At 37.4% G+C, this 144,179-nt stretch overlaps 1 long non-coding RNA gene across 1 annotated transcript; it reads right to left on the reverse strand.

The window, feature by feature from the left end:
- Window positions 1-2,676: 2,676 nt before the first annotated feature.
- Window positions 2,677-76,420, reverse strand: LOC122812812. Its single transcript, XR_006366578.1, has 4 exons — window positions 76,013-76,420; window positions 69,747-69,822; window positions 3,634-3,702; window positions 2,677-3,474 (listed from the first exon to the last, which is right to left on the reverse strand). It is a non-coding gene; the product is annotated as an uncharacterized LOC122812812 (long non-coding RNA).
- Between the last annotated feature and the right edge of the window lie 67,759 nt (window positions 76,421-144,179).

Here is a 144,179-nt window from a genome sequence, read left to right on the forward strand (position 1 = left end):
TTGTGGGCCATTTTAAGCCTAGCCAATTTCCCTTTCAAAGGTGAAAATTAAACCCTGTACCTTGGGTCTGTGAAGTAAATACCTTAACCATTATGCCAACCCCCAAAATAACACCCATTTATTAACCAGGAGGCCCAGTGGACACAGAGTCCCTTTTCAGGGGTGATCCAGGAACAATATCTAGTTAAGTGACTTGAATAAGGTCACATAGTAGGAAAATGAGGGTTGGGAGAATCAAAATCTGTTCCACAAAAACTACAACTCATAGCCTTAACTCTCTGCACTAACTGCCAAAATATAAATGTTTCTCCTGAGTGCAAGTGTACACACCAGGTCTATTTGATAAACTAGTCCTACTTATCACTATAGTCAGACATACTCTCATTAGTAACTGCTGGATTTGAACACCTGCCTACTTAAGTCCACAAGCTAGAGAAATGTGTATTAGTCACTCACTACACAGGAAAAGTCACACTGGAAAATGGATATGAACTTTAGGAATGGCTTTGCACAGTTTGGGGAATGTAATGTATAGTATTTTTAATCCTACAGTCATGTAAGTATGCTATGACAACATAATTGCACCTGACGTGTTGAAAACTCTTCTGTATTTCTACTTCTGTATCTGTAAAAGCATGGGGTGCTGAAAGTATTGGTTGGAGTCCTTGCTTTAACTGTTTGCCTCAGGGTTCTTTCTCATATTTACTGCAAAGAAGCACTCTGCCTTTTTTCTGTGTGGCAGCATTTGGGGACACATAAACTGATTCTGCTGGGGTCTACTTGTTAATACCTTTCCAAGCTCTGTAAAGACCCTTAGTTTGAACAGTGGTCTTTACTGGCATTTTAACCTTTGTAATTGTGAAAGCAGCATGTGTTAGAAATATTGATGGGATCCTGAGCTATAACTGTCTGACTCAGGAAACTTGTTTTTACAGCAAAAAGGATTCTGGCTTTTTTTCTGGTTAGCAGCATTGTGGGGGTTACAGAACCTGACTGTACAGGGCTCTACTTGTATCAGTTTGCCCTAACACTTTAAATGTGTACTCATTCAAGTGATTTATCAGTATTACTGTGAAGTCACAAGATTTGTAGGAAAATAATTTTAAGTAAAAAAATAACTAATATTTTATCACAAGGTAGATTAGTTTGCTCAAAATGTGGGGCAGTTAACAATATTATAAGCTATAATATAGGCAATAATCCAACAAGCACTGTACCAGGGTTTGTTTTTGTAACTCTGACTACTTTTAAAATCTGCACATGAACTACTTAGTAATCAGCACGTGAATGGGTAGTTGTTTTATGCCAATTTGTTTTCAGTTGTACATCTATTTAACAAATGTTAACATAAGAACTTCGTTTTTTATTTTATCTGTATTTTCCTTTAACATTATGCACTCATGTGTAGAGCCAAATATACCTTAGGGTATAGCGGCACATTTTAAAATTATAGTCACTGTTTGTCTTACCTTGTGAGGAAGAATGCAACTGCTAATTTTTCAGACTCGAGCAACCTTTAAAGAACATTTTAACTGTCTATACCGTATTGGGTTATTATTAAACTAACCAAGTTTAAATGATTTAATGGAAAAAATAGCATTGCTATACATCATTTATTGGAATTACATATGTTTTACCATCTACATAAAGACCATACACAGTAGTAGTGTCACAATTTTGTTACCAAATGGATGAAATGGACTGGGGGTATTCAGAAATATGCATAATGAGACTTGGTTTGTCTTTCGGCTTTTTCCCAGTAAGGGGTCGCCACAGCGGAACTCCAGTCCACTAATGGTTGGCAGCAGATTTTTACGAAATGCTGAGGTGCCAGCTCGACGCCCAACTTTCAACGAAGGCATGCCCATTTACGGACGCATGTCTTTCAGACGCTACCCAACCGCAGGAAGGACATGTAGACTCCACACAGAAGGCACTCCTAAGCCAAGCTGAGAATCGAACGGGAGAACCTCTTGCTGTGAGGTAACAACGCTACCGCTGTAATATGCATAATGAGACTGCAGAGTGCTAAATAGTAAAATGAATTTAGCACAAGTCAGCCTGATGGTGATTAGGTATGCATGAATGCCAGGTTCTTACCATCATATCAGGGATAGTGTCACATAATGAAACTTTGCAGCTATGATAATGATAGTAACTGCATTGCTGGAATGACAGCCCTATGAGCAGTCACATGAGTCAAGGAGAAACATCAGTTAGGTGGTGTGCCTAACACTATCCACATTCATATGTGCATTGTCGTGCCCCATAGCGATATGATACTCACTGCAGACAATCCATGCAAAAGCACCACAGCAAAGTGCCAAGTCATTTATTTATATAGAGAGGTGGAAAGGGGGAGATAGTACAGGCAGAAATAGAAAACAGCAAGCACAGAAACACACATTAAGGACAATAGCACTGGAAGATAAGTGTGGGTGGAGGAAGTTTTTTTTTTTTTTTTTTTTTTGCAGCTTCAGATGCTAAAATGACTGCGCAGTGGTGCAGTAGTAGCATTGTTGCCTCACAGCAAGAGGTTCACTGGTTCAGTTCTCAGCTAGGGTGCCTTCTGTGCAGAGTCTGAATGCCCTCCCTGCCTTCGTGTGGGTTTCTTCCAGGTGCTGCAGTTTCCTCCCACATTACAAAGGCATGCATCTGGAGCATTTCTACCTGGGCTCCACTGAAAATTTGCTTCGTTCCAAGTTGGACTTTCCCAGTTAACAAATGTTAAATAAATAAATAATTTTTGAGAAAATTAGAGGAAGAATGCAGTAATAGGAAAGTGCAAATAGTTTGGAGGTTAAGAAGAAGGCAGCAGAGGCATTTACACAAACAGATAACACAGAGACTGATAGGGAAGGTTGTAACACATAAGGAATGCGACAATCGATAGAAAAAGACTGACAGAGGTCAGGCAACTAGTGATATGGAGGACTGTATTACAAAAATGGGATGCAGAGTGGCACAAAAGGATGGTGAACACAATGATAGCAGATAGAGAGGTGCAGGGGTGAGAAAGGCCTTTCAGACCATCCCAAAGGTGAACCCAACAAAAGGAAAGTTAACTCTCTGTACATCTCCATTAGCTACATGACTCACAGCTGAAAAGGGTCTCTGGACAAGACTGCCTACATGGTTACCAAATGGTAAATAAATAAATATTACACAAGGAGATGCTCCAAGCAACCAATGTGGAGTCCCCACTTCTGGTCCTTGGTCCTCATCAGCCACTTCCTATCAGGAGACCCAGGAGGGGTCCTCCACATCAGTCTCAAATGTAGAGCCTTTACTACCTTTCTGGCAATGAAGACCACCATTGAGCCCTCCAAGTCACCTTCCATAAAGTGAACATCATCACATCATCACCCTGCAGAGGAATATGCCCGAGGACTGCAGGGGACTCAACAGTGGGCAGAGTGGCCAGTGAAGAGGGTGGTGACTCCCACCTTACCAGTGCCTGCATCATGGCTGCACCTGTAGAAAAAGAAAAGAAAAAGAAACAAAAAAAATAACAAAGAAAAAAACAGGAAAAATACAAAATATAGAAAAAAGCAACACAAATACAACATATTAGTAATGTGTGTTACAGTTTATTAAAATAGTCCAGTACTTCCAGCAATACAATACACTTACCACATTGTCTGCAGAGCCTGTCTCACCTCCTCTGACAAGCTATTCTATTTTTCTGTATCTCCTGGAATACTGGAAAACATAAAACAAAACAGTTATTTTCACAATATATCCCTGACAACAGAATGCAATTTCAGGTACAGGTGCTAGGTCTAATGTTCGCTGCCAAACCAGTAATATAATGCTTACAATAATAAGGTGCTTCCTCTCCCTAGCAAGGTTTTCCAACAGGCACAGAATGTCTGATTATTGCATCCACAGTTCACTATAGTGCAAGAATCCTGGCAAGCTGGTGCCAGGTATCAGGTTTGTAAAGGGCCCTCATAATCCCCCAACAGATACTTTCTATGATCCTTTTGCAGCAGGTTAAGGAAGATCTTATGCTTATTGCTACACAGTGTGGGAGCCCTGCCAGAGTCAGTGCTTACTGAGGCCATATCCACTCCCTAGGTCTAATTCAGGAACAAAATGGTGCACATGGACATGTACTCAACAGCACATGACACACACTAAAGAACAGTAGCGTAGCAAGAAAGATATGGTCAGTACTGTGATGAAACGTGACAGACGTATGGCTAGGTTTCCTCAATGGCCATGCATGTGGATACCACACATTACCTCCAAGCTTAAGAATGAGTAAACACGGGCATCATGACACTTAATATGGCTGATAAAACATTGTAGTCTAGGCACAATTCAGAAGCAATCATGCAAAATAACTATATTAGTATAACAACTGTGCAATCAGGTCCATTTTAGCATGATAAAAAATGAGGTCACCATATTTCAGAAGACCACATCATGTTAAGCAACTTAGAGAATTAGAGCATAGTGAATATCAGAGTATATTGTCATATAGGCAAGCTCACAGCAAACAAGACACTGTTAATGGACCTCAGGACTGCACTGACCACACAAGCACTCTTGGAAGCAACAAGCATGGTAAATGTGCAGAGGAGTGTATGGAGTAATACTGCAAAGGACATGACAGGGTACTAGCATGCTGGGACTCAACTTGGCAGGGCACAGGGGACAAAGCATGGCAGGATAAATTGCTGTCCTGCTCGGGGGGGGGGGGCACAAGGGATCACTATCAGGCCTAGTCACAATTTTCCAGAGGCACACAGACGACATATCTTGCTACAAGAAATATGAGTCCTTAAATACACCTGCATTGGCTATGCTATCAGCACAGGTCTGATGGACATCAAGAATGGCTAACAGCCTCACTGCAAGAACACTATTGCAAGGTGCTGGAATGGTTATATTACAGTAACCTAAAGGGCCACAGCTACAAAAAGAGGGGCTGTGCACAGTATTAGTTGATTGTTGGCAGGCATGGACAGTCATGCAAACATACAATGATCAAAATGTGTAACCCACAGCTGTATATGTTTTGTCATGGGACTAAAGAAATGGCAGTGGGTAAAAAAGTTCACCACACAGGAGACAGAGGTGCTACTACAGACCCCGCAAATATGACATCCATATCTTTCAGAGTGTGGCAGTGACTGGTGAAGGACATAAATGTAGTGGGTGGTCATAACAGGACAACAGAAGATATGCATTGTGGGATCATTCATATGTTACTGCATGCAAAAACAGGGCACAGAAAATTATAAAGACAAGTTGCCCACTGGGGTAGACCATTAACAAAGAATAATTTCAATGAGGTGGAGAAATTTCCAGCATTCCTCACTGAAGAAAGTCATACAACTCTCATACCTGTTAGGGTATAGATGTAGGAGCTGAGCTAGTGATGATTGCCCAAGTGACTGCAGGGGATGTCTCAGGTGAGCAGTAGCACACGCCTTTCCTGTAGAATAGTGACTTGAAACTGTGAATGTTTTACTCAGCCAAACACATATCTTCTTTGTTACTCAGATAAATTGGGGCTGCAACAACTTGCACCACAATGTACATGTGTGCCCATTGGATATGTATATAATAGGCACAGAGTAGGCTGCTTGCCACATGGAGAGAGTCACAAATATGATCCAAACGTCTCACAAGTGTTATCTGTATACATTTGCAAGTTCCACTAGAAGAGAATCCAACACAAAGGGTCAGAAAATGCCTGATGTTGTTGGGTCACCAGTAGCTGATGATGACGGCACTATGCACATGGTACAATCTGATGACACAGTGGCAATGTCAGCAATGGTAAGTGAAAGACAAACTCATATCACCCACATCAGAGGTGATGGTGGAGGAGTAAGATGAATTGCCAGTATCCCCTATATTTAATGTGGGACATCCCATCCATGTTAGCTTCACCCAACCTACAAAGCAGTTACCATCACATGCAGCATCTGGAACCACACTGCCTCTAAGGTGTGAATACCCAGGACCAGGGACAAGTATGTATGTGGCTATCACTGTCATGACTGCAGGACATTCCCAGACCTGCATGCCATCCCTGCATCAATCAGCCAATGTGCAGGTCAATGATCCAAGCACAGACAGGCACAATTTGCAACGTGTCAGAGATGGCGAGTGTGCTGCATGACTTGTGTGAGGAAAACCAACCAGTACTAAGACTGTGAGACATCCTGCAGTGCATGCAGAGTGTCATGGATTACATAGATCTGGAGTAGAGAGAGCAGCAGTGAACCACATGGTAAGCACTGGTATATTCATAAGAATAATAGAACAATGCATACAGTGGCTATGTTAGGGGATGAATGCCCAGTGCATGGTCACCTGCCAGGTTTACACAAGTGACACACACTGTTGCAGAGACAGTTTAACTCTCCACACTGTACACACAGTCTATGATTGCTTCTGACCCTGGGCTTTTACACTCTCATGGTTGTAGCCAATGCTGTTGCAGCTTCACTGTGGGCAAATCTCACTGAGCAGCCCAATCAGGGTCACACAGTTAAATGGCAAAACACTTCCTTGTAAGTCTACCTGTACCCATTCTTGAGAATATGGATGCCAAGACTCCACTAGAACACCACATGGAAGCCCACAGTTGGGTTCCCATATATGCTCCTAAGTGGTATGATCCCTTTGGAAGGCTGTCTCTAGTCCTGATACTGAGGGCCCACATGGCACACCCAGTGAGCATTACACCCACAGAAGCTGCACCCCACTGCTGGAGGATATGATTAGATTCCTGACTCCCCAAACTTCTGGCCGTGTATGTGGCTACCACATACATTAACACTGACTCCCTCCACCTATGCTAACATTGCTGTCTCCTGTCACTTTACCCCACCACACCAGTGCAAATGATGATGACTGCCATGCCTACCCCTCTGGTCTGTAGAGTATGATAATGTTTGATGCACAGCATGGCCAGACAATACCCTGTAGTGCATAGACTGATTTTTGTCAGTGCATGCATCAGTTTTATTTTGATTATCTTGTCATGGAAAATAGTTGTAGACTAGCCACCACCTCTTTGTCACCGACATGACACATTGCACCTGTTGCTACCTTACATGGGGTACCACCTCTGCTGCTGCCACAGGTATGTCATCAATTCTATAGTGTCCCCATACTGCATCTAGTTTCACAGCACCATGTTATGTGCTCTGTGCCATGCTACATATCATGGTGTTTTCATAGCACAGTGTTATATAGCATGACACAGACCACAAATAACTTACTGCATGTCTCTAAAGCATACTGCAGTGCACCACAAAATGTATCCAAGCAGCAGAGGCAAGCCTTCACTAGTCTAAATACATGTTCAGTGATGTTACATGTCTGCAACAGTGCCAGTGTAGTGTTAAATATCATCTCCAGCATGGTTTACGAACTGCTGATTGGGGTCATAAGGCATGGATCGAAGGCATATCCAGCATTCACTTGCAACACAGACGTGGACACCATTATGAGGAGTCCACTAACTATTTTCATTGGATCAGACTATCAGGTACTCCATGGGTGGCAATCTCTGCATCTACCAACTAGATAACCCTAAAGAATATCACCCACATGAAATGGAGGTAAAGGCCACACATCAACGAAATGTGGGAATCATGGGAACTGCCTAAATAGTGCACACACACACACACACACACACACACCTGTATATAATATGCTGTGCACTGCACATTACCTGGCAGCTAATGAAGTAGAAGCCCTACTGGTTGATATACCGGACACCGTGGGAAGCAAGTGGTACCTTGATAGCAATATGGGTGCAGTCAGTGCCCACCCAGGGCTTCAAGGAAATGGGCTACATATTACAGGCAAGGTTTAAATCTTTAGAACGAGTAACAAACAGCAACAGAATTACCCATTCTAAAGACTTAAACCTTGCCTGTGATATAAATAGGACCTGGTGGAGAAAAAGATATGTACCCCAGAAACTACCCCATCTATGGAACAAGCTCCCCAGCCATGTGAAGCAGAGTTCCTCCCTAAACCAATTCAAGTATAACTTGGACAATTGGATGGGGAACAGGAAATTCATCCCTTGTTTGGCACCTATGTCTCTAATGGACACAGGCAACCTGTAAATGGTCCATCTCCTAGGCCCCTGCTTATAAATGTTTCATCTCCCAAGCCCCTTACACTTATCAAGGATACCAGAACTTGTCAGAGATTTTGGATGCATGGCTAGGCTTAAAAAGTCTATTGTGGTCATTTAGCATAGTAAACACCTATGACCCTATGAACTTATACAGCTATGGTTCTGTCCTCTACTTTCTGTGGAAACCAAATATACTCCTCCACATGCTTCAGCATCAGGTCAAGGAACTGGCTGATGCCTGTGAAATTCTTAATATGTCCCCTCTCAGATAATGAAAGGTCCTGTAGCAATGATGGTCAATGCTACAGAAACCTTTGTGTCCTGCTGGACAGGCATTCCACACATGATTCTATGTCAAAACAGAACATGTTCAGTAACTTCAGTATAGTGTTGTAGTCCACACCTAGGGTTAACAATGTCCCACTTGTGAAGGTAATGATATGTTGGGGGCAGTAACATCCTACATCATGGACACTGGTTCCCAAGGTGGCCACTAGCACAACCTTTCCAGTTACTGTAATGACTGCACATCCTGTCCAGTTACTGCAGATGCTACTCCTAGCATATTTGTACAAGCAATACTCATGTACTCTACAAATTGCAGTTATAGTAAATAATATGCTTGGATCTATTCCACAAATTATAGAAAGGGATTATTCAGTCTAGAGTAAACCTAATAGTGGAAGTATGCTACTGTATGTTTGTGTGTTCAGTGCCTCTACACCATCTTGGACTGTTTCACTAAACACTTTTTCTTGCAAATATGGTATATATTGTTGAGTAAATATCTTTCTCTGAAGTGCATTGACTGTCTTTTAGACAAAACTGATTTTGAGCTCCTCTTTCATATTAAACTAATTTTGTTACCACTGCATTCTGACATCAAAGATGTGCATAACAACCTTTGTTAAAAATATCTGAATGTATTAAAATTGGTTCTTACATTGCAGCAGACAATAGAGGTATGACTGCTGAATCCTACACAAATGCACTTTATAAGCACTTGCATGAGTGCATGGATCGTGCTATCCCTAACAGAACCAAGATGCTATCCTCCAAAAAAGGAAGCCAATCTGGTGGTTCCCTGCCATAAACAAATTCTACAACAGAAGAAAGAAACTGTTGCAAAAAAGAGTAAAATCCCATGACTGCAAGAACTCCCTGGTCAGCCTCAGTAAGAAGCTGAGATCCCTCATAAAATCCTCCAAAGCTAGTTATGAAATCAAAATTGCCACTGATTCTAAAGACAACCACAAAGCATTCTATAGCTACGTCAAGAATCTCAATGGCAATACTCAGATCTGCTCTGAGTTACAGCACAATGGCACTAAATATACAGAACCAACTGATATTGCCAACATCCTGGCAGATAGGTTCAGTGCTAACTTTACCCCCCCCCACCCCCTAAAGGGCCCATCTCTATACCGAAAGAATGCAAAGTTCCTGTAATCATGGCTGCAGAGGTAAAAAACACACTCTCCAAAGCCAAGAACACAGCATCCATGGGACCTGACAACATCCCAGGCTACATTCTACATGAACTACAGAATGAACTGGCACCCCACCTAAGCACCATGTTCAATTATAGCCTCACCTCAGGCTTTGTGCCCACTGAATGGTGCACAGTGATGGTTATCCCACTCCACAAAGGGGGAGCCACCATAGCCTAATGAGCCTGGTCTGCAAGGCCATGGAATGTATCATCATGGAACTTATAAACAAAGACATTGGTAATGTCCAAACTCTGGACCCCACCCAGTTCTGGTTTGTAAAAGGAAGATCATGTCTCCTAAACCTGACTGACTTCTTTGAAGCAGTCACCAAAGCCATAGATGATGGTAAGGTGGTTCACACAGTCTATCTAGATCTCGCCAAGGCTTTTGACACCATCCCCCACTCAGGAATTATAGATAAACTCACTAAACTAGGTATAAATCCCTATGTCACAAGATGGGTTGCCAACTGGCTCACTAACAGAACCCACACTGTGAAAGTAGCATACTCCAAATCCGACTTCAGACCAGGACAAGTCGAGTACCACAGGGTTCAGTCCTGTGTCCTCTCCTGTTTGGTATCTGCTTTTCTGAAGTACAGGGAAACACAGAAGGTCTTTGGCTAATGAAGTTTGCAGATGACTGCAAACTAGGAGCCATAACTGAAACTCCTAATGATGTGGACATCCTACAATAACGCCTCAATAAGACATATACCTGGTGTCAAAGCCATGGCCTCAAGCTCAATGCCAAAAAGTGCATTGTCATCCCCTTTGGTAAAAACTCTGTGCCCATGAGCTACCACATAGGTGGTAGTCTACTTAATACTGAAAGTGTGTTAAGAGACCTTGGGACCCAGGTGGACAGTAGTCTCTCCTTTGATAATCACATCACCACAGTAGTCAGGAAATCCTTCTATGTGGCACACCTCACCACAAAAGGTTTCTCATCCAGAAAAAAAGAGGTCATTGTTCCACTCTATTTATCACTCATTAGACCCATTATAGAGTACAACGCCCCTTTTGGTATGTACCTCACAAGACATCTACGGGTCTATATTAGAACCACGAAAGTCCTATTCACTGAATACGTAAACACAGACGTATATTACGTGAACCGTAAATACACCGAGCACCCTAAACCGCGAAATTCAAAAACTCAAACCTTCATAGTTGTCCAACCCCACCACCCACTACATACTACCTATCCAAACAAAATAAATAAACCACATACATACACTAACCGAAACCCTACTTCTAACCCTAAACTAAACCCTACTTCTAACCCTAAACTAAATCTTGCATATACTACCATCTATGCACTTACCTTAACCTGCACACTTACCCTAAGGTCCGTAACTATCGCACACTTACCCTAAGAAGCTATACCCAAACAAAATAAATAATCTACACACATACACTTAACAAGACCCTACTTCCAACCCTACACTAAACCTCACATACATTACCATCTATGCACTTACCTTACCTTAACCCGCACCATAACCCTAAGGTCCGTAACTATCGCACACTTACCTTATGGAGCTATACCGCAGAAGGGCCAACCATGACGATTCGACATTTTGGATTTCGAGCTTCAGGACGATTGGTGTTTTAGCGGTTCAATGAATAAGTGTCAATGTTTCCGTATTCAGGTAAGTGGACCTTCGCGGTTTTAATAGTGAACCAAAATATGCCACAAAGAGGATTACCGGCCTCAAACAGATGCCCTATGCAGACCGTCTCAAAAAACTCCAGCTTTACTCCATCACATATTGCCTACTCAGAGGCGATCTCTACCTAACATACAAACCTATGTCAAACCAAGAGCTGTTGGGCATGCTCCACTTAAAGAAATCACAATCCCTCCGAGCTACACGCTTTAGGGACCTAAACCTTGTCACCCAATAAACAGAACATGCTGGAGGGATAGATTCCTGTCCAGAGACTTCCCATACTCTGGAACAAACTACCTATCTATATCAAACAAAGCTCCTCATTAGCACTCTTCAAGAAAAATCTTGATGATTGGATGGGAAATAGGAAATTCATCCCGGGGATCACCTCTGTGGCTCTGTTCGACAGGGGCACAGGAAAATAATTTTCTTGGGTGGCGAAAGCCTGAGTACCTTTTTGGCTAGGCTTGTATAGGCCCTAGGGCCAATAGCCTAGTACCTACTTATGAACCTATGAACCTATACACTGAAGATCCAGTTAGCATTTCACTTTTAGGTAACCTTTCTGTGATTTTACATTAAGAGGACTTAGGATTGCTCATCTAGTGGCAGTAGGGGTTAGCTTGGTCTGTCCAAGTTTGGAAACACACAGGAAGGCTCAAAGTGAGGTTGTTTTACTGGCCAGAAAGCTATTTGGTCAGTTTACTCAGTTTTCATTACCTCTATAAATTTGGTGTGGTGCTCATCACAAGATGACATTTAGCAGTGCCATATCAAGACAAAGGCACAACTTTTTCCCTATAAAACTACCTCTGAACTATACCCAGTAACTCAGTTGCACAAAGAGGAACTAGTTTGTGCACTGAAGAGCAATGCCCCACAAATCTACTCCTACATAGCCTAGTTTTTGCTTCCAGAGTCAAAAACAACCAAGCTAGGCTGCTATTATGCCCTCTTGTACCACACCCTTGTAGTACACCTAAAAGAACCTGACATCATGGATACACACTTTCCCAATTTCCCCATCACCAGCCTAATGAATATGAGCATCCTGAGACAATGTAGAAATTGTCTCATGTTCACTGACACCCAAATAATCTTTAGAGAAACTGATACAATATGCAAGAGATGTAAGTACAATATGTCACCCGAGGCAAGACTCTTGCATACTTGCACTCAAAATAACCATCAGGTTACCAGTAACATATACACTATACCCACAACACACAGTATGCACCCAACACATAGACCAACATATGCTGAGGCACTTAAGCACTAAACACCACTCAGACACTTGACCTGCAACAATTATCCTCAAATCCAAAAACATTCTACTGTAACAACACCCAACATGACACATGTAGCCACCACCCCATGGAGATCAACTACAAAGTCCATAAGGCAATCCAACACACAACCCAATACACTTGGCATAGGAGACTCCTTTGTGAGACATGAATGCACTACTCACCAGACTGAGCAAGTAAAAAATCACAGTCAGTTGCCTATCAGGGGCCAGGATCCCCCAAGTCATGCATGCACTGATGTCACTGAGCCACAAGCACCTGTATGACTCAGTCATAGTTGATGTGAGTGTAAATGAACTGAGACATACCTCCCTGGGCTATATGAAGAAAGGCACTATGCAACTCTTGGACTGTTTGTCCCAGACTAGTATGAGCCTAGCATTGAGCAGCAATCTACGTTCACCAAGGATGATGCCACTACAAAAACAGAAGCAAACTTACTTTAATAACTGTCTTATCTTCTGGTGTCATACTATGGGGATACAATATTTGTCAGCATAGGAGGATATGGCCAACAGGTCACATTGCCTTGCAAAGGATGGTCTACACCCATCTTTGCTACACTTTTGAATACTGGCTAAAACATTGTCTGCCCCCATAGTGCCTTTTTTAAGCAATGCCAAACTGACAAACATTCTAGCATAGTAAAATCAACACAAAGGAATCTAAATGTTTTACTGCTCAATGCCAGGAGCCTAAACAAGAAATTCCACTCCTTCCAAACTCTCCTCACCTTGGAGAATGTAGACATCTGTGCAGTTTCTGAGACATGGTTTTAAGCTGTGGAGAGTATCCCAGCAGTGCAGGGATACAATGCCTTCCACACATTTAGACCAGCTACTGCACAAATAGTGACTAAAGGTGGTAGTGTCTTAATCTACATCAACATACCTCAAAGTTGGCCAAACAGGTTGACATGCTTGATCTTCTCCATATGCAATATTCCTGTACTCCAAAAAATGTGGCTATAGTAAAATATGCTTTATCCATTACACAAATTATAGAAATGGGTTATTCAATCTGGAGTTAAACCTAATAGTGCAAGAATATTAGTGTATTTGTGTGTGTGTTCAGTGCATCTATGCCATCTTTGACTGTTTAATTAAATACTTGTTCTTGCAAATATGGCATATATTGTTAACAGTCAATATCTTTTCTCTGAAGTGCAGTGATCATTTTCCAGACCAAACTGATTTTGAGCTCCTCCCTCATATTAAACTAGTACTGTTACCACTGCATTCTGACATCAGAGAGGTGCATAACAACCTTTGTTAAAAATATCTGAATGCATTATATTTGGTTCTTACATTGCAGCATACACTGAAATCCACATAATTTCACTTTTAGCTAACCCCAGTGTGTTTTTACATTAAGAAGACTTAGGATTGCTCATCTAGTGGCAGTAGAGGGTAACTTGTTCTTTCGAAGCAGGGGAAGCACACAGGAAGGCTTTAAGTGAGGTTGTTTTATTGGCCAGGGGGCTATTTGGTAAGTTTACTCAGTTTTCATTATCTCTGTAAATGTGTTGCATTTACACAACACTGTTCCTCACACAGTGACATTTAGCAGTGCCTTATATAGACAAAGGCACTACTTTTTCCCTATAAAACTACCTCCGAACTGTACCTGGTAACTCAGTTGCACAAAGAGGAACTAGTTTGTGCATTGAAGAGCAATGTCCCCTGAATCTACTCCTACATAGCCTAGTTTTTGCTTCCAGACTCAAAAGCAACCAAGCTAGCCTACTATTAAGTCCTCTTGTACCACACCCTTGTAGTACACTTAAAAGGACCTTGACATCATGGATACATACTTCCGCAATTTCTCCATCACCAGTCTAGTGGATATGGGCATCCTGAGACAATGTAGCAATTGTCTCATGTTCACTGACACCAAAATAATCTTTAGAGAAACTGATACAATATGCAAGAGATGTAAGTACAAAAATGTCACTGGTGGCAAGACTCTTGCATACTTGCACTCAAAATAACAATCAGGTTGCCAGTAACATGCACACTATACCCACAACACATAGTATGCACCCAACACACAGACCAACATATGCTGAGGAACTTAACTCATTACAGCTGAATGACGTCTCCAGGCATTTCTGCAGTTACACCCTACTGCTCCTCTAGTCGTCAAATATTGCCTGTTCATATTTGCATTAATAATTCCTAAACCATGTTACATACAAGGTATTGGAAAATTTTATCTTGAAGCGTACATGATAGCAAACACAATTGTATTGATATATGACCTCTGTCAATGGGTATTTGTTAAAAATGTAAGGTGGTAACTTCAATTTTTAAATGCTGAAGCCACGCCCACTAGGAGTTAAAGGTACACACTCAAAAGAGCTCTACTGGAGGGAATGAGTTAAAAGCAATCTTCCTAAACACCAAAGACTACCCAAACACTTGACCTGCAACAATTATCCTCATCAAATCCAAAAACATTCTACCATAACAACACCCAACACCACACATAAAGCCACCACCCCATGGAGATCAACTACAAAGCCCAAAAGGCAAAACAACACACAACCCAATACTCTTGTCATAGGAGAACCCTTTGTGAGATGCAAGAATGTACCACTCACCAGGCTGAACAAGTAACAAATAACAATCAGTTGCCTATCAGGGGCCAGGATCCCTCAAGTCATGCATGCACTCAGGTCACTTACCCACCAACACCTGTATGACTCAGTCATAGTCCATGTGAGTGTAAGTGAACTGAAACATACCTCCCCTGACTATATGAAGAAAGACACTATGCAGTTATAGGACTATTTGTCCCAGACTGGTATGATGCAGTAATCTACCTTCACCAAGGATGATACCACTAGACAAACAGAGGAAAACTGACTTTAATAATAGGCTTATCTTCTGGTGTCATACTAAGTATTTGTCAGCATAGGAGGATATGGCCAACAGGTCACATTGCTTTGCAAAGGGATGGTCTACATCTGTCTCTGTTATACATTTGAATATTGGCTAAAACTTTGTTTGCCTCCACATTGTCTTTTTTAGGCAATGCCATATTGACAAACCTTCCAACACAGCAAAATCAACCCAAGGGAATTTAAATGTGCTACTACTCAATGCCAGTAGCCTAAACAAGAAACTTCACTCCCTCCAAATTCTCCTCACATTGGAGAATGCAGACACCTGTGCAGTTTCCAAGATATGGTTTAAAGCTGTGGAGAGCATCCCAGCAGTGCAGGGATACAATGCCTTCCACACTTTTAGACCAGCTACTGAACAATCAGTGACTACAGGTGGAGGTGTCTTAATCTACATCAACATACCTCAATGATGGTCAAACAGGATGATGTGTTTGAATTTCTCCATGTGCAAATTAACATAGGTAGCACCCATATCATCTCTTTTCAAGCTACAGATCACCCTCTATAACACACAAGACCTGTAATTCATACTTAAAACTTACTGAAGACACTTTCCACTCAACCTAATTCCATATTCATGGGAGACTTTAACTATTCTTATATAAACTGGGAATCCTACATTACCCCAAACTTTCCAGCCTAGATATTCTTGGATTTTGTAAAAATAAACACCCTGGACCAGGTAGTCCATATACCCAATAGGGGTACAAACATACTGGGCCTGGTACCTGTCCCCTTTCAGACGCTGAAAGTCCCTGTAGCAAAGATGGTCAATTATACAGAAACCTCTGTGTCCTGTTGCACAAGCATTCCACACATAATTCCATGTCAAGACAGCACATGTCCACTAACTCCAGTATGGTGTTGCTGTCCACACCTAAGGTCAATAATGTCCCAGTTACGTATATAATGGTATGTCAGCCATACAATGCTCACAGTCCCCCAGGGTAGTGTCCTCTCTTGTAAGGTCAGACCATAAAGCTGTCTACTTCAAACTAAAAATCAGTGCTGTAATCCCAGCTAACCCTGTAACAGTTAGAAACTATTTTAAGGTAAACTACCTATTATTAAGCAATTACCAAACAAGCCCTTCCAAATCTGAAGAATACAGCTGCATGTGCAGAAGTGTACACAGAAACACTGTACAATTGTGTTAATAAATAGATAAATAGAGACAGCTGTGCCTACCAGGAACATGCCTAGAACAATCTAAAAAAAAAAAAGGCAACTGATGGAGCAGCAGGGAGGGATGGGTAAGCCCGTCCTAACTGTAGGATACTAATCGATGATTCTCCCTTAGGGGAGGCATGGTTCAATGAGGGGAGTTGCCCTCAGATTAACTAATGAGTGTGTGAGGTGAATCAGGGAGTGGGCATGGCATTTAAAAGAAAAAAAAGGACTGAAGTGGAGACATCTGAGCCCCCAGGATGCTATTAGGCTCCCCAACCATCCCCAGTGACAATGGAAGCAAGTCTGGGGGGGTAGGAGATGAGCTGGTAGACCTGGTGTAGACATAGGGCATGGGGGCTGGGCTGGGAAATAATGATGTCCCAAAGATGACCAAAAAAACTCCCTGGTGGAATGCAAACAGGATGCACATCAAAGAGAAAACATCATAGCTAACATTAAAAAGTGCAATATCTAGCAGGATAAAAAGTCTCTCATCAGTCTAAGCAAACAACTAAGAGGAAACTTAAGTCTACCAAAGCCAATTTTGAGGTAAAGATGGGCTACCTGGCCAAGAACAACCATAAGGATTTCTTTTGTTATTACTATAACCTCAAAAAACAGTACACAGCAGTGCACAAAACTGATTGTAAAATGGAGCCATATGCACAGAGTTGAAGGATATTGCAAATCTGTTGGCCAACAAATTCAGCTCCAATTTTATCCTTTCCAGGCCATCCCCAGTAATACAATTAAGCATAACCCCCAACTATCACTAGGGAGAAGGTACCAGATGAACTCTCTAAGGCACAGAACAACAATGGGCCTCAATAATATCCCAGGATGCCTTCTAAACTACCTGAAGCATGAACTATCAGGACCACTGCAGTCACTATTTAACCACAGCATCAAGACAGGCTTTGTGCCAGGTGACTGGAGAACTCCAACAGTCATTCCTCTGCATAAGGGCAGTCCATCAACAGACTCTGGGAACTACAGACCCCTAAGTCTAACTAGTCTCATATGCCAAGTCATGGAAAGAATTATCATGGATATGATTAATAATGACATAGGAAACATACAGACACTGGATCTAACCCAGTTTGGTTTTGTCAAGGGCAGATCATGCCTACTCAACTTGGTGGACTTCTTTGAAACGGTCAGCAAGGGAATGGATAGGAACAAAATGGTACATACTGCCAACCCTGGCCTGGCTAAGACAAGTGATACAATACCCCACTCAGGCATTGTAAAAAAATGCACGGGATGAGGTATAAACGTTTATGTTACACTCTAGAAAGCAAGTTGACTCTCAGATAGGATCCAGGAATTTAGGATGTGGAAGACTATCTCCACAAACAGGTCAGTCACTAGCAGAGTCTCTATGGACTCTGTGCTGGGCATGCTTCTTTTTGGCATTTACTTCCCAAAAGTCAAAATCAATGTCAAAGGCTTCTGGCTAACCATGTTTGTACATGACTGCAAACTAGGAGCAGTCACAGAGTCTCCCCAAGACACTAACATCCTACGGGAAGGACTAACATAGACAAATGGAGCCAAAGCCACATTTTAGAACTCAATAATAAGAAATGCATAATAGTACCATCTGGCCCTAGGAAACTACCACAATGACAAACAACCCTAAGAGTGGACCCAGTAGTCAGGGATTTGGGGACATATGCAGACAGTAACTTGGATTTCGACCAACATGTATCAAAGATAGTAAGGAAATCATTCTATGTTAATCAACTTATAAGCAAGGGCATGGCATCTAGGGCAAAGGATGTCATTGTTCTTCAGTATTTGGCCCTCATCAGACATCACTGAGTATGACATCCCCTTTGGTATGTACCTGACTAGACACATCTAACAACTGGAATGTTCACAGATATTCCTCAAAAAAGAATACAGGGCATAAGCAACATATCCTATACAGATCACCTTAAAGCCCTATCTCTATACTTGGTTTCCTACAGACTGCTGAGAGGTGATCTATGCCTGGAATAAAATTCTTCTTTGGATTCCACTCAGATGGATTTTATGCACATCTGCAAAACCAATAGAATCATAACTACTCGATCTTGGGACATGAAAACTTGCTTGCAGCATAAATAGGACTTGGAGGGACAGGTATTTGTGACAGATAATTCCCATCCTCTAGAACAGACTTCCCATCCATGTGAAGCACAGTTCTTCCCTAACCCTATTCAAGTGTAACTAAGACAAGTGGATGGGAAATCAGAAATTCACTCAAGGACTTCTAATGGAAATAAATTTCCTCTAAATCATACTGTAGCTTACATACAGCACTTATAATATCCTCTAAGACACAAAAACTTGTGGGATAAAATTGGGATGCATGGCTAGGCTTATAAAGGCTCCAGTGGTCGCTAGCCAATATACACCTATGAATCTATGAACACAATCTGAAGCATTTTTACAGCTTTAAAAGCTGCAAAACACTCCTCCCTACCAGGCAAAAAAGCACGGCAGAGTTTAGTGTCTAACAGCTATTAAAGCTGTTCCTTGGCCAGGAGGACACTTCATGTATGCTCATTATCTGTATAGTAGCAGTGAGTGTTACGACTTTCAAAACTGTAAACACTATATGTTCCTACCCTTTCTTTTCTTTAAGCTGCAGTACATTGAGGCTGCAAAAGCTGCATGTACTATAAAAAAATCACAGTCAGTTTGCCAATCATAGTTATTTGTCATAATTATTTGTTAAAGTTGCGACGCCAGTGCCCTGGCCCAGCAATCAAGGAGCCTCAATCCTCACCACTAATACCAGTAAGGGGCATCTCATAAAGTAGGAAAGGATAACAAATACACACAGTAAAGTGCAATTTCCCTCAAGAGCACACAGAGATCACAGTCAGTCCGGGGCTGGTCGCTCCCTTGCTCTCCAGGTCCCCAATAAGACTCCCCACTGGCACAGCTAGGGTCCAGATCTCAGCCTAGTGGGCAAGCTAAAACCTCCAGCACCCTCTCTGTCCAGCAAGTGCTTCATGTCCCTGCCCAAGTAGCTCACACACACACACACACACACACACACACACACACACACACACACACACACACACACACACACACACACACACACACACATTGAGAAGAGTTTACACAACCACACAGAAACTCCTGGGAAAGGCTGGCACAGGTTCTCCAGCTGTGCCCCTTTTTCCCAGACTATATGGTAGTATCAGCTGCCACCACCCACTAATATTTATCAGCTACTCAAAGGCCCTTAAAAGGATGTCCAATTATTACTGTGCAATATTATTATCCATTTGGTAGTATAGTCCAGGGCTAAAGCTATTAAAGTGGCTTTGTACAATTTTACCAAATGCATGCAAGTACTCTAAAGAGCTTAAATTATCTCTACAAAAACAGCCACAGTTGAAAGGGTTTAAAAATATTTGATAACAAATAGTCAAAACACAAGACAATACTTTTTACTACACAGTGCTAGTCAAGAGTTCAGAGATCACAGAGAAATACTTAAAATAATTCAGTAGTACAGTTCTGACATCACAGAAAAACACTTAGTCTAATCTTTCTATTCTCTAGCTATTTCTAAGAGAAAACACAAGTCTAAGACAAACTTACATATAGAGCAAGACAGTGCTGATGAGTTGGATGGTCAAGACAAAAATGCTTAATGCTCTCTGATTCTCTCTGTTTTTAAAATCCCATTCCTGGTTCACATTACATCATTCTTCACACTTTCCTGAAGTTCCCAGGCTAACAGGCTACTTTCTTTAGTAAGCTCACACCAGGTCATGTAGCAAAGCCATTAAGGACGTTTATGCATGCAAATTCTGGCCATTAACTCTGGCCTTAAAACAATAGCAAGAATTCCTTCATCTAGACCGGCCGTTGCCGTGTTTACATCAAAGGGTCACAACATGCTTTAATTGGTCAGCAGAGTGCACTGTTGTTACATTTTTTTCAGTTCCACATGTAACACTATTTTTACCATTTAAGACAACAAGCCTGTGGTTTACATTAATATTTACAGATGACAGAATTATCTCCAAAATTCTATCTGGCTGGGCTAGCAGCCTTCATCTATCTTCACCCAATCTTCACAAAAGTGTTTTAGAAAAGAATTAAAAAAATTCATCTCTGGAGTTTTGTGCTTGAATGAAATTCCTTAAATCCATTTCTCAAACACAGTTAACACATTGTTTACAGCTGGTGATCTGATCATAAGACTATGTGTTAAGAACTGTACTTCTACTCCTTGTTATTTGTTACTAGGGTAATGTGATTTCCACCTTAGTTTTTATTTTCCACACTGGTTTTAGGAACACAGGAAAATAAGAACAATTCCAGGCAAGCAATAATGAGGACTATGAGATGCCTAGCCATATGCCTCTTTACGAAAACAAACTTAGAAGTTCTTGTCATACTTGTCAAGCACTTAACACTACCTACCTCCCAAACTGAGCAAGGCCTTACATAATAACCCTTGTGTAAATCTGTGTCTACCCATCCAGTCATCAAGACTTGCCTTAAAGATAGCCAAAGTAGTACTTGCTTTGACCTGTAGTGGTAACTTATTCCACAGGCTGGGAATACAGTGTTAGGAACCTAAGCCTCCAGCAAGTATTGTTCATGTTTTGGTACATAATTATGTCCTTAGTGCAGCTATTTATAGAGACAAAGAGTGGTTTTGCAAAGAAACAGAATGTTAAGTAGGACTGGGTTTTTCATGGCTTGAAAAGCTAAACACAGGTCACCTCAGAGCAACTGGTAATCTACTGAGTCTAAGTAGAGTCATGCTAATCTTTTGGGATAGTTGTAGGATTTAATACCTTTAATTTTCCTGACTAGAAATCTTTGGGGCTTTTCCAGATGATTGATATGCTTGGATTTGTACATACCAAAGACAGCACTCTATTTAATGATGGGTCTGAGAAGGAAAGAGTAGCAGCAGAATGAAGACATATTCCCTTGGTAATTAAGTGGGACAGATAGAAGTATTTCCTGGTTATAATATAAGTATGATGACTGAATGATACAGAGTTGTCCACATCAAAAGCTGATTTGTGGCATAAAACTTTGATATTGTTGCTTTTGTTTTTTGTTTTTTTTTTTCTTGTATTAAACGCTTGTAAAGTGTAGAAACATTCTGACATGACTGTGGTAGTCTATTTAACTTACATTCCACTCCTGGTGTTTTAAAGTACATATTTTCAGCTTTTGAAATCTGTTTAAAGTATTTAACACTGAATATAGACAATACTGACTGAATAATCTATTTGAGACATTAAATGGGCTGTAATACGCAGAATTATCTAGTAAAAATAGCTAGCATAAATATATTAGTATTTTCTGAGAACAAGCCATGCTTTTGAAGTTGTCTGTTGTATTTGTCATACATTCTTTTAGGCAATTATTCTTTTTTTCTGGTTTCTAATGCAATGCTGGTGAACCATATATATTTTACTGGTGCTGTGGTTCATTTAAAGTACATTGAATATATCACTTTTCTTACTTAACCTGCTTTTTGCCAAATGAACAGATAGGTATATCTTCTTTCAGATATGATACTGGTGATCCATGTTTTAATTGTGTTGTGTGGATTTTTTCTTTTCAGTGCATTGTATATATGGCAGGCATTATTTTCTTCCTGCTTAATCTGAGAGACTTCATTAATTTGTCCATAGGGAAATTACACCCCTGAATAGCCACTGTGTTAAGCTGACAAGTATTTAGTGCTCTGTTTATATACCATTGCCTAAAATTACTACTGTTGTTAACCTATATTCTGGTATTTTTAGTATTATATCATTTTTATTGTAACTGTCCCTGGCAAGTGACTGTTACAGTACAATGCACAGGAGTCTATATGTCTTTGCTTATTGGTTTTACTTTCTGAGTATTTTAGAAAACAATAGCACTGCACCGTGTATGTCTAACTGTGCTGCCCAGAACTGTTAGCAGAGATGAAAGCATAAAGTGTTTTGTTGCATGAAAAATTCTGGGTTAAACTGTTCTACTTACAAAAGTCTGAGTTAAGCTGCTTTACTTTCTAAAAGGTATTTAACCTGCTTGCAAATTTGTTTACTGTCCTGTACTTTCCACACACACCCTGAAGTCCTTACAAAGGTGTTTCTTAAATCATTTGTCAAAGGATCTCAGGGTACAGTGGTGAAAGAAGAGGTATATTGTGTATATTTTCCTAACCTCTACACCTCTCTCCAATATTAAGCACATTATAAGTTTAATTTTTCTCTCTTCCTTTGCTATGTCTTAGTCTGCCCATTTTCTTCTCTTTCAGCTGTAGGCAGTAAAACTAAAAATTTATATAGTGCAGCACCATCCACTTCACTGAAACATTTGCCAATATACTTGGTAGAACTACCCTCCCCCCCACAACAGAAAAGAACATTTAAAGTATGATTAATGTTCATCTCATAATCATAAGCTACTGATACTCTATTTAATGTATCTAGCTATCTTACTGTATGGACACTACTATACAGGGATCCATCCCCTTCCAGTAAAACTAAATCAATATTTCTTCCACCCAATACTTACTTATCTAACAACAGAATATCCTCCAAATACACATTAGGAAAACATATTGCTTAAGCACCCTGTTTCTAAGAGTTAACATCTTATACTAGGTGAAAAGTCTAAATAAAATTTAATAAAAATTGTGTACAGGTAAGTCTCCTAACTTAAATCAAGCTTAGTAAGACAGTTTACCTCAATATACTGGCTAACATAGTACTGTTTGTTGCTATTTTCTTTACTATAAGAAAAATTGGCACAAAATACACTTTCCTTATGATAGATTGATCTCTGTAATATTGCCTTAATAAGCTCACCTTACTTCCAAACACAGCTTCACTGATTGTTTCTCTTGAGACTACAATATTCTGTGTATGGGTCCCTCTTCATTCTACCCTCATTCTGCTTCACTACACTCCCCTACCCTACCCCCAATTTACACCCACCTCCACTACACCTCCATTTAAACTTCCCAACCCATGCTCAACTCTCACAATTAGCACCTCCCCCATTCTCCATCATTATTAAGGCTTGTACCCTGTCTAATACTCTTGCAACTTTCAATAATACCCCCATAACCATCCTTAACATATGTCACAAAAGGAAATACTGCCAGCTCAGCTAGCTGGAATTTTGTAAATAATTATATGTCATTTGTTAATATTAATATAATTTATACAGAAGTGTGACAGATGGAGATACTGCCAGTAAAGCTATCTCGTATTTTGTAAATAGTTATATGTCATTTGTGAATATCAGCAGGATGCAATTGCTTATGTTGTCACTATATTAGAACTATATGGTATGTGTATATTAAACTGTTGGTACAGAAGTGTATGTTGAACAGGGTTTGTATGGTACTGAGTTTAAAACATGCATCCACAGTGTATCCTACTGGAAAAGAACAGAAATGTATATAAACTATTATACCTGTGTAAATGTATATGTTTTAACAGTGGGAACTAGAACATAGAGGGTTAACTTGCAAAACTTCAAGAAAATAGTTTCACAGGGAGTTGCTAGATGCTGCATCAGTAGGGGTTGTTTGTGAGCCTAGGAACTGAAGTCAGGTGACAAAAAGTGATGTTGTGCTGCAAGTATCCCAGCAGCAATAAATGAGATATTAATTTAAGAACTCCTTGAGAGAGAGAGAGAGAGAGAGAGAGAGAGAGAGATGGCATTTTGTATTTGTGTTTGACCTGACAGCATCAGCTGGGAAACATCCACTCACCACTTCTGCCTGCTTGTTGTTCTGTAAAGTAAGTTAACTAGGGTACAGCAACTTCACTTAGATTCAGTTAGGAACATAGACAAGATTAGTTTAGATGTTTTCTGTATTTTTGAGACTGTTCTGCAATGTTGTTTTAAATATTTCCTGTGATTTTGAACTCTGAGTTACTGTGATGATTTATTGAGTATTGTCTTGTTCTTTTATTATTTATTATTAAATATATTTAAACCTTTCAATTGTGTCTGGTCTGTTTATAGATATTTCAGCTCTTAGATTACTTGCATATCTATTTGGTGACACTGCGCAGGCCACTCCTAATAGTCTGGCCCCTGGTCAAACTACCATTTGGATTAATAGTAACATTATCCAGTAAGATTGGACATCCTTTGCTAAGGGCCTTAAAGTAGCTAATAAAGAGTTGGCTGGTGGCAGTGATAACTACCTTATGGTCTGTGCAAAAGGGGGCATAGCAAGTAAACCTGTGCCAGCCTTTCCAAGGTGTGTGTGTGTGTGTGTGTGTGTGTGTGTGTGTGTGTGTGTGTGTGTGTGTGTGTGTGTGTGTGTGTGTGTGTGTAAATCAAATCTCAAAGTGTGTGTGTGTCAGCTACTTGTGCAGGGACACAAAGCACTGGTTGGACAGAGAGGGTACTGGAGGTCTTGGTTTGGCTACTCAACTGAGATCTCAATCCCATATCTGTGCTGGTGGGAGTCTTGTTGGGGATCTGGAGAAAGACGAAGAAACCATCCACAGACTGACTGTGGTCTCTGTGTGCCCTTAAGGGAAATTGCACTTTACTGTGTGTACTTGTCATCCTCCCAGTGTGTACATTCCCCATTGTTGCCAGTAGTGAGGATTGAGGCTCTTTGATTACTGGGCCAGTGCAGGGGCATCACAACGTACACTACACAATACCCTAGCAATCCTACACTACAAGAAACACTACTCCCACTTTCATGAAGTAGTTGACATATCTTACATTCCTTTCAAGAGCAAAACTTTCTTTTGCAATCACCATAACACCAATCATCATTCTCACACAGCACAATCTTACAATCACACTTACATCCACCCAGTTTGTCTCTCACAAATCTGCAACCACAACAGTCCTCTTAACACACCACATTTTTCAACCATATCTCCCAAGCTATATCCACACTCACTACTAAATGCGTGTACTTTTAAACACTTAAAGCTTAATAAGTCATCCTTCTCCAACTACCTACACATACATAAAAAGGCTAGATTTGTCTACACATATCTGCATACAATAACTAAGTTGGTCCAAACTGGGGCAATCCACCCCAACCCTGGCCCAAGCACCAATATACAGTCATAACCAACCAAGCCCCATTAGAACAACAAAACTCCTCTCCCAATCTACAACTTAGTTCACAACCTTTTTCTCCTAAACATAAATTTTCAGACCATATGCAACAAGACCCATGACCTTAACACAACCCTCTCTCACTATAATCCTGACATACTTATAACTACTGAAACTTGGCTAAAGCCAGAAATAACAAGTAATAAAGTACTCCTCTTTGGATATAACATAATCAGGTCAGACAGACAAACAAGAGGAGGTAGAGTAGCAATACTTTTTAAAAACACCCTACAAGCAATCAAACATCTGAAAACGACCCCAAAGTTTCAAAACTGTGAAATTCTTATTACCCAACTCAAACTCAATAACAGTAAAATCAATCTACCTACTGGGACTATACATTCCCCCTGGAAACAATCTAGCCACAATTGAAGAAGTTCTTCAGTGGTTGCATCACAAAATAAAAAGAGACCATAATCTTAGGTGAAGTAAATACTGACTAGCAACAAACAGCAAATGCCTCACCTGATCTAAACTTACTCAGATTTTTACAACTATTAAACATCACTACCATGATCCATAAAACATCTAGCAAAGAAACCACATTAGATTGGATTTTTTTTCAAATAAGCTCCACAACATCAATGCCACCAGAACATTATCATACAGTATTAGTGATTGTCTTCCCACCTACACTATCAGAGAGTGGCTATTTTTTTCAGAAGCAAGTAACATACAAGTCAGTAATCTGCAGAATTTCAGCCCTGAATGCTTTATACCGACTGTACAGCAATGTAACTGGAGCTACCTAAAAACATTAGCACTAGATGAAACAGTTACTTCTTCTAATCATATCTTCATAACTAGCCTAAATAAACAGCCCCCCCTCAAACAAAACAGAACCATTCCAGTACCCTGGCTAACAATGACTACTAAGCACCTTCTATTAAACAGAGACTAGACCAGGAAAACATATACAAAAAATAAAACTCAATTCACACTGCAGGATTACAGATATCTCAGAAATCTCACAAAAAACAAATACATAATGACAGAAAAGAATATTTTACAAACCTACAAAATACCCACCAAAATAACCCCAATCTGTTCTGGCAGTCCTTAAAGTCACTGCTTAACCCCGGGCAACCCTCCACCCTCCAACGCAACACAACCTTGCAATACCCAACTAATAGAGTGCATACTCCAGGGGCACCAGCTGCAAATCTTCTTCCTCTTAGCCCACCCCTCACCCCTTTCATCCATTTCACTGTTGATAATTTGTTGTATGTTAAGGTATTTAGCCCCTCTCAATAGTCATAGCCTTCAGTCCCTCCTCCTCAATACTTGTTCTTCACTAAACACCAAACAGAGATGCAAAGTCTCCAGCTGCTTTTATATGTAGCTACATTGTGTGCAGCAAACAATGAGCAAAGGGGAATACAAATATAAAAGAGAATAAAATCTGCCAATGTAGACTAGTAAGCAGCTTACAACTTCTACCTGTGGTCTACTCCTACACATAGTTTTTCTTGGAGAAACCTTCCAGCCCTTGAACAAGGGTGCCTGTATGTATACCTTATTTCCTTGGCTGTCCTTTGATAATTAGCTAGGTTAGCAGAGTGCCTTGGATTCTCCCCTGCTACTTTAAATTCCAATTGATGGTTTCCCTCCCTTCCCCCACCCCCCAAATGATTGCTCAGGTACAGCACACCAAAGGTTTTAAAAACCCTGGATGCCATATTTGCTCTAATTGCAGCTGAAAGCCCTCCAGGTGGTAGCATCTCTAGTAAGTGTCCCTGGACTAGCTGATAGTTTTATTTAGCTAAGTTCTATCTAGAAGGTGTACCAGACATACTCCCCACCTTACCAAACCTAACAAATTTATTACCACCCGCTCACTTTCTCATTTCCGTCCTAACTCCTTTATTCACCAACTCTCCAAAATTAACTGGTCTTACCTCACCACTCTTCTCTTAGATTAAGCTGTCCACTCCTTCAACACTACATTCCTAAACATTCTTAACTCCCTTGCTCCTCTTTGCACAATTAAAATCAAATCTAATACTGCTCCTTGGCTCACTAAATCTACCAGAACCGTCATGAAAGACTGGGATAGGATTTGGAAAATGTGGACTAAAACTAGGACCCATTCTCTTCTTCAGAAATATACAGAACTCAGAAATAAAATAAAAAAATCATCCATTATGACAAAATAAACTTCTATGTCAATCCTCCCTCTACTCTTAAATCAGATCCAAAGAAATTTTGGAGCTTTATTAAACAGACTCTTCATCCAGGAAACCCTTCATCTCCTAACTCATGTCCCAATGCAGCACCTGAAGACATAGCCAACAAATTTAACAATCATTTTATAAACTCAATAACCTCCATAATAAATTCTCCCCCCCCCCCAGAAACAACACTAGCACCCCCACAAACTATATATCTCTTCCAAACCCTCCTAACTCCTTCTCTCTAAAAGCAGTATCAACTAACTATGTAAAGTCATTACTCTCTAAACTTAAACCTTGCTCCCCATCTGTTGACAAGCTACCCTCTTACTTCCTGCAGATTGCCTCTGAACCTCTTACCTATCCTGTATCCATCTTAATCAACCGATCCATTTCTGGATCCTATGTCCCCACTGTATGGAAGAATTTCTTTACTCTACCCATTCACAAAGGGGGCAACTCCTCAGACATATCCAACTTCAGACCAATTCACATACTGTCTCCACTCTCAAAAATCCTAGAGAAATGCATTCACAAGCAGGTAATGCACTACCTTCACCAGAAAACCCTTCTCATACCCACACAGCATGGTTTCCGTCCCAAGCATAGTACAACTACTGCACTCGTATCATTCATCAACATAGTCTCCCTAGCTCGTGATAACAATAAAATTTTCTCATGCCTATTCCTTGACCTTTCTAAAGCCTTTAACACTGTCTCTTACCCACTCCTTCTACATAAACTCACTAACTTACATTTCTCTCCCCCTACTATCTCCTGGTTCTCTAGCTATTTCTCTACCCACCAGCAATCAGTTAAATGGCTCTCTGCACTATCCTCCCCTCTCACTGTACAAATGGGAGTCCCCCAAGGGTCCATACTTGGACCACTACTCTTTAATATTTTCACCAACTTGCTCTACTCCTCTTGTCCCCAGTCATCTCTTGTGCAATATGCTGGTGACTCAACTGTTATAACCATTGCTGACAACCCAACTGACCTCCACTCAACTACCCAGGCATCCTTCCACACCATTGAGACTTGGCTTAGTGATAACAAACTAATACTTAATCCAAAAAAAACTAAGCTCCTACTCTTCCTCCCTAAAAACATCACCACACTCAAAAGTACATTTACCATCTTATCCTGCAACAACACTGTCATCTCAGCTGAATCTAGTACTAAATTGCTAGGTGTTACAATAGATGATCAGCTTAAGTTTGATCTCCATATTACTAACTCGGTAAAAAGAACTGATCAGAAACATGGACACCTTTTCCGTAGCAAGAAATACTTAACTAATACTGCCTCAATAACTCTCCACAAGGCTTTATTACTCCCAACAGTCCTGTACAGCTGCCACATATTCACAAACCTAAATTCTACACTTATTTCCAAGCTTGAAACTACCTATAATAAGATTGCCAGATTTGCAGCTAACCAAACCTACAAGTCACACCACTACATAGCACTGCAGCAACTAGACTAGTTAGAATTCCCTCAGCTGCTCCAACTATACCAACTACAAATCATCCACTCTATCCTCTATCTACCCTCCTTCTGCCCCAGCCACTCCACTATCATATCCAAATATTCCCCTGCAAGGACGCAAAGCAGCTCAAATCAAGAATTATTAGACATCTACAAACCCAAAACCAAAATAGGCTGCGTTCTCTATAACTATAACCCAGCTACATACTGGAACCAACTCCCCTTGGAAATAAAATCCCTCCAGCATAGCAAAAGTTTCAAATTAGCCACAAGGAAATACCTAAAAACAAAGTAGTCTTGCCACTGTAGCCAACCACCCTGAAACCACCATCCTTTCACCTATTTCACCACCTCACTCTTAATGTATCTCTAACACTATTCCCCTGCCTCTTCTACCTCTTCCCTTCCTCTATCTCCAACCACTCTTAATTCTTACAGTCTCAAAACAACCTACCTGTCTAGTCTGTCTCCTATACTCTACCTCCCCTACATCTCCTACTAGCCATTCTTACTTTCCTTTCTTGTTTCCAAACTCCTATACAACTAGATCCTACCCACTTTAAATAAGCATCTGCCTAACTATTAACTGATTTTGCTCTAAGCAGCTTAAATAATATTGTAACTAGTCACATTTTATTCTGCTAATTGTTTAAAACCTTATTTGTAACAACCCACAGACTTGTCTGCCAGTTGTTAATACTCTGTATAACTGAATTGCCTGAGGAGCTTTTTTCTCTCCAGGTCTCTGCTTGTAAGATCCTATAGCTGATTGTTACTACTATGTTACTAAAATTGAATACATTGTTTTCTAGTCCTGAGGAGCTTTTCTCCCCGGGACTCTGCTGAAAATGAGCCAAAAGCTCAGCTAGACTAACCCAGTTAACAAATGTAAACTAAATAAAAAAATAAATACATAAACTCAATTCAATACCCAGTTTGTAAATTGTATCTTATCACTAACATCCAAAATGCTACTTCACCCCTTTTTATTCCATGTTCTCCAACCAACAACAAAGTACTCTATAAACTTGATAGTGTGCCCACCTCAACAATAAAAAAAAACTACTTTAAATGAAACCAACTACCTTGGCAGACAACAAATCACCAGAGTACCCTCAAAATAGCAGCAGAAGCTGTGGCATTCCCAGTCTCCATACTTAATCAGTAGGTGAAAACCAAATACCCAACATCTGGAAAATATCATACATCATACCCGTACATAAATGTGGAAATTCTACCAACCTAATCAACTACCATCCTAAAGCCATACTCCTACCCCTATCCAAAATATTGGAAAAAATGTATCCACATCCAGTTGCTCAAATACCCCACCAATCACAACCTGTTCTCTTTGACTCGACATGGCTTTCAGACTAATTATGGTGCCACTACTGCCCATTTAAACTTTACAAACCCAGTTAATCAACTCCAAAACAATGGTAACCTAGCCTCAGCAGTCTTCCTAGTCCTATCCGAAGCGCTCTGTACTGTCTGACATCAGAAACTCCTTGGGAAACTAGCATCTCTAGACATCAATACCACATTACTAGCCTGGTTCCACAGCTACTTATCCAATAGGAAACAAGCTGTGAAATGGCTACAAGACTATTCTGATTTACTCACATTCACAGTTGATGTCCCTCAGGGATCAAATCTAAGATCCCTATTTTTCAATATCTTTATCAATAATCTGCACTCTGCCACTAAACAAGTTACGCTGTTACAATATGCAGATGATGCTACTCTCATCTGTTCAGCCCAAACAGTAGCCTCCCTACAAGAAAACAGGCAAAAGCCTTTTCTAGCTATAGACTCCTGACTAGATAGCTCAAATTTGCTCTTAAATGCTAAAAAACACAACCAATGCTTTTCACTCCTAAAAACTACTCAAACGAAAAATAATCATTTTATATCTTATCAGCCAACAAAACAAAAAGAGAATATGTCACACAGGTAAAACTCCTTGCAGTAATGCTCAATGATAATCTGAGATATGACCAACACCTACTCCTAGCTATCAAAAAAAAAAAACCTAGAAAATAGGATTCCTCTACAGGGCTAGGATATCCCTCGCTAATAACACCAGAAAAAAACATAGTACAAACATATTTACTTCCATCCGTACTCTATGCCTCACCTATCTTTACAGCCTATAACAAAATTACAAGGTTTGCTATAAATAATCCTCCACAAACCCACTGTTGCACAGCATTAAAAAGCCTTAAACAGCTAGACCTTAAAAACCACCTCAACTACCATCAACTTATTACAGCCCATAGACTAATAAACCCCCCAGAAAAATGTCCATCTCTAAAAGGAGTACCACATCTCTCTACCACTAATTGAGCCCTATGATCCAACAACAAAACTTTTCTATCCATCACAAAAATCAAATAACAGCACAGGAGATTCACTATATTCTAACTGGATTGCAAAAATCTAGAACCAAATCCCCCCTGAAATAAGACGGGTAAGTACAGTGGATTTCTTCAAGATATCACTAAAGAAATAACTGGTTGTGCTCATGTACTACCCCAAGTTAACCCCCTCCCCTTACTCATACTAAACTATACCGTCAAAGTTATGCTCCCTTTACTTAAACTTTCTGTATCCTAATCTTACATGTGTAACTTTATATCTCTGTCACTAGAAATTTCACTGTATATTCTCTCAAAACTGTAATTTACATTGTTCTTCTACAGACTGCCACTCTGCCCTCTGCCTCATTTCTCTCCTGCAAAACTTCCATTACCCAAATAACTACCACTACCTCTATTTTCTTTAATGCAGTTCTATAAAAGCTCTCTACCTCAGTCTACTTAATGTTTCATATAGCTACTCCTGCTAAATGATTTTCTGCCTTTGCAACGCCTTCTCTGTACCACTAACTGATAAGCACATTACATAATACATCCACTGTCTATACGTCTAATTTCTCTGTGACAGGCCACCTCATGAAGAAAATGTATTTACTTAAATTCGTAGGCCACTGTAGGTTATATAATGTGCTCTATATATATTTGTATAATTGTGTTTTCATGTAAACTCAATGTATTTTACATAATGTCATTTATTTTATCTTTCAATGTACTTGTCTAATATGTGGAGCTTTTCTCCCTGAGCCTCCAATGAAAATGGAATAAATCAAAGTCAGAATTTACCAGTAAACAAAGAGAAATAAATAAATAATAACATAAGTACCTAGGTTTCTTATGACCATTCATGTCTAAAGAGGAGTGCCATTTATAACATATAAGATGGGAGCAACTTTCTTAGGCTCAAACAATACACTTAGAGATATTACTTTCATTTGCCTGACTAATAGTACAGTAACAACTCTTAACAGGTCAACAGTGTCTGTACTTAATTTTTCCACAGCCTGAGTTCTAATAATGACTACACACTTTCCTCTATATTTCATGGCTCACCTTAAAGTCTTCTCTGATGTTTTTTTTTTTTTTTCAAATGCCACATCCAAAGCAGCAGGACACAGAACTACTGCTATGTCTTCTTGTGTCACTTCTATCTGAGATCTACACTCACTGTCACTTTCAGTCCCTCATGGTTTTCAGCTGCAACAGTTTTGATTTACCACTATGTTATGTTCATTACTGCTGGTCTTCTTTGTACCAGTGATCATTCCATTAAAAACCTGTTTTTCTCAATGTATTTCTCAGCTCTCTCATTCATCTAAAATTTGTCTGCCTGTCTCAAATTTCTTCCTGTCTACATGTCTTACCACAGTCATATTTCCTTTTCAGTAACCATTTGAAATGTCAAGACCCACTAGAGCAAGTCCTGAAATACTGAGACTGAATGGCCTTAAGAACATACTTCAGAAAAAGATGGAACTCTAGAATAAAATCACAGTCCACTTGTAGAATCTCCAAGCATATAATGAAAGGAACCTGACAACGCTACTAAGACAAACTGTTTAATGCAGAAACAAAGCTTTCAGGTTCAAATAACCCTTCACTGGCATATAACAACAAGAAGTAACTGTCCACTTATATACTAATCACACACAGCCTACTAATTAATTAATTAACAAATTAAAACCTTAAAGTGAAGCAGTATCAATGTAGACATGTTTGCTTAAATCTCAATACAGGTTTCAAAGACACTGATTTAAACCAGGTAGTGTGTCAGCATTCATTCTTAAAATCCATTCATATTCCCTAATTTCCAATGTATTATTGATGTCACCTCTTCTCAAATTTTTAACAATTTTATCTATAACTCTAAATGTAAAGGTATGGCCATTTCCATATCTGTTAGTATGTTTAGCTAGTGAGTTTGTACTAAAATTCATTCTTATATCTGACCTGTATTCAATGTAGAAGGCTGTGTGTAGCTTATATTTTGCAAGATAAACACAGAAACTTATGGTTTTTTTTATACAAAGGGGTTACGACAAAGTTTGGTTAGATGGTATATTAAATGAGGTTACTGGTCTTAGGCTCAATAATGCTTGTCCGATTTTGAAACAAATTGACAATCCAGTTGCAAGTAAATTAGTAACAACTGTAACACCAAGTGATTATACTTTGGCCTTCCCTATTCCTATTACTAATGAGATGGTATACATTAGAAATACTATCTTGAATAATTGGAAAGTAGTGTTAGGTAACACTGAATTGAGTAAAAATATTGGTAATTTCCCTTTGTTCACTTATAAAAGGATAGCCGATATAAAGACTATTTTAGAGAGAGGTACCTTTGATCAAAATGGTGTTAAAACTAATTTTAATTTGGGTACCTTTCCTTGTGGGGCATGTAAACAATGCAGATATATTACAGAGACTACATCAGTATTATTCAAACACATTAATAGGACATTTCAGAGTAAGGGACACTATACATGTAAGACTACAAATGTGGTTTATGCAGCTACGTGTAGCTTGTGTGAACATTTTATATAGGAAAAACTACAAGAGCATTAAGTAAGCATATATATGAACACACGTTAGCTATACGTAAGAAAGATACGTCTAATGCTTTAGCCAAACATTCCATGACTTGTTCTAGTTTCAAAAAGTTTTCATTTTTCATCTTAAAGAGAGTTAATAATGACAAATTTAGTGGGAACTTCAAAGTTCTTTTAGAATGTAAAGAAACTCTATGGCAGATTTTACTAAATGCAGATCAGCTTCCTGAATTGAACAATATGATCAATATAAAGTGCTTTTTAACAAGCACAAAGATTATAATTTTATACATGTTTAAAGTATTCACTTTTTGTTTTTTTTTAAAGTTGAAGTGCTTTTAAATATTCAAAAACATATTAAGTGCTTAATGCATTTTATTGGTCTATTTGATCACACGTGACATGACAGTTATTTATTTAAATACTGTAAAATGTATGGATGTTGTTTTTCTGAAGAAGTTCATGTTTTATTAAATTGGACGAAAGAGCTAAAGAAGGTTGTGGCATTTCATTCTATTCCATCTACTGACAGTGAATTTACTTGGTTTCTTCGTGTTTTTGTGTTTTTAACAGGTTTCAAAGACACTGATTTAAACCGGGTAGTGTGTCAGCATTCATTATTAAAATCCATTCATATTCCCTAATTTCCAATGTATTATTGATGTCACCTCTTCTCAAATTTTTAACAATTTTATCTATAGCCCTAAATGTAAAGGTATGGCCATTTCCATATCTGTTAGTATGTTTAGCTAGTGAGTTTGTACTAAAATTCATTCTTATATCTGACCTGTATTCAGTGTAAAAGGCTGTGCATAGCTTATATTTTGCAAGATAAAATATATATGTATAGTGTTGCATGTTGCAAAACATCTAAATCTATATTTTTTTCTAGTAACTGGATGAATAAAAAGAGCATCTGTATTAACATCACATCAGCAGCAATTGTAGCATGGACTAGTGCAATTTCCACTATTACTTTCTTTATCCAACATCATCTACATATCTTTAAAACACAATTTCTGTTTTAGAGTGGGACAGTTTTGATATGAGAAACTGGGAGCTTTATCTATTATAGAATGCAGTTCAGGTAGGGATCTTAATATACACCAGTTGTTTATAATTTTCCTTATATCTATAGTATTTCTATTAAACGTTGTAACATAACGCAGTTTATCATCTTTTTTTATGGGTTCTTCCATCTCACTTAAGTCCTCAGTATTTCGTATTCCTAAATAAAGTTTAGCAGTAGATGTCCTTAGTTGTATCACTTCATCAGTCTCCCTATCCAAGTTCTCCTCATCATAGCCCCTCATAATAAAATCATTTTTTAATTCATTAATTAACTCTTCTCTTGTTATTACAAAATTGGGAAGTTTGCCACAAGCCAAAATTCTTCTACCCATCACTGTGTAGCCCTTCAATAAATTAAATTGGTTAGAGCTGCCAAGTTATCTCTCCTATATTCAACTCATTCATGCCCACAAACTCATTTTCACCCTTTCCCTCTATCCCTCCCTATCCTCAACCTTCAAAATGCACCTCCCTGAAAGACTATAAAGATCTAACAATCAAAACCTAATAGAACTGCATAAACCTACCCATCCCTCAGGCAAAAATCTCCTATCCTTTGTCCTCACACGTCAATGGAACTCCCTACCTCCATCCATCTGTACCACCGCAAACCTTGCTTCCCTTAAAAACTCACTCCACTGGCACCTTATATCTCAGTGGGAATGCTCTTGCTCCCACCCCTCTTAATCTCTTCTCCTCTCTTTATCTCAGTCTTCTCCAAGTCCATACATGGTTTTAGCAGGAACCAATCCATGTGTAAACAACAACTCTAGATTTACAATGCTGACACTTTTTATCTCAGAAACTGTCTCTGTTAAATGAAATATTTTATCTGTAATTAGTATAACCAAAACTTTGACTGTCATTTTTTGCTTTAGAAATTGTATGTTTAAATGCAATGTTTTTACTAGTACTTTTGTACTTACTATAACGAAAGCTTTGATTATATTTTTTGCTTGTAATTATTGTTTTGTTTTTGTAGCTTTTCTCCCCAGGACTCCATTGAAAGCGGGTTCTTCTAGGCCCAATGGACTATCCTGGTAAACCAACTGCAAATAAATAAATAAATTAATTAAATTGTTGGCATTTATCTAATGATCTATTTAACTTACTCATTCTCATAAATTGCCCTTTGGTTATGCCCTTAAGTATATGTTGAGCATGCATGCTGCTGCAATGCAAAAACTTATTTTTATGTACTTGGTTTTTGAACACTGTAGTCTCTAAACTAGTACCATTATAGATAATAGAGACATCGAGAAAATTAGTGCTACTTGTGGAGTTGGTCATAGTAAACTTCAGAAAATTAGTGCTTGCATTCAAATATTCAAAAAAATAATCCAATTCAACCTTCCATGGTACCATAGCATACAAAAAAGATGTCATCAACAAAACATTTGAAACAACTCACATTTTTTGAATAACCTACAGGTCCATTATAGATATATTCACTTTGCCACTTATCTAGTACTTGATTGGCGTATGTATTAGCAACAGGCGTACCCATTGCTACGCCTGATATCTGGTGGTAAATTGTATTGTCAAGCCAAAGTAATTATTCTCTAATTGGACACTCTAAATTGGCCGTAGATGTGAGTGTGTGTGTGTGTGTGTGTGTGTGTGTGTGTGTGTGTGTGTGTGTGTGTGTGTGTGTGTGTGTGTGTGTGTGTGTGTGTGTGTGTGTGTGTGTGTGTGTGTGCCTTCTGTGGAAGGTTGGGCGCTGGGCTGGCAACTTGACACTGTAAAACTCCACTGCCAATCATGAGCAGACAGATGATCCGCTGTGGCGACCCCTAACCGGGAAAAGCTGAAAGAAGAAGACTAGCTCTAGCAACTCATATAAAGTTTCAGCATGTCTGCCACTAATTTGGCCATACTTACTTAATGACTCCCTTATAGCGTAATACCATGTGTATTAGGTATTACAGTGAACAATGATTGTATATCCAGCACTACCATCAAGAAACCTGTGTTCTCATTCTTATAAAAACCAATCTGTCAAACACATCAAAAAATCAGCGGTGTCCTTTATATAATATTTAGCATATTTCAGATATTCTGACAATTTATTTTCCATCCCCTTCCTGAGATGATGGGTCTCATTGGGGGAATATCTAAACACTTATGGACCTTCGGCAGTCCATATAATATAGGGATCTTTGAGGCAGGAACAGTAAAAAAGTTAAATAAATCAACATTTATGTCATTCGTTGCCTGCAAATCAAACACTGCCATATTAATACTCATAATGCAATAATTCACATCCTTATTATTAACTAATTTAAAAACATTAATATCAGATACAAAGGTGTACATATTTTTAAAATATTAAATTTTGTCCATTATGATGACAGCACCACCTTTATCTGCTTATTTAATGATGATATCCTTATTCATACAAAGTTGTCTTAATGTGTCACACACTGGTACTGTTAAATTAAAAAAACTTTAGAAAACGACCTTTATCATATAGCTGTCTTATCTGCATTTGACATATGCATTAATAGTGCTTCACTTTAAGGTTTTAATTGGTTGTTAATTGATTAATTAGGCTGTGTGTGATTAGTATATTAGTAGACTGTTACTTCTTGTTGTTATACACTGATGAAGGGTTATTCTAACCTGAAAGCTTTGTTTCTGTATTAAACAGTTTGTCTTAGTAGTGTTGTCAGGTTCCTTTCATTATATGCTTGGAGATTCTACAAATGGACTGTGATTTTACTCTATATTTTCATCTTTTTCTGAAGTTTCCATTATTTTTGAGATATAGAGGCGCTCAAAGTATTTCTACAACACAGCCTTTTGAGAATGAGTCATAATTGAACAACATCTTAACAGTTCATTCAAATCCCTTGTTGGGATTTACTGATAAAGTAATACCATCACAAAATGCTGCTGCACAACATAATGAAGATGAGTACAATTTTTTACGTCTAATTAACCTTCTAGAAAAGAAGGTAAAGAAATATAAAACTATACAGTGGCAGCATTATAGTTTTATGGCATATCTTGAACTCAAGATTGTTCCCCATAGCTTAAGAGTACTGAAAATGCCATCATACTCTAACTTATATCCAGCTCTTTTACAGAAATGGCAAGAAATTAACTTACAGTTAGGTCTGAATTATATGACCTTAATGAATGACTTTTTCTTAAAGACTGAAACTGATTTACACAATGAGATTCAGTGAGCTGGAAACTAATATTTCATCTTCTGCCTTCTTTACTAAGTTTGTCTCAGATTATGATAAGTGACTAGACAAACTATCCAGACTGGATGAGAGTTTAGAGAAGGCTAAAAAGCATAAAATAAATAGGGGCATAAATGATTATAATAATGGTCAGATATGTTCTTGGCCAAAGTCAAAGTGGCCCACTGATAACAAGGAGAAACTAATCTTAAAAAGAACTGTAAGATCTATGGATAGATTGGATGACATTATGGCACCTTTAACCAGTATTAAGCAAAATCAGTTTCAAGTTAACTAAACTGATTTACATCAGGTTGATATGGGCAATGAATGGGCCAATGAAAATGAAGCATTGACATCATCAGCTTCATGTACGCAATCTACAAAAAGTGCCAAGCATCATAAAATGGGTTTTCAACATGGCCAACACCCCATACAGTTGAAATTACCAGAGGAGGTAATTGTGAGAAAGAGGGAACATTCCAGTGGTCATTCAGTCCAAAGGAAATGAGGAAGAAGCAGGAGCCTTTCCAATCTGCAGAATTAACTTTGCAAACAAGTACTATGAATGAGAATTGTGTGGTTAACTTATCAAAATTAAAGTTAACATTGGATATTTCCCTGTTTAGTAAAGGGCTCAAATTCATACCATCTGCATTATAGGCCTTGAGTAATGCACTTATTGATTTAAAATTATTTACATGGAGCCTGGACCTCAAAATTAATCTTTAAGCATAATATGACTGAAAGGAGTGATATTCTGAAATGAACAAGTGTATTTATATCTAAAAGTCACCCAGCTATTACCGCATTCCATGATTTATGTCAAATGCAGATAAGACAGCTGTATGATAAAGGTCGTTTTTGAAAGTTTTTTTAATTTAACAGCACCAGAGCATGAATCATTAGGAAAACTTTGTTTGAATAAGGATATCATCAATAAAGAAGCAGATAAAGGTGGTGCTATCGTCATAATGGACAAAATTAAATATTTTGAAAATATGTACACGTTTTATCTGATATTAATGTTTTTAAATTAGTTAATAACAAGGATGTGAATGATTGTATTATGAGTATTAATATCGCAGTGTCAGATTTGCAGGCAATGAATGACATAAATGTGTATTTATTTAACTTTTTTACTGCTCCTGCCCCAAAGATCCCTATATTATATGGACTGCCCAAAGTCCATAAGTGTTTAGATAATCCCCCAATGAGACCCATCATCTCAGGAAGGGGATGGATAACAGAATCATTGCCTTTATTTTGCAAAATAAATTGTCAGAATATCTGTGATATGTTAAAAGTTATATAAAAGACCCCGCTGATTTTTTGATGTGTTTGACAGATTGGTTTTATAAGAATGAGAAAAACAGTTTTCTTGATGGTAGTGTTGGATATACAATAATTGTTCACTGTAATACCCAGTATGTACAGTATAGATGTTATAAGGTAGTTATTAAGTAAGTAAGGCCAAATTAGTGGCAGACATGATTAAACTTTATGTGAGTTGCTAGACGTAGTATTAGAGAATAATTACTTTATGTTTGACAATAAAATTTACCACCAGATATCAAGCATAGTTATGGGTACGTCCGTTGCTAATACATACACCAACCTAGTACTAGATAGGTGGGAAAGTGAATATATCTATAATGGACCTGTATGTTATTCAAAAAATGTGAGTTGTTTCAAACATTTAGTTGATGACATCTTTTTTATATAGCATGGTACCATGGAAGGTTGAATGGATTCTTTTCTGGAATATTTGAATCCAAGCACTAATTTACTGAAGTTTACTATGACCAGTTCCACAAGTAGTATTAATTTTCTCGATGACTCTATTATCTATAATGGTACTAGTTTAGAGACTTCAGTGTTCAAAACGTCAGTACATAAAAATAAGTTTTTGCATCGCAACAGCATGCATGCTCAACATATATTTAAGGGCATACCCAAAGGGCAATTTATAAGAATGAGTAGGCTAAATACATCATTAGATAAATGCCAACAACAAATTAATGAATTAAAAAATGATTTTATTATGAGGGAATATGATGAGGAGAACGTGGATAGGGTGACTGATGAAGTGATACGGCTATGGACATCTCCTGCTAAACCTTATTTTGGAATAAGAAATACTGAGGACTTAAATGAGATGAAAGTACCCATACAAAAGGAAGATAAATTATGTTATGTTACAACCTTTAATAGAAATACTATAGATATAAGGAGAATTATAAACAACTGGTGCATATCAAAATCCCTACCCGAACTGCATTCTATAATAGATAAAGCTCCCAGTTTCTCATATCAAAATTGTCCCAGTCTAAAACAGAAATTATATTTTAAAGATATACATATTTTGTTGGATAAAGAAAGTATTAGTGGAAATTGCACTATTCCATGCTACAATTGCTGCTGCTGCTGTGATGCTATTAATAAAGATGTTCTTTTTATTCATCCAGTTACTAGAAAAGAATATAGATTTAGATGTTTTGCAACATGCAACACAATACATAGAGTTTATCTTGCAAAATGTAAGCTATGCACAACCTTCTATGTAGGTAAATCTACTAGAAGACTTAAAGACAGAATCACTGAACACAGTTCAGATATAAGAAGGAATTTTAGTACAAACTCACTAGCTAAACATACTAAAAAATATGGAAATGGCAGGTCTATGTTAAATGTTCGAACATCCAAAATGTCGAACATTACATGGTCGAGACCAAATGTTCAACATTTGGTTGTTCGAACATAAGAAAAAAAAAAAAAAACACAGAAAAAAACACTTTAACTGTGTAGGCAGGGGGGCAAGTCCCCCTGCAACCCCCACACCCCCCCTTCTTAAATATACCAACTCCGAGACTGCACTTCAGTGCAGAAAAGGGAAATTCTCCCTATCTGCCACTGTACAGTGCCATTGAAAGTCTATCTTCAAGCACTCAAAATTTCGAACGTTTGGTCTCAACCATGTAACATTCAAAATTTTGAGCATTCGAAGATTTGACAGGTACCCGGAAATGGCCATACCTTTACATTTAGGGTTATAGACAAAATTGCTAAAAATTTGAGAAGGGGTGACATCAATAATAAATTGGAAATTAGGGAATATGAATGGATTTTAAGAATGAATGCTGATGAACTACCTGCTTTAAATCAAACAGTGCCTTTGAAACCTGTATTGAGATTTAAGCAAACATGTCTGCATTAATACTTCTGCACTTTAAGATTTTAATTGGTTGTTAATTGATTAATTAGTAGGCTGTGTGTGATTAGTATATAAGTGGACTGTTACGTCTTTTATACACTGATGAAGGGTTATTCGAACCTGAAAGCTTTGTTTCTGTATTAAACAGTTTGTCTTAGTAGTGTTTCAAGTTCTTTTAAGAACATACTTACAAATGTTAAGTTTGAGATGTCCATTTCTCATAATACTCCCTTTTTTCCAAGGCATGATGATCTCAAAATTGGTATAGATACACACATATATATATATATATATATATATATATATATATATATATATGGGGAAGCTTGCCCCTCTGCAAAAAAAGATGATTAAAGGAGAATAACAATCTTGAAGATTAGTTCTTTTCCTGGTTTTCAGTGTTTGTTTTTTTTTTTTTTGGCTTGTTGGCAGACAGCATATCAAGTGCCAACATTTCAGTAGGGAGTCTTATTTTTCTTTTTCTATCATTTCTCTCTCTTTTTATTTCCCTCTCTTGTTTTAAGAAGTGAGTTGAATAATTATTTGTAGCCATTTGAAAATATAAACATTACTGTGCTGTATTATATGCCCCTTCTTCTTCTCATTTTGACAGTAAAATCATTTAGACTTATCTAATCTCACTTATCCTGACATACACTTTCATCTCAACACCATCTTTGTTGTGGCCTCCTTTTTCCCTATAAGGATATACCTTTTCCCCATTGTAGTCTGATCCTGGAGTTAGTATAGATAGTTAGGGGGTGTGGGGGATACAGTCCCCCACATTGGGAGATGTGAGGGTCTTAACCCCCCACCTATTCTGGTTTTATATCGTCCACTTTTCAATTCAGTATGTTGAAATTTAGCATTGTAAGATTTCAGTATTATGGGTTTCAGTCAAGTGATTTTTCAGTATTTTGAAATTTCAGTCTTATGGTCTCAGTCAAATGGGATTCAGTCAAATGAAGTTTCTATCATCTGATAGGGTTCCTCATCAACACCCTAAGAACTATTAGAACAAAGTGCAATTTTATACTTTACCTTAAAGTAAGGAAACCTGATTTATCACATTTTGGTAAATCAGTTGATGAAAATCTGAAAACTGTCTATAAATTGATATTTGATTTGAGAAGCCTCTGGAAATAGCAGAGTCTGTACATCACAAGAGATGTTCCTTTTTTGGATTAGAAGTTTTATATCTGCTGCATCACTGAGACATCTTAAATCATGCCTACCAATTTCACTCTCAAGCACATTGGCCATTCTAAAAAAAGGGACCTTTTTATGTCTAAGTAATTTAAATTATACTATCCTCATCCTGGGGGGTTTTACTTGTAAAACAAAAAGAGTAGTTAATGCAAGTACATGCTCTGGTTATAATGCCTATTATATAGGCACAACAACTAGAAGTCTAGAAGCTAAAGTAAAGGAGCATCTTTACACAATAAAATCAAAAATGAGAATAATGCACTTTATAAACATTCACAGATCTGCCTTACATTTAAGAAATTTCTTTTTACGTTATTGAGCATGTTTTCACAGATATGAGAGGGGGTAATTTTAAAAATAGATTGAAACAAAGAGATGCTCTATGGCAGCTTAAGGTAGAGACTGATAAGCCACCTGGTCTTAATGATGTTACTAATATAAAGTGTTTATTTAAGACAAAACATTAAACCTAGAAATATATTTAATATTTTTATTTGCTATTTACAGTTGTATTGTTTTATTTATTTTTTTTAATGTATCTAATTATGGATTTAATTGGGTGATCAAAAGGATTTTTGATTGGATAAGACAAGGTTTAAATGGTAAGGTTGGAATTAGTAAATTCATTCTGATGAAGTCCTTTGGGGAAGAAAGCAGAAAATAAAGTTTGTGAACACTATTTCTTGGAGTTTGTTTCTTCCTGTATTTCCTGACAAGTGCTCTTTAGTGGCTGTTCTTTTGGCCGATTTTTTACCACTATCAGTTGGGACTGTTTTTTTTTTACATTGGCCATACTAGGATCCAGTAACCTATGTATCCTTGGAATACTCCTATCTGAGATATATAATCTTATATCTGATGCATTAATGAGGCATCTGAAATCATGCTCACCAGTTTCACTCCTGGACACACTGGCTACAGTGGTATGCAGTAGTACCACATTAAAATTAATAAGATGCTAACTGCATGATCCATTACATCCAACAAACAGCACAGACTAGATTTAAAGGCTCTCTTCTTTTGTTTTGTCCCACCCTCCCCCAAGGGAAGACAGCTTTCTAAGGTAAATCTTGCAGAAGCCAGTAAGTAACTGCAACTAGCAAAAACACATTTTTTTCAGATTTAATCTTCGCTCAGATGCTTCAACACATGAATGAGTGACAGTTTAGATGGAACACTATCCACACCCCTTTGTAGAAGCCTATGTTCCCTTTACCCCCTTAATTAATATAATCCAGACCAAAATCAGTGTTCGACAGTGAACGTGGGGCTTTTGAAGAACTCCAGTTTAAGTGCATTTCTGTACTCAGTGCTGTCTGCATTCATTTCATATTGGGTATATACTTCCCAAGACACTGTCATTCATAATCACTTTGATTCTCTCTACCTATTATCTTCTTCTTACGTTGCACTATTATCATAACATCATCAAAACCTCTACACCAAAACATCAGTTTCATATTGTTGTTTTTCTCCTACTGACCCCCTACATTTTTCTACTTTTGAAAACTAAAAAGATATACATTGTGTACATTCTGTAAACAGTAGCATAGATACATGACAACAATACTTATATACATACATTTCAACTTATTTGCTATAAAATTCTGAACAAAGCAAAAATAGTGGGAGGACAAAAGCCAAAAATCAGGGACAATTTCTAAATATTACTCTGATTCACTTAAAAGGTTAATAGAACAATACATGCTGCATCAATGAGCATTTCTTTTCAACAATAAGAAGTATAAAACTCTAATGGATGGAGTTATTGAGTGACTGCAATCATTAGCAGTTTACAAGAAGATCAAAACTTTTATAAGGGCCAGAACAAAAATAAGAGAAAAAAATCAGGAACTTTCTTTGAAATCAGGGACATTTGAAGAGTATGCTTATATGATTCTGCATTGTATTCTGTAAAAAGTAACATAAATCCATAACAACAACATTCATATGATTCATAATTCTCTTTTTTCACTACAGCTTTATTCTTTCTGCATTCATTATTTTGTGTATATAGTTTTACTTGAGCATCTTTAATATTTTTGCTTGATTGTACATAGCTACTCAGTTTACGGATTCCACTGTGACTGGATTTTTTTTCATACATGCATAGATTCCGAGAAATTGCAAAACAGATTTAGTCAATGAATCATAAACACCTTGCCAATACCCAATCTCATAAGGTATCACCTGCCTCCAGGAGGCCAAAACAAGCCAGACCAGTATGAATTTATGGGCACCCATCCAATCTTTAAGGTTTGTCTTAAAGGAAATAATTACAACTCTCAGCTGTACTTGTAAAGGAAGGATGTTCCAGAGACAGAGGTGCTAAGTATTAAATTAAAGCTATCCCTTCAGTTAGAGTATCCTGATAAAAAATGCAGACAAAAATAAACAAGCACACCTACAAATACATCTTAGAATAAAGTGACATCTATTTGTGTCATAGTTTGAGTTTCAAGGCACTACAAAAAGTTAATATTCCATGGATTCTATTAGCACTCCCTGGCCAACTGCAATCCTGGCATTGAGTAGTAGGTAAATACTGTATGCTTCTTTTACTTAACTATTGAAGTTCAGTTAAAGGCTATTCAGATGGATATTTAAGGTCAAGAAGGGATACAGCCAAAGTTCTACATATTTTAATTATTCCAAAATTTCAGTTGGCTCTGCTGGGGGTAATGTATGATCAAGAAAGGTGCAGTCTGTAGCTTTAAAATGGGGTGCCAAATAAAATGCATTTCGTCTTCCCAAAATCAGCTGCAGAATATGTAGGAGTGAGCAGTGGCTAGATCAATAACAAAGGTATAGCTAAGGGTCTGGACAGACTGCCAAGTTCTGTCTTTACAGAGTTGTCATTTCTGACCAGTACAAAATCATCTGTCTAGAGCATTGCTTTGAGTTGACACCATTCTGTGGGATGGAGTAGATGAAGACTGGAAGCTGCTGCAGCACATGAATTAGCCTTAAGGCAATTATTTGTGGTGTTTGGCCAGGGGAAGAAGATTGAATGCTGGCTAGAACCTGAAATTGCTTTTGAAAACATGAGAATACTGAATATCTAGTTACATAAACACTAGAGTTTCAATCACATGAGATATAGAAAAAACAGTTGAATAGATTCACACAGGTGCAGAAAAACAATACTTAACTAATCTCACTATATTTCCTACTCCAGGCCAGTAATCAATGAGCTTCAATCCTCACCACTGGCACCAGTGAGAAACAGCCACTAGGAACATAAATGAATACACATGGTATTTTCATAGGCAGCTCTCTGCACCAAGCACAATTTCCCTTAACAGCACACAGGGAGCACACTCCAGATGTGGGGCTGGACTCTCTCTCTCTCTCTCTCTCTCTCTCTCTCTCTCTCTCTCTCTCTCTCTCCAGGACCCAAACAAGACTCCACACTGACCACTTTGTTTGAAGCTCTGTGTCCCTATTCCAAGTAGCTGATAGACACTTGTGAATATTTGATTTTCACACACACACACACACACACACACACACACACACACACACACACACACACACACACCTGGGAAAGGCTGGCAAAGATTTACCAGCTGTGCCCCCTCTGCCTAGACTATAGGGTAATTATGCTGCCACCAGTCAGCTACTCTAAAGTTATTACAAGGGTACCCAATTATACCGAGTAAAATTAATACTAATACAAATGGTAGTGTTTGACCAATACAGCAAGGCTTTCAGGAGTGGCCACAGTGTCACTAAAGTAAGCATAAGTACTCTTAAGATGTTAAAAGTATTCACGAAAAAACCAGCCAAAATGAAAGGTATAGAAATATTTAATAATAAAATAATAAAATAGAAAACATGAGAATACTGAATATCTAGTTACATAAACACTAGAGTTTCAATCACATGAGATATAGAAAAAACAGTTGAATAGATTCACACAGATGCAGAAAAACAATACTTAACTAATCTCACTATATTTCCTGACTGACTAAAGAATTACTGTTCCCTAGTTAATTTACTTACTACAGCAAGGTAAGATGATGAGTTTTGAGTTACTTACTATGGCAAGCCAAGATGAGTTGTGAGGTTGTGTGAGATATCTGTGAGAGATCTTTCCTGTCATGTTCCTAAAAAACAAAGAGCTACTGCAAGAGTTTCTGAATATCTCTCACTAATATCTAAAAAATCATTTCAGTGCTGGTTATAGAATGACATCACATCTGGTCACATGACTCTGGTACAATACACACCCAGAGCTTTGCAAAGATATGTTGCAGCATCTGAAAGCTATAAAACTATTTCAAAAATGTCACCCTTCCAGGGTTGCAATTAGTTCACCCCTAAGGATAATACAGCAAGATTCCTAGTCCTGGTTTTCCCAGACATTTTTGTCTTTGGCTAAAATCAGACCTGTAAGATAAACTCTTTATGGCCTAAATCAACCCATTTAATTTTCAACTTATTTCTCAAAATTAGCTGGACTGAGATTAACCTCTTCCCTTCCAAAATTCTATGTTAAAACATATACATTTATTCAGTTATAATAATACTGTCCAACATACATGTATATCTCTTTTCTGTCCAGCAGGACACACTGTTGTTGCATTTTTAACACAAGCAACTTTACAAATACATTTTTAACACAAGCATCTGTACAAATCAGTGAAATAGTCAAATGACATAAAATTATTTACAAAACTCCAGCTAGCTATGCCGGCATATGTTACACATGCATTGCCCTATTCTCCCTAGCACAGATGGCACTACCTCATATCATCACATTACTCATATTTAGATAGTTGGTTAAATAGTCAATATTGGCAAGCAGTTTTCCACATTTTCTAATTTCAGCTAGAAGTCATCTGTTGGAAACAGAGTCAAAGAGCTTTTTCAAAATTCATAAAGATTTGTCTGAAAAGGTTCTCAACAGATATACTTGCATGAACCACATCTGTCAATAGTGTAGTAAGCATGCTGTGGGCCTGACCAAAAACTTTGCTGCTCCTTGCAGACAGGTTCATGGCTATAAATATTTCTTAAGCAGATGTATTATGGCTTTTCCAATAGTTTTGTTGGTAAGAGGTGTAGAAAACTGGGTCTCTAATTCCAGAGTTTAATAAATCAATATTTCCAGGCTCTCCTTTCAAGTATGAAGTGAACTGGCTCAACCCTGATTTATTCTTACAGAGTTGAGCCCTCCAGAACTGAACAAAATAATCCAAAAGTGGTATCACCATTGACCTTCCAATGGCATCAGTACCGCCATTTTTTTCTCATAACACAGTCAATATATAACCTACCACTGATGTTCTAACCTCACAGCTTCAGCATATTGTATGACTGAATTAAGGGCATTCCTAATATTATCCCATGTCATTTTATTGCTGCATGAATTCCCACTTCAATGTTCAGTATTTCACATTACAATAACCAAAACAACAATGCACTGACAAAATGAACTGGCACCTCACATAGGTCTCATGTTTAATCATAGCCTCACCTCAGGCTTCAGGCCCACTGAGTGGTGCACAGCTACAGTTATCCCACTCCACAAGGGGGGATCCACCTTGGATCCCGGGACCTACATCCCATCAGTCTGATGAGCATGGAACGCATTATCATGGAACTTATAAACAAAGACACTGGCAACCTTCAAACACTGGACCCCACCCAGTTTGTGTTTGTGAAGGGCCAATCTTGTCTCCTGAACCTGACTGACTTCTTCAAATCAGTCTCCAGAGCTGTGGATGAGGGTAAGGCAGTCCACACAGCCTATCTGGACCTCACCAAGGCCTTCAACACCATCCCCCACACTGGAATCATAGATAAACTTACTAAGCTGGGCATAAATCCCTATGTCACTTGATGGGTTGCCAACTGGCTTACTGACAGAACCCAGACTGTAAAAGTAGCCGACTCCAAATCCAGCTCCAGACAAGTGACAAATGGAGTACCTCAGGGTTCAGTCCTGGGACCGCTCTTGTTTGGCATCTACTTCTCTGAAGTACAGGCCAACACTAAGGGACTCTGGCTATCAAAGTTCGCAGATGACTGGAAATGGGGAGCCATTATCAAATCCCCAAATGATATGGATATTCTACAAAAGGGCCTTACAGAAACAGATGCTTGGTGCCAGAGCCATGGGCTCAAGCTTAATGCCAAGAAATGTATAGTTATCCCCTTTGGGGAAAAACATGTACCCATGAATTACCACATAAGTGGCAGTACACTAAATACCAAAAGTGTGATGAGAGACTTAGGGATACAAGTGGACAGTGGTCTCACCTTCGATAACCACATTGCCACAACAGTCAGGAAATCCTTCTATGTGGCACACCTCATCACTAAGGGCTTTTCATCCAGAAAAAAGGAGGTCATTGTCCCACTGTACTCATCCCTCATTAGACCCATTATAGAGTATAACGCCCAGTTTGGTATGTACCACACAAGACATCTGCAACAGCTGGAAAGGCCACAGAAATACCTCACTAAAAGAATCACAGGCCTAAAGCAGATGCCCTATGCTGACCATCTAAAAAACTCCAGCTATACTCTGTGGCATATTGTCTACTCAGAGGCGATTTCTGCTTAACATACAAGGCCATGTCAAATCCTGAGCTGTTGGACATGCTCCATTTAAAGAAATCCCAATCCCTCAGAGCCACACGCTCCACGGATCTAAACCTTGTCATCACAGTGAACAAAACATGCTGGAGGGATAGGTTCCTGACCCAGAGACTCCCCATACTCTGGAATAGCAGAAAATATATACAACACTAAACTTCATACCAAGATTTACCAGCACCAATAAAACTGTGTAACAACATCAGTGCAATAAAAATCAAATGCAGTAAGCATAAAATATATATCTAACAATTTAAAAAGTTTTAAAAATATAACAATATAATAAAAAATAGATCAATTAAGACATGATGAACCCAATAAATTGACTTAAAACTTGACCGCCATAAGCTTTAGGATAGGGTAAATGGAGATATATTGATTAATGCCTGGGTCGTGTGTCTAGTCTAGTTTGCCAATAAAATTCCGGGTACTCCAAACAGGTTTCTCAGGACCACTCCTCAGGTTGGGCATGACTGTGTCCAGAATCCCAAAAGTGAACTTATTCAACTGTTTGAATGGCAGGGAGTGTTTGTATAAAGCATTTTGTTCAAATATTTTGTTCATATGTCATACAAATGCTCATAGATTCTACTTTGAGAGCCAGTTCAGTCTTTTCAATATAAAAGGCAAGACATGAGACCCTTGTCCAGATATACCACTTTGCTTGTGTTGTAATTACCTCAACGTAGCTGGACATTGTCCTTCAATATATTGTCTAAGAAAATACAGTCCCCTTCCAAAATATAAATAAAATAAGCACAACTCCCACATGTGGTAGTATCCTTTTTTTTCCCTTTTGGTCTCATCCTGAAGAAGTGGAGGTCTTTCCAATAAAGTCTTAATATTATTACCAGTCTTAGAAACAAAAAATGGCTGCTCTCCTAGCTTCCTGAAAATATCCATGTTGGTTTTAAAAGTTTTGCTTTGGTTATCAATTCTGCTCATGTGGTTGGTGCCTCTCATTTGTCATTTTGCATTCCAAATTAAAGATTTTTTTCACTATTCTCATGTAATCAGATCTATCACACTTTTGGATTACTCTTCCAGTTTACTCAGGTCTCTTATTTTCTAACTTTTCTGGAGTGTACACTTTGTTGCAGATAATGATGTCATCTACAAAAGAGGTACACATTCACTTTCAGTCCTCCTGCAATACCACTAATGAAGGCATTAAGCGGAACCACCTCTAGGACTGATTAATGTGACACATCGTATGTTATTTTATTTTCTGCAAGCTACAATCCACTCACCAAAATGAGCTATCGCCTAACATTTAAATGGTTTTGTACCTAAGCCACTGTATCTGTTGTTTATGCTGATTAAATTATTTACAAGACTTCTACAAAACTGGAGCGCATGATCTCTGCCTACTGTGAACACAATTGTTGTGTTTTTTTTTTTTTCCCCAAAATGTTTACTGCCCTTTATTGCATTACCCTCTCAGACATTCTCTGGAATGAAAAAAGCCAAGGGATTTTTCAGGGATTACAGACAGGCTTATTTATTTTCTGTGTATTTTCCCCAATACAGTCATCAATTATTACCTCCAGGCCAGTGCTGCTGTGTAGAGGGCTAGTGTTCAAACTACAGCCCAGGCAAACCAGGTTTGAATAGTTACTTTCACATCTGAAGTGCTCATAGGGAGGAATGAGCTTACCCATCTCAAGGGGAAGTCAGTTTGTCTAGATGTTACCTGCAGGGAGGCATAGTTCATAGAGGGAAGTAGTCCTTGGCTGTAACTGGTGAATGCAGGGAGAGATACCAAGGGGTAGGTCATAAATGAAAATGACCCTGGTAGAAGCAGTCAGTGGCACACACACCCCTCCTCAGGGAACTTTTAGGTTCCATGCTGCCCCCAGCATTAGAACAAAGATAGTCCTAGGGCAATAGCGGAGGCTGGTAGACCTGGTAATGGACAGGGTCACTGGGGTAGCTGGAAACAAGGAAGCAGAAGGGGAACAAAAAAAAATTACTACCACTAATTAAAATTTGCTTCAAGTGTGTTCCATCTAAACTTCTCATAGGTATGATCACTCGTCTGACGCTGCTTACTACTTCCATGATGCCTTGTAAATCAAACCATATCCAGATGTTTGTGTTATTTGTAAGGACTCATATTTTTTTGTGTACTTCCTCTGTGATATATATATCAACTCTGAAAAGGTCTACTCCCATAACTGAACTTTACACTACTACTTTTGTTACCATGGACTTCATTTATTAGTTGTAGTTCACTTCTCAGATACTAACCAGATCAAAAAAAATTCTTAATTGCAAGAGTGGAAAATTTATCTTATGGGTATGACACAAAGTGAAAAACTAGACTTGGTCATAAGCATAATTTTAAATAAGACATGTTGCCTGAGAAAATGAACAGATGTAATTTAGATAATGGTCTGAATTTATCCGAGTACTTCTAATCACATTTACTAATTGTTTGTTGTACAGGAACCATGCCAAAACACCTGTCTTCTTCTCCTGTATGATAACACTGAAATGCAGTTTCTATGAATAAATGACACTCATTTTATTATTTTTGTTGTTCGTTGTTTTTTTTTTAATTCAATTTGCCACAAGTCTCATGTTTTGGGGCCTAATATGGAACTTTTCATTGAACACTATATACAGCACATCTGTTGCTCAGGATATACCAACGGACTCTACAATTAAATTAGGAAAACACTGTGTGTGGTCTGTGGTTAATTCTTACGTTACAGAGTTTCCCCAAGCAGCATTAGTACAAGCATACTCAACTATCAGTGACAGCCACAGATGTTAGCACTTGTGTTTGGATGTGATTAAGTGTCAAACTCAAGATTCACTTTCCAACCAAATGGAGGTGCTTATGCCCCTGGGCCATTAGCCTAGTATACACCTATGAACTGTGATGACCTTTTCAATATCTGCACTTCACCTCCAGTGTTAGGGAGTAAAATCTAACACTGATTTCCTGGTGCTCCTGCTTAGGAGATGTGCAGCTTCATGGAGCTGCCATATTCTTAACAAGCACAGGAACACCTGCTGACATACTGGTACACAACAGTGCATGTGCTTCTATCTCAGTGCCTTTTTTTTCTGCCAGTCAATAACTCTCTGGAGAGTTAGGGATTCCCAGCACTAGTTTATAAATGGCAATGTATTCTCAGCTTTCCAGTGATACCTCTGCTGGTGATACAAGAGATTAATGGTAGGCAACAAACAGGCCCATTTGCATAAGATTCACAGAGATTTATAGATTTTACAAAGTAGAGTCAGTGCATGGATGATAATCACTTATCCACCATCACATGGTATCTCTTGCCTGCAGAAGGAAAAAAAAACAAATAAAGCATAGGATGAATTTATGGGGACCTATCCAGTTCCAAGATTTGTCTTAAAGGAAGTGAGGGTATCACTCCCTTCAGTATGGAAAGGAAGATTATTCCAGAAACAGAGGAAATAGTAATAAATATGTGCCCCAGCATGTCTTATTTATTTGTTGATGAAGATTTAAATCATTGGTTCAACCATTTATGGAACCATTTGTTTTGTGAAGGTGCAGGAGATGAAGGAGAATTCAGTCTTTAATACCACTGAATGCTAGACATAAATCTTCACACAGGAGTCTGTAAGAGACAGGGTACAGGGAGAGAGCTTCAAGTCTGTCTTAGTAGCTGAGGGTCTTTGGTGATCTTTTTAGTTAGGAATCTCTGGAATCCTTTTAGCTGCATGTGTTTTGATAGATACATACTAAAAGGGACATTACATTTTTATAACTGGTATGATCAGAGCGGAGAAAAGAGAAATAGTAACTTCTTTTGACCTGAATGAAATACTTTTAGTTATTAAGTGGGCTAGATAGAAAGAATGCCTGACTACTGTTGCTATGTGGTGGTCAAAGGATAAGGAGTTGTCTATGAACATAACAAGCTCTCTTGACAACTATCAGTCCGCAGTGGGTGGTGTCTTCACTGTAAGCTGCTGCTGATATCCATTTATCAAAGGTGACAATGCTGTATTTCTTTTCATTTAATTTAAGTCCATTTCTAATATAGCTCTGATTTGCATGGTTTAGCCCTTGCTGAAGAAACACAGATTCAAATGCTAAGTGAATGACAACACCCAAATTTAGTTAGCCATATATCTGGATTAGTGATATGGATACCAGAAAAGTAGATGACAGACATAAGGGGTCCTAATACTGAGCCCTGAAGAATGATACCAGCTACTGTTTTGCTTTCTGAGGTGGCACCGACTACTTTAACTGTAAGGGCTGTCAGTCATTTTGTTATCCATTTTATAGCATAATAGTCTACAACTAGGCCTTTAAACTTGTTAATAATTCCATCACTGGGAATAGTGTAAAAGGTCTTGCCAAGATCCAGGTACACTGTATAAACTGCATGGCTACTATCTAAAGCTTTAGTGACTTTCTCGAAGATGTTTACTACATTAAGTATACATAACATTCTTTTGACAAAACCATATTGTTGGGAATCTAAAGCAATACGGTTTTTATAGCAGAGCCTATGAAACAAGATATAATATGTTGCGTGGCTTAGCAAATTAGGCTTGTTAGGCTGATGAATTTGAAGTGAAATCTCTTTTATGGAATGGCATAATGACAGCAAATTTCCATACCTCAGAAACATACATTATGCCTGTGCTTAATCTGAAAGCTTTTGGGGGGGGGTCAGAGAGGACATATCTGGCACCATTGATTAAGCAACCATGTACACTGGGCCCAAAGAGGTGGTATTTTTAACTTTACAGAGTGCATCTGAGACATGTTCAGTAATAATCTTGGGGGTGGAATGGATGTTGGGAGGGTGGCCTAATGGTGAAGGTGTTTGCCTTACAAACACAAGGTGCAGCATTTGAGTCTCACAAGGGATAATTGGCTAGGCTTGCAAGGGCAGTTAGCTTAGTACTAACCTATAAACCTATTTGGGAAGTTGTGGAACTTCAGTAACTGTTTCTGGGGTGATTTTTGCAATAAATGTATCTGCAAGTATATTAGCAATATCTTTGGGTGGGTAACGTTATTATAAATTAAATCAGAGCATTGCTTTGTATTATTTCTGAATCATCTGATGAAGTTAAAGAATGATATATGGTTATCCTTAAATTTGGATACTAACTTCATTGGACAGCGCAGTGGTGCATTGTCGCCTCACAGCAAGAGGTTCTCCAGTTAGATTCTCTGATGAAGTGCATTTTCTGTGGAGTCTTCATGTCCTCCTTGCATTCGTGTGGGTTTTCTCCAGGTACTCTGGCTTCCTCCCATGTTACAAAGACATGATGGTGTGGCTATGGGAGCATCATGAGCACCAATCTTTGCCAATATAGTAATCTTATACTGGGAAAAAAAATTGTATTTGGGTCAGTATTTAAGGAACATATTAGAACATATTGCAGATTTTTGGATGATATATTTATAGTTTGGCAAGGTACTTACGAGCTTATTACCCCCTTTATTAACCATGTTAACAATACTACAGGATTTTTGAAATTCACACACGAAACTCAAGATAAAGAAGTTCATTATTTGGATGTAAGTATCAAAAAAGATACAATAAATAGGAAATATGTATCACAAGTTTATAGGAAAGAGTGTTTCCTCAAACTCTTACCTCCACTATGAAAGTAATCATCCATTGATACAAAAGAAAAACATAGTAAAAGGACAGATAGATGATAAGGGCAGCCCAGATGACATCCAATAAGGAAGATTTAATCAATGAGTTGGAATTTATTGACAAGTTATTTTGCGGTAGGGGATACCCTGACCCTTTGGTTAGAACCATCAAAATGGAGGTGCTAACGGGTTGGGGAACCAGATATCTACCCCTATTGAATATACAAGTGGAAGGAAAAATATAGAACAAGAGGGAGAACACAAACAAAAATATAGAAAGGAACACGGAAGGCAAAACAATGTATTTAATGTTAACATACAACAAAGATACTAGAACAATCCAGAAAATTATAAACAAGTACTGGGAATGTTTAAAAGCATGTCAAATAAGTTTAGGTTTTTAAAAAAACATTAAAGTTTAATTTTAGGAGAAATTTGGCTGGGTGGCGCAGTGGTGCAGCGGTTAACACTGTCGCCACACAGCAAGAGGTTTTCCAGTTAGATTCTCAGCTGGGGTGCCTTCTGTGTGGAGTTTGCATGTTCTCCCTGCATTTGCATGGGTTTCCTCCCACATTCTAAAGACATGCTTCTGGAGCATTTCTCCCTGGGCCTCTGCTGAAAACAGGATCTGTGGAACCTAGTTGGACTTTCCCGGTCAACAAATGTTAAATAAATAAAAAAATTTAACTTAAAAGAAATTTTTGAAAAAGGGCAAGCTAAAAGATTGAAGAAAGAGTTAGCAACCGGGGGGACATTTAAATGTGATAGATGCTCCAGTGTCCCTTTATAGCTAATACCAGTGAACTGTGGTTGCCAGCTATACATTATAGTCTATGGACATATGAACCTTACAATTGCTCAACAAAGGGTGTGGTATATATTGCATACTGCACCTTCTGCTGGGCATACTACATAGAGAAGACAAAACTGACTCTTAAACAAAGAATTTATGAATATATGTATGAGATAACATGGAAAAGGGATACCAATGCTTTATACAGACATGTATTAAGATGCTCCAGAGCTGATTTAAATTCTGGGTTGAGGAAAAGGTCAAAATGCAAGACGGGGTGAGGATTGAGAAACAAGGCTGGAATTTAGGGAGCTGGTATGGCAGCTACGCCTTGATGCATGTGTGTACCTTGGATTGAACAATCATGTTTCCCTCGTCCCTGCATTAAAATTAAAAACAAACATTTTATGATATTAGGTAGGACTTAGATACACAAGAGACAGGGGCATAAATTTACAAATTAATATACTAATAAATTAACATACAGGTGTGGTGGGACGATATATTTATTTAAACAGACAAATACAATTTTAGGCATGTTTTTATGAATGTTTTTTAACTAAACATTTTTCAGTTAAACATTTTATGTAAAAAAAAAACTTTTGTTAATTTGTATTAACCAATGTAAATTGGGTGGATGCTATAAAAGGTGGGATACAATGTGCTGTAATCAGATTCTGATGAAGTTTCCTGTGTTGGATACGAAAGCACTAAATCTTTTTGTGTTGTGAATAAAGCTGGTCATGATTTTATGCACCATCTGGCTTACTTGGACTTATTTTCATCTTGGTCAGTGAACTAGCTCCTTTGGGATTGCCTTCATTGGGACAGTGTGCTTTTGGATGGAGATATTTTTGTGTTTACCAGTCATTTATTTCAACAGCAATTCTTTTTTTTAGATTACTGGTTGTGAGTTTGGAATGGCAGCACCGGGTATCCGAGCTTCGTCCCAGTCAGGGAGAAGAGGTACTACGCTGATTGGAGAGCTTACTAGGCTGGTGCAAATGTTTTCCCAGCCTGAAAACAATGAGACAGACCCAGACACACCCATTCCATGTTTCCAATGGAAGCAAAAAGAGATTTCCGCAACCCAGGAAGAAAATGATGAGAGACAGGCAGTGCAATAGAGCGTTGAGTGTGGTTACAATTACAATGGCAGCGATCGACCATTAACTTCTAAACTGACAGTGTGGACTGATGTAAACCACCATTACAAGGGAATGGAAAATTATATCAATCTGGACTTACAGGAATGGTTGAAACAGACCATTCCGAGGACAGAGACTACTCAGGAAGGAAACACAGACTTACATGCCTCATTTGGAGGTACGTGCAATAAATGAAAAGAAAAAAGGTTAAAATTCTAAATTTTACTTACAGACAATTGGTTTTTGAATGAATGTATCTAAAGGAAACGTGTTCCTAAAGGTTTAAGGTTAAACAGGTTTCCTAACAATACGACAGTTGGGTCGGATTTTTTTCATGAGATTGTTAATATATTAAATGAATGTAGTATTGCTGTTATGAGAGCTATAATTAAGAATAATAGTTGAACTGCAAGAAGAAATTGATGCTTGAAATAGAAAAATTCATTCAGATTTACTATTTACGATTTACAAACATAAACGGAGATACTTGTTAATATTTAAAGACATTGACAATATTATTAACAAAAATTACAAATGGAAGATATGGAATTTGGAGAGAGATAGCAAAGATTATTCTGAAGGGAATGCATACACAGTGGTATTTAGAAAATGGGATGGAGGTGAAAGGGGCCATTACAATGTGAGGGACGGATACAAGAGTTATGACAACATCGGTGAAAGTAGAAACAATGGCTCAAACGTCAAAGAATATGATGGGAATGAAAGACAAGGGAGGGGCCCTTTGGGGAATTTTTTCCACAAGGAGATCCCAAAGGATCAGAAGCCTCAACACATGACCTACATATGCACAAGTAATAGGGAGACAGAGAACACAACTTCAGGGGAGACGGAGATAGTACAACAGACCCTGGGGAAACCAGAAGAGCTAACTTTACCCTATCAGAGAGAGAGAGACAGAGATGGGCAGTACAACACCAAGGGTAACAGAACTACTACAACAAACCCAGAGGGATTTGAAGGGTTAATGTTACCCCAACAGGCACCCACGGATGTGTATAATTTGGGTGCAAGTGACCAAATTCAGAGAAAACGTGTTGTATTCACCAAAGAAAATTTTCTTTTTTTAACTATGCAGAAATTGACAACACTGAGGGACATTTTAGCCTATTTAAAAAAGGCTTTACCTTTATTCCAAAAAGAAAAGGCGATATAGCCGATATTATAATAGAACATCAAATTGTTTACAAGAAAATTAAATTTAGAATTAATATGTCAGGAATTTAATTCAAAAACAACAGTGTAGAACTGACTAGAAGAAGTACTTGAAACCCACCTACACATTGTGAACTAAATAATTTTGAAACATTAGTGGTTAACGAAATCAAAAACATGTTCAAAACACAGAGGGAATACTCACACAATTTAACAAGAAAAGAAAAACAGGTCCTACAAGAATTAATGGAAAACAAGACCATCAGAATTATGAAACCGGACGGGGGGGGTCATTATTGAGATCTGGAATTATTCGGGCAAAATGTTGCAGATACTGAACTCAGGGGGAAGGTATGCACAAGTGTCACGTAATGAGGTGAACATGGTATACAGAAAGATAGATATGATTTTGGAGGACAACTTGATCCAGGGTTGTATTAGTAAACAACTATTTGAATTTTTTCAGGTTCAGAAACCATACATCCCAGGAATTTTCCATATCCCCAAGGTACCTCCTTTGAGACCAACAGTTACATCAGCAGGTTCTAAGACTCAACCATTGGCAATGTACGTGGATAACAAATTGAAGGCCTTTTATGGCATGCACCCACACATTTTGATAGACTCCTGGCATTTTTTATCCAAAATCTGGCAACTGGAGTTCAATGTTGAGTTTTACTCTGTAACAATAGATGCAAAAGATTTATTTTTTGTCATTCCACATGAATTGGGACTTAAATGGTTTGAAGAAATGGTGGTGGAATTTGGTTTTTTGAATGCCTACGACTTTAGATTAGTACTTGAGATTATGGAATTGGTATTAAAAAACAATTTCATCTATTTTCAGGGGGAATATTACCATCAACTTGATGGTGTGGCTATGGGTGCATTATGCACACCAATCTTTGCCGATATAGTAATGTTATACTGGGAAAAAAAATTGTATTTGGCTCAGTATTTAAGGAACATATTAGAACATATTACAGATTTTTGGATGATATATTTATAGTTTGGCAATGTCCTTACGAGCTTATTACCCCCTTTGTTAATCATGTTAACAATACCACAGGAGTTTTGAAATTCACACAGGAAATTCATTATTTGGATGTAAGTATCAAAAAAGATACAATAAATAGGAAATATGTATCCCAGGTTTATAGGAAAGAGTGTTTCTCAAACTCTTGCCTCCACTATGAAAGTAATCATCCATTGATACAAAAGAAAAATATAGTAAAAGGACAGATGATAAGGGCAGCCCAGATAACATCCAATAAGGAAGATTTAATCAACAAGTTGGAATTTATTGAGAAGTTATTTTGTGATAGGGGATACCCTGACCCTTTGGTTAGAACCATCAAAATGGAAGTGCTAACAGGTTGGGAAACCAGATATCTACCCCTACTGAATATACAAGTGGAAGGAAATATAGAGAACAAGAGGGAGAACACAAACAAAAATATAGAAAGGAACACGGAAGGCAAAACAACGTATTTAGTGTTAACATACTACAAGGGTACTAAAACAATCTAGAAAATTATAAACAAGTACTGGGAACTGTTTAAGAGCATGCCAAAAAAGCTGAAGGTTTTTGAAAAAACATTAAAGTTTAGTTTTAAGAGGAATTTGAACTTGAAAGAAATTTTTGAAAAAGGACAACCTAAAAGATTGAAGAAAGAGTTAGCAACTGGGGGGACATTCAAATGTGGTAGATGCCCCCCGTGTCCATTTATAGGTAATACCAGTGAACTGTGTTTGCCAGCTATACATTATAAACTATGGACATGTGAACATCACAATTGCTCAACAAAGGGTGTGGTATATATTGCATACTGCACCTTCTGCTGGGCATACTACATAGGGAAGACAGAAATGACTCAAACAAAGAATTTATGAACATATGTATGAGATAACATGGAAAAGGGATACCAATGTTTTATACAGACATGTATTAAGATGCACCAGAGCTGATTTTAAATTCTGGGTTGTGGAAAACGTCAAAATGCAAGACAGGGGTGGGGACTGGGAAACGAGGTTGGAATTTAGGGAGTTGGCATGGCAACTATGCCTCAATGCATATGTGTACCCAGGATTGAATGATCATGTTTCCCTCACCCCTGCATTAAAATTAAAAGCAAACATTTTATGATATTGGGTAGGACTTAGATACACAAGAGTCAGGGGTAAAAATTTACATATTAATGTATTAATAAATTAACATACAGGTGTGGTGGGAAGATATATTTATTTAAACAGACAAACATACAATTTTAGGCATGTTTTATGGGTGTTGTTTAACTAAACATTTTTTAGCTAAACATTTTATGTAAAAATAAAACTTTTGTTAATCTATGTTAATTGATGTAAATTGGGTGGTGGCTATAAAAGGTGGGATAGGATGTGCTGTGATCAGATTCTGATGAAGATTCCTGTGTTGGATATGAAAGTGTTAAATCTTTTTGTGTTGTGAATAAAGCTGTTTGTGATTTTATGCACCATCTGGCTTACTTGGATTTATTTTCATCTTGGTCAGTGAACTAGCTCCTTTGGGATTGCCTTCATTGGGACCGGGTGCATCTGGCTGGAGATATTTTTGTGTTTACCAGTCGTTTATTTCTCCAGCAGTTCCATTTTTTTGGATTACCGGAATGCTGGTATTCCACCAAGACGTCTGAGCTTTTAGATTCTCCTGTATATTTGGCTCTGATTGGGACAACTTGGTTTAGGCTAGTTGTAAGATGAGAGTAATAATTCCTTGGCCTGAGTGATAGCTGTGACTACTTGGGGGCTGCTAAGCTTCACACTGAATTTTGAGATCTCATTATATAGTTTTAATAAGTTTTTTTTTTTTTAAGTCCTTGAATTCAGATGCATTCTTTGTGGCGGGTTTAAATGCCCAATATAATATCAGTCACCCCCTCTTACCCCCAAAAGGGCTCACAACAATACCAGAAAAGTGTAGTGTCCCTGAAATCACAGATGCACAGGTAAAACTAGCCCTTTCAAAAGCCAAAAACACAGCGTCAGTGTGGCCAGATGGTGCCCCAAGCTGCGTCTTGCACGAACTACAGAACGAACTAACTCCCCACCGAAACACGCTGTTCAACCTCAGCCTCTCCACAGGCTACGTGCTCACAGAATGATGCACAGCAATGGTTATTCCACTCCACAAAGGAGGGGCCACAACTGACCCTGATAACTATCACCCCATAAGCCTGACTAGCCTGGTCTGCAAGGCTATGGAGCGCATCATCATGGAACTCATTAACAAAGACATTGGGAATCTCCAAACACTTGACCCGACCGAGTTCGGCTTTGTTAAGGGCAGATCATGCCTACTAAACCTGGTTGACTTCTTCGAGATAGTCACTGAGGCCATAGACGAGGGAAGGTTTGTTCACACAGCCTACCTTGACCTTGCCAAGACTTTCAACACCATTCCCCACTCTGGAATTACAGAAAAGCTCACCAGCCTGAGCATAAACCCCTACATCATGAGATGGGTTGCCAACTGGCTTACAGACAGAACTCACACGGTAAGAATAGCAGGCTCCAGGTCTGACTCTAAACAAGTCACAAGTGGTGTCCCACAAGGCTCGGTCCTTGGACTCCTACTGTTCGGCATACACTTCTCAGAGGTACAGGCAAACACAGGAGGACTATGGCTAACCAAGTTCACCGATGACTGCAAACTGGGAGCCATAATTGACTCTCCGGCTGACATGGACATCCTCCAAAAGGGCCTTACTGAGCTGGACACCTGGTGTCAAAGTCATGGCCTCAAGCTAAATGACAAAAAATGCATAGTCATCCCATTTGAGAAAAACAAAACACCCACGAATTACCACATAGGTGGCAGCCCCCTTAATACAGAAGAGGTAATAAGAGATCTGGGGACTCAGGTAGATAGTAGCCTCTCCTTTGACAATCATATTGCCAAAGTAGTTAGGAAATCCTTCTATGTGGCCCATCTAATTACTAAAGGGTTCACATCTAGAAATAAAGAGGTTATAGTGCCCCTCTACTCGTCACTCATAAGACCCATCATAGAGTACAATGCCCCATTTGGGATGTACCTCACAAGACACTTCCAACAGCTGGAGAGACCACAAAAGTACCTCACCAAGAGGATTACTGGCCTCAAACATATATCCTATGCAGCCCAACTGAAAAAACTCTGGCTGTACTCATTGGCATATCGCTTACTCAGAGGTGATCTCTGCCTGACTTACAAAGCCATGTCCAACTCAGAATTGATGGACATGTTCCACCTAAAGAAATCCAAGTCACTGCAAGTCATGTGCTCTAGTGAGCTAAACCTTGCCACAACAATAAATAGAACATACTGGAGGGATAGATTCCTGTCACAGAGACTCCCCATGCTTTGGAACAAAATTTTAAACTACATTAGGCAGAGCCCCTCACTAACACTCTTCAAGAGAAACCTTGACGAGTGTATGGGTAACAGAAAATACACCTCTGGGGTCACTTCATTGGCTCTGCTTGACAGAGGATCAGTTAATTAATCAATGGGACTGGGAAAGCCAACACACTCTGGCTAGGCTTATAAATGCCCTTGGGCAGATAGCCTAGTACCTACCTATGAACCTATGAACCTAGTGGAACTTACAAGTGCCCACAAGTACTCATAGCTGTGCAGTGAGCCACAGTGTGCACACAAATTACTGCCTAGGCCTATAAGCACCCTATAGTTGCCCTGTGCTGCACATACGTTCATAGTTGCCATTTTATCCAAAAAGAGACCATTGTCTGCACAGAGCAGTGCAAGCCATGACACTTCATAAATTGAATCTTCTGTAATTTTTACTTCTTTTAATAGCTCATAGTGCACTTTCCTTCTTAAGTCAAATCATTTTGCTACACAGTTATTCTGTGTAATCAGTGTATCCCTCTATAAACTATTGCATATACCTAAATACAGCCTATTCTGTGTATTCCTTACCTAAATTCCTTGAATCACCAGACAAAAATGAAAGGTCATTCCACTGGTTTGCCTTCTATTGCCAGCCTCTTACCACTTGCTATCCTCAGTCAGTCTAGTAACTGCCTTATTCTCATAGATAATGAACTCTTATACAGCACAATTAATTCTGTCTGTGAGCAGTGCAAATATTTAACTAACCCAGAGGCTTCCCTCTCACAAAAAGCATAGACTAGGAGCAGCGCACAATTCCACCACAACACAAACAAAATCACATTAAAATGTCTTATGTCAACACTGTAAAAAAAATCTTTATCAAAACCCTTTAGATCTAGGAAGAGTATGTCTCAGTGTAAAACCAATGCCTCATCTCCTCCATGTACAACTATAGCAAAGACTCATCAAGAGTCAAATCATTTCAATTCTATTACTCCAAATCACTGTGATAATAAAAATTATTTATTGATAGTTGACTCTATAATTAGGTACACAGATTCTCCACTCAGTAGGCTGGACAAAGATAGAGTAACAGTGAGAAGTCTTTCAGGTGGCAGGATTTCTGACATCACAATAGCCTTTTCACCTGACAAATATGATTACAACATGGTAGTGGTCCATGTGAGAGTGAATGACTTGGGAAGCAAACCCTGAGTGACAAGCAGAGAGATACTGGAACTGTCCATGCATGTGACAAATGCAGGTGAGACACTAGTTCTGAGTGGAATCCTTCCTTCTCCAAGAATGACGCCTAGTTACAAAGAAAATATCATTTTAACTATTAATTAAACAGGACATTACAGTGTATATCAGCAAAGGACAAGATGCTGGACAGTCCAACTTGCTTCGCAAAACATGGCCTGTACCTCTCATCCCAAGGCTTCTACACTCTGGCTAAAGCCTTTATTGCCTCTGTATAGCCTTTTTTAGGCTGAGTGTAACTATTGGGCATTCCAAAGTAACAAACATATGAAACCCAAAACTGGATCACATTAAGGTGGCTCTGCTCAATACCAGAAGTCTCAATAACAAAATTACCTAATCTAGAGGCTATCTTGCATTTGGAACACATTCATATTTATGCAATTACTAAAACATGGTTAAAATGTAAAGAAGGCACTCCCTCTGAACCTAGGTTTTGCACCTACCATGTCTTTACATCCAAAGGCAACTCTGGTTGCTTCTCCATATTTATTAAGGACATATTATCACTAGACAGATTCCCAGAGACCCACAGATGGAACGTTTAGAACTCCGGATCTTCTTAATCAGGACACCCTCCATATCCCCCAATAATCATGTAATATTCCTAAATGTATTCAATGAATTCCTTATAAACAAGAACTCCATTATACTGGGGGACTTCAACTACTCCTCAATAAAACGGAGTATCTATGCCTCCAAAGTAAGGTATATCTATAAGTTCAAAGCTTTAATAAACAAAAAAAAAATCCCTGGATTAGATAGTTAACAAACCCACTAGAGAATGTAATATTATTGATCTGATCCTTACTATATAGCCTCTTCATGAACTATTCCCATGATATCTCTTTCCTGGTAAATCTGGACAGTAAACTAGTATCACTTTCACAATCTCCAAAGCCCCTGCATCTAATATCTTGAAATTGAAGAATTTCAAACATACTAACCTTATCAAATTCCATAAGCAGGTTTTAAAATTCACACATGGCAGGATCATCTCCGACAATGACTCAGCAAGTAACTGCATGAAGGATTGCTGTACTCAGTTAGATAAATGGACAGAGCTGATAGTCCCAATCAGAAGACAATATAATAGGAAATTCAAAAACAATCCTATCTGGTGGGCCTCTAATGTAAATAAACTTTTGCACTAAAAGAAAAAACTTCTTAAATTATACATCAGGCTCAAAAAAACTCAGATAAAATATAGTATCAAAAATATTACTAAAAACATCAAAAATACTACCAGATCCACTAACTCAGCCAACATAGGTTCGTATCTGAAACTAAGGACAATTATAAATCCTTTTTCGGCTAGATAAGAAAACTAAGGAATAAAACCCAACATTATTCTGAATGTATTCAAAATGGCACCACCTATTCAGCCCAACAGACATTGACAATATACTAGCCAACAAATTCAGTGCTATTTTTATCCCACTGACTTCTTTCTAAGTCCACACATCCCTGAATCCCATAAACCCCCAATTATCACAAAGGAACATGTACTGAAGGTGCTTTATAAGACCAAAAATACTTCTTCTATGGGTCCTGAGAATGTACCTGCTTGTTTAACAAACAGTAAATAAAGAGTAAGCAGAGCTGTTCTTCACTTTTCTTGTTTAACCTAAGTTAAATCTCTTCACTTTTCTTATTTAACCTAAGTTTAGCTACAGATTTTACCCCTGTCATTTAGAACACCAAAGTGGTGATGTCACTCCACAAAGGAAGCTCAGCTACTCACCCCAAGAACTATAGACCCATCAGCTTGATGACTCTCATCTGCAAAGACATGGACCAACTGACCTTATAAACTTTAATATAAAGTATAATATCAAAAATCTTGTTAGACTTGACCCTCAGCACTTTGACTTTGTCAATAGACAATCCTGCCTAACAAATTTGGTTAACTTGTTTGAGAGGGTTACACAGGCTGTCAATAATGGTGAAGCTGTTCACATGCAGTACCTTGATCTGGCCAAAACACTAGATACCATATCTCATGCTACCATTGTAAACAAGCTTAGTGCTTTAAAAATAGTTCTGTATGCAGTAGGATGGATTGCAAATTGACCAAAAGACAGTACCGACATAGTGCAAGTGGCAACTGCCTCAACAGAAAGTATTAAGGCAACCAGTACAGTATAGGGACCACTTTTTTTTTTTTTACATTTAATCTCCAGACTGGAAACCAAGACTTCTGCCTAACTAAGTGTGCAGACAACTACAAACTAGAAGTTATTGTCAAATCCCTCCTCTAATACCCTAGCCCTTTGGCAAAAATATACACATGTAAATAGCTAGTGTACTAAAAATGGTCTCAAATTAAATTCAAAAAAGCATAATATTGTCACATTTGGTAGACAACATCTCCCCTCTTCATGCAGCATAGAGAATATCCTACTTCAAAATAAAATCATTGCAAGGTTCCTTCAATCATGGGTTGATGATTCCCTTTCTTTTGATCATCATGTGACAACAATAGTCAGAAAATCCTTCTACTCAGTGCACCTAATTTCCAAGGCAACCTCATCCAGCTTTAAAGAAGTCATTGTTCCCTTATACTCAGCACTGGTTAGGCCGCTTATTGATTACAACACCCCTTTCAAGATGTACCTCAATATATACACAAAACAACTAAAATGATTCCATGGGTTCCTGACTAACAAGATCATAAGCTTAAAGACCCTGAGCTATCAAGACAGACTGGAAGCACTGTTCCTTTATTAAGTATCTTATAGAGTCTTGATTGGAGATCTATGCCTTGCCTTCTGTTTCATTACAGGCCCAGTTGTCCTGGATCTCTTGTATCTCCATAGGTCTAATAGTTCCATAAATATCAAACCAGGGACTTAAATCTTCACCAGCAGATAAATAAAGCACAAAGGAGAGACAGAATCATCACAAAGCACCCCTTCTGGAAAAGTCTTCCTCTGCATATTAAGCAATGTGATACACTATCATCCTTCAAATGGTATCTAGATGAGTTGGATGGACACCCACAAATTCACCCTGGGTTAATTATCCCAGTCCTCCTTGAGAAAGGGATACAGCCTAAGGGAGGGTAATGGCAAGGTATAAATGGTCCTGAAATTCAACTGCCTTGAAACTCCTATGAATCCTACTTGAGCAGTAATGATAATACTGTAGGAGTAGTTCAAGTAGGTGCAATGTTAGTGAGGATAAGATCAAGAGGGTTTTGATCCCTGTTTGGCTGATTAACTAGTTATGCAAGGAATTACCTTTTACTGAGTCTAGAGATTTCTGGGTATGCCCAATCTTTGTAGTATAAGTGCTCGAGGTAATTGATGGATAGTTGAAGTTGCCCACCCAAAAGGTATTGTTATTTATGGACAGTACGGTAAGTATCTTTCACAGTCCACCATGGACATGGAGGGTAACATATAGCAGGCTAGAAATTTATAATGTTGCCTTGTTTACAGTAATTTGAAGTTCAGTATGTTCTGTTTCTGGGTTGCAGGGAATCTAGAGATAACCATGTCACTAAAAAATATTAATACTCACTTGCAGTTTCCAATAGGTCTAATAGATGATAGGCACTGCAACCTAGTAAAGATGGAGTGCTGTCTTTAAACTGAAACCAATTTTCTGTTATAACACAGAAAAAGGTGTCGTCAAGCTGCAGGAGAGCCTAAAGGTTTGACAATTTATAGTTAAGACGTCTATCACTGAGCAGAGTAAGCATGATATGCTTCAGACTGGAATTTACTGCAAGCCTTTTTATGTATAAATGTCTAGAAGGTGGATTCTGTTTAAAAAGGCACCATGGGGGCAGCAAGTGTTTTGGCCAGTATGCAAAATCTATTGAACAAAAGGAGGAAAAAAAGACTGAAATAGATACAGGAAAAAGGCTAAGATAGATAGATAGATAGATAGATAGATAGATAGATAGATAGATAGATAGACAGATAGATAGATATATAGACAGATAGATAGATAGATAGATAGATAGATAGATTAGATAGAGAGATAGATAAACAGACAGAAATATATGCCAGACAGACGATACAGATGGGCAGATTGATACTTACAGACACAGACAGACCACATAGTCAGACAGATAAATATATAGGCATACATCATCTAATCATAGCTCATAATCTCTCATTTGCTTAGCTGAGACCTTATTTAGTTCGGTAACCAATCCAAAAGAAAACAAAATTTGCTAAAACTAACACAGAAAAAAATAATGCAAAGCAAAAAGGTATAGCACTAGTGGTGTAATAATAAAATAAAGGGCTAAAAGCGAAGTGCATTTTTTTCTAAATATGGTTTAGCCAACTTTAAGTATACAAGGTGCATATACTGTCTATCAGTCAAAAGTGTTTCCACAACTTGCTTGTCCACTCTTGAAAGGTTGTTGGTGTGTGTGCGTGCATGTGTGTGTTGTTTTCTCTCAATAGCTGATAGATAATCAGGGTCTTGTCTACACGGCAAATTACAATTTTACTGATGCTGGCTGTCACCTTAATTTCTGCTCATACCATTGTTTGCCAAACATTGCTATGTGCAGTCTTCTACTATTGTGTGTAGGAAATGTCTGATACTTTTCACAATTTATCCAAGTAATCAATTAAATTGCTCTGTGGGCTGCTATAAAGAATAAATTCTCATTCAGACACTTTGAAATATGAGTTATTTACACCATTCCAGTTCAAGTGCAAGACTTTCCTTGAGTATTGCTATCATGTTGTGGAGTTCAACTGAAAAGTTATAGTCTTCCCTGATACTGCTATGTAGACTTTGTACTTCAGAGTGTAATTTGGTAAATGATGCCTTATTATCTTAATGCTCACTTTCACAATTATACCTTACCAATCAAAACTATTTATTTATTATTATTAAGACTACTGTTTTTTTTGTAAAGTCCTTCAGTGCACTCGTAAGTGAAATACATTTATTTTAATGTCTAGACTGCTTGGAGAAATAATGCTGCTCTTTATTATCTGTCTTACTGCCCCAAATTATGCTTAAATAGTGAAGGATTTCTAGAGCTTCCAAAGGCTGGACTGTGTGCTCAGAAGAAACAGCTTTTGCTGATGGCATGTATCTCACTGGGTGAGTGAGACAAACAAGAGACAGAACCATCTTTGGACAGATTCAGGTCAGAACTAATAAATAACCTTTATAAACTTTTTTACGATACCCAAATATTCTTCATACTGCACTGACAATGTTCTAGAGTTAAACACAGTATGTAGTCACTACATGAATTTAAGTTTATGTGTTTGATAGAGAACTCTACAAAATTGTTCCAAACAAAATGTTGCTTACCCACTCCCTCCAGTGGCGAAAGACCATCACTTAAAAAAATCACCAAGGAAGCTCGCATTAAGTAGGTGACAAGCCAGAAATTGATTACATGAAAACATACTATGTTCTCAGTCATACACAGATGGGTTGTTTTGCAGAATCAGAGAAAAGTTTTGTTTATATTTTTAGAACAGCTACTTTCCCAACAGAATTACTTCAAAGTTATACTGTATGTGTAATAAACTAAAAAGCCTCAACAAAAAGGTACAAAAGGTAATGGGAGAAAACAGAGATGTCAAATGGCACCAAAAGACTATTATATACAGTACCGGTTGTTACAAAGTGTCAATGTCTATGATAAACTGGTTCAGGAGAAAGGCATAAGTGCAAATGGTAACTATATGAGTACTTACATTTGGTGTTTGCAGAATCTTTGAACTTGGGATTTCAGCATCAGAGCGTGAGAAAAGAACAGCAGATTGTAGGCTTCTGAAATTCAAAGAAAACACAGGAGAAGAAAAAAACAATTATAGACTGAAAGAAATTACATATATATATATATATATATATATATATATATATATATATATATATATATATATATACACACATAGATGGTATATATGTTCTGAGACACATACGATATAGCGCATGATAAATACACCATATGCTTATCATAATATTTGCTGCATTTTATTAATGGCAGTGTAAGATTTCACGTTTCATTTTGAAAATGTAAGTGAATAATATACAGATTTATTGTTATAGTATATGACAGTGAAAGTGAGCTATAGAAAGTCTGTATATTAAAATGAGAAGGGAAATGGCCTTTCTAAAAAAATGTTCCATTTACTGGAAACTTCAGAAAGGATCTATATTAATCAAATTAACAGAAAGGCTCATAGCTGCAGTTGTCACTAATGTGAAGCATCTACCAAGAAAATATGCTAAAAGCACAAGAGAAATTGAAATGTAAACAGTAATGAAAGCATGTAGCAAGCTATAATTGTTTTATGTGCTTAAATTTGCCCTAATCTATATGTTAAAAGAAGCCTAAACCAGAATTTTCACAACTACACCACAGTTTTCTGGAAGGCTAATAAAGCTGCTGCTTGAACATATGCTAATTTCATGATCATATTACTAACCATATTGCAGTTCAATTGCATGTTTGTTATTTTCTTACACTGAAAAAATGTATTTTTTATTCTACTACCTTCCAACACAGAGGTAATAAAGTGAGTGCTTAGCAAGCAAAGTGTTTTCCCTCACAGATTAAATATATTAATGTCAAGCCATACTACTGACCAATATTCCTGTTTTAAATTTAAAACAGCAGCTGCTTTTTAATATGCATCCTCTGTGGTGTTTTAGTTTCATACTCTTATTTTACAGTTATAATTCTTAGTGCCCTGACTGTCTTATTCCATAGCTAATACATTATTAGATTTGCTTAGCTTGTTTATGAAGCATATCTAAGTATGCTGATTTATGTTTCAGTCAGACTTAATAACATTTCATAAAAATGAAAAATTGAAATAAGAAATATGGTAATTTGATACCCAATGGTATCAAAGTAATAACAGTCTAAAGCAATATCATGGAAGTGACTATGTACAGTATTAAAACTGAAAACATGTTTTCATATTCCAGACAGAATTCGATAAAATTAAAAACATTTGAAAACTCTGTCAAGAATTAATGTGTTTTAGATTCATCTTAGTAAAATCATTTACTGTCCATAATAATAGAAAATAAACATGCTCTCCCTAATTATTTGCTAAATGCAGTACTTTAACTGAAATGTTTATATATAAATTATGTGCTGATATCTTATTTGGCTTGAGCACTTAATAAACTCTGTTTTATAATGTTCTCTTTTTTCTTTTCAGTCATTGACTATCTTGTTATGTTATAAAGTAATAAAAACAATTACATTCAAGCAACTAATTTTGAATTCTGTTTGTTTAAATTTTTATTGATGCATCACTGCTTCTTTTTACTATAAAACAAATTAGCACTATCATAGCAGGTTTTATTTCTACAGCATGTGGAAAAGCTGTACATACAAATCTAGTTCCAATAAAACAAAGATTTTTTTTTTTTATGGGTGGTTATAAATCACAAGTTTGCTGATCATTAACTATATGATTATCAATGGAAAGCTTCCAGAGATGGCACATTTATAGCACAAAAAAACAGATGGGGACATACATTTTCCTTGCAAATACTTCTCAAATTGCTCTTTTGGTAGCAATATAAAAATGATGTACAGATGCCAGAGTCAACAAGGCAAGAACAAGAGGTTCAGATTTGCACAGTAAAAGCTTCATGTGTACCTTGTCTTTTCTGAATGATTTGTACTCTGCCTTTGAAACTTGTTGACTGACAAGAAATAGTGCAAATAATTCATTTCAACAAGCCAGGGCATTTTTATACCTACTCTCTCTGCTTCACTTTCTGGATATGACATGTGAGCTTTCCCTGCAAAAACATGCCATTTGCCACTATGAGCAATATTCAGTGTCAGTGAAAGGTATGATAACTGGAAAGCAGAGTATGACTTATCAAGACATTGGAAATCAGTTGTTTTAGTAAGGATAGCTATACCTTTCCATTTCCTTAAGCCCTGCCAAGACATCCAAAACCAATTTTCATTATCATATTGATTGAAATAGTTCATCATAGTGTAATACCAACGGATTGGGAAAGAGAGCAAAGAATTATCTAACAAAAGAACAACAGTCTACCACAGGGATGTTTCCCTGTTCCAGTTCATTGATGGAGTTGATTAAGTTTAAATGAAGCAGACACTGGATAAAAGTAAGGGTATTGACCACTGGGCACTGTGCTCTGTACTTGAAAAGGCCTGATACATGCAGAAAAGCAAGATTTGTTAAATGCTCTAATCTTCAATCAAATCTTACAGCAATACAGACAAAGTTTGGTAATGAGAGATTCAATGAAGCATGCTAGAGAAAGAATTAATCCTCTTGGACTAAACTGGGTTCAACTTTGAAGCTTGCTCCTAAGGAAAGATAGTTATCTAAATGCTAAATAAGAAACTTATTGTACTTTTCATGGCATGCTAATCTTTTGTCTATTTCATCTCCATTATTTGTACTCTTATAGATTTCAGTTGTCATGGTGATTATATCAAACTGCTGTGTGGATGACTGCAAGGAACCAGTACTGAATATGAAAAAGACCTCAATGCAGCCCTCACTCAAAAGACAAGACAAGGCAATTAACCACCCTCCATCCAGTCCAAGAGTGGCTAGTCTCCCAATATTGTCCTGCAGGGGTAGGTCATCAGCTTCTTTATGTTGCCTGCCACAAACCTAGTAGTCATACAGGACCTGGCCACTACCTCTGATAAAGCCAATAATTTAATTTGTTTTAGCTGGCAATAACATTTAAAGTGGCCTCTTTGAAAACCAGATCACACAAATCAGATAATTTTTACTTACTCCAACTCACAGTCTGTGTTAGCTGTGCTTTGTGAACAAGCCTGAATAAGTTTTGATGAACCAAATGAAAAGCTCACCAGGAGGCACAATGCACCATGTAAAGTGTGGTCTCTTTCTTTACAGGTAGTAATTTGCAGAATCTGTCAGGCAAGAAGGCAAAGGACAGAGGAAAGCAAATCAGTATATACTGTGCAAAGGAAAGTGCAGTTTAAATTTCTGTACTAATACTAAACAGCCTACCACAATAAAGAAGTGTCTTGAAATGTACCATTCAAACGTAGTTTAAAACCGTTGTAATACTAGTGCAGTTATTTCTTCTCTGGCACATTTGGGTCCTTCTTTAAGTGATATGTTCAACTTATTGTAGTTGCATATAAAACAAACGTTTGAAACGTCAAAATAAAGACTTAGAACTAAACAGAGACACTACTTTGTAAATAACTGGACATCATAACCTTGCTCTATGTAGTCCACTGCCTAAAGCTCACTGAGACACCTATAATATGTATTAGGGACATTATTTATAGTTCAAAACCGTAAAGCAGCAATACACATACTAATAATTTCATATCAGCTGGTAAGGATGAATGTAACCGTCACGCACCAAACTCCTTCCAAAGTTTTGACTGAAAGAAAATGGTGATCTCAGGCAATCATTAAGACTCAAGAAGATGTTGAATGCGTGAAGAGAAGCTGTAAGCCTCTGGTGACAAGTAGTAAGTAGTTTATCTAACAGGTGACAAGTCCCACGACGACAAAGAAATGTTGCACGCCTTGTCAGCTCAGTCCTTTAAAATGGGCTACAAGATTCTAGGGAAGACCGGAAAAATGGTAGTAGTTACATCCTAAATTTTCACTCATCTCAAACGACCGCTGCAAGACTATCATCCAACACCTCCCCTTTAGTTTTTACTAAACTACATCCTATTTTCTGAAATGCCTGCGAGTAGATTCTTGCAGATCCAGTTTTCGAAGTGCAGCAGTAAAAACTGTATGGATACGCTATGAATAAACAATGTCAGTGAAGGTAAATATTTGCACTAATAGCATTTGCACATAATCATTATAAGGCACATTTCTCGTTATTCATTCAACTGAGATTATACATTTGTGCAGACATTTTTTAATTACATATTAGGTAGTAGTGTATGTTTCCACTGACCATCTAAAAAAGTTTACACCGTGTGTACGTAAGAAAATATTAAACATCAACTAGATTAGTTAAATGCAAATGAATTGTTTGAAGTAGTCATGTGCATGCAGAATTAAACACGCTTTAAAAACCCTTTAAAACAAAACCGTCTGTTACAATGGCGTTAAGGTTTACTAACCGTTTCGCTTTAGTTTCATACTGCAGGTCAACCCGTTGTTCTTAAAAGAAGAAAACTGTGACAAAGGCAAAATGTCAGTTTTAACGGAACGCATTTTTCTGCAGTACACACTCTCAAGTAGACATAATGACAAAAGTGTGAAGTATAGAGGTAGCAGTTCATAAAAACGATGTATGGCTTGAAATGCTACTTAGGTATGTCTTTATTGGTTTCAAATCATTCTACATATTTTGAAACAAGTGACAGTTTCAATAAATATTTTAAATATACCAATGCATTCTGTGAGGCATTAATGTATACGCGTACTGTATTATAAAGAGGATGTTATTTGTTTACTATACATTTTGAAGATGCGTTTCTACCACTGTTTAAATCAGTCAGAAAGGGTCTGCTTAATGTGACACATCGGTTGTCGGGAACTGATATGTATGTTAGGGTTAACCTGCGTGTTTGTGTTTCTTCTTACATTAAAAAGCATCGAAAAATGAAGCATTAAAGATTTCACCTAGATCGTTAACAATAGCTCTTTATTTTTTCCGGGGGGGGGGCGCTTTTCCCAAGACTAAAATCATTGTGGATCGTACATCTTCCTTTTTGGATTATATATCAATTTTACGGAACTGATTACTAACCCAGCACACTTTTCAGAAGTACAAGTCTCTTATTATTCCCAGCTGAAGAAAACCGTAGACTGAAGTTTTCACAACACACGGGATCATACTTCTCAATTTCCAGTATTCAGAATGTATAGCACCACCCTCTTAATATGGAGTAAAAAGGGCAAAATGTGGAACAGTTACAGCTTATTAATACTTTCAGCTAAGAAATTCGCGGGATGGCTAAATGTGTTGCTTTATATTAAAAACAAGATCTGATTAATTAATATGATTCAGTATTATTTACCATGCATATTAGTTACAAAAGTTCGTAAAACTGAATGTGTGATAACCCCTTTTCAATGTGGAACAACTAGAAACATGAGCTTTTTTTTTCAGAATGAGGAACGGTCCTCACAATACAATAAGATTCATTTCAGGAGGTATGCACATTATACAACAGTACATAGCTAGTTTCTAAAACCAGGGTCTGAAAGTTGTATCTCTATAGATACATACAGATACATAAAAAGATATAGATACAGGAAAAATTCTCAGTATTACATTTCAAAGGAAGCAGCAAAGCACAGTTTTAAAGAAATAGAAATCAGTCAGGGCTATCAATTCATTTGCAAAACCACCATTGCCATTTAGTGATTCTTGTAAATATTCGTGTTGTATAAATATATGTGAATGCTTCGAGCTGTTTGATCAGCTTTATCCCATTAACTTAATGTCCCTACTGAAAGGCAAGATGTTGTTACAAGTAATTCCATCTTGACGCAATAATTAGGATAATGCCCCACCACTGCAGCTATTCAGCTGTTCAGAAACAGCGTAACGGAACCATGAATCAAAGGAAGAAAACAACTTAATTAATAGCAAGAGATCCCACTGGACGAAAAAAAAAACTTCTTTACACCAAGAGGCCCACTTAGCCTGACACATGAAGTCACATCCAGTCATAGGGTTTTGACTGAGCCTCCAAGGAATAATAAACGAGAATTGATTCCTTCAACGTCATTCGTATACACATTATAAAAATATTTTTGAAAACTCAAAAAGAATAAGTGAAGAGTACAGTATAGTGAGTATGCGAGTATTAATAAAAAAATGTAATACGCCCTAAAGCAACGGAATGAAACAACAGTATCGGTCATTTCTGCAGGTACTGCCAAAGAAAGCTTTATGCGAAAGAAACACACCTTCAACATAACGGAATATACAAGACCTCAAATTTCATAGAACACAGTAAATTAAACCAGTTTTGTAAAACAGAAACCTGTTCTATAAACGCCTTTTGGGGTTTGAAGCAGAACGAAATAAGCCTTACGCACAGAGATCCTCAGTCATACACATCTACTTCCCATTATAACTCTAATCGCCTCCACAGCAACCAGCCCGGAAGAACGTTGGCAACACGAGAACGAGCGCCATGCACGAACGTCTGTGGCAGGAACGAGTGCCAATATTTGCGTGGATTTACAAAGCTACAAAGCGCGCGCCAGATCTTTGGGCAATTGCACTGCAGGAGAGTGAACCTCAAAGGTTTTGTTTTACAATTCAGACTGCAAGACTTTGGTCTCTTTGACCTATATCACATCTGGTGGCATATTTTTTCGATAAAAATGTAAATCGCACTGTTAAGCAGGGCAAGATGACTGATCAGATTAATTATGTGTCACTGAAACTACTTGGAGTACTGTGCTGTCTGTAAATTTAAAGTTTGTATCTGTCACGACCTTATGCAATGAAGTTTTAAAAAGTAGAAATATAATGCCGCCTGTGTTGTGGCGAATGCAAGCAGATCATCACAGTCTTCTGTTTTATTTAAATCCGTACACGCTGACCTGATGTCCCAGGACGTGATTATATACAGGTTTGCTATTCTGTGTCCTACCACTTGAAAAAAATCAGACTTCCAAAGAGAAAAAATATCGAGTTACTATAAAACGCAAGTAGTATGCAACGTAGTCCATAGCTCTCAACCTCTTAACACAAAAATCTAGACAAAAACAAAAATAATGGGATTTAAATATTGCTATTATAAACTTAAAAATAAAAAGTCTTATCCTACCATACATTTTCTGAAGGATATGAAGTCTGAAACTCAAATGACTGTCATTATTTAGAGAATTCAATCGTTACTGATTTGCCCAAAAAATCCAGAAAAACCACACTTTTATGGGAAACAGATCAAAATATGAGGCAAAAATCTGCACAATCTGCGAAAGTCTGTACAGTTGAGAGGTAGGTTGCATAACAAGCAACATTTATTATCATTCCTGTTAATACCCGCATACCTAATGCTATTAACATCAATTACACACCGTTTTCAGCAGAATATGCACCCTATTAACTCAACCTTGAATAACTTCTGTTTCTAATGTTTATTGGAATCATCTAGATCTGCTGTTATTTCTTAGCATTAATAGAAAAGTATTTTACAGTCAAAGCCAATTTGCTGTAAATCTTAGAATAAACGAAGTCTGAAAGTGGCTAAGTGATGAATGCAACGAATCCTCCATGACCCTACTATGTTTTACTTGTGTATTTTATTTCACCCGTTTCCTCTGCTATGGGGGGGTGTCGATGGTGTTTTATAATACTCATAGTGCATGTATTTACAGTGTATTTATCATTCCATACAGCATTCTAGTCTCTTTTTGCACAATTCGCTATTAGTTAAATAAAACATGTTTTTTGAAAGCGTTGAACCGACAGAAGGGATTCTCTGAGTGAAGAACACTGTAATTTACTATTTTAATAAGTGAATGTATGCTCTGTCAAGAATCTGGATTGAATGCATGACTATGAAACTGGTTCATCGCTCCAATTCACAGAAGAAATGTACAAGCCTCTACCATCACTACTATGAATTAAGCACACATAAAGAGCGTGGTCTAGTGCAGTAAATAGTAATGTGGCTATGTTTAATATCTTGAATTTTGTAGACTGATGATAACCCATGGTGACATAATTAGAAAAGGTTAAGGAAAGCGGATTTACCTGATTTTCTTTACAGTATCTGTATGCATTATTACTGTCAAAAGCGATATCACATTACCCAACCTAAGACAAAAAGTATTCTGCAAAACCTTGCATTTATTTTTCATAAGCTAGCATCGTATATTACTTGCATTTTTCCTGAAATCAAATTAACTATCTAATTTTAATAAAGACTTAGTAGTAAATCCGCAATTGGGTGCGTGCGCTCGTGCATGCGGGTGAGAGTGTGTGTGTGTGAGAGAGAGAGAGAGAGATTTTAACAAGTACGTAAATAGTAGGACTCCTGGTGTTCAGCGCAAGAACTGCACTATGGTGGCAACCCTCACACCCGACAAACAAGCGATATAAAACGCACCACGTCGAAAACAATTGTGCCCATTTTGTGAATATAATTTATTGTGAATTGTTCTAGGACTTAAACGATTAATTAATAGGGTTACCACTTGTCCCACTTTACGAGGGACAGTCCCTCTTTGAGCAGTTGTGTCCTGCAAAAAAAATTAAAAAATGGCAAATGTCCTGAGATTTTAGGACAAAATTATTTCCTATATTTCATGTAACCGTTGCATAAAACAGTTATTCTGTATCTGAAACACCTAAATGTTATAAGAAACAGAATAAGCAACTAAAATGCTTCAAGAATAAGCTTTTATTTAGGCAAAAAAGTGAAGTTCTGTCCTTTGTACTAGCCGTGGGTATGTCTCGCTGCAAAATCTGACGTTTGTACCAAAAATGTCCCACTTTGGGCACTTGTAAAGGTGACAACCCTATTAATTAACACTCTGAACCTTGCTGCTAAATAAATTGTCATGCCATTTATTATAGTCTAGTTACTATACAGTTATATGGCGTATATTATCTGCAATCATTTTACATTAAGGCGATAAGCAATCAAGTGTAAACGCGATTTTATTTATTTATTTATTTATTTACATTTGTTTACCAGGGTAGTCCAGCTGGGCCAAAAGAGCTCATTTTCAAATTCTCTAGATACAAAGATAAGAAAAACATACAGAAAATACAGAGGTACAAAAATTGCAAAATAGAAAATACAAGAAAAATAATTATTACAAATCCTTGCTAAGTTGAGTACTTGTGCACAGCTACCAAAAATGCGTAAAAACGCGTAAAACAGACATATGTGAGGCTGAGTACAGAAGTCCAGCAGTTCTAGTAGTTCAAATTAGATTAGCATTGGACTGGAAGTAGTACTTAACAAAAATATCGCGTGGTTAATTATTAGTAAGACTAGTGTTTTGTATGCAATCAAAACGTAAGGTTTTAGGGCAGGGACTGGAAGTGCATATTCGGATTAGGAGGTTGAAATGATCAGTCAGGCTATAGTTAGGAAGATACAATGAAGAGTATAGAAGTCAGTATTTACAGATGGTGAATGTGGAAAACTGTAGTCTTACACAAAGAATGACATTTTTGTGAGTAGAACAACGAGAAGTCGGGAGGGGTAAGGGTTTTGGAAAGAGTAGACAGTTGAGATCACACACACAAGCATATACTTAAAAGGAGCAACCACATTCATCTTATTCTGTGGAACATTTTCATTCATGAGAATCCTTGTTCTACATTGAAAAGATGCCTCATTCCTTCAGTGTTACGCTGTTAAGATTTTAAGGAAAAATCCAAGAGAAATAAAATTTAATCCTACAGGTTCTTTAACAAAACATAATTTAAGTATAAAATATAGCAGTCAAACCAGTATGTGAACATTCCTGTATAATTGTTAGCAATTATTCCACATTTTGCCCGTTTGTTCCCCAGTTGAGAGGCATTAGGCTAAGAGCTATAGGACCAAAAAAGGGAGGAAACTATGCATACTAAACAGATGCATGCAGACAGGGACCCTAAAGTTTCGCTGTCTCTTAATTTCCTTTTAAAAATGAACACTGTATTATTGTCCTTCACGTTCAGACATGTTTTAACAGAGAAAAGTATTCAACTTACACTCACATTTTGCCGCACGTTACAACGGGCCGATGCCCACACTACAACCATGTGCGCGGGCGACATGTTAACACAAACACACACACAGAGTATATTTTGATGTATATTTTATTATATTTTAGGAAAAGCATCTGTTGTCTTAGTTAAATGTGTTACATCCTATTTGATTGCTATAAATAAACCCAAAACGTAGTGCTGAATTTGTGGCTACCCTTCTTGGTATATTAAAATCACAGTTCCAAGTCTTATCCCTTGACTACGCTTCAGTGTACTGAAGTAAAGAAAGGAGGTCAGTCTGTGCCTTGAGGGATGAGGGGCAGCTGCTTTATGACCAACTCTCTGTCACACCTAGCGTTTTTTTCTAAAGGCATGCTTTAGCGAGTAATTACCGCAAAATAATGACATTGCCAGAGGTGCCACCGTAGTCTAGAGCATAACAGGCCTACCAGGATTCTTCTCATAATTAGTCTTATTTCATGAAAGAGTTGACTAGTAGTAGCAGTATTGTGAATAGCACTTCAGCGAAATGCTTGTGTAGATGTGACATAGAATGTACTCATCCAATATACAATTAAGACAACAGTCAAGCTTGCACTTCACAAGTCAAGTGACATAAAGGCTACAAATATGTACTGTATGGAAAGTCACCCCCTTGAAGTTACGGGATAATTCATAGTAACAAAGAAGCCTGCTTCATAAAAAACAAGGATGTTGATAAAGTCAGTGTTTTCTTTTGATTACTTCGATGCGGGGAAGGGGTGATCACTGATGTGTACCTTAAGTCTTTGTTATTCTAATGACAGGATAGTCAGAAGATTTGTGTGGTACGCGTTTGAATTTGCTGATCTGTTCTGTATATGCTACTAGCTCACTTTTACTTCTATTCCAGTTCACTGATAACAGAAAAATAAACGATGACGTGCCTAAATACTAACACATTCAGATTGTCACTCGTCTATAATGATTACTTGTCTGGTGCTGTCGCAGTTTTACTCATTCCAGACATGGTTTTGATCGGGAAGACTTCTCTTGACCAATCGTCCACAGCATTTCTTTTACTATTGTTCATTGATTAAAGTGATTGTACATCGAGCGCTGTACAGTAAAACCCACAGCTTGGCATAACTTGCATTACCCGGGCCACCATTATACATATCTGAACATTTTGTTTTGTTTTCAATGTTTCTGTTAAAATAACAAAAATGGCTCCAGCCGATAACTTTTTTTCAAAAGAAAAGAAATTAATAAGGTCAAGTGAGGTGATGAAGCAAGGAGTTCATTTTTTTACTACAGGCAATTGTTCCTGTTCCTTTTTGCCTCTGACTCAAGAAGATATAAAGCTGGAAACACTGAAAGACAAAAGCTTCTAGTCAGACAGATTAAAATGATCACTATTAAAAAGTATTTTATGAAGAGTAAACAATCCCACATTCACTGTATGTGATAATCTCAGTTTTGTCACAAAACTCATTTTTTTGTGGAAGCCAGAGAAAACCTATGAGGCAAAAGGGAGGTCTATCGACATTAGCAACAGCTGAGAACTACTTGATTGTAGTGTGTGAAAAAGCTAGTTCTGTCAATTATTTGGGTAAATGTTACCACGTGGTAGTATAAACTTTGCCACAGATGGATGGAAAGTAGCTGTTGATTTTGCCTCCATTTCTTGTCTTTTCCTTATAAAATTTGTAGTTTTCTGGCAAATCATTGAGGAATTAAGCCACTCAATAATGTCAGATATTTGAGTTTCAGACTTTCTATTCTTCAGAAAATGCATGCTAATACAAACAGGTTACTCTATCACCTTTTTAATTCTTTAAGTGCAATAATTAAAATCTGCCCATGTTTTGGAGCCTCTGTCTCACCATAATGTGTGGCTTTGTCCAGATTTCTTGGGCTAAGAGATTGAGAGGTATGCTATGGACTTTCTGAAAACCGTTGTCCAGAAATATGTCGTATGATATGAACCATTTTGTTGTAATGCTTCCAACTTTTCCTACGGTTCTTTAACGTCTGGAAACGCAACAGTCCGTTATTTTTCTAAGGACAGTGCGACCCCCTTCATGTAAGTGCCTATTCTTTGTGAATGACAGCGCAGTTGTCACATGAAATCTAGGACCCTGCAAACAATCAAAATAAAAAGGCATTCAAAACACACAGTCGTAAGCTTAACGAAGATATTTAAATTGCATAGTAGCTGCTTTCTTGGATGCACTGGTAAGAAGTATAAGGGGCTCCTTTGCCCTGCACCTCCTGTGCAATTTGTAATCAAGAGCACAATTTTGTCATTTTGAAATACTAATTATCTAATCGCGCCATGCTGTACAACATACTTGTCTGCCCAATTAGCTAAGACAATTATTAAAATTCTGAGGCCTAATTATGTCTCAATTTAGTGCTGGCAAACTTGTCTATACAGCAGTAATTAAAATCCTATCTTCCCCTTTGCCTTGAGGGCACTAGATGATTAGGACCTGTCATGGGCTTGTAGTGAACCAAACCAGTCAAGCGTGTGGTGCAACATGACCCGGCATTGTTAAGTGTGTCAACATATTAACCTGAATTCCCTTCAGCCACCATGCTCACATTTGGTAAAGTTAAAAAGAGCCACAACGCTGTATGCATTTTATTTAGAAAGAAAAGTCTTTAATTAATGCTATAATAGGTTTAAATTGCCTTAAGCTCGAAGTCACGAGGTTAGTAAGTCTAATCATTGCGGCAATTAAAAAGTGCTCTAGTCTCTTGTCTAGAAACACTGTTTGTTCCTTTCCTTTGCTGAAACGTGTATTTTGTACGTTAAATAAATGGCTATTTTAAAATATTCTTTTTTAAATCTCCAATGCACCTGCGGGGGAAATTTTAGCTGATAGCAGCAAAAGACTGAAATATTAATAAACGGGATTATAATAAATACAGCACACTGTACACATACAAAATCATGATTAAAATGAACCTGAGTGTTCTAATTCAAGCAGCAAACCCAAGTGGTAACCTGAGTAGTATCCTCTTTAATTTTCTACTTCACTTAGTCAAAAGTTACAAGTAAACCTCCAAGAACAAAAAACGCATGTACAGCACATGAATAAACCTCTACTTTAACCACGTTTTGGAAGGGGAACTAAATAGAAGTTCTTATTGCATTTATTATTAATTCTTCTAAAGTTAATATCGGTTTTGTAAGCAGATGTATTAGACAATGAATCAACATTTGGTTGCCATAAAACGTTAAAACTACATGTGCATTTTTTACTTAAAATAATTTATTAATGTGCCATGTTTATCCAGTGGGTAAAGTCGCACTGTATGTTTTTTATCTGATTACAACAGCAATGGAGCTCCTACGGAGCATCGTGCGCCTGGTGGTTTGTATGGGAACCACCCAAATAATTAACAGAGCTCACAGTCAGTGAGGCAGACTTGTGTATTACAGTGCTACTAGCAGCATATTCCTATTTGGCACGGCGCAGTCAGTAAGGGCCCCGTGAATCTTCTCCATTCTTAGCCATCGGCCTTATTCAAAGACTCTCTTTGGACTACAAAGAGAAGTGCAAATCTGTGTTCTGGCTTGTTCTTGGTGGCTGTCAGCAGCGTGTTTTCCTCTTGTCCGCACCGATTGACTGGACAGGCTCACCCTTGTACAGCAACTATAACAGCTCATTGACAGACTAGTGACCCAGCCGGACCTGATAATGGAAACCTATCGATTTTCTGGGCTCAGCAGCTCGAAACCTGCAGGCCAGTGCAGTGTCATCAATTGTTATGGGCTCAAATAACACAAGATTAAGTTTAACTGAGCCTCACGGCATAGTAAAGACAATGAGCCATTTTAAAAGAATCAGGACCGAAACAAAATTTAGATTAGAAATGGAACTAGGACATGCATTTAATTACAGTTTTAAACGTGTTCCTGTCAGAACAACTGCAGCTTTGAATTTTGATCAGCATATTACACAGTCTTGCATTTCAGGTTTCCAGTAAATGGAAAAAATGGCAATGACTTGGTATTGTATTACGCAGTTACACTTTTAAATAAGCATAGGCTTTAATACATTCCACATAATTTCGTAAGCGTATGTATAGTCAAGTGATTTTTGTAAAGTGCCAATGGGTTGAATGTGTCGAATCTCACTGTGATTCATTTTTGTTTAAAATCACAAAATGGGTCACAAGACTGACCAGTCTGTAAAATACAAGCACCATCTCTAGCAAAGTCAGAGGCACCCTTGTATTTCATTATTTTCTGCCTTTCTCTGTCATTCTGTTTCTCTCTATTTCTCAGCCCATCATTTTCAATGCTTAAACATTAGCAGCCACAAGCACAACATGACAGCAGCTATATGCTTCTTTTTGTAAAGGCATATTTAAGTCCTCACTTAACACTTCTGTTTCTTTAAAACTAGTCTGTGATTTATAAGGTGAGAAGTGCACAGGTATTCATGCATAGTGGCTATTATAAAAGTCGTGCGTGTCTAGTGTGAACCTTTTTAAAATGTTATATACAGTCTTGCATGCAGTAAGTCTGCCCCAAGGGCTTGTGTCATTATTTAGTGGACTTGTTGCCAGCAGTGGGTTATTAATGTTGGATCTTACGCCAGATGGCTGGTGCAGAAGCTGTCTTTAATAGAATGAAGTCTATTTACAAGGCATTTTCTCACTCCACTCCTGTGCTCAGGCTGTTACTTGCCATAACTCCGTCACGCTATTTAAATCATATTATAAGTTTCTATTATTTATTTACACCCCCTCCATAAGCTGTCAGGCAGCGGTATTATTGGTCCCCGAAGACAGGACTATCTAGTCCAATAAAAACAGCAAGCATCTTAGAAAAAAGTCACCAAGAGTTTTTGTACCCTTAAGAAAACATCTCTTGGTTTTTAAAATACTTTTAAGACTAGCGACTGCCAAATAAATTTAATACATTTATTTAAAAGACCAGATATTTTTGATGTTTTTAAGGTATCTTGTTTATTTTGTTGGCAATAGTATAATGAAATAAAATCAAAATCTACAGTACTTGATAGGGACGTTTTTAAGAAACCATACAGTGCAGGTACACTTAACCACCACGTATCTGGTGAAAGTTGCAGACAACCGTAGAAAAGCATTTCGCCTCTCAAAGAACCGACAGCGCTTTCTATGAAATTACCCCGGTGAAGTATAAACGGTTGTATATCTACATCTATCTATAACTATTCCTCTATATACATATACAGCTCTCTCTGCATATATGTGTGTGTATAATATATACATGTGTGTATGTATATATGTGTGTGTGTGTGTGTGTGTGTGTGTGTGTGTGTGTGTGTGTGTGTGTGTATATCTATATATATATATATATATATATATATATATATATATATATATATATCAACAGGGCTTTGTAGCCCAATTTTCAGCAGAGGCCCAGGCAGAAAGGCGCCACATACAAGAGAAATACAATACAAAGTTATATATACAGGCTGACATTGAGTGGATACAGTCAGGGATAGTTATAATTGTTTACATTTTTATAAGAACAAAAACGTATATAGTACTATAACTAATATGCAGCAGTCAACAGACCAAAAAAAAATCATAGGACTGAACTAGTAAGAAATTATTACATTAACAATAGAATTAATCACCACATAGTCCAAAAAATTCAGAACATCTATGGGATACTTCCAAAGTAGTTGCACAGTTTGAAAAATTTGGTTATGAGTATTAAGAGAGTCTGTGACATTAACACTTAGGGTTGTGGATGAGGTGAGTAGGAACGAGCAGAGATGGAAAGAGTTGGGGGGTGGTGAATTGATACAGCATATTAGCCTAGGGGTGTGCAGGAGCATGTCCAATTGTCATTTAGGTGTGTTTTAAGTAGATTTTTGAATGATATGGATTTTCTGTTGTGAGAATATTCTGAGGTATAGAGTTCCATTTTTAAGATTTGTTTTGAATAAAAGGAATCTCCAAGTTGTTGTTTGATTTAGGGAATTTCAGCATGAGTTTGTTAGATGATCTTGGGGGTTTATAATTAGTGTGGGTTTGTACTAAGTTTTGTAGGGCTGGACACTTAGGTTGGTACATGACAGAATGGGTTACTAAAAGCTGGTTGAAGGATAAGAGGTTAGTTAGCTCTAGCCATTTCAGTTGCTGGAGAGCAACACAGTGATGGGTCCTGTTGGGAAGGTTAGCAGCAAATTTGGCAATTTTGTGGTAGCACGCCTCTAGCTTATTTAGGTCTGCTTTTCTAAGGTTTGTTAATATTGCGTTGGTGTATAATAAGGTGGATAGTAGGTGTGTTCTGGTGATTGCTTGTCTGGAGGAGTTGGTAAGGTATGGCTTGATTCTACAGAGCAAGCCTAATTTGATGTGTGCTTTTTTAATAACTTGTGCCAAATGTTTTTCAAATTTCAGACTGCTATCAATGGTGGCACCTAATAGCTTTGTATCTGTGATTGGTTCAATTACTGTGTTATTAGAAGAGATGATTCTAAAGTGCTGACTGTGGTTATTAGCTTTATTGTGGCTGTCCTGGAAGAGTATTCATTTGATTTTGTTGGGTTTTAGAATGAGTTGGAAGTTGCGTAGGTAGGATTTGATGGCAGACAAGGATTTATGGGTAACTTCTTGGAGCTGTGGTAGGGAGGGTGCTAAGCAGATGACAGTGGAGTCATCTGCGTATTGGATGAGGATGGCAAGGTTGAAGGCAGTGTGAAGCTTGTTTGTAAAGACAGAGGAAAGAAGTGGACCTAGTATTGATCCTTGTGGGACACCAACAATGACTGGCAGTGGAGAAGTAAGATCTTTGTGCCACTTCACAGCCTGTTGGTGATCAGAATGATAGCTGTAGAAACAGAAGTGGGCCTACTGAGATAAGTTGAGGAAGGCAAGCTCACTAAAGAGCTTTCGGTGGGATACCATGTCACATGCTTTAGACATATTTAGAAAGATAGTAGAGACATGTTTCTCTTCATTTTGAGTTGGTTTATGGTGTTGGTAAAGCTTAAGAGTGCAGTTGTGGTGCTATGTTTGGGACAGAACCAGTGGTGAGAACTGGATAGCACAATTTTTGTTAGTACATGGTTGAGTAGCTGAGCATGGATACATTTTTCCAAAATTTTTAACAGTGGTGATAGAATGGAAATTGGCCTAAAATTAAAAAGTTCTAATGATGCTCCTCCTTTGTGTGGGGGGATTACATATGAAATTTTCCAGATCTTCGAGATGTATTGTTCAGTGATGGATCTAATGATCAACGACCACACCAAAAAGACAAATAGCATTCACACAACAACCAATTCAAAAATAAATAAAAAGGTAACGCATGTAGCACCAGACATCCTTCCAATACCAGCAGCTCAAATATAGTCCACACCCAAGTTTAAAATGAAAAAATGCCATTTAATCAACACTAAGGATTTAGCGCTTTCATCTACTGCACTATAGACTTCATCAGAATCAATTAATCAATCATTCCATTGTGTTTTAATACATTACCTCAACCAATAGAATAACTGATGCAAATTTGCTCCCCTTTTACGTTGAAACTTAAAAAACAGTCATAAGACATACAAAAACATTAACTGTTCAAAACATACTTTTGATACATCAAAATATATAAAATGTATTATTCCTGTTAAAATGTTTCCAATAAAAGTAAACATAAGTAATGACCTGAAAAAATATGTGACATACATTCCCTGATATTTTTTCACACTCCTAAGAATATACATACAAGTGTATGTGTTTCCTAAATATATAATCAAAAAGTATCCTAAGGTGTAAGAATATGTATGTATATATATTTTTACCTAAAATACACACACAAAGTTGTATCTCAGAATTATGAGTAATGTAAATCTACAAGATGCTCATAAGTGTCTGATGTTGTTCTTAAAATATATAAGTACTTCATTCACCTATTGCCTTAGTTCTAACACTGGAGTAATGAGAATATTATCATTGATTCCTGGCATACTAGTTGCGTTTAACAATAGCTGCCATCTAACTTCTTTTTCTTCTAATAGCCTTAATATTCCCTCCTCTGGGTTTTAAATAATGTTGTTGTTGTCTTTTGGCTTTTCCCGGTTAGGGGTCGCCACAGCGGAGCTCCGGTCCGCTAATGATTGGCAGTAGATTTTCACAAACGCCAAGGTGCCAGCTCAACGTTCAACCTTCAATGAAGGCACACCCATTTACGCATGCCTTTCAAACACCCACCCAACCATGGGGAGGACATGCAGACTCCACACAGAAGGCACTCCCCTCACTCCAGCCGAGAATCAAACGGGAGAACCTCTTGGTGTGTGGCAACAATGCTACCGCTGCACCACCGTGGAAGTGTTCTGGGTTTTAAATAATACATTCCAAAATTACAAACCTAAATGTGGGGCATAAAGGGCTAGTTTCCAGATGCCTAAATAGAGCATTGTTCCCATCTGTTTTCCTAACATGATAAAAGTGTTCATATATTCTATTTTAAGTGCTCTATTAGTTTTTCCAATATAAAATGCTGGGCAGCTGCAGCACTTAGCTAGATATATCGCATGTTTTGTATTACAATTTCCTTTCTTGAAATATACTTTAGTTTTATTGATGTTATCCAAAATTAAGAATCTAGCCTCAATAATATCAAAACATTGGTTGCACCTGCCGCATTTCCTGATTCCTTCATTTGTCCTTCTATTCATCTGTCTGCCTCTGTTGTATTCAAATTTAGTCTTAAGGTTGAAACCTGTTTTGTACACAAAATTGGGTTCATCTCCTAACTTATAAACATCCTCATCACTTTTTAGAAAATTCCACTTGCATGTAACTATACTTTTAACAGCTTCCACTGATGGATTGTATTCCAAAATTAAAGCCCTTCCATAATTTTCCTTCCCTTGAATGTTGTTAGTGCTAGTTATCCCATCTCCTAGTAAGGGTGTATATTTGATACCCCATTCCCTTTTAACATACTGCGTCACATCATTTACCATAGATAAGAGCTATCCCCTGTTAGCAAATATTCTACTTGTATATTCAATCTCTTTCTTCATATCATCATATTCAGAGGTCATACGTGCAGCCCAAATACACTGCCCCTTCAAAATGCTCTTTTTTTTGTTTCCATGAATGATGACTTGAATATTCTAAGTAGGAATTACTAAACATATTTTTCCTATATATCTCAGATTTAAACCCTTGGTCTGCATGTGTTATATAGGTGTCAAGATATGCCATACCATGGCAGTTATAAGAATGGGTGAATTTCAAAAAAATACTAGCGTTGTTCAAGTACTTGACAAACTTATCTGTTTCTTCACTGGTATCATTCCATAAAACAAAAATGTCATCCAGGAAATTAACATAACATTTTATATTATCAATGTATTTGCTGTTAAAGATATGTTCGTCTTCACAGTCCAATAGTACCAAATTAGCAAATACAAGGGCACATGCTGCACCCATAGCTACTCCTTAGGTTTGCCTATATAGTTCATCCTCAAAATATATAAAATTATTGTCTAAAACTAGAGACACAAATTCAATCAATAATCTGACCTTCTCCCATTCATAACCAACATATTTCCTCATACTTTTGCTGAAACTTTCCAGTCCTTCTTCTTTTGGGCTACAGGAGAATAAATCTATAATATCTATGGTTAGGAAGATTAGAGCTTTCCGCCATATGTCTGCTTTTAATCTACTTAAGAAGTCCCAAGAGTCTTTAATTAAATGATGTACATTGCTGTAAATGTGTTTTAATGATCTATCTATTACTACACCAGAGGGGTAGGTTTTGGTCTCACTGCCTGAAATGATAGGGCGGAAAGGAGGTTCTAATATATTTTTATGTATTTTAGGTATACCCACTATAGTGGATAATATCAGATGTTCGACTCACAAAAAATTGTACACATCCTGGGTATCCTTTCATCTAATAAAAATTCTTCCACATATAAATCAATACGTCAGTGAGCGATGTTTATCTCATTTTTTTTTATATCGCTTCATATGTACCTGTATTATTTAATATATCATATATTTTGTTAGTGTATTCACATGTGTCATATAAAACCAATCCTCCACTTTTATCTGGCTTCATTATTCATATATTTTTGTCATTACATATTTCCTTTAGTACCTTCCACTCATTCATACTTAGATTACTCTTGGTTCTTCTGTTCTTATATTTTTCTAGTAATTCGTATAAATGACCTGTAATTACCTTTTCTAATGTAACTAAGGAGGGATGTAGGAGTGGGTTTAATTTACTTTTTTTCTTAGTCCTCTCAGACTGTATATATTTATTTGTGTCTTTAAAATAAATAGCTAAATTGAGTTTCCTCAAATATAGTTTCATTTCTATCAGTGTATCATTCAAACTGAATTTAGTAGTTGGCACGAATTTCATACCTTTGGAGAACAGTGCAAAATGTTCTTTCTCTAATTTTAACGAAGTGTAATTGTAAATGTTAAAGTTTCCTAAAGTATACATTACTTGTGTATTTCATCACTTATTCACTCCTGTATCTGTTCCACTGTCTTGATCTCCATCCCTGTGTTCAATTTTCTTGACACCATTCTCTCTGCCCTGAGTCCCACCTTTCCTGATTGTAATTTCATCTCTCCTGTCTTCCTCTCTGATAAAAGTTCCAGACTTATAATTAACTTGCTTGTCATAAATGTCTCTTTTTCTATTCCCAACCTGACCATGATCCGTAATTACACCTTCCTTTGTCATTTCTCGTTTCCATAGGTATACTGTTTGTGTCCTATAATGTCCCATGTCATGTTCTATTTTCTTACACTTTGTTTGCACTATTTTATCACATTTGTCATTTATATTAACAAACTGCTTCCTATATCTCCTTTCCCATTGCAGAAATAATAGATCATTTGTAATAGCAGTATTTAACCTCTCTACTTCTTCAATTAAAGTACATAATTTCCGGTCGTTGCATTTGATTAAAAATCTCATGTATTGAAAACCAAAACTGTCAAACATACTATTACATTCATTGCATGATTCGTCATTTAATTCAATACCCAGGAGTTCCTTAAAAATCTCAGTCCTACTGGCACAATTTTAAGCTCAATACATCGATTCAAATATGCATTATCAATTTGTAAAATTTTAACTTTTTCACGTTTCTTTTCCATAGAAAAAAATCATATCCTTTAAAGTGCCTTTGTCATCTTTTTCATTATTTGCCCTACTATAAGCAAACACATTAGCATTAAATTCAAAAACATAATTAAAATCTAAAATCTTTTCAAAGTCATGGACTGTGCTGCCAATTCCGTACGTAGTTTCTCTATATCTAGCTTCGTTAAGTTCTTTTTCAGTCATTTTAACAGTATCTGTGGTGGCGGTTTTGTCAACCAGAGCAGTGTGTGTGTGTTTGGGGACAGTTTGTTTCGGTTTGGCCCCACATCTTTCGTATTCCTTTTCCACTGTTTCTGCATGTCCAGGCCATTCTGACTTACTCCTGGTAGAATTATAAAGTTCCAATATAAAATTGGCACCATTAGAATTGAAGTTGAAACATTGCTTAATGCTAAGCTCGCAGTACAAACGCCATTTCTCTGCCCATCCGGTAGTTCCTCTGTAGACCTGCCTTCCAAAGAGGCGTTGGCTGTCATTAATGGTGGATGCAACGATGCTGTCTGCTGTCCCAATTGGCTAAGGACCTCTATCAGTCTTGTCAGTTCTCCCTTAATAATAGCTACTTTGGAATGTAGCCTGTGAAATTCCTCCTTCTTTACGGGAGAGAAAATTGATGGAATCTCATCAAGGTAATCCATAGTGCTTGATGACCACACCAAAAAGCAAATAGTGTTCACAAAACACAACTAGTTCAAAAATAAATAAAAAGGTAACGCATGTAGCACCAGACTCCCTTCCAGTACAAGCAGTTCAAATACAGTCCATACCCAAGTTTAAAATCATAAAATGCCATTTAATCAACACTAAGGATTTAGTGCTTTTGTCAACTGCACTATAGACTTCATCAGATTCAATTAATCAATCACTCCATCGTGTTTAAATACATTACCCCCACCAATAGAATAACTGATGCAAATTTGCTCCCCTTTTATGTTGAAACTTATAAAACAGTCATAAGACATACAAAAAACATTAACTGTTCAAAACATACTTTTGATACATCAAAACATATAAAATGTATTATTCCTGTTACAATGTTTCCAATAAAAGTAAACATAAGCAATGACCTGAATAAAATACATGGTATACATTCCCTGATATTTTTCCACACTCCTAAGAATATACATACAAGTGTATGTGTTTCCTAAATGTATAATCAAAGAAGTATCCTAAGGTGTAAGAATATGTATATATTTATACCTAAAAATACACACAAAGGTGTATCTCAGAATTATAAATAATGTAAATCTACAAGATGCTCATAAGTGTTTGATGTTGTACTTAAAATATATAAGTACTTCATTCACCTATTGCCTTAGTTCTAACACTGGAGTGATGGGAATATTATCCTTGATTCCTAGCATACTAGTTGCATTTAACAATAGCTGCCATCTAACTTCTTTTTCTTCTAATATAGCCTTAATATTCCCTCCTCTGGGTTTTAAAGTAATACATTCCAAAATTCCAAACCTAAATGTGGAGCATGAACGGCTAGTTTCCAGATGCCTAAATAGAGCATTGTTCCCATCTTTTTTCCTAATATGATAAAAGTGTTCATATATTCTATTTTTAAGTGCTCTATTAGTTTTTCCAATATAAAATGCTGGACAGCTGCAGCACTTAGCTGGATATATCCCATGTTTTGTATTTCAATTCCCCTTCTTGAAATATACTTTAGTTTTATTGATGTTATCCAAAGTTAACACCCTATCCTCAGTAATAGCAAAACATTGGTTTCACCTGCCGCATTTCCTGGTTCCTTCATTTGTCTTTGTATTCTCTTGTGTGCCTCCATTGTATTCAAATTTATTCTTAAGGTTGAAACCTGTTTTGTACACAAAATTGGGTTTATCTCCTAACAACTTATAAACATCCTTATCACTTTTTAGAAAATTCCAGTTGCGTGTAACTATACTTTTAACAGCTTCCACTGATGGATTGTATTTCAAAATTTAAGCCCTTCCGTAATTTTCCTTCCCTTGAATGTTGTTAGTGCTAGTTATCCCAACTCCTAGTAAGGGTTTATATTTGATACCCAATTCCCTTATCACATACTGCATCACATCACTTATCATAAATAAGGGGTATCCCCTGTTAGCAAATATTCTACCTGTATATTCAATCTCTTTCTTCATCTCATCATATTCAGAGGTCATACATGCAGCCCTAATACACTGCCCCTTCAAAATGCGCTTTTTTTGTTTCCATGGATGACAACTTGAATATTCTAAGTAGGAATTACTAAATGTATTTTTTCCTATATATCGGAGATTTAAACCCTTGGTCTGTGTGTGTGTTGTGTAGGTGTCAAGATATGCTATACCATGGCAGCTATAAGAATGGGTGAATTTCAAAAAACTATTAGTGTTGTTCAAGTACCTGAAAAGCTCATCTATTTATTCACTGGTACCATCTTTTTATCTTGTCTGTCTGGACCATTTGGAGAAAGAGAGTAGTGTTGGTACCATTGTTTACTGGTGGGGTGACAACAGGAGTATTATGACTGTCTTTTATAAGTGAGAGGTGAGAAATGGTGAAGAAAGAGTTGAATTGGGTAGCTATAGTTTCTTCTGAATTTGAGGCATTGGGGGTAGGAGTTGTGGTTTGTCCTGGTTGTGGTTGTTGTTTAATGGTGCCCCAGAATTTTATTTGGATTGTTATGATGTAATTGTTGAGTTTTTTGTCATTCTTTATTTGTTTTTTGGATTTATTTCATATGTGACAATAATTATCATAGGATGCTTAATTTTCCATAGCCTTAAATAGGTCCAGAGTTTACCTCTTTGTTTCAGTAGTTGTTTGGTTTCTTTAGTTAGCCATGGACAGTAGTTAGTTTTAGTTCTAATGTTCCTGATGGGTGCCAGGCTACTGAGGATCTCAAGAAATTTGTTGTTAAAATGTTGGACAGCTGAGTCTAGTGGGAAGTATTTCAGAGGGGACCAGTCACAATTCTGAAGAACTAGTTTGAAGGTATGTATAGAAAATTTTCTTTTATTGTGTACTTGTTTATAAATTGTATTTTTGGTAGAATTATTAGGGTGTCTCAGGATGTAGGTTAGTAGGTTGTCACTTAGCCTGTCTGGGAGACAAACTGAATGATAGACTAGTGAGCGTTTGTTAGTTAGGGTCTAGTCAAGAATAGACCGCTTGTTGCTGTGTTTGTCCTCCCTAGATGGTGTGTGTATCATCTGAGTGAATCCATGCAAGTTTATGTAATTGGTGGGGTTATGTGAGGAACAAGTTTGCCAATCAATATTGAAGTCCCCCTACTATAATTGTTTCTTGGCTAAATGTGGTAGATGCCCAAGATAGTAGGTTTTCAGTTATGGAGGGTTGACTGCCAGGTGGGATGTATACCGATATTAAGACACTGTGTTTATTATGGCTGATTTCTAGACGGGAGGCTAGCAGTTCGATATTATTTAGTTCTGGGGGGGGGGTTGCTTGTAATTGCTCTAGTTTTAGCGTGGTTTTGTATATTATAGCCACTCTGCCACCTCACTTTTGTATTCTATCTTGTCTTAAAATGTTGTAGCCGTGGGGCTAGGATTTAGTTGTCTATCTGTGCTTTGAGCCAGGTTTCTGTTAAAGCCACAATGTCAGGTTTGTACTGGGAGAAGGTAGTGTGGAACTCGTGTATTTTATTTAGTATGCTCCTAATATTTATGTTAATGAGGAGTATTCTTAAAACATTTTGGGGTATGTTGGTGAAAGGTAAGCTGTTAGTGTAGTTTGAGGATTGGTTTGTTTGTTGTGAGCTGTTGGGAACTTGCTGAATACCTTTTGGGCCGGGGTTTGGGTGTATGTTGCCATTCAATTGCAGTTCTAATTTTTATAGGAGGGTGACTGTGATAGTTTCTGTGATTGTTTGATGTGTTTTAGCAAGGTAGGTGGAGAGTTTGTTGTATGTAGCTATTTATAAGAAAACAGTCAATTTTAGAAGAGTTGAAGAGGTGTGGTGCTATATATATATATATATATATATATATATATATATATATATATATGTGTGTGTGTGTGTGTGTATATATATATATAACTATATATATATATATATATATATATATATATAGTTCCCTTTACAATCCTGAAATACTGAAAGCTCGAATTTCAGTATCTCGGGACCGTAAAGGCAAAAATGAAAAATCTCGAAAGTGCATAAGGGCGAATTTGAATATCTCGAATCCGTGCTTATGCAGTGCAGCAACGGGACAGGAAGTGTTTGGCTGGGATGTTTTACAGAAGTGAAGGTAAGTGAGTGTATGTGAGTGTTATTGTAAGTTGCCCTGTGGGTTAGGGTAGGGAGGTGAAAGTATGAGTGTGAGTGTTGGATGTGTTTGTGTGTGTGTGTGTGTGTGTGTGTGTGTGTGTGTGTGTGTGTGTGTGTGTGTGTGTGAGGGAGTGTGGAATGTCTGCGTGTGAGTAATGCATGTCTTTACTTTTAGTGCGATCTCGGAGTTGGTATATATAAGTAGGGGGTGTGGGGGGTTGCATGGGGCTTGTCCCCCTGCGTAGTTGTAGCGTAGGATTGTGTAGTTTGTGTGTTGTGGGTTGAATGGTGTGTGTGTTGTGTGGTGTATGGTTTGTGAATGTTCGGGATTTTTTTTTTCGTGTTTGTGTGTTTCAGGATTGTGGGCTGTTTGACTTTATAGTTTCGAAATACTGAAATTTGAGCTTTCAGTATTTCGAGATTATAAAGGGGAACAGTATACATATATATATATATATATATATATATATATATATATATATATATATATGCAGTTAGTTGAGATCGTGCATAGTGCTAAGGCGGATGGCTGTGTTAACAGGATTAGGCTGCTTATGTGTAGTGATAACATCATTGTGTTTGGCTTTAGTTAGGTGGTAATGTAAGTTATGTTTGAGAGATATAAAGTAATAAGAGGATGGTTGTATGTATATATATTTCACAAAAGGCAGAAACACCAGGAACTACTCTGGCTAGAGTGTTGGTAGAGCAAACTCTTATCTCAAATGCATAGATGGACAGATGGAATTGAGAATTCAGTATATGATTATGATGTATTAATGACAAGGTCTATTTCTCAAGTGACATGGTCCCATCTGCATGACTGAACTCCTTATTACTGCCAGTCCAACAACAAATACCATGCTATAACAACTGTACACTTCATCATCCTTTCTTTTAAGCTGTAATACTCACTTTGCACCACATAATTCCACCATTACCAGCAGTGTAGTTTCAACTACAAGTGATTCAATTATTATTCATTTTACACAAGTATTGCATTTACTGAGTTACTTTTTAAAGTGATTTCTGTCTTTAAAACACTTTTATAATTCTTTAGCAAACATAGCATTCCCGTTGATTACTAAACCTATGACTACAGACTTTTGAATAAGATTACACATTAGAGTGCTATCTGTGCCAAGAGTGCAATATGCTTATTCTTTCACAGATAGATTTAGCAATTACAGTGTTTGTAGAAAACATTGTGATATATCACATGTAGAATTCAGGCACAAAGGTATGTTTCAGATGGCTTTAGATATACAAATAAAAGGAGGGGGATTAGACAAAAATATTATTGAAAGTATGATAATTAAAATTATTATTAACTGACAGTATTGATACTGTTTAATTTGACAAGTAATTAATCATGTAAGCATAGTAAATCTGTGGAATGTAAACCAGCACTATATAGATGAGGAACAATGAAGAAATATATCACATCAAGAAACAGCTCAAAGGCTAGACTAACATGACATTTTAAGATTACCTTAAGTAATAAAAATAGTCTTTTCAAAATAGTAAAAGCTTATACTTTGTAAGGCAGCATGTCAAGTTAATACTTTGTTTGGTCACATTTTGGATACTTAAACCAACTAGTCAAATTTTATCATTATGTAAATTTTATAATTTTGAGAGTTAGATGACAACTATTGAACATTATTCCTGCAATTTAATTGCTTCCCGTTATGAGGTGTAACTTTTGAAAATATGGTTGAGTCTTAATGAAAATAGTACACCATTAACATTATTGTTAGTAGATTGTAATAACAGGCAAAACATTCAGTAGATACAAATAACCAAAATATTTTCTGCAAATAACATTGCTCAGCTTCTAAATCTTCATCTTGGTTTATCCAAAATCACCCCAATTCAGGGAAAAAAAGCAGGTAGCTTATGAAATATGATGAAGTGAGTGCATGTTTCTCTCACCTATTAATCTCCAAGGTTTAACTAACCAAGAACTTAACTCACAAAGTTAAACTGCTTAGGATCCAACTACTGAAGAAACTCAAAAGTAAGTATTTATTGTATGAGGGTAAGCTGTAACTAGATACATATTTGTTGCAGCACTTACTTTTATGCTGTATAGTACTGATAAATTGTCCCCTAGGAGATCACTGATAGGTGATGATGCTTATTCCAATAATCTAGTGAAACAGTGTGTTATTGATAATATAGTTATACATTCCTTATTTTCACAGTATAGAATGTTGTTGTGTCTTTCGGCTTGTCCCGGTTAGGGGTTGCCACAGCGGAACTCCGGTCCGCTAATGTTTGGTAGTGGATTTTTACATGCCGAGTTACCAGCCCTGACGCACAACCTTCAACGAAGGCATGCCCATTCATGCATACCTCCACACAGAAGACGCTCTAGCTGAGAATCGAACGGGACAACATCTTGCTGTGAGGCGACAACGCTACCGCAGCACTACTACCACGGGTTTTCACAGTATAGAATAACAAACCATATTCATGTTACTTTGTTAAAATGATTATATAACTTCCATCGACTATGCATGTGACATTCTTGGATTTTGTAAACACAAACTCCCTGGACCAGATTGTCACTACACCAACCAGGAGCACAACTATAATGGATCTGATCCTCACCAATATGGGAGAGTGCTGCACTTCCCCCTAGTGTAATGCCTTTTTTTGAGTAAGGTCAGACCAGAAAATTATCTCCTTTGAAGTAAAAAGAAAACCTGACACCCCAGCTAATCCTCGACTATTCATGAACTATTTTACGGCTAACTTCCTACTATTAAGTGATAACCTGGCAACATTTCAGGGCCCCATAAACCCTGAGAACACTGCTGCTTAAGCATAATTGTTCACAGAAACCCTATACAAGCATGTTAATAGTTGCATAGAGGCAGCTGTACCCACCAGGAAGAAGTACAGAACTAACTCAAAAAACAAGGCCCCCCAGTGGAATCATAACATCAATAGGGTATATAACAAAAGGAAGAAAATCATGGCAAAATTTAGGAGGTGAAGCACTCAGCAGGATAAAAGCAACCTCACCAAACTAAACAAACAATGCAGAGTACAAATTAAGTCTACCAAAGCCAAATACGAGGTAGATTTGGTCTCCCAGGCCAGGGACAACCACAAGACATTTTTTTAGCTATGTCCGCAACCTCAAGGGTAATACACAGTTGTATGCAGAGCTCATTGTTAATGGAGCCACCTATACTGAGCCAGAAGATACAGCAAACCTACTGGCCAACAAATGCAGCTCCAACTTTACCTTTCTCTCCCCCTCAAACTTCCCTCAGGAAATACCATCAAATATAACTCTCCCTGCTATCACTAGGGAACAGGTCCCTAACGCTTGCTCTAAGGCCAAGAACACTGCATCAATGGGCCCAGACAATATCCCAGGATGCCTTCTAAATACCATGAAACATGACCTATCAGGTCCTCTGGAATTGCTAGTAAACTGTAGCTTCCAAACAGGCTTTCTGCCTCATGAATGGAGAACAGCAAAAGTCACCCCTCTGCACAAAGGTGGAGTATCTATAGACTTTGGAAAATACAGCCCCATAAGTCTCACTAATCTCATATACAAAGCCATGGAAATAATTACCATGGAAATGACCAATAATGATATAGGAAACCTCCAGACAATTGACTCAATCCAATTTGGTTTTGTTCATGGGCAGGTCATGCCTACTCAACCTGGTGGACTTCTTTGAGAAGGTCACCAAAGCAATGGATGAGGACAAAATGATTCACAATGCCTACCTTGATCTGGCCAAGGCATTTAAAACAATATTCCATTCAGATGTTGTTGGCAAACTCAAGAGGTTAGGTAAAAACCCTTATGTCACATGGTGGATACCCAGCTGGCTCACAGTATTAAGAAAGTTAGAATTGGGGGATCCACCTCTACAAAGAGGCCAGTCACAAGCGAAGTTCCTCAGGGATCAGTCCTGGTACTGCTCCTTTTTGGCATTTACTTCTCTGAAGTTAAGGCCAATGTCAGTAGCCTCTGGCTGACTAAATTTCCAGATGATTGCAAATTAGGAGCTGTCATTGAATCCCTGACTGACACAAATGTTCTCCAGGAGCAGTTGACACAGACAAACAACTGGCGTCAGAGACATGGACTAAAATTAAATTCCAAGAAATGCATAACAGTATCCTTCAGGAAGTCATCCACCCCTGGTAACTATCATATTGACTACACACCTCTAAGAATTGCCCCAGTAGTCAGGGACTTGGGGGCACACATAGAGAATAATCTAGCCTTTGACCATCACGCATCTGCAGTAGTGAGGAAATCATTCTATGTTGTACAACTTATAAACAAAGGTATGGTACCTATGTCAAAGGAAGTCATTGTTCTACTGTATTCAGCAATCATCATACCTGTCATTGAGTACAATGCCCCCTTTGGTATGTACCTAACCCGGCATATCCAGCAAAGGAACGTCCACAGAATTTCCTCACAAAAGAACACAGGGCATAAGTAACATGTCCTGTGCAGACTGCCTCAAGGCTCTATCCCTGTATTCTGTCTCCTATAAGATGTTTAGGGGAGATCTATGCCTAGCATACAAGGTATTGTCAGACCCCACTCTGATGGACCCTCTGCATATCCACAAAACAAACAGCACTATAATTACCCGATCTAAAGATGTAAACCTTGCCTGTGATATAAATAGGACCTGCTGGAGAAACAAGTCTATATCTCAGAGACTACCCCTTCTCTGGAACAGGCTCCCAATTTATGTAAAGTAGAGTTCCTCCCTAATCCAATTCAAGTGTAACTTGGACAATTGGATGAGGAACATGAAATTCATCCCTGTTTTGACACCTATGCCTCTAATGGATACAGGCAAAATAGAAATGGTTCATCTCCTATACTCCTGTTTGTAAATGTTTAATCTCCCAAGCCCCTACTTACACTTATCAAGGGTACCAGAAGTTGTCAGAGATTTGAGATGCATTGCTAGGTTTAAAAAGGCCCTTGTGGATGTTAGCCTAGTAAACACCTCTGAACCTATGAACCTATTCCTTGTTCCATTCTATTGTACTCTAGCACAACAAGTATTAGATATAAGAAACATTAAATTAATAGTATACTAATAGAGGAAGTGGTAACTATTAGAGCACATACTGAAATAAGGTGGAAAGATAATCAGTATCTGAATAAACTTACCAATTATAATCTGATTGTAACATTTATGTAACATATGAATGATAAAGTAGGATTTGGAGTTGCTTCATTGTCTTTGACAATTTAGATTCCAATCTAGCTAGCACAAATTCATCTTTAATCCTACACATTACAATAATTTGTGAACCGTTTAATAATATAAGTATGGTAATGTGCTGTCATTTTTAGAATTCTGTTTTGATGTCTGAATTTGTAGCATTATTAACACACACGGTCTGATCATAATGGAAGATTGAAAATTTCCCAGGGTAAAATGGATGTGTTATTCTGCTTATAGTTACTTTGAAGACGATACCAGAATGTTTACCTTTGTTGTTATTGTTCTTCCACCTATTTTAGATACTGATTATAAATCTACAGAGATGTAACTTTCACAAATCAATGTTTTAGCTAATGTCCATTAGTAACAAAATGTGTTTATGGAAATGCAACCTCAAGAATTCATTCTGGGACTGTGTCCATGCTTAAATTTCATACAAACTTCTTAACAATATTAACTATACATGGAAAATGTTTTATAGCTTTTTTTTCTTTTTTTATAATACATTTTTATTAAATTTTTAAATTCAAAATTGTACAAATTTAAATAACCATAAAATTGACAAACAAAAAAACTATTTACAAAAGTCCACAGCAAAAATTGTTAAAATAAATCAAGCCATTAACATTTGTCTAACAACTCACTTAACTTTTACCTATATCTATTTTGATGTGTGACATTAGATGTTTTTATTTTTAATGTTAACAGTTCTTTCTTATAAATATCTTTAGCCAAATAGATGACTTCAGTAAAAGGTAAAGCAGGTTTGCATTTCCAGTTTTTTAAACAAAAAATGGCAGCGGACTGTAATATCACAGAGGCTGTTTATTGTGTTAACACTTTCGTTCATCAAAGCAGTACAATGAACTTCTTCAGACGACAATTACCCAAGTTTACAAGCTACTTATAGGTTGTTAAAAATTCAAATACTTAATTGAAGCCTTTCTAATTACAACTCTTAAAGGCATCTAAATGAATACACTAACATATACATATATATATATATATATATATATATATATATATATATATATATATATGGATCACCTTTATATCCTCGAAATCGCGTTTCGCCGACACACTAATAACCGACACCAAAAGACCGACAACAAAAAACGCCGACAACGCAAAACACCGAAAACCATTATAGCAACACACTACACGTAAACAACACAGTACACTACATAACATATGCACTATCCCTAACCCAAACCCTAACCCTAAGGTCCGACACTACCGCACACTTACCCTACCTGCACCCTAACCCTAACTCACTTACCCACCCGTAACCCCAAGATCCGACACTACCGTACACTTACCCTACCTGCACCCTAACCCTAACTCACTTACCCACCCATAACCCCAAGATCCGACACTACCGCACACTCACCCTACCTGCACCCTAACCCTAACTCACTTAACCCACCCCTAAACCCACAGTCCCTCACTATCGCACACTTACCTGTCCGCTCCCTAACACTAAATCCCTCACTCGATCGCACACTTACCGAGTCCGTCGGGTTCTCACCTTGTCGGTCATCTGCGTTGTCGGTGTTTTCATCCCGTCGGATTCCGTGTCGGTGGAACGCGTTGTCGGGCATCTAAAGGTGACCCATATATATATATATATATATATATATATATATATATATATATATATATATATATATATATAAAAGAAAAGAAAAAAGAATTAAGTTTTTGATTATAATATTTTTAATGTCCCTTGCATCCATAGAGAAAGTAGTAAGGAAACTTAATTTGGGGTCGTAATTTATGGTTGAATTATTAGGAGGGCTATCATGTACAGTTGTACCTTGTTTGGCTTCCATATAGCCCTTCCAAAGAATTGGTTTAAAATGACCATTACTCCTTTTCCTACAAAGTTCATTAAATAGTTGTTCATATAGTTGCACAGGATTGCCTCTTTTTGTAAACATATTTTTCATTTTCTCACATTCCAGAAGAAAATCTATCTTAGATGAAACCATTCTAGCAGCTCTGACTAATTGTCCTTCTATTACTGCTCTCTTCTGATGGTATGGGTGTCTACTACTAACATGTAAGAAGGCACTGGAGTAAGTGGGCTTTCTATAGATAGTGGTCCTATACCTCTTGTTAATTCTATCCTTAGACAGGTGACCATCCAAAAAAAATAATAGATTCTGTCTCATATTGGTAGGTGAATAGCAAAAAATTGGTTAGTCCTGTAATGTCATTAAGAAAAATCTCCACCATGTCAGATGTACCTTTCCAAATGAAAAACATATCGTCTTGATAATGGGTATACCAAATGGCATTCTAGGTGTTGTGAAAGAGAAGCTCTGTTTCCCAATATCCCATAACACAATTCACGAAGCTTCCCCCACAAGGAGAGCCAATGGCCACCCCCGTTTTCTGTAGGAAGAATTGGTTATCAAATACCATGTAATTGTTTGTCAATACTAACTCAAGAAGAGTTTCTATTAGATTTAGTTCTCTGTGGTTGATTCCTTTTAATACTAAAAATTCACGCACCCATTCTATGCTTAGATCCTGGTGTATGACAGTGTATAGGTCTTTTATATCAACTGTTAAGAAATTATAGTCGTCACTGAATTCCAATAGATTTAGATTATCTAAAACTCCAGGAATCATGGCAAATTTGGTGTTCATTTTATATTAAAGGTTTTAATTTACTATCTACTAACTTAGCAGATGCATATGTAATAGATTTTTGCCCATCGACTATTGGTCGAAAGGGTGGATTACTAAGGTCCTTATGTATTTTAGGAGACCCAAAGATAACAGGTGTCACTGGTGCTGGCATACTTAAATAGTGATATGTGTCAATATTGAATCTATTTTAGAAATAAAAGTCATTCAGAGTTTCTCTCACCCTTTTATATGCGCAATTCACTTAATTCAAGCTTACTCTGCCATAATTATTGCTTTCTAAAATAGAAAACATTCTTTCTACATATTCTACCTCATCCATAAATACAAGCCTGCACCACTTATCAGGCTTCATGACTCTCACATTATATATTTTTAACAATTTCAAAAGTTCTCTCTCATTTGTGGACATATTTCTGTTAGTGTTATTGTGCTGCATTTTGTTAAGGGCAGCCCTAATATCCATATCGCATATCTTTTCAAACATGGCTAGTGTGCCATGTGTAGGGGGGTTAAAGACACTGGAAATTCTTAAGTCATTCTGAATATAAGAACTGTTACCCAGTAACAAAGTCAAATTAAGTTTGCAGATGAACAGTTTCAAATAAATTAGTGTTTCTGCGACATTAGCCCTCATGTCTGGTACAAAAGTCAATCCTTTAGAAAAAATGTCAACCATTTCATTAGAAATATTAACGGATGAGAAGTTATAAACTTTGAAATCACCTTCCGAGTTAATGAGTACATCTAGTACCTTGTTAGGTGCAGTGGTTATCTCCTCCAGCAGTTCTGTTTCTTCCGTTGTTGCCCTGAATTCCTCCCATTCCATTGTTGATTCTTTTGCTTGTTCTTGTCTCCCCGAAAATCCTGTTGATTGGAAGCCTCGCATCTTAATATATCTGTGCCCTGATAGCCATTTTCTCAATGTTGATTTACCCTAATATGTTCACTATGCCTAGGAAGAGACGTTTATATTGTGTATTCATCATCACTCGAGTTGGATTGTTCCATGCTGTCATCTGACTGGAGGCATTGTTGATTGTTGGTTACCTGGGCAACGGTATTAATATTTACAGTTTGTGAGTCTGGTGGGACCGGGAAAGTGGTCCTATTAACATAGTCATTTACGTCCCTTTTGTTTTTTTTTCTTTTTGATTTCAGCTGCCCTAATGATTGCACTATCAATGCTTGAAAAGATACAAGCATAATCATATTTATAATGTTGGAAGCCCACATCAGTAGTGTTTTTATGGTCCAAGACTTCCAATTCTGTTTTTAAGTCTTTGATTTGAAAATCATATTGTTTAATTAGTGACTCTAAAAATTCGAATCCTTGCCTATCAAATAGGCAGATTAATTCATGGTGAAAGCTGGAATTATTTACCAAGCCGGTTGGATATCGCCATTGGCGCAGTTCTTTGGGCATTAATTTCCTATGGATACATTCCTGAAAGTAGGAAACTTCAAGTTGTAGTTTAAAAGATTTTAAGTTAGTTACAAGAGATTTTTGCACAGTCTCATTAGAATTCATTTCTATGTTACAGTCCATATTGGCTGAACTGAAAAACTGTGATACTTTTAAGTAATCCGACATGGTAGGTGCCACATTATACACAGGTTGATTGAGGTTATGCGGCTCACCTTCCTTGCTAGCGTTACTTCCAACAGTTTGTAAATTGTGAGAAGGAGATTTTCTTTCATTAATATAGTTGCTCAAAGGTGCAGCAGAAACAGAGGCATATGTTAAAATGTGCCTACTTACACCTGAGCTAGTAGAAGCAGAAGCAGAAGTAGAAGATAAACCTTTGACAGTTGAGTTCCCTGGGTCCAATCTGGAAAGTCTCCTCAAAAGGACATCTATACGATCAATAAACTGCTGTACTAGGACAGTTAGATTGCCCACGGCATTCGCCTTGGTAGTCAACCCTCCTGTTGCATTATTAGCTCCTTCTTGGGAAAACAAAGACTGGGAAATCACAACAGCTCCACTGGCCATCACACACAAACTAAAACTTTAGGAAAAAATTCAACTTCAAAAATAAACAAAAAAGTGGCAGTGGATTGTAAAATCACCCAAACTGTTTATTGTGTTAGCGCTTTCATTCATCCAAGCAGTACAATGAACTTCTTCAGACAACAATTACCCAAGTTTACAAGCTACTCATAGGCTGTTAAAAATTCAAATAATTAAGTGAAGCCTTCCTAATTACAACTTTTAAAGGCATCTAAATGAATACACTGCCCCCACACACACACACATATATATATATATATATATATATATATATATATATATATATATATATATATATATATATATATGGAGAAAAGAGTTAAGAATTGTAAAACTTTTTTGAAAACTTACTTCTTCTTGCTTCTTAAAATAATACAATACATTAAAGGTGAGACAAGTTATGCCATGTTTTTGATATACATAAAATAAGTATATAAAGATATATGTATATATTTTATTCATAATAAAAGGCAAACCATTTTCACCTTTCCAAAGATTTCAGATTTCAGCTTTAAAATGCACTTAATGGAACAATGTTCGTTAAGTACTGATGGAATGTAGGCATTAGTTTTCATTTGCCATGTTAACTCACATTCCTCTAATTTGAGTTCCCAAGGACCTCCCCTAATGTTTTTGCTTATTTGATCTATGACTATAAACTGAAACTCATGTAAAGGATTTTCTATTATGTGTTTAGCCAATGCGTTGGTACTAATTTTTTTACTTATATGATACAGATGTTCATAGATCCTCTGTTTGAGCATCCGTTCAATTTTTCCTATGTAAAAATCTTGGTACTGTTGGCATGAGGTAAGATATATCACACCTATTGTTTCACAGTTAAATTTCCCTTTTACAGGGTATGTCTTATTACGTATGCTAATGCTGTTCCTTACTTTAATATACTGACATTGTTGGCATCTACCACATTTTTTTATTCCCCAATTTGTTTTGGGTCTTACAATATTACCCTCCAGGAGACTCTTATGATTGGGGCCCCTTCTATATATAATATGAGGTGTTTCTCCCAAACATTTGTTCATGTTACTGCCTTTGACTATAAGTGCCCAGTTTTTGATTATAATATTTTTAATGTCCCTTGCATCCATAGAAAAAGTGGTAAGGAAACTTAATTTGGGGTCCTAATTTATGGTTGAATTATTAGGAGGGCTATCGTGTATAGTTGAACCTTGTTCGGCTTCCATATAGCCCTTCCAAAGAATTGGTTTAAAATTACTGTTACTCCTTTTCCTACAAACTTCATTAAATAGTTGTTCATATAGTTGCACAGGATGGCCTCTTTTTGTAAACATATTTTTTAATTTCTCACATTCCAGAAGAAAATCTATCTCAGATGAAACCATTCTGGCACCTCTTTCTAATTGTCCCTTTATTACTGCTCTCTTCTGATGGCATGGGTGGCTGCTACTAAAATGTAAGAAGGTGTTGGAGTAAGTGGGATGTCTATAGATAGTGGTCCTATACCTCTTGTTAATTCTATCCTTAGACAGCTGAACATCCAAAAAATTAATAGATTCTGTCTCAAATTGGTAGGTAAATTGCAAAAAAATTGGTTAGTCCTGTAATGTCATTAAGAAAAACCTCCACCGTGTGAGATGTACCCTTCCAAATGAAAAACATATCATCTTGATAATGGGTATACCAAATGGCATTCTCCTTAAAGGTGGTGTTGTGAAAGAGAAGCTCTCTTTCCCAATATGCCATAACACAATTCACAAACCTTCCCCCACAAGGAGAGTCCCTGGCCACCCCCTGTTTTCTGTAGGAAGAAATTGTTATCAAATACTATGTAGTTGTTTGTCAATACTAACTCAAGAAGAGTTTCTATTAGATTTATTTCTCTGTGGTCAATTCCTTTTAATACTAAAAATTCATGCACCCATTCTAAGCCTAGATCCTGGGGTATGACAGTGTACAGGTCTTTTATATCAACTGTTAAGAAATTATAGTCGTCACTGAATTCCAAAAGATTTACATTTTCTAAAAAACTCTAGGAATATATATGTGTGTGTGTGTGTGTGTGTGTGTGTGTGTGTGTGTGTGTGTGTGTGTGTGTGTGTGTGGTAGTGTATTCATTTAGATGTCTTTAAGAGCTGTAATTAGAAAGGCTTCAATTAAGTATTTGAATTTTTAACAGCCTATAAGTAGCTTGTAAACTTGAGTAATTGTTATCTGAAGAAGTTTGTTGTACTGTTTGGATGAACGAAAGTGCTAACACAATAAACAGTCTGGGTGATTTTACAGTCTACTGCCATTTTTTGTTTATTTTTGAAGTTGAATTTTTTCCTGAAATTTCCAGGTTTTTGTAATAACTTTCCTTGTTATGGCTAAGATGGACCAAAGGTGAGGCACTTGTGATTTAGGAATATAATCTGGAAATGGAGCATTAAACAAAATCAAGTGAATTAGTTATAATACTTTTATCTGTCCACAGTGCTTGAGAAAACTTTCTAAAAATAGTCCAGAATGATGTAACCATTTTACACTTCACTGTCATATGAATCCAATCTGTGACATAATCATCATTACATCTCCAGCAATTAATCTTCCCAGTTTTATAAATAGCTTCAATTTTATTAGGGGTTAAAAACCTCTTTGAAGAAATTTCCAAGTACACATTCTCCAGTAAGGGGAAGATGTAATCATTCTGCTAGACTTTAGAATTACATTTTTGTCGCTATTAGATAATTTAGCCCCATTGAGTTTTAAAGGATAATTCCAAAAGGATGAATCTAAAGTTGTAAACTCTACTCTTACAATGTTATATACTATTGATTAATAAGATTTATTTCCACATAAATTACAATTAATATTGAAAAGAAATTCCATAATTTTAGAAATATGCTTTTCCTGATAATCCATGGAGATTTTAATTTTATTGCTTAGACATTTTTTACAGATCTGTATATTTAGCTAAGTATTTTTCTCTAAGCAATATTTCACAAGAAGGAGATCTGTTGTACATACTTTATTCCCATTTAAAAATTGATGCCAGAATATTACATTTGTTTCTTTAAATTCTAAAATTTTGCTTGTATTAAATGTCTCTAAACAGCCATTTGTATTAGGTGTAAGAAATAATAGAAACAGTAAATCTTTAACTATGTAGTTGGAATTCATACATATTTTAAACATATGTGTAATATAATTAATAAAAGGAGTAGAGATTATATTTTCCTATCATTTAGACAATAATCATTCAAAATCCAGTAAAATTTACTTATTTCAAATAGAAAATGAGAATTTATACTATGTCTATTATTAAATAATCTTTAATGAATGAACTTCCAATTGGATTGATAAGAAGAGTTTAACCATAGTGATATTATATTTAGAATGGTAGACCTGGTATATAATTCAATGTTTGGGAAACCTATACCACCCTTCTCCCAACCTTTAGTATGCCAATAAATATATTCTTTAGTTATTAGGAAACCATAACAACTTAATAATAATAGAGTTCAACCTTTTGAACATTTTTTGGTGGAAATAACTATTAAAAACTGTACACAAAATAGGACTTTTGGCAAAATAATCATTTTTATCAGAGTGAGACAGTCTTCTATTGTAAAAAAAGATTTATTCCAATTTTCAATTAATTTGTTTACTATATTTATTAAATTGTCATAATTTTTTACAATAGAATCATTTACAGTCGATCTAATAAAAACTTTAAGGTAATCAGTCTGTATATTATTCCAGTTAAATATTTTAAAGTCCTTTTAATATTTAGTATTTTTTATTTATTAACAGAGTTTTTGTTTTATTAATATTTTAAACCTGAAGTTTTTTTTAAATAATCTGTAGAAGCAGTTATTTGTTTTAGCAATACATCAATATCACCAGTGGTTATTAAAATATTATCTGCAAGTAGTTGGATTCTACAATTGTAATTACCATCTATTGAAAATGCTCTAATTTTATCATCATATCTAATGTAACTTGCAAAAGGTTCAATGGCTAAATCAAATGATAAAGGGGACAAGGGTCACCACAGTTTACTTCCCATTAAGGTTTTAAATGAGCCAGATAGGAAAGAACCAGTTTTTACAAAAGAGAAAGAGTTACTATAAAGGTTTATAATAAGATTTGTAAATGTTTAAGGAAAAAATATATTCTTTAAGTACTTTAAATAAGTAGGGCCAACTGATGGAATCAAAAGCTCTGTCTGAATCTAAATTTATTTTGAACAATTCTTTTTTGTTTTTATTAGCTGTATCAATTAGAGTGTTAAGTCTAATAATATCTTGAACCTTTCTGTTTAAAATAAATACAGTCTGGTCCTCATTTATTGATTTTGGCATAATGAGATTTAATATTTTATCAAGACTAAACATAAACATTTTATAATCTACATTAAGTAATGATATAGGTCTGTAGGAAGAGCAAAGTTTGGAATCTTCATCTTTCTTAAGAATGGGAGTAACAAGAAAATAACATCAACAGGGAGGGATAGTTAATGTAGTTTAATGTGTTCAAATACTTTTAGTAATATACGTAAAATATTATCAGGCATTAATTTATATAATTCTGAAATTAAACTATCAAGACCTGGTGCTTTATTTGTTTTAATATTATAAATTTGATCTTTAAATTCTTCAAATGAAAATGATTTATCAATGCTAACTTTTTGTTCTTTAATTAATTTATACTCTATATAATTTTTTAAAACGTTATTTGTAATATTATTATTATTCTCTAAAGTTATTTTATTATTATTAATTCTTTTGTAATGTCTTCTAAAATATTCTACTCTATCTTTTAAATCAGTTACTTCTTTAACTCTCTCCTTGCTTAAACTTTAATTCCTTAATATGGTTTGTGTTTATTTTTTCTTAGATCTGATAGCTAATTTATGTAAACGTTTAGAATGTATTGAATATGAGTGTAATTTCAAATTTTCTAAGTTTATCGAGATCATATGATGACGTCTATGAAGATAATTCTGACTCAAACCTTTTAATTCAGAATTTGCAGCCTTATCATTAGGTTTCATGTTTGATTTGAATTTATCTATGCTACATTGCAAGGTTTTTAATTCTCTTCTTTTCTTTTTGAATTCCCATTCTCTTCTTTTGCATAAATACAATTTTTTAATTCTTCCATATAGATATGCTTTTAGTGCATCCCACAATATATCTTCTGACCCTTCTCCTTTATGTCAATGAATTGATTTATTTACTTCAAGAACCAATCTTTAAAATATTTTATTTTTACTATATAAGCAGGAATTCTTAATTCTTTGACAATAAACTAAACTATTAGGCTTTAAAGTAATAGTAAACATTATAGTATTGTGGCAAGATAAAGGGCAAGACATTATCAATACTTCTTCAGTTTTGGCATATTGACCACTTGAAATGAAAACTTTATCAATATTAGTTTGGGTGCCAAATCTAAATAAATAATGTGTATAATTAAAGGATTTTGCAGATTTTAAATCATATATCTTAAGTATGTTTGAACCAGTAACAACATTTTTTTAAAAGTTTAGCTACTGACGTTAGATTTGTTTTTTGTCCACTTGCAGAGCCTCTACTAGACAGTATACAGTTACAATCTCCTGCAATTATTAATTCACCTTTTGTATGCAAAGTTATAATGTCTAAACATTTTTAAACAATTTTCACCCCAATTCCAAGTATTCAATATGTTTTCACAAATGTATAAAGTTGCTTGTTGATTTCTACTACTACTAATATCAGCATTCCATTTTTATCAGAATGTAAGTTTATGATTTTAAGTTTAAGTAGCAAATTTTTCCAAAGAATCAAAGTACCTCTTCTTTTTGATTTGAAATATGAGCCCACTAATACTGAATAATCTTTCAACAATATTCTATCAACATCTTCATTTAGTAAATGTGTTTCCTGTAAAAAAAATATGTGGGCTTTATGTAAATTCAAGCATTTATTTAAACTGCTTCTTTTCAAAGGGCAATTAATACCAGTGATATTTAATGAAAAACAATTATATGCAGACATGTAAGAAAAAAAAACATAATTAAATCTAAAAGTTGATGACTCAGTATGAAAAAATAAATACCAGGTACTAAGAACTATTGCTGTGGACAAATTAAGTAAAACTAATGCTAAACATTTAAACTTAGAAACCTTTAGGCCATCAATCATGGAATGAAAAACTCCTGGTTTGAAGATAAAATCATTCAAACCACTCACTAACTGATCCATACCACTACTAAAAAGATTAAACAAATGCTACTACTTCCTAAATATAATGTTGTAATATTAGAAAGCTATAGATTCAAGCACAGTTTTATAGAAGCATGTCTCATACTTTAATTTGATAAATAAACAAAGTCTAACTCATATTATTGTAGTAATAAATTAAAAGTCCCCAGTTGACATGTCTGGGAGACACAGTTGTCATAAGATAAATGAAACTTCACAGATTTCTTCCCCATCCCCTTCCACACATCACTTTAATAGAGCTAACTAGAATAAATAATAACAAATGTCATTGTTTGCTTCTCCAAAAATAAATGTATGAGTGCTTTTATTTTAGGTGAGATTAATTGTGTAAAAAGCATTTCATTATAATTATTTTGCCCTGCACTACCTTTAGTGAACAGAAAGTGAAAACAAGGGGAGGGGACAACCTATATATATATATATATATATATATATATATATATATATATATATATATATATATATATATATATATATATATATATATATATATATATATATATATATATATATATATATATATATATATATATATATATATATATATATATACACATATAGAGAGATAGATATAGATACAATACACTTGTAAGAACAGTATTCAAGTCTATATATATATAGTTTATGATGCTTCTTTTTCTTTTACCCCAATGTAAACAAAGCAATATGCTAAAAGCAACCACACTGAGAGAATTAATTAGTTACATATTAAAATGTTCTCTCTATAGTTTCAGAGCATAATTATTTACCTCATGATATATTTATATGTATAATAGTAGTATCTTATTCCCACTGGTTGCTATGCAAGTGAAATAATATATTATCAGCAGCCACATCAATAGAGAATACTAGTTACATAGTAAAATGATATTTCTTTAGTAACAGAGTGTATTCTCCCCACTCAGAATACTGGTACAAGTATAATTATAATGCCACACTTCCACTGACTACAATGCAAACAAAATATTATGCTAAAATCAGCTGTATCAGAAGAGAGCACTAGTTACATATCTGAATGACATCTATAAAAAATAGTGCAAATACTGTACCATTTTTAATATAAGGGGTCTTGATTGTTCTGATTTGGCACTCTGTACTTGTAAGAATAATTTGTATTGATCTTAAATAAAGGCTTTGATGTAAAAAAGTAACAGTTAGAGCTTCTATGTTGCATATTTTCTCTGTTTACTGCTCGTTTGAGTATTCCACTGGTTTTACTTCCTGCTCAGTGCCTGCTCAAAGTTTAAGACATTCCTTTTTATTTGCAGAATGCATCTGGAGAAAGTATGGTCTGTTTCTGCTTTTAGGAAGGCTCGAGCTATTTAAATTTTGAAGTGGCTTATGTTTCAAGCAGGAAAAGAGATGAAAAGAAGACTCAACTACTTAACCAAAGGCTCACAATTGTGTTACTAATCTTGAATGATGGCAAAAGCCATTAAGCAGATTTAAAAGACTAACAGAATGGTGTTCTGTTAAATAATATGTGAGTGAGCCTTCAACACATCTCTCAAACTAAATACAATTCTTCTATACCATTCACATAGTCATTATAAAACAAAAAATGTTCTATTTAAATATTTAAAAGTATTAAACAACCAGACAATAAAGAAATGCAATTGCATTTTAGGAATAGTATGATATGGCACTTGGTTAATTTAATAAAACAGGGCTGCTTTTTGTATAGACCGTCAATTCTACAGCTGCCTTTTATTCCCCCTTTTGAAAGAAAGATAAAAGTGTTAATGAAAAGAAGTGAAGGTAATGATATCTTAAACATATTACCTTCTATTGACAACATACATATATATATATATATATATATATATACACACACACACACACACACACACACACACACACACACACACACACACACACACACACAATTAGAGATATAATATTGTAAAACAATGTTATGACTAATAAAAAGAAAAACGAGGCAAAACTGATGAGAAGAAACAAATTTTACCTTTTCTTGTTTTTGAACATGAAATTTCAGAACTAACAACAGTATTTATATGAGATTATTGACTTAATTAAATAACAGTACAATTACTTTTCTTTCATTTTTTGCATTCTTTTCTTTAAGAGTCCAACCATTCCTTGTTGCTTGTCTCTTTAAATTAGTAAGTGGCCAGTCCATGTCTTCAGATTTATCTAATAACTTCTTTTTTGCATGAATTCTAAGGCATCTTCTAGTGTATTAAAAGTTTTATTATCCATCAGGTAAAGAAATCCTAATTTTGGCAGGGAAATTAACTGGTCTTTAATATCCAGTTTCTTCAAGCGTTTTATAAATGGAACACATGCTTTTCTTTTAGTTATAAATGGAGAAGTGCAGTCATTATGAAACCTGATGATATTGTCTTTTATTTTTACTGGGGAACTGGCACAGGCTGATTTTATCACCAAATCTTTATCTTGGCTAGAAAGAAACTTAACAATTATATATCTGGGAACAGGTAGGTTTTCTTCAGTGATGAAGTTGAAAGGAATCTATGAGCTTTCTCAATACCAACAGAGAGAACTGCTGGCAGGTTAAGAGCTTTTGATAACCAGTTATTCAGTAATTGTAACATACTGTTCCCCTTCTTTCTCTGGAATTCCATATATTGTGATGTTTTTTTCTTCTAGATCAACTCTCTAGATTGTCTACTTTCTCCAGCAACAAAGAATTTTATTTTAAAATGATATCTGCGTGGCTTTCATTTCCTGCCATTCTCCCATCTAAGTCACTTACTTCTTCCTCTTTTGAAGAGATCTGCACAGATTGTTGTTTTAAGATTTCATTTAACATATCCATTTGTTTCATGCAATCTTCTTTTATGTAGTCCATCTTGGTCTCAGGTTTATCTAGTGTAATAGAAAGCTCCTGGACACTTCTAACAATAATTTGTAATTCCTTTTTCACTGAGTTTTCCTGAAGATTCATTTTTGAGTAGCTCATTTTGTTTTAACAGTCAATAATATTACTCACAGGAAAAAGTTTAAAAAAATCTTAAAAACCCATTTTTTCTTCCAAAATGTTATCTAAGTTACTTTAGAAGACTCAGGTTGTATACAAAAGAAAGCAGAGCAAAAATGTTGTGCTGCTAGATTATCACCATCTTGATCACCTTATAGCTCTTTTTCAAAACTATGATCTAGAGTTGTTTCTTTTCTTTTTTAATGCAAATAAGCAAATTGTGATGATAGAAGGTACTGCCAGCCATGCCAGGAGAAGTAGGGCAGTGGATGTGGAATATATACAAGCACACCTAGCTGGAATTTTGTAAAGAATCAATTTCTATATCAAACTGATTTGCACGGATGCTTGTGTTGAAAAATGTATTTGTAAAGCTTCTTGCGTTAAAATGTATCAACAGTGTGCCCTGTTAAAAAGAAAAGAAATGTACATGCACTATTTTAACTTAATTAAATGTATATGTTTCAACAGAGGATACTAGAATAGAAGAGGTTAATCTCAGTCCAGCTAACTTTAAAATATATCTGAAATTAAGTTACTTTATGGGTTAAGCCATAAAGATGTTATCCTACAGCTTTGAATGGAGCCAGAGACACAATGTCTGTGCTAGAGAATAGTTTGTAGCTTCTGTTGGAAGAGTGGAATGGTTTTATTATTTTATGCCTTCCAGATGATTTAATAAAACATAGCTAAAGGTCTAGTGTGTATTATAGCACATAGGTGCTAAACCCTGGCAGCTCCTAGTGATGGGGGATAGTGCAGGAAACAGAGTCAGATGACCAGATGAGTGTGATATCATTCTGTAAGCCAGAAATAATATTTTGATATTAGTAGGAGATTGCTGTCTGTATTCTGTATTCTGTTGTGGATCTGACAAGGACCATTCACCCACATCATCTTGCCTTGCTCTATTCAGTAAGTAGGAACAATAATTCTATAGATCAGTCAGGAAAATGTAGTGAGAATAGTTAACTATTGTTTTTCTGCAATTGTGTGAATCATTCCAGCTGTGTTATTTTTAATATTTCCTGTGATTGAAACTCTGGTGTTTACTCTAAATAGATATTTAGTATTTTATTGTTCTTCTATTATTTATTATTAAATATATTTAAACTTTTCATTGTGGCTGGTTCTTTTTAGAAAATATTTAAGTTTTGAGAGTATTTGAATATATTTATTTGGTGATAACTCTGGCCACTTCTGAAAGCCTTACTGCTTAGTTAACATTACCATTGATATCAGTATTAACTTCACTCAGTATAATAAGGTACCCTTGCAAGAACCTTAGGTAGCTGGCTTTGTAGTGCCTGGTGGCAGTGATAACTACCTTATAGTCTGGACAGGAGGGGGCACAGTGGGTAAATCTGTGCCAGCCTTTCCCAGGTATGTGTGTGTGAAAACCAAATCTCACATTGTGTATGTGTCAGCTACTTGGAGTAGGGATACAAAGCACTGGTTTCATAGATAGAGTGGTGGATAACTAAGCCTGGGCACTCAGCTGAGGACTTAACTCTACAGCTGTACCAATGGGGAGCTTTACTGGAGACCTGGGGAGAGACAGAGAGAGAAACCCAGACTCCAGGCTGAGTATGTTCCCTGTGTGCTCTTAAGGGAAATTGTGCTTGATGCAAAGAGGTCTGCATCTGGAAATACTGAGTGTATCCATTTATATTCCAAGTGAATGTCCTTCTCCAGTGTCAGTGGTGAGGATTGAGGCTCCTTCATTACTGGACCAGAGTGAGTACATCACACAAATAATAACATGATTTACTTTACAAAAGGCTTATATGACATAAAAAAGACAGGTGAAATTAAAATGTGTAAACATCTATAGTTAATATCAATGTCTGGCAGTTGGCTTAAAGGATTAAGGAGATGTTAACAAGCTGTTTCCTCTGGTCCAGTGGCAGAAGATTTGAATCCCTCAACTCCATTGCATAACCGTGTGATTCTGAGCATTTAACTTAACCAGACATCACCCCCGGGCTAAGTCTGAAAAGAATCATGTTACTCTACCCTGGGAAAGAAATACAAATAAAAAAAATAGTTAGGAAGATTCTAAAGTTTGAAATGAAGATGTCTATTTTTTTCTTAGCAACAAAAAAATCCTCATATTTTAAGAGGATAATAGAGCACATTTTAAGTATGTGAATGTTAAAAACTAACCTGACATATGTCACAACTTTCCGAGCATTTACAGTATCAGGGCAAGCTTATTCTGTCTCTGTTCCTGAAAATGTTAAATTCTTTGCTTGAAATTTCACTAAGATACACTTTTCTCCAAAATGATTCCATGATACACAATGACCAAATCTTGTTTCACATTCATTAATCCTGCTTAACTCATGATTGCAGCAAAAAAAAAAAAAAAAAAAGAAGAAGAGGAAAGAGAGAGATAAGGAAGTCTAGCACTAGTGCAGGCGATAGTCTTCATATTTCGCTTATTACTACCATGTTTAATAAAAATATGTATCAATGTCATTATGTTCATTTCTGGAAGAAAGCTATTCTTATTCTCATTTATAAAAAAGAGGTAGACATAGGCTGGAATTAAAAAAAACTCAGTTATGTGGCTGCATAAAAGGAAACTGGTGCAGTTAGAGTACAGCAATGCAGCCCAGAGCTGATTAACAATGTAGTAGAAGCAATACTGTGCGATAGGCATAACTAAGGGAAAGAATTATCATGGAAATGATCAAAAGTGATACAGTAGATCTCCAGACACTGGACCCAATCCAGTTTGGTTTCGTCAAGGACAGATCATCCCTACTCAACCTAGTGGACTTCTTTGAGAAGGACACCAGAGCAATGGATGAGGGCAAAATGGTTCACACAGCCTACCTTGACCTTGCCAAGGCATTTGACACAATACCCAGCTCGGGCATTGTTACTCAGAAGGTTAGGTACAAACTCATATGTCACCCAATGGATAGCCAGCTGTCTCACAGACAGGACTAAGGAAGTTAGAATTGGGGAGTCCACCTTTACAAAGAGGCCATTCACAAGTGGAGTCCCTCAGGAATCAGTCCTTGGACCACTCCTTTTTGGCATTTACTTCTCTGAAGTCAAGGCCAATGTCAGTGGTCTTTGGCTGACTAAATTTGCAGATGATTGCAAATTAGGAGCTGTCATTGAATCCCATAGTGACACAAATGTTCTCCAGGAGGCGCTGACACAGGCAAACAGCTGGTGTCAGAGCCATGGACTAAAACTAAATGCCAAGAAATGCGTAATAGTATCCTTTGGGAAGTCATCCACCCCTGGTAAATATCATATTAACAACACACCCCTTAGAGTTGACCCAGTAGTCAGGGACTTAGGGACACACATAGACAGTAATTTAGCTTTCGACCATCATGTGTCGACAGTAGTGAGGAAATCCTTCTATGTTGCGCAACTTATAAACAAAGGTATGGAATCTAAGTCTAAGAAAGTAATTGTTTCACTGTATTCGACATTCATCAGATCTATCATTGAGTACAATGCTCCCTTTGGCATATACCTAACCAGGCATATCCAACAACTGAAACATCCACGGAGGTTCCTCATTAAAAGAATATAGGGCTTAAATAAAATGTCCTCTGCAGACCGCCTCAAGGCTCTATGCCTGTATTCTGTCGCCTACAGTCTTCTGAGGGGAGATCTATGCCTGACATACAGGGCATTGACAGACCTCACTCTGATGGACCTCCTGCATATCTGCAAAACAAACAGCACCAGAATTACCCATTCTAAAGATTTAAACCTTGCCTGTGATATAAATAGGACCTGCTGGAGAGACAGGTATGCATCCCAGAGATTATCCCATCTCTGGAACAGGCTCTCCATCCATGTGAAGCAGAGTTCCTCTCTAACCCAATTCAAGTACAACCTGGACAACTGGATGGGGAACAAGAAATTCATCCCTGATTTGGCACCTATGTCTCTAATGGACACAGGCAACCTGTAAATGGTTCATCTCCCAGGCCCTAGCTTGTAAATGTTTCATCTCCCAAGCCCCTGCTTATACTTATTAAGGGTATCAGAACTTCTCAGAGATTTGGGATGCATGGCTAGGCTTAAATAGGCCCTTGTGGCCATTAGCCTAGTAAACACCCATGAACCTATGAATCTGATGGCAAAAATCTACAGTTCTTGTAATGACCAGTACTGTGTGATATGTCATGTGACGAATAAAACCAATGAAAGAACACAAAGAGGTGTAGTAATGCAAAGAATCCAACAACAAACACCTCTACCTCCAATGGTGTACCTCAAAAACTCAGTCCAGGAGTAAAATTTAAAATTAAAACATTTATTGCAAACAAAACAAAATGCAAACATGTAGCAGTTGAGTGTTTGTCTTATCACAGGACTTTTTCAAAACTGTTTGAACTAAATTCTGCATGCTATTTCCTTCAAGCTGTTTTATAAAAGTCATGTGATAGGATGAAAGTGTTCAACTGCTATTTGTTTGCATTTTGTTTTGTTTTTAATAAATGTTTTAATTTTAAATTGTAATGCTGGACTGAGTATTTGCAGTACCCCATAGGAGGTATATGTCATGTGACTTAACAAGCCCAGTAGCATGCAAGTAGTATGCTTCCAAGCACTTTTATTTATTTATTTATTTAAGTAAAGAGATGATTCTTTACATGGGGAGCAAACTGCCCACAGTGACACCATCTGAAGCGCAGCAGCTTTCTGTTTGTTGCCATCTTATAATTCATAATACATTTTTGTATATACTTGCAGACTGCCTGTTTGAAAAAGAAGCATCAGTAGTAAAGTAACTTAAATGAAGGTTTACAGAAAATGGGAACAACTTCCTGAACTTCTAAGCATAATGTTCTGTACTTCTATGGCCATACTTTGATGTTAAGATACAGCATAAACACACTTTTGCTATGCAGTTTGCTATTCAGAACATAAGAAGAATAAGGCAATTGCCACCTTTACTAAAAGGTAACACTTTTATTTTTAAGAATCAAGCTGTCTCTAGTAAACATAAGTATCAACATTCAGTGGTTTATTTATCTGTGAATGGATTTATTTTTAATTGGAAAAAATATTAAGAGAGACAAAAATCAATGTTACATTGCAGATGGATGTATGCTCCTGAATTGTATGGAAGCAGACTGCATAAACACATAAATAATTTCCTTCCTTCCTTCTTTGCGCCTCAGCCCACCCAGAAGGAAGTGTGCTTTTGGCAAACAGCTAGACAGATATAGATTTATCTTAGGTCTTCATTCTTCCTTCTCCCTTGTTTATACAAAAGGCACCAATTACATAGGGAGTTTTTGTTATTATGGGGTTTAAAGCAGGGTGTAGAGTAACTTTAAAACTGTAGCAAAGATACCCATAACACTACAAAATATTTTGCATAGGGAAATTTTAGCCTGTGATTGTAAGGAAAACAACGACAAAAGATTAACTAGTATACTCTTTCAATATCTGAAAGTCACTCAGCTTTCAGTGGTACTATCTGTGCCTACCATGATGACCACAGGTAACAGGTACTCAGGTTTGATTCCAGAGAAGGAGCCTGAGAAATGGCTACCATAGCCAAGGAATATAGCAGGCATGCAAATTACCCGCTTCCAACTTTAGGAGATCGTGACAAAAATAACAGTACAAGACTCTTTCGAGGCCCTGTAATTGGAATGAGTTCACTTTGCATCCTTTAATGAGGATCTTTTGGAGGGCAATTCTGTTTGCAGCAGCCACAATAATTCCAGACCCAATAGCATATATTAAAGTTGCTGCAGTTAAAAAGCTCATAGCTGGATCTTGGGATCAGGATGGTGGTCTGCCATGAGGTGAGCTACCACCTGACCCAGACCCTGCCTCTAGGCACTCTCTCAATGCTCTTAACTGATTGTCCTAGGGGTTAGAAGCATTTACTTTGAAAAAATTAGCATTTTCAAAGCAGGATGGCCACTTGAATACTTCAACTAGGAATAATGGAATAGGACTCTGGTTCTATTTTGTTGGTTTTTGGAACTGAGGCCATGATTAAGAGGCATGCTGGAGGAATTCATACTGTGCCGCTAGAGGTGAAATTCTTGGACTGGAGCAAAACAAACAAAAGCAAAATCATTTGTCAAGAATGTTTTCATTAATTGAGAATGAAAGTCAGAGTTTTTTTTTTTTTTTTTTTTTTTAAATTGGGGTGGCACCCATGTCCCTTACAAACAGAGGTAGTCTGTAAAAGTTGTCAAAGCCCTGCCTGCTGACCCTTGTTATCTTTCCCCTATGGATAGAAAATTGGGTAAAATCTGGGTAAAACTTGCCAGACTTGTAAGGGCTCTTGAGCCATTAGCTTAGTAATCTCCTTAGAACCTCTGAACCTACATTACAGTGGTTGGTCACTGTGATAAACTACATTGCTCTGCTGCAGAGGAGACAGGGGGCAGTTAAAGAGGCCAGTGTGAACTGGAATTTCACACCAATAGAGTTAATAACAAGGTTTATCTGAATTGCTATCCCTAGTGTTTCTAGTGTTTTGCGTATCACCTAAGATAGTAAGAGCTTTTTAATTAATAAAATATACAAAGTAAAAAGCATTTACTTTGTGGCAGAAAGGGCTATCTACTCACACAGTCTTTATGTAGACTGCACCTGTATATGGTATCTAGTTATCTGTGACTTACTTTTACTTCCCATTTACTGCTGTAATAATGTGGTGGCAACATCACTGATCACAGAACTTGAAACTGCAAGTGTCAGCTAGTGGAAGGAAGAATTTTCCAAGGTCCAATGCTACTGCCGTAAATATCAGCACTGTGTAGGTAGATTTTGGCACTCTGGGTAACATAGGGTAACATACTCATTTGGCACCCTCTCATGTCAGATTGTAAATTGTCATACTTTTTTTTCTAAAGGTAGCAAGGGATATTTAATGTAGCTACCTAACAATCCATCAGCACCTTTAAGAGAAAACACCAGTTTGACTATTTACAGGCTGGCATCCTGTTTGGCTCCCCCTGCAAGTTGTAACTGGGACACCCACTCCTCCTCCTTCCCCAATATTTCTATGACTCTGCTAAGCATAGTGTTTATGTTAAGGTACATAAAAAGAACTGATAAGTGTAAATAATAGTACATGCCAGGTAATGCACTGAATGAATACTACTGTGCAACCAGGGTGCTATGAAGCACTGCTGAACAGATAAGTGCCTTGTAAGCACTGGGATATAACCAAAAACAATTGTAGACTTTGCACCTAAGGTCCGGCTTCAAAACAGGATCCAACAGCAAAAACCATGATCTAGACCACCAAGCTGATAAAATCAATATTTAATAAAACAAAGCAATGCAGTAGGTGAGCACTTTCAGGTTAAAAACCCTTCTTCAGACAACATGAAGTATAATTCAGACACTTTTTAAATACATAATAACCAATCAAAAATTCAGTAGTGTACCCTCTTCTTTTTCAAAATAGATTTGATGGGAATAACTCCATTTAAACCAGGTGCTCTATCATCACCCAAGTTAATTATCCATCTAGTTTCACTACATTCTGTTATGTTTTCCAAATCACCTTCTCTCCTGGTTGGATGGATGATCTGTTCATAGGTTCATAGGTTCATACTAGGCTATCTGCCCTAGGGCATTTATAAGCCTAGCCAGAGTGTGTTTGGCTTTCACCACTCATTTTAAATGAATTTTGCTATGCCCTTTTTCGAGGTTAGTATACTGTGCCTCTGTTTAACAGTGACACAGAAGTGATACCCGGGATAAACCTACGATCTCCCATCCACTCATCAAGATTCCTCTTGAAGAGAGTCAATGAGGGACTCTGCCTAACCTGGACTGGGATTTTATTCCAGAGTGAAGGGAGCCTCTGGGTTATGAATCTGTCCCTCCAGCATGTTCTATTTATTTCAGTGCTGAGGTTCAAGTCTCTAGCGCGTAGCTCGATGGGATATGGATTTTCTGAGGTGCAGCATGTCCATTAATTCCGGGTTGGACATGGCTTTATACGTCAGGCACAGATCGCCTCTAAGCAGGTGGTATGCCACTGAGTAGAGCTGGAGTTTCTTTAACTGGGCAGCATATGGCATCTGTTTGAGCCCTTGGATCCTCTTGGTGAGGTACTTTTGGGGTCTTTCCAGTTACTGCAGGTGTCTGGTAAGGTACATCACAAAAGGGGCATTGTACTCAATTATGGGCCTGATGAGGGATGAGTAAAGAAGCACAATGACCTCCCCTGATCTAGATGTGAATCCCTTCATGATTAGGTGGGCTATATAAAATGTTTTTCTAACCACTTTGGCCACATGGTTTTCAAATGAGAGATTGCTATCAACTTGGGTCCCCAGGTCCCTAATTACTTCTTCCGTACTTAATGGATTACCACCTATGTGGTAATTTGTGGGCACTTTGTTTTTGCCAAAGGGGATGACTATATACTTTTTGGCATTTAGCTTGAGGCCATGGCTCTGGCACAAGTTGTCTGTTTCTATGAGGCCCTTTTGTAGGATGCTTGTGTCGGCTGGAGAGTCGATTATGGCGCCTAGTTTGCAGTCATCTGCGAACTTGGTCAGCCACAGTCCTTCCGTGTTGGCCTGTACCTCCGAGAAATATATACCGAACAAGAGAGGTCCCAGGACTGAGCCTTGTGGGATGCCACTTGTAACTGGTTTGGAGTCTGACATGGCTCCAGCAATTCTAACCATGTGGGTTCTGTCCTTGAGCCAGTTTGCAACCCATCTAGTGACATAGAGGTTTATATTAAAGCTGGTGAGCTTATCTATAATGCCCGAGTGGGGTATTGTATCGAAGGCTTTTGCGAGGTCCAGGTAGGCTGTGTGGAATACCTTCCCCTCGTCAATGGCCTTGGTGACTGTTTCAAAGAAATCGACCAGGTTTAAGAGGCAGGATCTGCCCTTAACAAAGCCGAACTGGGTAGGATCCAGTGTCTGTAGGCCCCCAATATCTTTATTTATGAGGTCCATGATGATCCTTTCCATAGCTTTGCAGACCAAGCTAGTCAGGCATATGGGGCGATAGTTTCCAGGATCCTTTGAGGCACCACCTTTGTGGAGAGGGACCACTGTTGCTGTACACCACTCTTTGGGTACATATCCTGTAGTAAGGCTGAGATTGAACAGTAGTTTTATGTTTGGGTTTAGCTCTTCTTGGAGTTCATGTAGGACGCAGCCCGGGACACTGTCTGGTCCCATTGATGCTGTGTTTTTTGCTTTGGAGAGGGCGGCTCTTACCTGAGCATCTGAGATGTCAGGGGGGCAGCACTCTGCTAGGATAGATATTTGCCCTTTTGGTGGGGAGGGGGGGAGAAATTTGCGCTGAACCTGTCAGCTAGGATGCTGGCAATGTCTGTGGGTTTGGTGTATTTTTTTGTCATTTTGGACTAATTCTGAGCATATCTGGGAATTCCCACCCAGGTTCCTAACATAACTAAAGAAAGCCTTGTGATTATCCTTAGTGTCCTGTGTAATTTTTCTCTCGAAGCTGGCCTTAGACGATTTTATGAGTGTCTGTAGTTTTTTGCTAATACTGATCAGAGATGCCTTCCCTTTTTGGGATTTTGGTCTATCATGTAGTAGCTTCCTCCTTCTATTGTATAGTTTGTTTATGGCTGGGGTCCACCAGACAGGACGCCTGTCTTTGGAGGATTGGGTCTTGGTTTTATTTGGGATTGCATAATCCATGCATTCCTGAATGTGTTCATAGAATGCGTTTATAAAGGATTCTGCGGTCTGGGCCATATTTTCCACAGGCCCGGGGGCTTTGAAGGATTCCACCTCGGTTTTGAGGAGTGTGAAATTTGCTTTAGAGAAGTTTTTCACTATGGTTTTCTGGGCAGGGGGTGGGGTCGGGATGTGAATATCCAGTTTGATTAGTTTATGGTCTGATCTTACCAGTGAGGGATACACTTCTGGTCTGGAGCATAGAGCCCCCATGTTGGTGATGATCAGGTCCAGTATGTTTTCCCCTCTTGTGGGAGTGGTAAGAAGTTGTTCCATAGCATTTGAGTTTATAAATTCTAGGAACCTTTGGGCTAGGGTGTTGGAGCTAGAGTAATGCTCCCAGTCTATGTTTGGGTAGGTCAAGTCGCCCAATATAATGGTGTTTGGAGAGACCTTCATATTTTCCAGTGTTCTCAGGAAGGCCGAGTGGGGTTCCTGGGTTTGGGAGGGTGGTCTGTAGCTGGCTATAAACTGGAAGGCAGTTTTACCCACTGTTAGTTGCACAGGGATAGTCTCTGATGCTTCATGCTGTGCCACCAACCTGGAGGTGTGGGCATCTTTGATGAATATTGATACTCCCCCTCCTTTTGTGGTTTGGTCCAAGTTTTGGGGCCGAAAAGCATGGTATGAGGTATAACCTGGTAGTGCTGGGGTGCTCTCGGGAGCCTTAAACCAGGTTTCTGTTACTGCATAGATATCGATGTTCTCCATGCTAAGGAGAGTTTTGAGTGTGTGCATCTTGAGGTTTAGACTTCTGGCGTTGAGTAGCATTACTCTTAGTTTCTTATCCCTTGTGATACCTATGGAGGTGGGTTTGTCTTTTGAGCCTTGCCTAAAAAAGGCACTATGGGGGTGGCAAGAGCCTTTGCCAACATCCGAAAGCCCAGGGGTGACAGGTGCAAGCCGTCCCTAGCGAAGCATTGTGGCTTGCCGAGCATGTCATCCCAGGCTGACAGGCATTGGATCCCCTTTGAATGACACCAATACTTAAGCCAATTGTTGAAATTGATCATCTTGTCTTCATATTGTGGCATCATTCTTGGTGAGGGTAAGATGCTACTCAAGGTCAAGGTCATACCGGCCTGGGCTACATGCTCAGAGAACTCCTCTATGTCTCTTTTCATGTAGTCCAGGGAGGTACGTCTCAGGTCATTCACACCAGCATGGACAATGACTGAGTCATATTTGTACTTGCCTTGGAGTGACCTGAGTGCTTGTGTTATGCGGCGGATCCTAGCGCCCGACAGGCAGCTCACCGTGACCTTCTCCTTGTTCAGTCTGGTGAGCAGGATGTCAGTGTGCCTGACGATAGAGTCACCTATTACAAGTGTATCAGGTGTGTTGTTTAGCCTTAAAGGCTGTGACTGTTCGGCACACTGGCTTTCTGAGCTATGTGTTGCACGTGTTTTGTTTTGGGGTAGTGGTTGCTTGGGTGTCTGCTTTGGAGGTCTCTGCTGCTTAGGCAGATTTTTATTTAGATCCTCCGAGTATGTTTTTGTGTGTTTATGTGTTTGGTTTGCTGTCGTGGTAGGTCTATGTGAGACTGGAATTGTAGTGAGTGTGGTTTCCTTCTCCTCCTGACTGGTTACACCAGTACTGAGTTGAGAGAGCTTAGCCTCCAGTTTGGCTATATGGTTGCATCTCACACATGTGTTGGAATTTGTTGGGAGGAGGAGAGGGTTGCCTGTGTATATGAGGCAGTTGTAACATTGCCTCAAGATTCCCAGATTCACCAGCTGGACCGGAGAGGAGATTGACAACTGACCTTTGGACATGCTAGAATAGTATTGGGAATTCCTTTATAATTGAAAAAAGGGCCAATGAGGAACAAGGTACTCAAGGGAGTTTGTGAGGGTGTAGTGCTTTTAATTTTTTAGTGCTGACTTATATAATTGCTTTAGTGAGCAAGTGCCAGGCTTTAGAGTAGGAATAGGGTGTTTATTATGAGAACTAGATCAGTTCTAAGGGAAAAAGTGAAGAGCAGACTTTGTGGAGCCGAGAATGGTTTAAACCCAATTAAGTGGAGCTGCCCGATGCTGCGCTATGCGCAAAATCGTGCAAAGCCATGCCAAAGCAGGTTTTATACAGGGGGACTTAAAAGAGCTAGAAATTGGCCCACAACTGCCAATAGACTACCAAATTCTTGTGCTGGGAACACTCCTCCAGGGATAGATAGGCTGCTCTAAGCTCCCCACTGCCACTGGTGAACAAAGAAGCCTCCCTTTATCCAAGAAAGGAAATGGGCAACACAGGAACTTTCCAAAAGTCCAGAATACAGCAAAGGCTGTATTTGGACTACTCTAGGTCAGGAAAGACGGGAAACAAGGATAATTTTTTTTTGTTTTTTTTTTCTTTTTTGCAACAAACAGCAGGAAAATGCAATAAATATGTAACACAGGCTAGCGCATTTGAGTGTGTAGCCTCAACAGATAAGTGCAACAAACAGGACAAACTTTAAAAGTGCAGGTGCAAAAGACAACTTTAAACAGTTTAAAACAGTTCAAGAAGCAGAAATACTTGCAGGTTAGCTAGATTGGACATTCACCCAGGTAGTAGCAGGAAAAAAACACTTTTATCAGGTTAGCAGTCACTCTTTTAGCCTCTCTGCTGCTAGCACCACTCTGCAGGACCACGAGGAGCTTGGCTGAGTAGTAACAAGCGCAAAAAACGCGCCAAAGTGGGTTTTATACAGAGGGACTTGAAAGAGCTGGAAATTGGCTGAAAACAGCCAATAGACTACCAGATTATTGTGCTGGGAACACTCCTCCAGGGATAGATAGGCTGCTCTAAGCTCCCCATTGCCACTGGTGAACAAAGAAGCCTCCCTTTATCCAAGAAAGGAAATGGGCAACACAGGAACTTTCCAAAAGTCCAGAATACAGCAAAGCCTGTATTTGGACTACTCTAGGTCAGGAAAGATGGGAAACAAGCATAATTTTTTTTTTCTTTTTTGCAACAAACAGCAGGGAAATGCAATAAATATGTAACACAGGCTAGCGCACTTGAGTGTGTAGCCTCAACAGGTAAGTGCAACAAACAGGACAAACTTTAAAAGTGCAGGTGCAAAAACAACTTTAAACAGTTTAAAACAGTTCAAGAAGCAGAAATACTTGCAGTTTAGCTAGATCAGACAGTCACCCAGGTAGTAGCAGGAAAAAAAACACTTTTATCAGGTTAGCAGTCGCTCTTGTAGCCTCTCTGCTGCTAGCACCACTCTGCAGGACCACAAGGAGCTTGGCTGAGTAGTAACAAGCGCAAAAACCGCGCCAAAGCAGGTTTTATACAGGAGGACTTGAAAGAGCTAGAAATTGGCCAAAAACAGCCAATAGACTACCAGATTCTTGTGCTGGGAACACTCCTCCAGGGATAGATAGGCTGCTCTAAGCTCCCCACTGCCACTGGTGAACAAAGAAGCCTCCCTTTATCGAAGAAAGGAAATGGGCAACACAGGAACTTTCCAAAAGTCCAGAATACAGCAAAGCCTGTATTTGGACTACTCTAGGTCAGGAAAGACGGGAAACAAGGATATTTTTTTTTTTGCAACAAACAGCAGGAAAATGCAATAAATATGTAACACAGGCTAGCGCACTTGAGTGTGTAGCCTCAACAGGTAAATGCAACAAACAGGACAAACTTTAAATTACAAGCGCAAAAGCATGCTAAAGCTGGCTTTAAAGCAGGGGGTTAGAAAGAGATAGGAAATGGCCCAAAACGGCCAATAAGCTACAAGTCACTGGGCTGGAACCACTCCTCAAGGGACAGATAGGCTGCTCAGAGCTCCCCACTCTCATTGGTGAACAAAGAAGCTTCCTCCTATCCAAATAAGGATATGGGCAACACAGAAACTATGACACAGCCATGAGATCAGCAATACCTGAAGACTGGACTATTCTAGTTCAGTAAAGGCGGGAAACAAGGATCTTTTTTTTTTTTTTTACAAAGTAGCAGAAATTAGGTACAGAAACACAGTAAATGCTTTAATTCAGCTAGCGCACTTGAGTGTACAGCCTACCAGTTAAACTAAGCAAAAACAAACATTAAAAGTGCAAAAAAACTCAGAAATACAGGCAGGAATGCAATAGAACATTTTTGCAGAGCTTATTTAGTTAAAGAAACAGAGAAGTCTATATATACAGAAAAGCAGCTAAAACACACAAACACTTCAGATGCAGTGCAACCTAGAGCACTTGAGTTGTAGCAATATTAAGGCAATTACAGTTATAATAAATGCTCTGAAATATACTCTATATTTCCAAAATGTTTGAGAAGCACAGTCAGAACACAAGGAGATTCAGGCAAAAAAATGTTTTTTTTTTTTTTTTAAAGGGAAAAAGGAGAAACAGAAGGCCTTATCCAATGTTCTCTCTGTATAAGGTAGAATGAGCTAATGACACTAGACTGGGAGGAGTGTCACAGATCAGATTTACAGTAGGGGCGGGCAACTGCAAAGCCACCAAGTATAACAGCAAGACACCAAATGGGAGGGGGGTGGGTACAAAAACATTAGCCTACAGACAGTAAGTACTAGAGAAAGCCACAAATGAAAGTTTTTAAACAGATAAAGATTTCTAAAGATACAGAATGCTTTTAACTGCAAACAAATCAATAGGTAGTACCATAAAACAAAATGCATGATCAGGATACTGCTTTACATGCTGATACAAGGCATTATGTATATTGGCTGTACGTATAGCTGACATATGCTGTATGTAACACCCTATCTTTTAATCTACAGTTGGTCTTACCAATGTAAAATGAACAGCATTTTGTACATCCAGCCAAATATATAATATTACTAGTTAAGCAGTCAGTGTACTGTTTTAATGAATATCATCATCCAGATACCGGATGAATAAATACATTATTATGCCTAATGTATTGAGAGGCTTTACAATGTCTGCAGGGGAATGTCCCCTGTCATCCCATAACAGACTTCTTAGCCACCTGTTGATCAGTACATAACACATTTTTTAGGTTCTTGCTATGTTTAAAGCAAAACATGTGTTCCTGAGTTATTAATTCCTTTACCTTATCATCTGTTAATAAAATTTTCCAGTTCAGGCAAATAATATTACATACACCACCCACATCATTGCTATAATTCAAAATTACTCGTAGTGGCTGCCCTTTCATACTCATCACTCTGTCATTCGCTTCCACATTTCCTGAGAACCAAGGTCTTGCCCTAGTCGATCTCTCCTCTTTACTTTTATTAAACACCCACTGTTCACTATTATGATTATAACCCCTCTTCTTGATATTTGCCATAAGTTCTATAGGTTTCTCTACGAATGTTTTGCTTTAAAGATAGCAAAAACCTAAAAGATTTGTTATGTACTGATCAACAGGGGGCTAAGAAGTCTGTTATGGGATGACAGGGGACATTCCCCTGCAGACGCTGTAAAGCCTGTCAATATATTGGGCATAATATTGTATTTATTCATCCAGTATCTGGAAGAAGATATTCATTGAAACAGTACGCTGACTGCTTAACTAGTAATATTATATATTTGGCTGAATATACAAAATGCTGTTCATTTTATGTTGGTAAGATCAACTGTAGATTAAAAGGTAGGGTGTTACAGCATATGTCAGCTATACATACAGCCAATATACATAATGCTTTATATCAGCATGTAAAGCAGTATCCTGATCATGCATTTTGTCTTATCATATCACAGATTATTCATCCAACCAGGAGAGAGAGTGATTTGAAAAACATAACAGAATGTAGTGAAACTAGATGGATAATTAACTTGGGTGCTGATAGAGCACCTGGTTTAAATGGAGTTATTCCTATCAAACCTATTTTGAAAATGAAAGGGTACACTATTGAGTTTTTGATTGGTTATTATGTATTTAAAAAGTGTCTGAATTATTCTGCATGTTGTCTGAAGAAGGGTTTTTAACCTGAAAGCGCTCACCTACTGCATTGCTTTGTTTTATTAAATATTGATTTTTATCAGCTTGGTGGTCTGGATCATTGTTTTTGCTGTAAGTACTAGGATGTAATCATATCAATTCAAGATGCAACCCAGCATGTATTAATGCACTTATGAAATATCAATATTTATTTTTTGTTATACAATCAGTGTGTGTGTGCGTGCGTGCATGTGTGTGTGTGTGTGTGTGTGTGTGTGTGTGTGTGTGTGTGTGTGTGTGTGTGTGTGTGTGTGTGTGTGTGTGTGTGTGTGTGTCTGCAAATGTGGATGGGAGGGATCTTAATTTTTTTACACATCGTAGAAGGAGATGCATAGACAACTGCATACTTGGAAGAGTCAAGATATGCAGTACAGTACGTAAATTATGAGGTCAGGTATTTCTGCAGTTTACTTATAAACTGTGGTAGAAAGCATGTATGCAAGTCCTTAATAATGGGACATTGAATCAGTGACTGTGGATGAAAGCAACGTCTCCTTCTTCTTGTTTGCTGAGCTTAAAGTGTAACTTTGCAGAATTAGTGTGATTTTGTATGAAATAAGTTGTAATATTTATTTTCTGCCTCCTGTTTATGTGAAACAAAGTTGAAACTATCCTTGATTTTACAGAATGCCCATGACTTTGCCTTATATTTTTGGGCTGTTCCTCAAAAAAAAATGCTTTTCTGGCAAATAGCTGAGGATTTAAGGAACTTAATAATGACAGACATTTAGGAACATAATAACATATTAGGCAAGTGGTTATGGGGACCACATGATGTTGAACCATAAAAACCATTAAACAGACCCTTTTCAGTTTTCATATTTCACAGCCTTCAGATAATGCATGCCACTGCAAAAATGGTTAGTCTAGCAAATTATATTATAGCAATATAAAAAAATCTGTTCTTGATTTTTGGCTTTTGTCCTCCATTATGTTTTGGCTTTGTCCCTGATTCTTTTGGTTAGAGGTTGAGAGTTTTTGTTAATAACACAGAGATGATATGTACACAATACAGTGGCTACAACTGCTGGGTTGGAGGCTGTTTGTAGATGAAGTAATTTACTGCATTCTTAGTTGCTCAGGTAACCATCTGGCTTCACAAGATTAATATGCATTTGTGTGAAATACATGCGGCTACTGTTGTATGTCAAACAAATTTGAAATTATACCGCTCTCAACTGTCCCCGATTTTGCCTCATATTTTTTTAAGATTTGTAATTCATAATATTTGCGATTATCTGGCAAGTCATTGAGACATGCAATCACCAAATAATGATTCATGTTTGAGTTTCAAACTTCATATCCCTCAGAAATTGCATGAAATGGAACAACATTATTCTAGCAACTTAAATACATAAGAGCAATATTTAAATTTTGTCTCAGTTCTGGGTCTTTGTCCCTCAGGTTCTGATAGTGTCCCTCATTTTTGTACTAAGAGGCTGAGAGGTATTATTTTTATCACAATCAGATGAGATGTACACAGCAAACTGGCTACAATTACTGGGTGGAGGCTGTCTGTGAATGAAAGTAACTTATCTACTTGTTTGTTTAGTTTAAACAGCCTGGGTTTCCAGGGTTAGTGCACATTTGTGTGAAGTAAGTTGGAATAATTAGGCTGGCATATGTCTGCATGAAACAAACTTGAAATACATCACTGCACACAATATCTATCTATTTATTTATTTAATTTTTTTATTCATTCATTCATTCATTTTTTCCACACTCAGACAGTTGATGTAATGCTATAACAGCTGGGTATATGGGCTGTCAGTGGATGATGGTGGCTGACTCTGCTGTCATGATCAAGTTAAGCAGTCATTAGTCTGGCTTTGCAGGACTATTGCAAGTTTATGTAAAGCAAACTGGAATACTTGACTGTGACCATGTTTTAATCACAATTAGACATATGATGTATACAAAGACAATAGGTTGTAACTGATAGGTATGGACATTAGTGAATTATAAAGACACCACTTTGAATGGTCTTAAATCAGGAAGGTGAATCCAAAAGAACATGTGCATTTATGTGTGGTCCAAAAACCTGCATTTATTTATTTATATCCATTTGCTGATCAGGAAAGTCCAACTGGGCAAAAAACATTTTGAGAGAAAGCCTGGAGTGGAACAATCCGTACTTACAGCTTTAAACATAGAGTAATTATTTGAAACACAACACGTGATTACTATTTTACAGACAGCATAACAATTTTTGAAAAAAATCGCAGATGGGTTTGAGAAACAAAGGTTCAAAATAGCATACATAGCATAGCATGTATAGCATAGAAATACAAAAATAAAAGTTATAAACATAAAAGAAGATGGAAGGTATACACAATTTGCTGAGTTAGTATGATTATCATTGGAAAACGGTGCTGGGTTGCATGGTTAGACATGGTAACTTTATTCAGGTGCATAGCAGGGGCATAACCACTTCAAAGCATTTCAGTTTGTCCTGCTGTCTTAATTTGATTGTTATGTTGTTCTACTGTTTAGTGACATAGCTAGAGTCACATGCTGTGTTTTTAGATTTACTGGAGATTTGGAGATATTTGCCTCTTGAGCATAGTTCCTTTGTTGGCAAATAAAGCTAAAGAATGTTTAAAGGAAGACAGTACTTAGGTTTATAGATTAGATTGTGTGCAGTAAGGAGTTTTTGAGTAGGGCAGATAATGTGGTAGCTTGATCCAGTGAAACTGTTCAAGATCAGGAAAGTGAAGAAATCTGGAGAGAAGGCTTGCTGCAGATTTAGCAATCTTATCATAATACCCATCCAGCTTATTTCTATATGTAGAATGCATGCTAGTAAGAATGATAGATGCATAAAGCATTGTAGGAAGAAGGTAGGATGATGATATAATTCTTCTTAGCTGTTTCTAGGAGTTAGGATCTAGCATGATAGAGTGCACCAAGAATTTGGTGTGCTTTTTATGGCTTGAAGAATGTCAAATGTTAGGTTTTCACCTATTGTAACTCCTAACAATTTAGTTTGAGATAATATTTCTATTGTGGTATTACCTTTCCATCTAATTGTAAAGGTTTGCTTTGTGGTCTCACTGTTGTTTAGGTAGGAATATTATTAACTTGGTTCTCTTTGCATTTAGGATTTGGATGGAGATTTGTAACTATGACTCAATAAATGAGAAGTACACTGAAGTGAATTAATCTGTTAAAGGTTCAGAAAGGTTTGAGCTGAGCAGATGAGGGTTGAGTCATCTGAATATTGCACTATAAAGATGTGCTTGCTTGTGGTATGATGATCCTTTATAACAATGTTAAATAGTAATGATCCTAGGGCTGAACCTTTATGGACTCCAACAGAGACTGGAAAGAATGGTAAGGATTAATGTTGCCATTTTATAGCCTGCTGCCTACTGGATAGGTAGCTTTGAAACCATAAGAGTGATGTGTGATCAAGTCATAAGGAAGAAAGTCTGAGAACAGTTTTTGATGAAAAACTGTATTAAAGGCCTTAGACAGGTCTAGCAAGAGAGAAGAGACAAAGATGTCTGCATTTCTGTGAAACTTTATGGTGTTACTGAAACTAAAGAGAGCAGTGCTTCTGCTGTGGGGGGAACAGAAGCCATGTTATATTTAAGAAGGGAGATTATTGTTGGTAAGACATTTTAGGAGCTGAGTATGGATGCATTTTTCAAGAACTTTTGATAGTGGAGAAAGGTTAGTTATTGGTCTATTGCCACCTTTGTGCAAGGGAATGATGTATGATTTCTACCGAGTAGGGACATAGTTCTTTTCCATGGACCAGTTTATCAAGATGGAAACAGGATGCACCAATATATCTGCTGGAATTTTAAGATATTCTCTTGTTAGATTATCAATGGCTAAGGTGGTGGATTTTAGGTTTTGAAGATATTTTCTAATATTGATTTTGAAACAGGTTCAAATCTGAAATAAGCAGGGTTGTTTTCAGTATATGTCAGTTAGGTGAAGGGGATTGCAGGATTGCCTTTGAGTAAGCTAAGTACTGTTTCAACAAAATGGATATTGAACTGAGTAGTAATGTTGTCTGTATTGTCGTTCATATTTGAAGGAGATGTTTTAGTATGGCTGGGGTAGAATATATTGTTTATTATGGCCCAGGACAATCTGGGATTGTTTTGATATTTATACTGGAGATAGGTACAGGATTGTTTGCCTGATTTCATTTGCTGTTTATCATGGTTTCTAAGCTCTCTAAAAGTCTATAAGCTGTTTTGTTGTTTTATTGCAATTTTATTCTTTCAAGGCTTTGTCTCTTTGAGACATAAGTTGTTTGGTTAGTTTAGTTCATCAAGATGCAGGGTTTGATTTAATTCTTTTTGTTCTAATGGAATAAGACTGTTAAGTATTTTGATAAAATGTGTATTAAGGTATGTAACTTCATAATTTAGAGTTGTGTTTTTTTAGTATGGTCCAGCCAATGAGGGATAGGTGAGAGATAAAGGTGTCTTTATTAAATATGAATAGGATGAGTACTTGGTTGTATAGGATTTTTTTCTTTCCATTCTTATGATGTTATACAGTACTATAAATGTTGGAAGTATATGGGAGTAAGGTCCCATGGTTTGAAAACTGCCCAAGATATACTTAATTTGCCACTGCATGCTGCCCTGACACTCTGCAACAGTTGGCTACAGCACCTCTGATTCCACTTTTAATCTCCTCAGTCAGACTTCCTTCTCCTAAACTACCCTTCCAAAATACCTAAAGCTGTTAACCTGTTCCACTATCTTTCCTTTTGTCTTCCAGTTTCTCCCATTTGCTGTCATGATAATGTCTTGCCTATACTTAGTTTCATCTTATCTGCTATTCCAATGCCCTATCATTTCTTGTAGTTGCTGTTTATGGCCTCCTTGTAATGCTGCATTGTCTGCATACAGCACTTTTGTTGATCTGTCCCCTACGACCTGTTTGCTAATGTAGTCCATGAACAGTATGAATAGCAGTGGGATCAGAGCTGAATCCTAATGTACACCCACTCCCACTAGGAAACCTTCTGTGAGCCTGAAAATTGTTCATACTTGTGTCGTTGAGTCCTTATACATAACCCACACTAATTCTACCAATGTTTCCTGAACTTTGAACCATTGTAGGACTACCCAAATCAGTTTTCATGGCACCTTGTCATACACTTTCTTCAAGTCTAGGAATGCCCAGTTGGGCTCTTTCCTCATCTCCAGGTTCTTCTCCACTATCTGTTTCAGAAACATCAGGTCAGTTGTATTGCATCTTGAGCTGAATCCAAAATTGCCAGACAGAAGTCTAGAATGACCATCCTTTACTCCTGTTGCCCCATCCATGAGGATCCAGGCAGTCCTTATATACTGTTATGTCTATCCTGATATGTGTATTTTTTACTATAAATGGCAAGAAGTTAGGAATATAGCATGTTCAGAAAAAGGGTATCCTTTTTTGAGCCACATGCTCATTTTCCTTTTTTCAAGAAGGATAGATTGGGAAGGTAACAAAGGGACAGAACAGGGAGGAAAGAGGCTATATAGATGACTGCATGTGCAGGCAATCAAATGCAAAAGACAAAAACACAGGGAGGATGCTAAAAAATGTGGGGAACATAAGGAGAGACATAGACAACCACTGGGAGGTCGACTGGTGATGGGGAGGACTGAACTACAAACTGGGAAGACAAGTTACACACACAGAAAGGGAACACCATGATGGGGGATAGTATGGTGTGACAGCAGACTGCTGCACTGCATAGTGCCTCAACCTAGCCAAAGATTAGTCACCTCCATGATTGCCCTCATAGCTGGGCCAGCCACTGGTGGGGTGGCCTGTTGGTTGGAGGCAGGCAGCTGTGCAATTGTGCCAATTTCAGGAAGATGAACTCCAGGCTGCCAGTATGAGTATGTATCCATCTGTCCAACAAAGAGAACACCAGGCTCTCCACCTCCTGCAAATGGATATATCATGACCCACAGGTGGTACCCCCTAATGGGAAGACAACACCTCCCACTGGAGACAGACCCCAAAGGGCACCACAGAACCCTCCAAATCACCTCCCATAGGAAGACTAATGCCATTCTGCAGAGAGGTTGTCCTGGAGACAGCTAGGAATCCAGCAAGCAATGGCAAGGCATGTTGATGATGTGGTGGACACTGCAGCACCATATCCACTGCCACAGCAGACACTGAAGAAAATATCAACATAAATGAAGAGAAACAAAAAAATCATGTACATGATCAAAGACAGCAATAGAGAATGAGAATCACAAAGGCAAAATCAGTTATTAGTAATGTGTACTGCACTGTGTGAAAGAACAGTGCACACTGCACACATCACAATATACTTGTGTTTATTTATTTATTTATTTATTTATTTATTTATTTACTTTTATAGCAATTGATGTGGGGGTGGGGTGTTCTATAGTAACCAGTGTAAATACATTATTGTGTGTTCTTCTTTCTCTTCTCAATCAAATATTAGGAGTTAAGAGAATGAGGGTATAATTTTTGGTGGCAAATGATATATGAAAGCAAATGGCAGTTGCAGGAAAACTCAGGGGAACAGTATTTGTTGATGAGCATTGTGGCCATTATATTTATGTTATTCCATCACAGTTAAAGGTAGTATACTATCTCAGAAAGAGTAGAATCCACTGAGTCACTATGTATATTTTTTATTCCCAAAACTCGTATTAAAAGTCCGTGAATTTTTCATTGTGAGCTGCCATTAGAGAACTGATATATATGGCCTTTTTTTATATAAAGCTAGTGAATACAGATTTTCAGAGGGCTTTTTTATAGTCTGTCATTATGCTTGCTTTCAGATTGGGGTTATTTGATCTCTGTTCAAGAGTTCAGGTAAAACTAATCTCCAAAACATAATAAGTTATTGCTATGTCAGAAGTAAAAATCCTATGTATTTCACCAGAAAAAAGATTCAGTGGTAATATACAATGGACAGACTGCCATGCTTTCAAGCAGCTAAAACAAGGGAGTTAAGTTGAGTGGAGTGCTGCACTGGAAGGTATGAGTTGCTGTCTTATGTGTTTTTGTAGCTGTATACCCTGTTTTTATTAGCTGAAAGTTTTGTAATGATATCCCAAAGTGTGTAAGAGATATAGCCTTTAAAAGACATGATTCTTTCATTTAGTTCAGGTGCCTTTCTGTCAGTCTGACATTTTGCATTGCGTTAATTTTCTGCTGTGGATTTTGAGGTGAACTTCTGCTCAGTATGCTGAGTGCAACAATGGCCTAAAGCACTTTTTACGGATTTGTCATTGCATCACAAGTAAAAATCTTGTTAATTTCTTCTGAATACAGAACTTTTTGTCTTTGGATTTATTCCTCCCACACACATTTAGACTAATGTACAGTAGACGGCATTATAAGAAGGTAAAGGTGTATATCTGTTTTTACAGCTGTAATGAACAGCTTAGCGCATCTTATATCTGATGGTCATGATATATTATTCTGAGAAATCTGCTCTAATTCTTTCCACAGTTACACAAAAATGGTCTTTTACTGCTGGATGTAACCAGAGGTCTTACGTGGCCATTTGGATGTCCTGGTTTTACCATGTGTACCATAAAAATTTATATTTTGCATTTTTCAAACTGATGAACTCAGTTTGCATCAGAATCACATTACTGGTGTGTTCATAGGAAATAAGAACCAAAAATGATAGTCTTTTCTAGGGAGAAGTAATATTTTCTGTCATTGTTGTATGTTTTAGCGAAATATTCATATTTTACATGATGTGAGAGGCATACCTACATTTTAGATTGTCTTGTCTACTTTTTGTAAAAAGGGGGATGCAAAACAAAATAAAAGTGAGACTATCAAGGAGTCTTGTCCTGAAAATTTCATAACAATGTCTAGAAGTGTTAGGGACAGAGTCACATTTGAGGTTAGGGTAGAATCTGAGCAAGAATGGCCTTTGTAAATTGACTGTGTGAAACTTTTAATAATTAGCCACAAACAAAGAATGTCGTTTTCAGTTCTCTTCAGACAAATTAAATCTACTACATACATAAACATATAATGCTGTGATTTCAGAGCTAAACACTGATGATTAAAAATGAAATAAAAATTAGCATTAAACAGTTGATTTTTTTAAAGTAAAACTCAAATGCCCATTCCATTGTCTTTTTTGAGTGTAGGAGCCAAGGCTCAATTGTGACTCACAGATACTTGTGCCACTAACATTCTCAGAAAGTTTCATGAATACACATTGACCCATTTTAAGTATATAAGCTTTTAAATCAACAAACTAAAGTAGCCCAAAACAAACAATATTCTGGGGACAGACCTGAAAATGTTCTGCAGTTAAGGGATTAAATGTGCCATCTGTAGTTGCAGTTGCATCTATCACTATGAAGGGATTATAGTGCACATTTTCAGTCTTGAGTTTCCATGATTCAGCTGGCGTAGTTCAGCCATCAAGAAGTATTTTTCAGTTTCTGAAGTGTAAGATATTTTTTGTAGATTTTCTTTGCTCTGTGTTCTGTGTTTCACTGTTTCTTTGGAAGTGCTAGGACAACTTCAGCACTTGTACTCAATGCATTTTCTGTGATAATTTCTTGGTACTGATATAGTCTTTCTGCCTGTTTCACATAATCGGAAATACAATAATTGTCTTTTTCTTTTGTTTTTGTTTATTACTGTGTCAGTGTGCATCTCTGTGCATTAGCTCACTTTCTTCTCTGCATTAGCTCACTTTCATCTAGCTTCATGGTTACTGTTCTTTCTTTGCAATGCTTCAATTTGTCCCATATGCCCCCATAGTTTTTTCCATATGAGATATTTTCTTAAGAATACATAGCCTACATTAACTTTTTTCATTGCCTTTGCTTATTGATAGTGTGTTGTACTGTTCAAGCAAGTTTCCATGCATTTAATTTCCTGCTGTAGTCAACTATGCTTTTGACATAATCGCTGTGCATTGTATTGTGATTCTACTACATCTAGATGAGTCCATATAGGCTGTAGTTTCAGCCAGACAAAACAAACCATTAGAATAAGCTTCAACCAGATGAAAAGCAAAAAGCATTTTTGCATTGGAGACACCCTCAATGTTTAAGATATGCCTGCCACACCTTCCTTTTTTATGTATACTAAATCCAGAATCACACAGAAGACTGAAAAGCCCACAATATTTGAATCACTGCTGTCACACTTCTACAAACTGTATTGGCAGTAATTCTCAATTGAAAACTATGATTGCAACTAAGGGAAGTATATGTGATGAGTTTAACCCTTGTCCAGTTTACACCTGACCAAGGGTTGGGAAGTTGGTGGAGATTATAGTCTCATGTTGTAAATTTTTATAGTGTTGAAAGTAACAGACTGATGCTGTGTTCTAGTTTTTCAGTATATTTACACAATGACATATTCAATATTTTATGCTTCACACATATCTACTACCAGGCTTTTGGCATTCGGGTTTTTGACCTTGGTCTTTCTGCATTCAGTCTTTTGGCATTAGGGATTTAGTAGTGCTCTAGTTGAACTACTGTGCATCGCATTAAAAGCCTGTTAGCTAATCTTTTCCCTATTATGTTCATTTTGTGTCCTGTTTGTTAGCTGTACCTTGTATAACAGTGTTTTATGCTTACCTTATATTGATTGGTGTGACTGATTGCATGTAGCTCCATTTGCCTTGTGGCCCAAGTCATAGCCAAAAAAGGATCCGTTTGACTACTCTGTCCATAAAGTTAAGAAATTCTAATTAACTAAGTAAATAAAATAAATCTAAGTAGAGCCTCAATGAGAAGGAAATGCATATGTTTCTTAATGGTGGTATAAATGCTAGTATACATCAGAGAGACGGAATCATGACCCCCCCCACCTACCCCCTTTATTCATTGCAGCTCTAAACTGTGAGTACAGTTTAGATGAGGCATCTATACCTGAATTAACAGCCACATTTATATCTTCTTGTAATGCAAGACCATCTAGAACACCTCTGTTTTGCATTCTCAAGCTTCAAAGTGTATTTTGTTGGAGTAACTGGTAGAAGATTAAGAGATATAAAAGTGCAGGTCTTGTTAATCACCTTCTCTATGAAATATATGTTGGAAAGTGAGGGATCATTTCTAAAGGAGAACAAATAATCTGAATATAAAACGATTGCTTTTCATTGGAGATAAGAAGTTATTAAATTGTGTGAACAGTAAAAGTCTATGGGGTCAACCTTCAGGGACTCCATGTATTTCTGTAAAGGATGTTTTGTGAATTTTGACCGTAAAGGGTAGAAGTTACCGTGTGAATTTTTTATTGTATAAAGGTTCTGTTGTTTAGATAATTTGTTGTCTTGTGATGTTTTTTTCATGAGAATATGAAATAAGTGCAGCTGATGTATGAGAGGTAAGTGATTAAAGTGTCAGAAGCCCTTTTTTTGGTAAACAAAAAAACTGCACCAGCTAGATTACCTTTGTTTATTGGAGATGGTAAGGGAAGGATTTATTATGAGTATCAGTGACCTGGTTGCAGGCAAGAGAATTTTAGAAACTACATGATGTAGTAGCTGAGGGTCATGACATATTACTTTGTTATTCTGAAAAAGCTACTCTGATATTTTACTTGATTAAATGGCTATATACATAATTTTTATATATCTACTATATGTTTTCCTTTTTTTTGTCATATGTCCCACCAGCTGGCTTATGTGTCCATATTGTGCCCCAGCAAAAAAAAAGAAACCTGGAGCTGCTACTGCACATATAGGTGGTACAGTAAAGTAATGTACCATGAAACAGGACAGACATCAGTTCTCTTTGTACAATCCACATGTCAGGGTGCAGGTTAGAGCATCATTGGTAGAGCAGGCTGGTGGACTGACAAGACAGCTGAGCATTACTCTATCAAGCAGAGATTTCCCAAAAGAATTTTGAATTTCTGTCAAGAGAAATCTCTTATAGGTTCATAAGTTCATAGGTTGGTACTAGGCTATCGGCCCTAGGGCCTATGCAAGCCTAGCCATAACAATTCCCTGGATATTTCTTCCCACAATATTTACTTCTCCAGGCCCCTGTCTAGCAGGGCGACTGACATGATCCCTGGGGTGAATTTCCTATCTCCCATCCAATCATCAAGGTTCCTTTTGAAGAGAGCCAAAGAGGTGCTCTGCTTGATATGTATGGGCAGTCTATTCCAGAGTATGGGGAGTCTCTGGGTCAGGAACCTATCCCTCCAGCATGTTTTGTTCATTGTGATGACAAGGTTTAGATCCCTGGAGTGTGTGGCTCTGAGGGATTGGGATTTCTTTAAGTGAAGCATGTCCAACAGCTCAGGGTTTGACATGGCCTTGTATGTTAAGCAGAGATCACCTCTGAGTATACGATATGCCAGAGAGTATAGCTGGAGTTTTTTTAGAAGGTCAGTATATGGCATTTGCTTTAGGCCTGTGATTCTTTTAGTGAGGTATTTCTGTGGCCTTTCGAGCTGTTGCAGATGTCATGTGAGGTACATACCAAATGGGGCATTATACTCTATAATGGGTCTAATGAGGGATGAGTACAGTGGGACAATGACCTCCTTTTTTCTGGATGAAAAGCCCTTAGTGATGAGGTGTGCCACATAGAAGGATTTCCTGACTGTTGTTGCAATGTGGTTTTCGAAAGTGAGACCACTGTCCACCTGTGTCCCTAAGTCTCTCATCACACTTTCAATGTTTAGTGTCCTGCCACCTATGTGGTAATTCATGGGTACATGTTTTTTTTTCCAAAGGGGATAACTATACATTTCTTGCATTAAGCTTGAGCCCATGGCTCTGGCACCAGGCATCTGTTTCTGTAAGGCCTTTTTGTAGAATATCCACATAATTTGGGGATTCAATAATGGCTCCCAGTTTGCAGTCATCTGCAAACCTTGTTAGCCAGAGTCCCTTAGTGTTGGCCTGTACTTCAGAGAAGTAGATGCCAAACAAGAGCGGTCCCAGGACTGAACCCTGAGGTGCTCCACTTATCACTTGTCTGGAGCTGGATTTGGAGTCGGCTACTTTTACTGTCTGGGTTCTGTCAGTAAGCCAGTTAGCAACCCATCGAGGGACGTAGAGATTTATGCCCAGCTTAGTAAGTTTATCTATGATTCCAGAGTGGGGGATGGTGTCAAAGGCCTTGGCGAGGTCCAGATAGGCTGTGTGGACTGCCTTACCCTCGTCCACAGCTCTGGAGACTGATTCAAAGAAGTCAATCAGATTCAGGAGACAAGATCGGCCCTTCACAATCCCAAACTGGGTGGGGTCTAGTGCTTGAAGGTTGCCAATGTCTTTGTTTATAAGTTTCATGATAATGCGTTCCATGCCCTTGCAAATCAGGCTTGTCAGACTGATGGGACGGTAGTTCCTGGGATCCAAGGTGGATCCTCCCTTGTGGAGCGGGATAACTGTAGCTGTGCACCACTCAGTGGGCATGAAGCCTGAGGTGAGGCTATGATTAAACATGACACTTAGGTGAGGTGCCAGTTCATTTTGTAGTTCATGTAGTACACAGCCTGGGATGTCATCTGGTCCCATGGATGCTGTATTCTTAGCTTTGGAGAGTGTGGTTTCTACCTGTGTGGCCATGATTATCGGAATTTGGCAATCTTCTGGTATTAGGGGGTGAGAGTGGGGTGAAGTTGGCACTAAATTGATCTGCCAGGATATTGGCAATATCCTTGGGATCAGTATATTTAATGCCATTCTGTTGTAACTCAGAGCAGATCTGAGCATTGCCATTTAGATTCTTGACATAACTATAGAATGCCTTGTGGTTGTCTTTGGAATCTTTGGCAATTTTATTTTCGTAACTAGCTTTTGAGGATTTTATGAGGGATCTCAGCTTCTTACTGAGGCTGGTGAGGGAGTTTTTTTGCATCCTGGGATTTTCCTCTTTTTTGCAACAGTTTCTTCCTTCTGTTGTATAGTTTGTTTATAGCAGGGGACCACCAGATTGGCATCCTTTTTTTGGAGAAGAGCATCTTGGTTCTATTTGGGATGGCACAATTCATGCACGAGTGGATGTGCACGTACAGTGCCTTAGTGCAGGATTCTGCAGTCGAACTTCCAGATCCCGTCTGCATGGGTGTTGTGAAGTTTGTCACTTCTGACTTCAGTAGCCTGAAGTTGGCTTTGGAGAAGTTTTTTAAGGAGGTTTCCTTACTGGGGGGTGGGGGTGGGATGTAGATGTCAAGGGTGATTTGCTTATGGTCAGACCTGACCAATGAGGGGGTGACCAGTGGTGTGGAGCATCTATCTCCCATGTTGGTAATGACCAGGTCTAGGATATTGGAGCCCCTGGTGGGACAATGGATTAGTTGATCCAGGGCTTTGGAATTTATGAATTCCAAGAACCGTTGGGAAAAGGAGTTGGTACCTGAGTAGTTTTCCCAATTAATGGCAGGGTAGTTGAAATCACCCAGTATTAAGGTGTTTGGTTGTATCTTAATATTTTCCAGTATGTTTAGAAAGGTGTAGTGAGAATCTTGGGGCATGGATGGGGATCTATAGCAAGCTACAATTTGGATTGCAGTCTTACCTAGTGTTAGTTGCACCTGGAGAATTTCAGATGCATTGTGTTGGGCAACTAGCCTGGAGGTGTGAATATCCTTGGTGAATATGGACACTCCTCCACCTTTAGTGTTTCAGTCCTGGTTTTGTGGCCGAAAAGTGTGGTAAGAATTGTAGCCTGGTATTGCAGGGGTGCTCTCTGGAGCCTTGAACCAGGTCTCAGTTACTGCACAGATATTGATGTTCTTCATTTTTAGGAGTGCCTCGAGAGAGTGCATTTTGAGGTTTAGACTTCTAGCATTGAGTAGCATTACCTTCAGATTTTGCCTGCTTCTATTTGTTACGGTGGTGGTTTTATCCTTTGAACCTTGCCTTAAAAAGGCGCTATAGGGGTGGCAAGAGCTTTAGCCAGTAACCTGAATCCCAGGGGTGACAGGTGCAGACCATCTCTGGCAAAGCATCATGGTTTGTTGATCATGTCTTCCCAGGCAGGCAAATACTGGATCTCCTTTGAATGACACCGGAAGCTTAGCCAATTGTTGAAGTCAATCATTTTGTCCTTATACTGTGGTATCATTCTTGGCGAAGGCAGGATGCTATTCAGGGCTAGGGTCATACCTGCCTGGTTCACATGATCCAAGAGCTCTTCCATATCTCTTTTCATGTAGTCCAGGGAGGTATGTCTCAAGTCATTCACTCCAGCATGGACAATGACAGAGTCATATTTGTACTTGTTATGGAGTGACTTGAGTGCATGCTTTATGTGGCAGATCCTGGCACCTGACAGGCAGCTGACTGTAATTTTCTCTGTGTTCAGTCTGGTGAGTGGGACATCAGTCTGCCTGACTATAGAGTCACCTATGACTAAAGTGCTGGGTACATTGTCTTGCCTTAGGGGCTGTTGTT

Source organism: Protopterus annectens, chromosome 10.part0 (assembly GCF_019279795.1).
Source record: "Protopterus annectens isolate FY-2018-M chromosome 10.part0, PAN1.0, whole genome shotgun sequence".
In the NCBI taxonomy this organism is placed as follows: domain Eukaryota; kingdom Metazoa; phylum Chordata; order Ceratodontiformes; family Protopteridae; genus Protopterus; species Protopterus annectens.